General features: G+C 40.9%; 2 protein-coding genes and 2 pseudogenes across 9 annotated transcripts in view; 2 read left to right on the forward strand and 2 right to left on the reverse strand.

Annotated features, from left to right (window-relative positions):
• Positions 1 to 5,339, forward strand: part of LOC140532306 (nuclear transport factor 2 pseudogene) — a 41,303-nt pseudogene extending 35,964 nt beyond the window's left edge.
• ITGA9 (integrin subunit alpha 9) overlaps positions 1 to 10,634 on the reverse strand; it is a 406,938-nt gene extending 396,304 nt beyond the window's left edge. The window contains exon 1 of one of the 2 annotated variants that reach the window (XM_072598903.1): positions 10,244 to 10,634. The gene's annotated coding sequence lies outside the window, so the exon portion shown is untranslated. Of the gene's footprint in view, positions 394 to 10,243 lie in introns of those variants that run through there. The other variant, XM_072598905.1, reaches the window with a different exon arrangement.
• Positions 10,635 to 19,113: 8,479 nt separating this feature from the next.
• On the reverse strand, positions 19,114 to 121,449 carry GOLGA4 (golgin A4). 7 transcript variants are annotated; one of them, XR_011964818.1, is made up of 26 exons: positions 121,255 to 121,448; positions 114,222 to 114,311; positions 100,896 to 100,994; positions 96,732 to 96,797; positions 92,200 to 92,511; positions 88,851 to 88,898; positions 86,735 to 86,791; positions 80,631 to 80,729; positions 80,258 to 80,375; positions 79,268 to 79,455; positions 70,523 to 70,606; positions 68,213 to 68,360; positions 58,852 to 59,030; positions 54,550 to 54,681; positions 50,133 to 50,285; positions 45,278 to 49,197; positions 44,471 to 44,592; positions 43,877 to 44,007; positions 43,276 to 43,392; positions 40,527 to 40,547; positions 40,279 to 40,347; positions 38,998 to 39,073; positions 33,801 to 34,000; positions 33,358 to 33,461; positions 29,499 to 29,585; positions 19,114 to 19,874 (listed from the first exon to the last, which is right to left on the reverse strand). XR_011964818.1 is itself a non-coding variant. In XM_072598897.1 (26 exons), the coding sequence occupies exons 1-25, from the start codon at positions 121,309 to 121,311 to the stop codon at positions 22,195 to 22,197; spliced, it is 6,507 nt and encodes a 2,168-aa protein (XP_072454998.1). In that variant the 5' UTR covers positions 121,312 to 121,446; the 3' UTR covers positions 19,114 to 19,874; positions 22,161 to 22,194. The 7 variants fall into 7 exon arrangements, 5 of the variants coding, with proteins under 5 accessions (XP_072454998.1, XP_072455000.1, XP_072454999.1 ...); XM_072598897.1 differs by lacking the exon at positions 33,801 to 34,000 and adding an exon at positions 22,161 to 22,224 and having other exon boundaries at positions 121,255 to 121,446; XM_072598899.1 differs by lacking the exons at positions 33,801 to 34,000; positions 40,279 to 40,347 and adding an exon at positions 22,161 to 22,224 and having other exon boundaries at positions 121,255 to 121,447.
• LOC140531176 (nucleophosmin pseudogene) lies at positions 82,099 to 83,549 on the forward strand (annotated as a pseudogene).
• Positions 121,450 to 121,896: the final 447 nt, after the last annotated feature.

The following is a 121,896-nucleotide window of genomic DNA, read 5'->3' on the forward strand; positions in this document are numbered from 1 at the left end:
CCCTCTTCTCCTACTTTAGTGATTCTGTCAAAAAAAAGGAGGAAATTAAGTTAGTCTCATGTAACCTATTTCTGATGAACCTATGCTAGCTGTGCCATCACTGCTTCTCATTAGATGTCCAACAACCAAGTTCCTCTAAAATATAAATCAAGCTCACTGGCCTATAGTCTGCAGATTCTGACCTCCTTCCTTTTCTTTTTACAATGGAGACATTTGCCTTCTCCCATCTTGTGGCACCTTGGCCTTCTCCCACGTTCTTTCAAATAATACTGACAGGGGTCAGGCAGGAATATTCACCAGTTCTTTGAGGATTCCTATGCCAGGTGACCTTGACTCATCAAGGACAGCTAGGCACTCTTTTACCATATCCTCCATGGATGCCTAATAGTCATTCATGGTTTTTAAAAGAATAGCAATAAAGAGATTTTCCCCCCTTGAAACAATAAAAAGCATATGCTTGAAATTCAGAGCCAATGCTGGAGAGAGAATATGAGCATCTCCACTGAAGCTCTCACTGCCAGGCTTCCCACCTCTGCATCCCATCTTGCCACCCACCCCTGCCATCTTCCCCAAACCTCACCCTCTGTTCTCTACCTCTTACTCTGGGAACAATGATCAAATCCACACTACCAACGTTTCTGGAAAAAGCATGTCTATGAATTCCTCTATGGCTCCATTCTCCCACTCAACCTCCCTGCAACTGGAGAGACCCAAAAGACCCACTCCAGCAACCTCTCCCTTACACATGTGGGCTTGCCTTTTAGAATAGAAACTCTTTAGGGAAAACTTTGTCTCACTTTTGTATTTCTATATGCAGGATTTAGCACAGTGCTTGGTCTCTAGTAAATGTTTAATAAATGCTTTTCATTCACGTGCACATTCAACACAAAGATAACCCACTTTGATTATTTAAGAGTTCCAACTCTCAGAGTTGGATGGAACCTAGGAGACCATTCATTCCAACCCCTGCCTTACAAGAAATACTCTCTCCCCAACAATCCATCCAACATTTGGTCATCATGATTTTTCTTGAAGACCTCTAGGGAGCAGAAAGCTATTAGCACCCAAGACAGTCCTTTTGAATAAGTAATTTTGGAAATTTTTCTCATATCAAACATAAATCTGCCTCCCTACAATTTCTCCTTGCTTCTAGGTCCACCCTCTGGGACTAAACAGGGAAAGCAAGCTCTCCTCCCCTCCCACCAATATCGTCCAAATAACTAAGTCTCCAGTTCTTTCCTTCAATCTGTTATTATCCGATAAGCACCTCCTGGGTTTTAGTATTAAGATAGGGTTAACATTTTGAAAGCTCTGATTGTCAGGAAGTTTTTCTTTATGTTGATGACGGTATTAAAATGCCAAGAATAGCTGTAAAACTGGAAAAAATAAGAAGTTAGAGAAACAGACAAAAGACTTTAATTTGTAGGTATCATAACTATTCCCCTAGAAAAGCTCTTTCCTTCCGCATTGAAATAATAAATGCACTTGGCAAGAATGCAGGTTACAAGATAAATCCACAAATATCATTTATATAGAAGAGGGTTATTCCAGTAAGGGATGTTTATGTGTAAGAAAATGAAGTCCATCATGATAGTGAGCCTTGACTCAATCAGATACGTGATCTGCTTTTGAACAAGGCTGTGACATTTCTATTGTATCAATTAACTAATCAAAGGTATTTAGACTGAGTTATATGTGCACAGTGGATAGAGTGCCCTGCCTGAAGTCAGGAAGATTCATGTTTTTGAGTTCAAATCCAGCCTCAGACACTTACTAATTGGGCAACTTCAACCTGTTTGCCTCAGTTTCTCAATTATAAAATGAATTAGAGAAGGAAAAGGTAAATCACTCCAGTATCTTTACCAAGAAAATCCCCAATGGGGTCACTCAGAGTCAGACACAACTGAAAACAATTTAACAACATATATCCATAAATACAATAAATACGAGGAACACGGTGAGATTTGGAAGGATTTACACGAAGCAATACCAAATGGAGAAGGCAGAATTACCACAATGACGATATCGACAAAGAGGTGTAACACGCATGCTGTGACCTAGCACGGCCCTGGCAGGGCCACATGGCTACTTTGCCCTTCAAGACTCTAAGGATACCCTGAGGAGAGGATGAGGAGGTGAAAAGATGCCCAACTCAGAACTTTTTGCAGATGCCAAGAGTTCTAGCTAAGGAACCTGCAGAAAAAGCCAGTAAAGGAATGGCCATATAGCCTCTTCTACGCACTTCTGTGATTCTCCCGGAAGCCCTTGCAACCTTCATTTGGGCAATCTCACAGGGTCCTGCACATGTGCCAAAACCCACTTTTAATATTCAGACAGGTGATATCATTTGTTTAAAACAAAGGCATTTAGTGAAAGAGTGGGTAAGAAAAGTGGCCACAGAACATTTCCCCCATAAACCCAGGCCACAGGCACCAACAAATATGCACACCATCAGTGGGAAGAAGAAATATATGTGGAAAATGCACGTAAAGAAGTAGACATATGAGAAACATGTGTGGCCAAGACGTGTATAAAGGGCACACATATAAACAAAACGTGTGTCCAGAGTGCACACCATGGAGGAACAAACAAATATAGGGAACTAGTATGGTTAGGGTCCACATATAGAAAGGCAACACACACCTCCAGAACAACTGATGTCTCCTGGTGGTGTCAACACGGACCTCTCCCCAGGCCTGTTCTTCCCTGGGCTGTGGCATTGCTGGCCACGTTCTTAATCTCTTGTGGACACTGCCTTAGGAATGTTGTTATGGACTCTCTCCCTGCTTTTAGCCTCAAGTAGTGTTCACGGCTACAATACTCTATCTTCCTCCTGAGAAGAGCAGACTCTGCCATGCTCTTTTAGTTTAAATCCCCAATGCTTTTCATAGTCCCTTCATAAAGAAACATGTCTTAGGTCACTTAATCATAGGACCAACAAAAACCATGTGTTGGACAATGAGTCTTCTCATGTTTTCCCCCTCTCTTAACAAGCATTCTTTCTCATTTCTCTCTTGGCTAGAAGAATTTTCATCTCCTTGGGAAGAGTCTTTGCTCCTGGTAACAAACTCTAAAATTTGAAGTAGAGACATTCCTAGCTACCTAGCTAGTGCCTTCAAACTCAAGTCTATCTGTTGAACACTCTAGCACAGGTAAGAAGTTCCTATGCCTTCCTCTTTGTCTATAATAGCTAGATGGTCCCCCATCATTATACACATACAGTCTACAATCTTTAAAAAAATTCCAAGAGATCTGGGATTTGGGATTTTTAGTATCTCAATTCCTTACACTCTCCAATGCAGATTTGGGGATGCCAGGGCAGGGGAAGGGAGGAGAAACTCATAGAGACAAAACTAAGTCCAGTACATAAGGTCTCTCTTTTCCTACCTCCCCACATTCCTGTATTTATTATATGTTGCCACAGTTCAAAGCCTTTCTAGGCTTCCATTTCTCTTAGACATACAGGTAAACAATACGAAATAAAGACCATACATGTGCTTTCACTGGTATGAAAAATTCCTGAGTGAGGAAATTCCCTCTACCAATGTAAATTGGCACCTTCACTGCAATAAAAGTCTGAAAGCTGCCTAGAGAACTAAGAGCTTAAGAGACTTGTACTGGGCTACACAGAAAGGTTGTGCCAGAAAAAGTCATTGAACTCAGGTCTTCCTGGCTCTAAAGCCAGCTTTGTATCCATTATACCACACTGCCACTCTTACAGACACAGAATGAAATAAAAGAGAGTTCAGCACATGGAAGAACACTAGGTAACCAATGAGCAGCAATTGTTATCTGTGCAAGAGACCTCAACTGCCTATTCACCAAGGAAGATTTATAGAAGAATTCGATAAATGTATATAACAGACAGACTCATACAAGCTGAATGAGCACTGATGGGTTAGAATTGTTCAAGGGAACACCCAATTTGACACTATCATGGAAACACTTCATGCTGAAGAAAATAAAAGGACTGGGCTCAGTGACTGTATGTGAGCCCAGTCTGCCATCAGGATCAGCTGGGATAAGGTCCAGAGAATGGGCCCCTGCTGGTCCTTCACAACGGGTCCTCTGCAAACAACAAACTCCCTTATGTAACTAAAAAAAGAGAAAGAACAAAATGTCAAATTAATTAACCAGCTGAGAAAAAAAAAACCGTAAGAGACAACTATGGTTGGAGATGTAACAAACAGGGCAATCTGGGCAGTGACCCAGAGCACTGAAATACAATGCAGATGTCTTCGTCCCAGGACGTGCTCCTCCTCCAATGGCCACATCTCAGACACTTCCGACCCTCAGCATCAACCAGCTCTGTGGCAGTACAGAAACAAGGCCATACTCTCCCCAACCCTTGTTCTAGCCACAGCATTCCTGGTTGTTGTTCTAGCAAAGAGAAATGTTGTATAAAGTCAGGGCAGGACAGAGAGACAAACGTATGTATGGGCAGAAAGCTTCCATTTCCTGATCAGTAATTGCCTAGTATTTAATTTGTATGCATCCTCTATGTTTTTATGCACATACTCATAGGTGTATATATTTTCTCTTTTGGGGGGGATGGTTTCCTCTGTGTGTGTGTGTGCGCGCACGCATGTGCGTTTATCCCTTAACATTCACCACAGTGCTTGGTACACAGTGAGGGAAAGGGATTGAACATGTGATTTCATTCATATACAGATCTCCCAGAAGAGGAAGTTCCCTCTCCCAGTACAGTCAACATCTTCTCTGTAATTTAGCCTTAGAAAGTTACTTGGTGGTGGGGAGAGGCATGACAGTTGGTCTGGGACCATGCTCTGTTGCCGCTTGGTGGTGGAGGAAGGCATGGCAGTTGGTCTGGGACCATGCTCTGTTGCCACCATCACCACTGTCATCGTGCCAGCCAGCCGCTAGGTGGCTGCTGCTAGGTTTCTGCTGCTAGGTGAGGATCCAGAACGGGAGACAAGCCGGTTTGGGAGCAAGCTGGATCCAGCTTTGTGCAACATTACTATCAGTTATTTAATAATGACAGAACTCAATTAGGAGCAATATATATTGATGCACCTTGCCTTACATGGAAAGGGCAGCAATTCTAAGGCAAAGCAGTCTTTATGCAGAAAATGTCTAGCCTTCCACTTCAGAAAATACAGCACAGCATCACAGCTCAGGACCGGCAGCCTACCTCTGATAGCTGTACATTCAGTATGGCAGTGGGGCAGCTACAGGCTGACGAAGATCCCATCATGGGATTCCACCAGACATTTCTATTAAAGAACATCTATGATGCTTGGATGTGCGCCAATGACACGTCCAGGCTAACACTGCACAACTCTGGTTGAGCCTCCTCTTCGCAAGGCACCCACGCTGTTTCCTTCTCTCTCCTCTTCCCAATATAATTCACATCTTCTCTCCCCAGCCCCCTTAGAACACTCCAAATATCATACACAACCTGCAAGGTCACAGTGGGTGAACATGCAGTGGTGGCAGTGGCATCGCTATTTGAGCGTGTTGTGAATGATGTCTGGACGTTAGACTAGCTGCATCTGACAGAAGTTTGTGTTGTACCAGCACACGCCTTAGAAAGACCAACCAAAAGGTTGTCTTTTTTTTTTTTTTGAATGTACTGACAAGTTGCTCTAGTAACCCAAAGACATGAAGGAGAAAGCAGCAGCTGCGTGTGAGCCCAGATCTTGGTTTGTTCAGATGTCCCAATGCCTCATTTTACAATAAAACCATGAAAATTAAAAAAAAAAAAAAGTTACTTAGAAGCCATTAGAAGTAAAGTGATTTGACCACGGTCACAAAGTGAGTCTGTGTCGAAGGGAGGAGGATTTGAATTGAACCTTCCAGCTCTACATCTATGGTCCTCTGAGAAAGGGCCAAAACAGAAAGTTTTGGCTCAGGAGAGCCAATCTGTGAGGAGATGCTGGCGGTTCTAAGTGGCTAGGAAGCCCGGATGTTTGTTCATTGGGGGTGGGGTCTGTGTCTCAGTTAACAAGGGACCAGCTAAGAAAGGAAATTCTGGTACTACTCTGCTTTACTGATGTCATTTCATCTCTTTTTTATATCTCTTTTAACTTTTGTATGTCTATCCCTCCAAATGAAAACGCTCTCTTACAGCAATAAGCATGTTAGGCAAACAAATCAACACATCGGCTGTGCGTGAAAAGACATGTCTCTTCCTGCTCCCCACCCCCACCCCAGTGTTTTCCCCTACTTTATTTTGGTCACTCTTTGTTTTTCGGCTGGCTATATGTTTTCAAAGACTTCAGAACCGAGATCAGTGCAGTGACCAACCACGACTCCAGAGGACACATGGTGAAGCATGCTACCCCCTCCTTGGTGGTGTTTCAAAGGTACAGAATAAGACATCGTTCTTTAGACATGGTCAACCTAAGGATCTTTTTTGCTTGACCATGAATATCTGATACAAAGGTTTTGTTCTGGTTTTTTTTTCAAAGGGGGAAAAGAAAGGTGAGAGGTAGAGAAAACAAATGCTTGGGAATTTAAAAAATAAAATTCAGATAAATAAATGGTTTTCCTGGTTTTGCCCACTTTACTCTGCATAAGTTCATAAAAGTCATCCCAAGTTTCTCTGAATCCATCATAATCACTGTTTACATGGCACAATAATATTCCATTACATTTATCACAATTTGTTAAGCCATTCCCCACTTGATGGGCACCAAATTCATTATCAATTCTTCAGTAAAATAAAAATGCTGCTAATATAACTATTGAGAAAATATATTTAATATGAATATATATATGTAGAGCCTTATCAGATTGCACTCTGTCTTAAAGTCGGGGAGGGGAGGGATGGGGAGAAAATTTGGAACTCAAAATCTTATGGAAGTGAATGATGAAAACTAAAAATAAATAAATTGGTTATTTTTTTTAAAATGCTGCTATAAATACTTCAGTCCATATGGGACCTTTATGTCTATCCTTGACCTCTTTGAACTATAAGACTAATAGTAGTATTTTTAAATTAAATAGCATTTTATTTTTCCAATTACTTGCAAAAACAAATTTTAATAATCATTATTTTTAAATTTTGAGTTTCAAATTCTCTCCCTCACTGCCGCTCCTCCCCCTTCCCTGACACAGCTAGCAATTTGATACAGATGATACATGTGCAATCATGCAAAACATATTTCCATATTAGTTATGTCGTGAAAGAAAACAGACAAAAAAAAATAAAGTGAAAAATACTCTGCTTCCATCTGCTCTCAGAAGCCATCAGTTCGTTCTTTGGAGAGGGATAGCATTTTTCATCATGAGTCTTTGGGAACTGTCTTGGATTAGTGTAATGCTGAGAAGAGCTGATCATCATTACAATGTTACTGTTACGATGTTATTGTTATGATGTTACTGTTACAATGTTACTGTTACTATACACCATGTTCTCCTGGTTCTGCTTACTTCACTTTGCATCAGTCATGTAAGTCTTTCCAGCTTTTTGTAAAACATCCTGCTCATTATTTCTTATAGCACAATAATATTTCATCACAATCACATGCCACAACTTGTTCAGTCACTCCCCAATTGATGGGTAACCCCTCAATTTCCAATTCTTTGCCACCACTAAAAGAGCTGCCATAAATGTTTTTGAATAAATAGGGCCTTTTTTCTTTTTTTGATCTCTATCAGATACAGACCTAGCTGTGGTATTTTTGGGTCACAAAGTATGTTTAGTTTTATAGCCCTTTGGAAATAGTTCCAAATTGTTCTCCAGAATGGTTGGATCAGTTCACAACTCCACCAGAAATACATGTGTCCCAATTTTCCCACATCCCCTTCCCAACAGTTATCAGTTTCTTTTTCTGTCATATTAGCCAATCTGTTAAGTTGAGGTGGTACCTCAGAGTTGTTTTAATTTGCTTTTCTCTAATCAAAAGTGATTTAGAGCATTTTTACATAACTATAAATAGCTTTGATTTCATCTGAAAACTGCCTATTCATATCCTTTGACTATCATTTGGAGAACGGCTCTTACTTTTTATGAATTTGATTCAATTCTTTACATATTTGAGAAATAAGACCTCTAACAGAGATACTTTCTGTAAAAAATAAAATAAAATTCCCAGTTTTCTGCTTTCCTTCTAATCTTAGCTGCATTGGTTTTGTTTATACAAAAACTTTTTAATATAAAAATTATCCATTTTATATCTTGTAATGCTCTCAATCTCTTCTTGGATCATAAATTCTTTGTTTATCCATAGATCTGACAGGTTCAGCTTTCCAAGCTCCTTTATCACCCTTTATGATTAAATCAGGTACCCATTTTGACTTTATCTTGGTAAACGATATGAGATGGTGGTCTATGTGTAGTTTCTGCCAAAATGCTTTCCGGTTTTCCCAGTAGTTTTTCTAAATTAGTGAGCTCTTGTTCCAAAAGCTTAGATCTTTGGATATATCAACCATTAGATGACTATGGTCATTTATTACTGTATGTCATGTACCTTATCTGTTCACTGATCCATCACTCTATGTCTTAGCCAGGACTAGAATGTTTTGATGACTGCTACTTTATAATATGGTTTGAGATCTGGGATGGGTAGGTCACCTTCCTTCACTTTTTTTTTTCATTAATTCTCTTGATATTCTTGAATTTTTATTCTCCTAGATGAATTTTGTTATTATTTTCTAGGTCTATAAACTAATTTTTGGTAGTTTGATTGGTATGGCACTGGATAAGTAAATTAATGTAGGTAGAATTGTCATTTTTATTATATTGGCTCAGCCTACCCATGAGCAATGAATATTTTTCCGATTGCTAAGGTCTGATTTTATTTGTGTGAAAAGTATCTTGCTAACTGTGTTCATACAGTTCCTAGGTTTGTCTGGGCTGGTAGATTCCCAAGTATTTTGTATTGTCTATTGCTATTTTAAGTAGAATTTCTCTTTCTTTCTCTTGCTTCTGTACTCAGCTGGCAATATATAAAAATGCTGATGATTTACGTGGATTTATTTTATATCCTGCAACTTTGTTAAAGTTGTTATTTATTTCAAGTTGTCTTTTAGTTGATTCTCTAGGCTTATCTAACTATAACATCATATCATCGGCAAAGAGTGACAGTTTTGTTTCCTCACTAACTAATAATAATATTGCTGGGAGAAAGAGCTTAATGACATTTTGGCAAAATACTTAATTTCTTTTCAGAATGGTTAAAGAGTTGCACACTTCACTGTGTATTTGTTTTGCCTGTTCTCTCTCTCCTCCTCCAACAACTGTCATTTTTAACTTTCCTCATCTTTGCCAATCTGATAGGAATCTAAGAATTCCTTTAATTTTCATTTTTCTTATTATTAGTGACTGAGCATTTTTTCATACGATTATTGGTAGCTTTCATTTCTTCATTTGGAAACTGCCTGTCTATATTCATTGCCCACTTAACTACTGAGAAATGGCTCTTATTTTTTATGCATTTGTACGAATTCCTTTATACATCTTGGATACCAGGCAAAAATCAGAAAAATTTTATAGCAAAGATTTTTTCCTAATTGTTTTCTTTCTAATTTTAGTTGTGTGGATCTTTTTGTGCAGAAGTTTTTCAATTTAATGTAATTGAAATTGTCCATTTTATCTTGTATGATCACCTTTCTCCTTTTTGTGGTTTGTCCCCAACCCCATTTCTCTATTTTTTAAAAATAAAATAATACAACCTTTCATACTTCAGTCTTGTATTTATTTGAAACTTAAGTATATGGTATAAGATCTTGAGCTAAACCAAATTTCTGCCACAGTACTTTTCCATTTTTTCCTTACAGGTTTTGCAGAATATGAAGCCTTTGTTCTAATAACTTTGCACCCCTGGTTGAATGAACACTATGCAGCACCACATTCCACTTTTTTTCTTCTTATGTTGACCTCATCTGATTCAGCTTTCCTATTTTTTAACCATTACCAAAGAGTTTTGATGGTTATTGCTGTATAGCATAGTTTCAGATATGGTTACTTCCTCCTTCAACCCTACTTTTTTCATGAGGCTGGGGATTCTATGCCTGGGCTCCCCACTGTAACCCGCCCAACAGATGGGTATTTTAAAATAATTTCATCCCCCCCTCTGCAGAACATTTGGCATCAGTTTTGTTACTGAAAAAGTAATCATCAAAGACACCTTCCATGCAATAGTCAAGGGATGTGGGGGTGAGCCAACACAGACCATCAAAGAAAGCATTAGAACCCCAGGAAAGGAAACTGCTTGGCATTTCCATAGTCACACTATCATTCATTTAAAGATAACACCAGCACTTTCTAAATTCATACCTTTTCTGGGGCTTTGAGTGTTCTCAGAAGGCACATAGATATGGAAACACTTCGAGGCTTTGGATAGAACAGCAGGCTCCCGTCACCTTTGACTGGTCATCTTCCAATGACTCTGGTAACAGTAAGAACATCAGCACTGAGTGCTCCAGCATAGATTCCCAATGCCAAAAAGGAGCGACATAGGATTAAAGGAGGGAGTCATTTGCTAAGAAGAGTGGAGGGATACTTGTTAAATTGGCAAAGATGATGAATAATGGAAGGTCAGTGTTGGTGTAGAAGAAAAGGTGCATTAATGCATTCTTAGTTGAGCTGTGGATTGCTCAAATTGTTCTGGGAAACCATTTGGAAATATGTGAGAAAAGTCACTGAAGTTCGTATCCTTTGACCTGGGGATCTTACTATTAGACACATACCCAAAGGAGGTCAGTGACTAGGAGAAAGAACTCATATATATATATATATATATATATATATACATATATATATATATATATATATATATATACACACATATATATATACAGAAATATTTATCTCTGGCATTTTTGTGGTAATAAATAACTGCACAATGGGTACCTATCAATCGGGGAAGAGGTAAACAAATTTTGGCATATGAATGTAGAGGAATAGTATTGTCAATCAATGACCAAGAATTTATTAAACCTAATATATGCCAGGCACCATGCTGGGAGCCGATCTTACAGAGTTATAAATGAATGACCCCTAGTCTCAAGGTGTTTATGGTCTATCAGAGAAAAGAACATATAAACATACAAGTAAACACAAATATACAGAAAGTAAATATAATGTAATCTGGAAGAATGAAGCACTCATATTTAAAGAAAATTAGAAAAGATTCCATGTAGCAGATGGAGCCTAAGCTGAGGTTTGAAGAAAGCTAGGGATTCTAAGAGATCAAGGTAAAGAAAGAATCCTGTGCAAAGGTTTGGGAATGGTAGAGGGAATGATGTGTAACAGATAAAGCAAGAAGGCCAATTTGGCTGGACTATAGACTGTGTGAAGATGATAGATGTGTAGGTGATATCTAATATGATAGGAAAGGTAAGCTGGAGTCATACTATGATGGACTATAAAAACCACAAGAATGTACTCTAAGAAAGAAGGAATATGAAGAATCCAAAGAAACCAGGGAAGACATGTGAATAAATGTCACCTGAAGAAAGAAGAACCAAGAGAAAAATTAAACACAATGACTGCATTCATGTGAGTGGAAACAACACTCAGGAGGCTGATCTCCAGCTCCAGGATCAGTTCATTCACCGCAATGATTCACCTTGATACAGATGACTCAGATTTTCACATCCTGCCCCAGTCTCTCTCTTGAGCTCTGGGCACATCAACCGCTGAGGGGATGTGCTCAACGAGATGGTCCAGGGTCATCTCCTACTCAACCACCCCTTCACTAAGCTTTCCTATTTCTGTCAAGGGCACCATGATTTGTCTGATTTCATGGACTATAAACTTAGATATTATCAGCCTATGGACCAACAGTATTTACTATATACCAGAAACTGTGCTAAGACATTAGGAATACAAAGAAAAACAAACACAGAGTCTGCCCTCAAGGGATACAATGAGGGAGACAAAAGATAGATAAAATAGATATCACTTGTCTCCCCCATCATAAGTTACATATGTATATGTGTGTATATATATGTATGTATGTATGTATGTATATGTATATATATATACACACACACACACACACATATATATATATCTTGCTCCATTAGAATGTGAGTTCCTTGAGGGCAGACACGGGGAGGGGGAGGGTTGTATACATACACACACATATACATATATAAACACACATACATACATACAGTATAGATGGATGGTAATCTCAAAGGGAAGACACAAGCAGTGAAGGAGACCAGGAAAGACCTCCTTCCAAAAGTGGAATTGAAGCTGAGGACTGAAGGAAGCCAGGGAAGCTAAGAGGAAGAGGCAAGGAGAAGCACTCCAGGCCTGGGGAGTCAAGAGATGGGAGTGTCCTCTGCTAGGAACAGCCAGGAGGCCAATGCTGCTGACCATAGAGAATGTGGGGGAGAGTACAGTGTAGGGAGACTGGAAAGGTAGAAGGGGGCTGGGTGGTGAAGGTCTTCAAATGCCAAGCAAAGGACTTTATATTCACTCCTTGAGGGAACCAGGAGCCACCAGAATTTCTTAAGTAGGTGAGAAGCTGACAGACCTGTACTTTAGGAAGGTGACTTAGACAGCTGAGTGGAGAGCGGAGTGCAGTGGGGAGAGACTGAGGCAGGGGCCCAACCAAAGGGTCCTGCACAGTCCAGGCACAGACATGAGATGACAAGGGTCTGAACCAAGTGCACTTGTGTGACTAGAGATAAGAGAAGATACACAAGACATTTGGCGAAGGTAGAAATGACAACATCTGACAATAGACTGGCCAGACTGGAGTGAAGACACACATCGAGATGACAAGCATGGTTGACTGAAAGAAAGTTATGTCCTTGACAGCAATAAGGAAGCTCAGAAACAGGTAGGGTTTGAGGGAAAAGATAACAAGTTGTTTTTTGGACATGTTGGGTATGAGAGGTCAGTGGGACATCCAGTTCAAGATGTCCAATAAATGTCCACTAGGCGATATAAGACCACAGATCAGGAGAGAGGTTAGAGCTGAAAAAATCTGTGGAGATGGAGATGAATCGAACCCACGAGACCTAATGAAATTACCAAGTGAGACAACAGAAAGAAGAGATCCCAGGACAGACACTTGAGGAGATCCAAGGTTAATGGGCAGGGCATGCACCCACAGATCTAATCAGCTATCAAATCTTGCTGCTTCTACCTTCACAACTCTCAGATTCAGTCACAAAAAGAAGAAATTCTTAACACTGCCCACCTCCTAGCAACACACTTTGGCTTTCCAAGTGTCCTTGGAAAACACCCTCAAGAGGAACAAGTTTGATGGCCCTCCTCCCAGGCCCCCAGGCTCACAGACTGAGCATTAGCCTTGTGTCTTCACTCTCAATGACTCCACACATCCAATCAGTTGTCACTTCTATCTCAACAATATCTCTCCTCTATATCTTCTCGACGCTCATACAGCCATCTTCTTAGTTCAGGCCCTCATCCTCTTTCCCCTGCACTACAAAGGCCTCCCAGCTGGGCTCTCTATGTCAAGGCCATCCTCCACTCAACTGCCAAAGTGATCTTCCTAAAGTGGAAGTCTGACCATGTCTTCCCTTCACACACAGAACTCCATTTCCTGTCCTCAGACCTTTGCCCTGGCTACATCCCATGCCTAGAATGCTCTCCCTCCTCATCACTGGTTCCTAGAATCCCTCTTTCCTTCTTAAGCAGCTTCAGCACAGCCTTTTCTGACTCTTGGCCACTAGTGGCCTTCCTCCCAGTTCACCTGGATTTAGTTGGCAGGAGTTCTGCCTATATTTATCCTGTACATACTCACAGGTTTCAGTATGAAACAAGTCTGGGGGAATTAGAGGTTGTTCCTATTGTGTCTTCCTGCTGCGTATTCAGTACAGTGCCTGAGACAGAGATGAGGAGAGGAACTGGACCTGTGATTTCATTCATATGTGGACTTCCCAGATGAAGAACTCCCTTCACCAACACAGTAAGCACCTTTTCATGACTTAGTCTTTGTTGTTCAGAGCACTGAGAGGCCTCACCTAGGATCCCAAGTCAGTCTGTGATGGATTCAAACACAGGCCTCTTGCCTTAGAAGCCAGTTCTGTATCTAGTACAACACACTGCCTCTTCCTGGAACACAGTAGGCATTTCATAAATGCTTGGTAACTGACCTCATCATGCCTGACTGGTTAATTGCCAAGAACAAAACATTTAAATCACATCTCTCAGCTTGGTTGAAAGGTTGGAGGCTTATGAGCATGGACCGTACCATGTATCAGTTGGCTTGGTTTTGTCACTTCATCATGTTCAACTGTTCTTCTTTGTTGGGTGCGGGGGTGAGATGAAGAGGGGCAGAGTGTATCAATATATTGGGATGCGACTATAATATAAAAAAGGCATTAATTTTTAAATGGGGGGAAAAACTGGAAGATTGGTGAATCAATCGATAACAAGCATGTCCTAAACACCTACTATGTGCCAGACCTTATGCTAGGCACTGGGGCTCCAAAGACTTAAGTGAAACAACCTCTCCCCTGGAGAAGCTCACACCCTAGCAAGGCAGACAAGATTTCTGTCCTGGTCTATAGTTGGACAGAGAAGAGGATACAATATGGGACTACTGATTTATGAAACTAACCATTACTCCTGAATAGTGATTCAATGCAAAGAGTACTGAATTTGGAGTCCAAGGGCCTGGGTTCCAATCTAAACTCCATTCCTTACTATCTGTCCCTTAAAGTCTCTGCATCTCAGTGCCTTCCAAGGTCCCTTCCAGCTCCAAATCTGTGGTCCTAGCATGCTAAATGTTGTTGGTATGGGCAGCCAGAGGATCCTAGACCTAGAGCTGGGAGACCTTCAACTCCATCATCTTACAACTGAGAACTAAGTCCCAGAGAGAGTCAATCATTGGTCCTGAGTCATGCAAGTGGAATGTGCTGGGGCAGGATTTGAAGTCACGTCCTCCGACTCCAGTCACCATGTTGCCCTGACTCCATGTGTTTCTATACTTTGGCATTGCCTCGGAACTGGGTCATAGGCCACTTAAGAAAAACATCCTCCAATTGTCTGAAGTAATGCCTTAGAGCTTTAGGAAAGTGACTTGTTACATACCAAAGACGTTTTCACTTCATCCCCTTTTCTCTTCTAGGTGAATTCCCTGTAGATGGGAAGGTCCTTCAGCTGCTTGGGTTCATGGGTGACACTGTACCAAATCCAGTAAGATCCAGAACCTTACAGGGTCTCCCACAGGACAATCCATGTTTACTAGAAAGGGATTGGTCAAGTGATCCAGAGAAAAACCAAAATGGACAAACAGTGTCTGTCGTCTAGACTATGACATTCAGGTGGATGGATGGGTGGGTCATTGAGCGGACCTGATGGGCAATGAGTTGAGCTCAGAACTGAAAATGAATATGAGGGAGCTGGATCACATCTGGAAAATAGTCTAAGGCTCCCATGAGATTCCAAGCTGCACAATGGCTCCAAGACTCATTTTGTTTAACACAATATTGTCCTGGGAATGCAGTGCAGGGGTGGATCAAAGCACACTGATCTCTGAAGAATCCAAGTCACAGGTGGCAGTGGTGAACAACGGAGAGATTCATGGTAGTGGGTTCAAGGAAGTTGCAACACATTTCCAAGGATGACCTACAAGAAGAGTTGTTCGGGTTATCATGAGGAAAATATAGGATCAGAAAAGGTGGGTTGGTCACGAAGCAAGGGAATGAGGGATGACAGCCCAAAAGTTGCATTCATATCAACAAAATACCGAAAGTTCAAGGAAGAGAGGAAGCTGGGCAATGTAGTGTACAGAACTCTGGGCCTGGAGTCAGGAAGACCCAAGTTCAAATTCAGCCTCAGACATTTACTAGCTGGATCACTTTGGACATCACTTCACCTGTTTGCTTCAAAACGCAAACTGTAAAATAGGAAAATAGCCTGTGCCTTCCCAGGTTACAAGGATAAAATATTTTTAAAGTGCCTGGCACAGCGCTGAGCCCAAAGTAAGTGCTATATCAATGCTTGTTGATATAATAATATAGTATATAGTTACATATATAATAATAACATAATAAAACAATATATTGTTATCATCAAGGACTCCAGGACACAAGGCAAGTCTCCTTTGTTTTTGTATCCTCGGTGCTTAATACCTCATACAGTGGGTATTCAATAAATGGGTGTTCAATAAATGGCTGTTAATGGTGCAATCGAACAAGATGAGAGCATAGTGAAACCATGATCTACATGGATGCAGGGATACACCAGAGACAGCACACTTCGATTGAATTATTCATAGAAGCAGAGGTATGGGCTAATGCAGGAAGCAACTAGCCTCATGTCAATGGATCTGGGTGCAAATCCAGCCTTAGCCATTTACTGACCTTGGCCCAGCAATGTCACTTCTCCAGGCCTCAGTTTCCTGCTATGGAAACAAGGAAGATGATGGCTCTGAAGAGATGATGGTATAACCCTCCACTGGCTCACTTTCCTCCCGACTTCCCTCTTTGCGCCATCTCTTGTCCAAGTTCTGTTGCTCTGCTTTAGGTTCTTAGTCAGGAGAGCCAGGCCAGGTGGGAAGAGAACAAGCACCTAGCACATGAAATGTAGCATGGCATAAGGGATGCTCCTTCAATACATAAATTCACTCGAGTTTAAGGCCAAAAAGTTCCAGTCCCCATTGAGAGTAAGTCCTTATTCTGTGAGGTGTTTCATGCACCTTCAGAGACAATCCGATGATGCTGAGCCCAAACTAGCCAGCAGACACAAATGCTTGTTTGAAATGTATGTTTTGTGTAGAAAGAAAAAGGATGACAGAGGAATATTATGAATATGGGTCACATTATCAATGGTCATAATGAAGCAAATTTAAAATTTTTTTCTTATAAAATGTGATGAATATGAGGTATAGTTAAAAATAACAAAATTACATCAATAACAGCCTATGTTATTTTTAAGATTAAATGAGCTTTTTAACTATTTAAACTTAAAGAAACTAATTTCAACACATGAAATATTGTAACACCTCACCTGCTTCCTCCAAGTCTCCATCAGGACTCCTTCCTTGGCCATTCATTCTCATTAGTGAACGTGAGGGTCAGTCTAATGAGAGCATGGTGTGGAGGACAGTCGGCTACGTTAAGCCAAGAAAACCTGCTTTCAAGTAAGTCCTGCCTCTGATGTGGAATGGTGGAGTGACCCTGGGCAAATCACTTACCAGCTCCCTGAGAGTGCTGACCTGACTGAGGAGTTCTCTAGGGAGCTGTTATTCCCTCCTCCGTATAGTCAAAGTTGCCGCCATTTTTTGCATTACACTCTTTCCCAATGACGTTAAAGCTTTTTAAAAACATTCTTTCAATTTTTCAGGGATAATTATATTAGTTATTAAATGAAGGTACCACAAGTTATTTAATTATTCTCCTATCACCGTTTCCACTTTTTTCAAATTAAAAATAATGCTATGATACGAGGTCGACACTCACGGGGAGGGAAAGGACCATAAGAAAATAGAAGTAATGGGGGACAGGACAGGATGGAGGGAAATATAGTTAGTCCTAAACAACACAACTAGTATGGAAATCATTTGCAAAACTAAACAGATATGGCCTATATTGAACTGCCTGTCTTCCAAGGGGAAGGGGTAGAGAGGGAGGGAGCTAAAGAAGTTGGAACTCAAAGTGTTAGGACCAAATGTAATGTTCTTACCACTGGGTAACAAGAAACACAGGTTAAGGGGTCAAGAAAGCTATCCGGCCCTACAGGACAAAAGAGAAGACGGAGACAAGGGCAGGGAGGGAGGATAGAGGAGAGAGCAGATAGGTCACAGGGGCAATTAGAAAACTTGGGTCTGGGGGGGGAGGGGGAAAAAAGGGGAGAAAATTTGTAACCCAAAATTAAAAGTTTAATAAAAAAAAAATAATAATGCTATGAAACTCCTTTAACAACTTTTTTATTAGTTTTGATAAGAATCAAGTTCTATTCCTAATAAAAGAATTACGAGGTCAAAAAGCACAATTAACTTATATTTTTAAAAAATCACATCTGCAATTTCATTAGCAGAGAATGAGTGTACCTGTCTGTTCATAATCTCATTAACAAATTAAAGCAATTCTGAGGTTTCACCTCCTACCTGCCAAAACAGACAAAAATGACACCCCATCCCTACCCCCAGCATGTGGCAACAAGCACATATACACCACTGGTACTGCCACAGAAGGGACTATCCCGTTCAAGGTTTGGCCCAAGAATCCTATTGTAGAACATATACCCCAAAGAGACAAAAGTCCGAAACAAAGGTCAATATATGACACCACTTTTTCTAGTAACAGAATTGGAAAGAAAGTGGAGGCCCATCAATTGGGGAAAGGTGGAAGAAACTACTAGGGGAATATAATGGAACATCATGGGATCCCAGATTTAGAGCTGGAGGCACCTTGGTCTACTATATCAAGTCCAACATGCTCCTTTGGACAAATGAGAAAACTAAAGCCCCAAAGGATGAACGGATCCACCCAAGGTCCAGCTACTGAGTGTCTGAGCTATCCCTTGATCTCAGGTCTTCCCAACTCCAGGCATCTAGATGCCTTTATTGTGCCATAAGAAATGACAAAAATAAGAGTAAGTCAAAGAAATATGGGAAGAAGCATATGAATCAATGCACAGTGAAATAAGCAGAATCAAAGGAACAATACATATTCAGTATATGGAAATACATTAAAAAAAAAAAACGAATTCCCTTATGGTCCTGAAGAACAAACTTGGAAACCTATCACCCTCCTCTTGGCAAGAGACAAGACTTTGCTCACAAAATGCTGCAGATGCTGCAGATGCAACCATTAAATCAGTCATTTTTGTTTAAGTGTTTTTCGTAAGGTAAAGCTCAATCTTGGCAGCGGAGAGGACAGAGAGCTCTCCATAAATCACATGTACAAAAAGCAGACTGAATGTTTTCAAAGAACGTGATGATCTTTACTTATAAAGGGCACTGATTATTTTTATGAGAATTTTAACTTAGAAACACAGAAAATCAAAGAGGAAAAATGCCAGAGAGGAAATGAAATAAATATGCAGAGTGAAGCAAATATTTTTGCAAATGGTCAATATGGGGAACTGATTACCCATATCTGTTGAAAGAATTTTTTTCTTTCTTTGGGGAAGGGGAAGGTGAGCAGAGAAAGGGAGTAAAACAAATACTTGATCAGTGAATATAAATTTTTAAAAGAAACACAAATACTGAATTTTATACAGTAAATAAAACTTTATTTTTTCTCTGTTCATCCTAGATTGACATTGCCAAAAGTCACAGATCTGCATATGATACAGTAATGTATTAACTATTTACAATTTACAATATTTTTTTCCTGGAAAATATAAGTACAAAAGCGAAGTAAACAAATGAGGTACTGCCATTTGGATTCATCAGAAGCAGAAGCTTAAAGAACTAGTCTTCAGCAAAAAGTGAAAATCAACAAATCGAGTCTGGATAATGTAGTCAAAATCTTTTAATTCATCAGGAAAAAATTCTATCAAATTCCACCTCAGAATGTATTGCACAAGTCATTTAAACTAAAACAGAACCCCTCCCAAAAAACCCAAATCATCCTAAAATAAATAAATCAAAGAGGCAAACCATCAAGTTCAAATCTTAAAAGGAGGGAGGAAAAAGAGATCAGAGAAGTGCTTGTGGGCTCATCTCTGGGACTCATTCGTTGAATAGTCAGTACGTACTCCAGGCCCTCCAAAAGAGCCACCACACAGCTAAAGAGAGGAGCAAGCTGTCCCCCGCTCACCCCTCCCTAGTCAGCGCTAGCGGTCTTCATGATCCAGTGGCATCTTGCTGCCTCCGCATGGCCTCTTTCTAGAGACCTGAAAAGCAGCTTATCATCCATCCATTATGCCTTTTCTCAAAGAAAAACAGAAACGTAGACAGTTTTTTAAGCAGCACAATCAAGGAACATTCTTCATCCCAATTTCTTCAAGATGATAATCGTAGCCATGACTGGAAAAGGATAAAAGGCAAGAAGCAAAATTTTCTATTAACTTTGGGGACCGAAGAAAAACAAAAACAAAATATTTTCTAACAGAAGAATTAAAATTGTGATAGAAATTCTAGTACTTAGCATAAAGGTCTAAAAAGATTTCAAAGTTAAATCCCACGAATCTTTTAATCTTTCTCTTAATCTAATTCTATAACCTTCCAAAACTATCTGTTCTCTTTTTTTTGAAAAAAGTGGATGATCCAAAATTAAAACTAAACTCTGATAAACAAAAAGCTTTCAAAAATATTTACTTCTAGTTCCATCACGCCAAATGATGCTTAGTGATGGACCCTATTATTAGCAAAAAGTCCTTATTTTCCCTAGCAAATGGAGGCCACCAAGACTTTACAATGGCCTTTCCCAGTACATACTGCCGAGCACTACAACACTTCAGAGCCTGAAAAGTTAACCTTTATTTGACACTAGTGATCTAGTTTTTAAACCCCTGTCAGAAGAAAAAACTCTAAAAATGAAACCAATACTCCCCTCACGAGGCTTCCCAAACTAAAACTATCAAGGAAGTGGATTAGACAGATAAATTTCTAGGCTAAAAAAGCTACTGGAGATAAACAACCAAAGGGGACTAAGAAATCAAAGGGAAGTTTCAAAGACACCAGTCCCAGCTCCATCCCCGCCTCCCACCAACATTCTAATGTAAAATTTAACAGAAGAGGTAATAATGAAAGAGTTTATGAAATCACAAAAGAAATGAGCTGATTTTCTAAACTGATTTGCAAAATGAAAAATGTATCTCATACATGTAGTAAATGGCCTTTTACATATTACAACTGTATATTCATTGTCAAGGTGGTTTAATGATCACATTGTGTTAGATCAAAAATACTGATCAAAAATACTGACCTGTCTTCTCTGTTGATACCAAATGCTCTATCAAAGCTTGAGGAGAGCAAGTGTGGAATGTTTTTACAACCATAGATGTGCTCCGCTAAAACTACATGGTAAGAATTCTCTCAAGCTCTTCTTTTTACTGATGATATGAATAGTCTTTGTACTATGTCCCACCTCCGGAAAATGGAAATTCCTGGAGGGAGAGGGTTTAGGTTTGCCTTTGTATCCCTCTGTGCCTAGCAAAGTGCCTACTACATGACAAGTGCTTAAGGAAAATAAAATGCTGAATTTGAATTTAATTTAATTTAAGCTAATTTGAATTATCAAATTACTGTATTCAAAGGAGAAAATCACATATGTAAGTTAGTGCCTACAATGAACAGATTTGATTTTTCTTTAAATTAGAACCTTATGGGCTATTCACAGGCTATTAAAATTTTTAAAAAGAAATGCTCAAAAAATAAGAATGATATACATTAAATACAAGAAGAGGGTCAAACAAAATCACAGGTATCTTTAAATTAAAAAAGCTTGAAAACGTTATGAAGTCAGCAGGATCAAGGTAATAGTTGTAACTATAAATAAACTTCACTCACTGATTACCCCCATTAATTCTGACTTTGTGAAAATTCACACAAAGACCAGGTTGAACTTTTGGGGGGGGGGGTGTCTATCAAGGACTTCAATAGAATGAAGAAAATTACAAAGGAAATTTTTAGATAACATAAGAGAACCCACTGGACTAACGATTAAACACTAAAATAGGTTCTGTGAGGTCTCTTGGCAGAATTGAATTTGAAGCACATTTAATGTTATTAAAGGTAAAAAGAGAGGAGGGATGGGAAGAAAATTTGGAATTTATGGAAATGACTGCTGAAAACTGAAAATAAATAAATTAATAAATTTGGGGGAAAAGAAAAAAAGTAAAAAGAAAACTGTTCTCAACAAATATTCTTAACATTTTCTCTAATCCAAAAGTGTCTTCTACCACTCTGGGTACATTTTACCATGTTAAATTTCAGATCTGTGATATTTATAACATTAATACTCATTTGCCATTTGCTTTTCATTTTTCTCTCTTGTTAACGTTTCAAAAATACCCTGGGAATTTGGTTGCTGCTGTCATCTTTGGAGGAAAGGAGGGGAAGCTGGCAGGGCATTTTTTTTATTCCTGTCCTAAAAGTTTCCAAGAGCACCTTAAAACATCCGGTGAATACCTGAAGTGTTAATGTTTAATAAAATCATGCTAACTAATGCAAAAAGGTCTAAAATCAAGAGGTCTTTCTTAAGATCAGCTCATAGTGAAAGGTTTTCATTGGAGGAGAATTCCAGGGAAGGGCTCATTTCATGCAGGCCATTTGATTTGGGGTAAAAGATACAGCGTAGTCTTCACTCACCCACATGCTAACTAAGCACAGACTGACGGCTTATTCAGAAGATACCACTGCGAGCTGAAGCAAACTACAAAGTCAGGAAGAAAAAAGCTCATTGAATGACTTTTTAAGAATGAACAATAAAACACAGCTGATGTGTATACACAAGGTCAATAGGTTGAAATAAAATTCTACTTAACTTTTTCTCCCACAATAAGGGAGTTAAGGCCAATTATGAAGGATTTAAAGTCCCCTATGACTTTCCCATGCTTAGCACATTACTTGATTTTCTGAGATTTCCTTTACAAACTGCACAAAAAATTTAAAATGATGATAATGAATATCTATCCAAGGGAAGGTGGTATAATTCATTTAGAGCAAACCCAGTATATGAAAATCCAGAATTACAAAACAAATCAAATGACTGTTTGCTGTGCAAAAAAAACCAACTACTTTTCTAAGAGTTTTTTAATAGAAGCTCTGCCAGCGCATTTAAAAGATTTGATTTACAAAATATAAAACTGCAAAAACTCAATTTAAATACAGCTTTTTAAAAGAGAAGACCACAATTTTATAAATTAAGGTCTGCATTTTGAAATCTCACCGCCACACAAGTCACATCTAAATTACTATTAGATGAATGTCTTGTATTTAAAGACAACTAAAAATGCGCTCCAACTCTAACCCTAGCCCTGAATGCGAAATGTTGTCTGGAGTGGTCACCAGGACTGAGATTTCAGCTTAATCTCTTAACTTAAACCTTCAGAGTCAAAGAAACAGGACTAGAACACAATTCAGTGCTCTACTAAAGCAAACTTGTCTGAAGGCAATGCATGTGATGCATGTGTGGGGAAGCATCCTAAGTATTGTGTAATTTCACACTTCCAAGTTAGTTTAAAAAGGCTACACGTAAACTTAATGAAAGCTGAATCTAAGAACTGAAGAGTTAGTTCGATTCCAGAAGCTTCATTAGATTTACATTCAAACTCAATGGGAGAATCTGGGGTGCTCTCAGACCCTCGGATTTAGTGACATGTCAGTAACAGAGGTTACTGATCCTTCATCCATTGAGAACACTACTTTTCCTAATCTACAGTCTATGGGCCTAACTTCAACTTTCCAGCAGGAATCAAGGCTGTTGTGGTCCATCACAAATCCTTCTAGGCAAAAAGGGGCATATCCAATCATCCTGAAAATCCCATTCAGAAGGTTCTACTAAACAAGGTGAAGGTACTTTTGTACAAGAGAAAGGGGGGCGGAGGGGAGGAAGAGAAAAGGGGGAAAGAGGATGAAGATCAGTTGTCACATCAGAAATAAAAGTGGATAATTATTTGTACACAAGAAACAGTCTCCTCAGAAGCACACCAATCAACAAGGTAAGTAAGGAAGTTATAAACCAAGCTAAATCCCTGTAACATTAATTTAGGCTTTCGCAAAAGGCCTGGACGATGAAAAGGGACAGAGATCAGATTTTCATTTTAAATTATGGCCATCCAAGTAAAAGAGAATACAATAAATGCTGTTTTATGGCAGCTAGAGGCCAGAAGACCTGAGTTCAAATCCATCGTCAAACACTTCCTAGCTAGGTGAGCCCAGGCCACTTTGCCCCTGATTAATTCCATTTCCTCTGTAAGCTGATGATACCAATGCCCTCTGCCTCCCAGAGTGTTGTGAGGATCCGATGAGGTCATACTGTAAAAGCCCTATACAAACGCTACCCACTGTTATGATTGTTGGCTATTATGTTAACAAAAGATTCTGAATACACAGAATGAATGTGGTGTGGGGCAAAATGCTAGGATCCCAGTATGGGCTCCGATTCCAACTGGAAAGACTATTTCATAGATCTGAGCGGTAGTGTCCTCATCTTTAAAATGAGGACCTACCTGGTAAAGTGACTGTAAAGAACGATTCTGATCATGACAGCTTGTTTGTGTGTATTTAGGGTGTTCTGAAGCAACAGGGAAAATTTTATACCTGATTAATATTCCTTGACTAGAGGAAGGGGACTGTGACTAGTGAATTAGAAATTAATTACTAATGTCTCATCTAGTAAGTGAAGCATCCAACATGCCAGTGACTGACTCCCCAAGGGACACTGGTCTGGGGTTCAAAAACTTAGCTAACGCCAGTCTCATTCCTGGGAGAGTTCTTATGTGGGGTCAGAGCTGAGGCCGGTGTCTGAAGATGGACTTCCAGGACCCATACAAACCATGGTAGCCTAAGGACTCCGTCCCAGGATTCTTAGCGTACTACATGAGTTTAGCAGGTAAGAAACAGCTAGCCTTTGTAGGGCAGATTTCTTATCTTTAGGCATTGGCAAAGACCAGGTCAGCTTTATCATTACATACTATTCTTTTCCTTTGTGAATAAATCTTGGAAAATCAAATTTATGGTCTGAAATGTACAGAAGACGGATCAAAGGAGCAGTAGATTAAGAGCCAACAACAATCTCTTAATCTAAGAAGTGCAGTTTGCAAAAGTGAGCAATTTTCAGAAATTCACAGAAATCTCAAAATTGGAAGGGACCACAGAGAATAATCAATCTGAGCAGTTCAATACCTGAAGCCAGGATTTAGAGATTACAGCTTAGCAACTACAATACAAAAGAGTGCCACAACGTGAGGGGCAGCACTGTCTGGGGTTGTTGAGGACACAAGAAGGCTGCAATGGTGACAATAAAAAGACAGTCATGCAGCATTTAATAGTTGCAATCACCTTCTAAGCATTATCTCATTTTATCCTAACAATGCACTGAAACAGGTACTAGAAGTATCATTACACCCATTTTAGAGGTGAGGAAACTGAAGTTGGTAAGGAACAGGGAAGCTAAGAGACTTCCAGGATGTGTGTGTGTGTGCGTGCATGCACGCATGTGCACACGCAGCATTTCTTTCCTCCGGGGCCAGGGATCTTCTGGTTCCAGAGCTCGTGAAGTTTACATGCTCTAATGTATATAAAAGCACTAGGAAATTTTAAAGGGCTGTAAAGGAAAACTGACATTTTCATCCTAACAAAGCTACGTCCTAACACAATGTTTCATAAAACAATTTTGTTACTTCCAATGACATGCTTTCACTGGTCCCCAAGAATGACCAGTCCTCATGGCTCCGGAGGAGTACGAGCCCTGAGAGGCAGGATGTACACTGGGAAATCTGCTGCTTCCACTGCTGGATGGAGGGGGTGGGGGTGCAGAAAATACGACTAAATTTAGTCAAAGCTAGGAAAAATTTTCAAAGTAGATGAAAATGAAATAATTTTTGTGAAAAATGAGGCAGAACCACTGCTGAACTCCTTGGCCTTTCTGCAGGGGACAGTATACCCCCACAGTACACCCCTGACCTAACCGATGGCAAGGGACAATCTAAGCTCCAACCCTCTCGGCTGAGATGGCAACAGCAGCAAAAAAGGTAAATAAAAACAGAGGTGGATATGGGAACAAGAGAAGGGAGGGGACACCTTCTCTACAATGACTCCAAAGATGTGTGGTCTTAGGAAGGACAAATATAGGACCTGCCGGCCCAGGGCAGCTCTCTCTCATCAGAGGTCAGGGATGATTCAGGGAAAGGCAAAGTCTACAGGCTGAGAACTCCAAGACCTCATGCTAAACTCCAAGAACAGTTCAGCAAGAACTAGGATAAGAGAGTTCCTTTCCATCTCTTTTCTATATATATATTTTGTGCACAATGCTTGTCACAGAACAGAATAAGCACTTATGAAGCACCTACTATGTGCCAGGCACTGAGCTAAGTCAGCACTTTACAATTCTTACCTCAGTTATCCTTACAACCACCCTTGGAGCTAGATGTTATTATTCTCCCCATTTTACAGATATGGAAACTGAGGCAGATAGTGGGGAAGTAACTTGCCCAGAACCACACAGCTAAGGTGTCTGAGGTCAGGTCTGAATTCAAGCTTTCCTGATATCAGGACCAAGAATCATTACACCCACTGCACCACCCGGCTGCCTACAGTACCAACGTGTAAAAAATTCTGTCAGTTAAAATTTCCCCCACGTACACTGTACATCTGACCCAGTACACACAAGAATGACCAGGTCCAAGATCTCCAGGTTTGCAAAGCGGGTTATGGACAAAGCTGGTGAGCAGGACTGAGTGCCACTGCTGGATCCCAGTCCTGCTCTTCCCCTCATCAGCTTTCTCAGCTGACTCCCCTCTGAGTCTCAGTTTCCTCCTTTGTTAAATCCCTTGGACTATCAACCTCACAGCGACAGAAAGAGCCAACAGTGGCAAAAGCACCATATAAACACCAACTAAAGAGGCATGATGGAGGAGAAAGAGCACTTGAGCCCTAGGTTCAAATGCCTTCTTAGACATCAGATCAACTATATCAGATATCAGACACGATCCTCATCCTCTCCGAACCTCAACTGCTCATCTGCAGGACAGAGCTGAAAGCACTGCTCGCCATGCTGTGCCAGGAAGGTTCATGGGCAGGGACTACAGCCCTTTCAAACCCCAGCTGATTGCTAAATTTTCAGTGTGAGCATTTACAACTTGGTATTCAGAAAACACTACAAATTAGGTCATAATTTAATGTTTTTCTAGACTTAAGAAAGTGACAGAGAAAATGCTAATACTCCAAATTAAACTTAATAAATGTGTCCAGAGGGCCAGTTGGCACACAATTACCAGCACATCCTTGGTATATATATCCAGATCAGAAGTATGACCTCAATGACCCAATCATCACCAAAATGAAACAATGCCCCAAAAAGACCTGACTGAGTACAGGAAAACAAAGGCACAGAGGAGATAAGAACTTTCACATAAAATATATCTAAACTACCTTTTTTCAACACAGCAGGACTCTAGTCCTAGTCTGATGATGTCAGAGTGAGAAGAGGCCTTGAATGTTCCACTTTTCCTGCCTTCATACCTGTCTGTGCTGCTGCTCAGGTAATAGCTACCTCATACCTCCTCAATTTAACAAGTAAGAAACTTGAGGCCCAGGTGTATGTGCCAACAGAGCTAACAGGGCAGGTTCATCTTTCCCCAAAGCTCTAACTCCTCAGTGGGCTGTACTCTGTCCACAACGGGGCCCTAATTCTAGACTACAGGCAAATGACATTGTACACACTGGCGATTCCTCCCACCTTCATGCCTTTGTCCATCCTGTTCCTGGGCTCATCACCTGGCCAAACCTCATCCACTGGCTGCCTAGCTTATTTTCTATGGAAATCCATCCATTCTTTCAGCCAAGTTCAGATGCACTATCTTCCACAAAGCCCTCTTTTATCTTCCTAACTGCTCTAACATTGATTAAGCACCTTGATTACAATTTCACGAGTGGAGGCACCTTGTCTTTTTCATGTCTGTACCCCAGGGCACCCAGAACAATGCCTTGTCCAGAGGAGGCATGTAATGTTGTGGAGAGCTTACATTTTATACACAGTTGTGTTTCAATTTAGCACATATTTAGGTAAGGTCAACTATGTGCAAGGAACTGTGATGAAAAGGTGAAAAGAACCATCCTATTTCTCACCAAGACTCAAACAGCAAGCTTTTGTGGCAATTTAAGTACTGGGCACTGGGGGTTCAGAGACAACTAAGGAATAATCTCTGCCCTTGAGAAACTTCTATTCCCCTGGGAAGACCCAACCACAGGGGAGGCAGCCAAGCACCAGGTCAAAGCATCTGAGTGCTACCCAACTCCTGCCAGAGGTCCCATGATGCACCCCCATGACCTCTGACAGCTCAGTTCGGATCTCTAGGCCTTGACCTCCTCTTCTACAAAAGGAAGAGGCTAGCCTCAGTGACTGACTGCCTGGTACCCATCTCCCTTGGAGCCTTTGAGGAGAGCACAAGTCCCATCAGAGAAGGACAGAGACACAAGAGAAAGCAATGATGTCCTGCTCCAGGCCAGGAGGCTGCAGATGGCCTGCAGCAAACACCAGGGGTGCAGCTTCTTGAAGAAGCCAGGACTAGGGCAGGACCTCAAAGGAAAGGTAGGAAAGCAAACAAGCAGAGTGGGGAGAAGAGCTTTCTCTACAAGGCAAGCAGCATGAGTACAGAAAGCTTCAGGACTGAAGCCATCTTCTTAAGCCTTTTTTTCCAAATAAAAAAAATGATGACTGAGTGTTAAACATTTCCTAACTTAATTACATTTATCAGACAATGGCTCTGTCAGCTCTGGAACACACCACCAAAGATGAGCTAAGCTACAGAAGGACTTGTCAGAAACCAATCATTTTTATATCATGATTGAATTTCTCCAGAGCGTAAGATTACTCACAGGGACGGGAAGGAAGGAACAGCAGATAAACACCTCACAAGCCAAACGGAAAGCTTTTCATCAGCACGACAGCACAAGGTAAACAGGCAACTATCAAGGTCATCAAGGCAAGTTTGCAGAATGTACTGCTGCCCAAGCCCCATTAAAACTTTATTGTCTGCACACTGCATGAGCCAGCCATCAACCAGAGATGGAGAGAACAGCTGGCTCCAGGATGTGTGGGCTTTCTGGGGGAGGAACCAAGGCCAATCACTTCTGCCCGACCTTCCCAGTCTGCTCATTTTCCCCTAGGGCATGACACACAGTAGGTATGAAATAAATGTTTACTGACTGACTGTTCAAAATGAGGAATGGCAGATTTATTGAAAATCAAGCTAAAGAACAAGTCAGCCTTTAAAATTCTCTAAAAAACTAAGCATAGGCAATATCCAGCTATCAGGGAACGTCACAGAGGGCATTACTACGCAGGTGGATGTTGGACCACGTGGCGATAAGAAAAAAAGAGGTGTCAGAGAGGCAGAAGACAAGCATTCAAGTCTACAAGGGTGTCTAAGGGATGCCCTGTTGCCTTCACTAATCAGGCACAAAGAAAATGTCTATACTGGTATTTTTCTAGTCTGGCAACTACGAAGAGAGGCAGTTGTGCTTGGCATAACTTAGGAGGAATTTTTTTTTCTAACCAGCTGACTTTACATAAAGAAGCTTTGTCCAATGATGAGTAAATACATTCTTCTCCCTTGTAGAGGGCATCAAAGGCTCAGTAGTATTTGAATTCTATGATCGAGAATTAGTGAACTTTCAAATCATTTGCTTCTGAATTAGGAAGCATAATCTCTAAGACACTAATTGGATCAGGCTCAAAAGATTATTAATTATACCAGAAAAAAATGTCATCCATCCTCTAACTCTCCTATTTGTGCTTGCACTTAACCAAGTATCTAGTCCTTAGGAGGAAATACATTTATTCTTCTAAAATACCCACATACACAGGATCTTAGTTCAACCTTGTCAGGGTGAAATCCTTCTCAGGTTTTAGGCCTTTGAACAAGAAGGACTAAGGCAAAGTTCACTTATCTGTAACTTAATGAAGTCATTTGCAAAACCTACCATTGGCCGGGCATCTTCTCGTTCTAAGATTTTCTGAGTCTGATCAGCAGGAAACCTCAGGACTGTAGTTATAACTTTTGCCATTGTCTAAAAGAAAAAATCAAGAGGATTAATGACAGTCATCACAGAAAACAAGGCCCAACAACGATAACTTGGTATGCACTAGCTAGAAACCTGTTAACCAAGCTAAGAGTATTCTTCTTTAGAAATCTCCAAGAAAGCCATGATAAATGAAGTACAATGTAAAGATTACCAATCAAGGAAATGAGAAACGAAGCTGAGTAATACATTATTCCAATCAGACGGCAATCCTGGAAGGCATTTGGTTTATCTTGTGACAAAAGGGCGCTTCCCAAAGAGCAGAAGCGACCTGGCACCACCAAGTTCAAATACTCTTAGCCCTTTTCATCTTGCGAAGATGAACTCAGGAAAACTGCAATAAATGGCTCACCAATCAGTAAGGCCCCTTCCTTTGGAACAATCTATCTGAGAACTGATGCAATGACAAAATATATGCTCAAAGTAATCAGAAACGGATGATCACCCCAAGCCCACATCATAGATCTCACAAACACTGGCTACTGCATGAACATGAGCATGCTCAGGAGGATTTGGGGTTTTTTTCCCCAAGACATGCAGCACATCAGCCTACTAGAAATACAACTTAGATTTTAAATAAACACAGGATGGATTGCTTTGCAGAAGACAGATGAATCAAAACATCATACATGAGCTTGCAAAACAAGATCCTAAGTTGTGCAGATCTGAATAAATATACCATAAGTCAGACTGTTACCCATAAGCTCCTGGAAAATTCTCCTCAAAGGATGAAACTTTCCCTATTTGGTTCTCAAGGTGAGGAGTTTTGAGGGAAACAGAGAGGAAAGAAGACACCACTTATGAAAATAAAATAACAATTCACGGCTTAAATATAAAATCATGCCCAACCGCCAGGGATATTACGTAGGAAGTTGGAAGAGATAACCTTATGAGCATTTCTCCTTTGTCAATGTGTACTTTTGCACGTAAAAAGTACATCTCCAGGGGTATGTGTTTTGCTGTGTGTGTCCACGTGTGTATGGGGTGGGGGAATGTTTGAAATGAAATACTGTCATTAGCTAATTACTTTTATGATCACATGTGACAAAAATAAATGCCCTAATTCTTTCCCAATTTAAAAGTTGGTCATTTGAATGCCTGTTTTTACTTACTATACAGTCAACATAAGGCCCAGGTACACTAAAGCTGTCCCACAAACCAGGAATCAATATTATAAACTATAAATTTTGGTTTTTCCAATTTTCATATCCCTCAAGATGACCACAACAGGCTGAAAAATAAGACTAAAAAATATAATCCAGTTCTCAAAAGGTTTTTAGAAGCAACTTAGAGAAAGTCTTACTTCAACTCTCACCTTACTAACAATTAGAAGAGCTCAGCTCTGCACAAAGTCTAAAGTTCAAACATGATGGTGTCTTAAATATGCCAAAATCAACATTTCATCCTAATTATTTCAGAGTTCATTTCCAAGCATAGTCATACAAGGTCAAAATTCTTAAGTGTCCTTAAAGATCCATCTTAAGAAAGATTCTTAAAAAGAGAATTGGTTTTGGTGCACTTGACAAAAGGTCACAAAAATCTATTTGTGCTACTTAAATATTACAGACATCTTATAAACATGCAACATTAAAGGACTAGCTAACCTGTTAGGAAGGCACATACTGGACACATGTGTATCCAAAAATCTGTTTGAATAAATGAAATGCAATTAACTATTCTACCATTTGTCAATTTACTAAACAATTTATTAGACATCACGTGAATAGGGAAAAAAGCAACATTCACTTCATCAGACTTCTTTTTAATGTACAGCTGATTAATTCACTATGATGTCCCCTTTTAAAATTAGAGAATGTGCTGACTGCCCAGTTGGGGAGTCTAAACTCTTGTGAAGAATGAAATAAGATACCTTCTTAATAGAGATGCCCAGGCCTCCTGTTACAGAATACTGTTCTGACAACACATTTCAAGTACAGCAGGGAATAAAAAGAAAGCTAAAATGGTGGAAACTGTTGCTGATCTCCTTTTCCATAAAGGGAGGTCATTACATGACAGCTGAGAGCAGGAAAAGCTTTTTTTAACCCAAACTGGGCAAACCTGACTTTCTCTATTGACAATAGCTTAGATACTCAGAACCTAAGGAAAAAAAGGCAGGGTTGGAGAGGTGGGGGGAAGGCACTACGGTGCAGTGCTGCTCTCTGTGGCAAACATCTGACTTAAAATCACCTACCACAAAAATGAGGGCCATCACGAGCGAGAGCAATAGCAGATGAAGCAACACACAGAGCTGCAGATGATGATGACGTCATAAAGGGACAACGCACAGGAGCGCCATCATGTGTAATTCTCAGTTAATGTCTAAAAAGTCTGTCAGCATGAAAAGAGGCATCCAGCAAACCCCCAAGGAGGGATGACAGGGCTTGCCATTTTTCAAAACCAACATGAGGACGTTACAGAATTACAACAGATCATGCTTCATTTATAGTATCTAGAAAAGTCTAATAAATAAGTTACAGAATTTTACCCAGGGAAAACGAAACAGACTTCTTCTTCTTCAACTTCTGGCAGACCATGAATCACTAAGCTTTCAGAAGAAAGCTCTGCTAATGCAATTCTTGCATCTGGCTACAGGGGCTAAAACGAGGACAGAACTAATGCTCAATGATACCACGTCTTCAACCTTCTTCTCCGTTCATCCTCATGCTACCCCTCTCTCAGAGGGAGGCTGAGGCCTGATCCATTCTGCACATCAGCAAACTGAGCCAGATGAAGGTGAACTCATGTATTAACTACAGTCTGCCCTCAGGGCACAAACAAGAGCCAAGGGAGGGGAAGCCATGGTCTGATGAAAGGCCAGAAGAAAGCCTTGATATAGAATACAGTGGGACTGTCTCAGCAAGACCATAATCCAGAAACCTTTCTGATGAGCGGTCTTCCATCCATATTGGTAAGAATGCTGCTTCATTTCTAGCGATTAGGTGGCAGATCATGTGTCCAAGCTGCCAAGAGAGGTAAGTCTGGGGCGATGGAGTCCTATCACTCTGACTTCTGTGGCCAGCTGAAGGGCTAATCACTTTCATTCCAAGTGTTCCTGTAGAATATGTTGGATACTCTGCTTTTACTTCCAGGTCTCGTTAGAAACCAAAACTATGATTTGCCCCAACACCTCTGTTCTCTCCTCCTTAGGCTATGAGACTGAAAGTCAGGCATGGTAGGAGGAACACACTCCCCCAAACCTTAAAGCATGCAAGTACTCCACGTGCCACAGACATGTTACATGTTCTATTCCTATGACACGAAACTGCATGTAAAAGAGGCTGCTCTCAGAGGAAGCCTCCATCAGCAGAGGCTCTGGGCATGTGCACACACATGAATGGGCCAGGCCATTCTAAAATGACCAGCTATTTCCTGGGCACTATTCATGATTTTTTTCCCCTAACCAAAGTAAAAGATTACAGTTTTTCCTAAACATATATTCTTTATTCTGGAACATTTGAAATACTGCTACAATAATTGAAGACATGGAAAAAAATCATTCTTATATTTTTAGAAGATCTGAAGTCACAAAATAAATTATTCCTGGCATAATTCAACCCTAGTAATCATATTACAGATGTAAAGATCTGCCGATTCGTTTTGTGCACCAGGAGTGAAATCCTGTATCAAATAATCATCTATGGCCTATGTAGAGCACAGTATGGGACACACCAAAGGAAACAGCATGGTAAGGGTATACAGGCAACACTCTCTCTTCTAAACAAAAGCACACATGTCATCAGAAACAGAGTTTCTTCCATACCTTAGTTTCACGACCCATCATGTATTCAAAGAGCACTTTTCTCAAGTACTCAAACTCAGTTGGCTCTCCAAATAGAGAGACATCAGCATGGCACAGATTCCCACCTGTTGAGAAACAGATTAAGTACAAATGATAAAAGAAAATCATGTAAATAAACTGATTATCACTTAAAAGATATGCAGACTAAAGACAATCAAGAGAATAAATGCAAGTAATTTTTGGCTGATGTTGTAATTATGTGGATAAAATCTAGCCAGAGAGTTGGACTGCCTTTGCTTTATGTCAATCAATGCGTTTCCTAAGCTTCAGGTTCTCTGGCATAGATTCTCACTTTGGAGGAGAAAGTCTGAGCACTATGACTCACTTAAAAAAAGAATGCCTAGATGGGCTACAGCAATTCTCCGAAACTGTCATTTCCCATTATTTAGGGGCAGTTTATCTACCCTAAATGTGTTTATCCTTCATTCTCAAAGAGGACTGTGACATCAGGGAGATGATGGCATGACTTGCAGTTGACTTTGATTTAAGTGAAGGAGGGCTGTGCAAGGTCACCAGCCTCACTTTCTCTTCCAGGGCCACCTGGGTCCAGTGGCCAGATACTCATCAGGATGACTGGAGATGGCCCACCACCAACATTGTAAACCTGGATGAATAGGAGGACAGGGACAGCTTTAACAGAAACGGAGAGTTGCAGAATGATTTCCCTTTACCATTCGACCAATTCTCTTTTTGCCTGTGTAACATTCCAGAATGACAGTCCTTCTACAACATGAAAGTTAATAGTTTTCAGTTCACAATGACTTCATTTCAAAATATGAAGGAGATGGAGTTAAATTTACCACAAACAGCAAATGAACTTTCAATCTTTTATTTGGGTTTTAAACATTTTCATTCAAACGGGAAATACTGCAGGCTAGTCTGAATGACTGAGAGAAAAACTACTTATAGATTTTGTGTCATCAAGACTCTATTCTGAATATGAAATCGACAAAGAACAAACATTTCAGATACATAATAAAGAAATCAACTTTTATTTGGGAACACAAGTATCTATTCCTACTATATGAACCACCAGACCAGGGCCCTTAGGGAAATGTATCCAGTGTAATCTTGTTTCTAGAAAACATGTTTCCCAAAGCAGCGCTTTCTACCTGCTCCTTTACATAATTTTTCCAAATATACTGTCCTGTTCTACATTCTATTTAAAATCTTTTTTACTACATGACCCATGTGAAAGCTAAAGTTTTCACTCAGTATGCATTTATTAAGTGCTTACTATGGGCCACAAATGCTTACTCTATCACTCTATCTTGTTTCTGGGTCTTAGCTTTAAGTAACCATGGTACAAACTGTACTCATACAAATATGCTTTGTCAAGAGGTAGCATGATATGACAATAGAATGCTGAGCCTGAAATAAGAAAAATCTTGGCTCAAATCTTGCCACTAACAATTACTAGCTGTCAGCTAACTACTCTCAGGCTCAAACACTGCCTAGATCTACAAAATCCATGAAGAGGTTAGAATCTATGGTGCCTCCTATTAATGAAGTCACCAAGTCTTTTCTTGTGTTCAAGTGTTTATTCATGAAAAGCCCAACCAGCGCTACAAACGATAGAATCTTAGAATCTCAGAAGTAAAATGGAAGCCTTCAGATCTAATCTACGCCTGAATAAGAATTCCTTAGTCAGTCAACAAGTAGTAATCATTTCCTCATTAATCATTATTTATTACGGGGCAGGTATTGTTTTAAGTGCTGGGGATAACACTCTCCCCCTTCTCTCCTAGTCCAAGAAGATTAGATTCCAAGGTGGAAATCAACATGTACAAATTATACACAGAATAGATACAAGATAACTTCAGACTGTAAAACACCACAAGCTGAAAAAGCCTCCTATCAAAGACGGGTCTGAGCCGGATCTTGAAGAGTCCCAAGGATCCTAAATTCTGGAGGTAGGAGGGGCAGCCAGTGAGTACACAAAAGCACAGGGCTAGGAGCTGAGTGTTGTACAAGGAAGAGCAGCCCAGCCCAGTAAGGTGCAGAGGGGAGGTAAAAAGCCCAGAAAGATAAGAGGGGCCCAAGTAGTAAAGGGCTTTAAATGCCGAAAAGAAGGACTCAGTATTTGATCCTCAAGACAGTTAACTGGGAGCCACCAGAGTTTCCTGAGTAGGAAGGTGACACTATCAGACTTGCAGTTGGGAAAATCCAACAGACGAGAACCAGTTAGAGGCAAGAGACTGAAGTGAAAAGATCAATTAGGAGATTACTGCAATGGTCCCTGATGAGGGCTTAAGCTAGGGTGGTGCTTGTGAGAGAAGCTGGAAAGACAGAAATGACAAGAAGTGCTGTCTCAAACTTCAAGGTGAGACCATAATTGTGCGTGTGGTCTGTCCTGCATTCTCAAAGAGGAACCTGACCTCAGGAAGGTGATACCATGACATTCAAGTGAATTTGTTTGGAGCAAAGTCACCAGCCTCACTTTCTTCCCCGGGGTCATCTGAATCCAGTGCCCAGCTATGGTTCAGGACAATGCCTGAATAGGACAGCGACAGCTTCCTCATGAATGAGGAAATTCTTAAGAAGTGTGTGCAGGGCAGTGGGGATAGGGGAAAAAAAAGGAATGAGTTCTGTTCTGCAGCAAAGAACTACAACTGAAGTAGAGGCCCATCACTCTGGGAATGACTGAACAAGTCATGGTACAGGAATGGAATGGAATGCTACAAAACGCTACCATGCCACAAAAATGATGAAGGGGAAAGTTTCAGAGAAACTTGGGAAAACCAGTATGAACTAAAGTGAGCAGGAACTACTGACAAACTGACAGTAATATTAAACCAAGCAACTCTGAAAGTAGTAATGAAACAGCTATCCATGAATCCAGAGGACTGGTACTGAAGTAGGCTACCATGGACTCAGAGTGCAAAATGAGACACGCACACACAATTTTTTGACATGGTCAATGAGAGATTTTGCTTTGCTTGACTCACTGCATATTTGTTATAAGAGTTCCAGTTTGATTTTTCCCAATGAGAGGAGCATAAAAGAGAAAATATTGGTTTTTATTCATTGCAAACAAATTTAATTGAAAAAGCAATGAAGAAAATTTCTTCTTTTACTCTTTTTAATGTGAACAATTTAAGAAACAATCTCTGAGAATAACAATGGCATAAAGTCTATAGACAGATCAGAATGAAAAAAAATACTTAAGAGATTCTGTCATAGCAAAGCCTCGATTATCCCATACGATTGTCTGCATAACCTCGGAGCTATCTCAGCATCCACACTACCAATTCCACTTCATCATGCTGGCTTAGCCAGGGAACATGTCACATGGACAGATCAGTAGAGGTAGGGCCCTGCCCAAGGGACATGACAAGGTAATCCCATCAGACGAAGTATTCACAACAATTTTGGGGCCACATCTCTACTGTGTGTGGTGACTATAACAGTGGTACTGATTTTTCTGAACTTCTCATGTAACTTATTTGATGGACAACCTGGCAGAGCTCTCTTTCTGCCAAAGGCAGAGCAGTTTGTGATTTCTTAACTTCCCATACTGATAATTTCATCCTTGAAAGAGCTGGGGGGATATGGAGGAAGGCAATTCTGTATGGATATGATTCTCACACTAGCATTCTGCATCCAGCCCAGCCTTCACAACAATCATTCAGGAAAGTAACTCCTGTGAAAAAGGGATCCACCACCCCATTAGTCATCACACGTAGGACAAGGAAACCAATCTTACTGAAGTGGTCAGGAATCTAGAGGGAGACAGGAGCCAGCATGTGTCAGCCAAATCAAACAACTAACCTTCCCATGACCACCTCCCTTCAGACCCTGGTGAACTCAAGAGCCCTGGGAATAGTAACATTAAATAATGTCATTAAAGAAGAGGCAGCACCATCTTAGTACTGCTGTGCCTTAAGAACCACAGGACTTTTCTGATTAACTTGTAACTGAAACCTTCCTTCTACACTATGCCTGTAAATAAAGTGTAAGTTCCTTGAGAGCAGGGTTTGCCTGCCTCAGTTCCCTCATCTACAAAGTGATAACAGCATGCACCTCTCAGATTCACAAAGCACTACACAAATGTTGGTTACCATTATTATTACTGGCCAAACTTCATCTCCAAATGTCATGTCTCTGCACAAACTGTGCCACATGCCTAGAACACATTCTTCCTTTCCTTTGGGCCCTGACCCTACTTGGCTTCCTTCTAGCTTTAGGTCTTACAGGAAGCCTTGCCAGATCCTGCTAGCTGGCAAGCGATTCAATAAGCATTTACTGAGCACCTAAAAAAACCGGGAGTCTGGAGATGCAGGCTATGTGGGAGGCCATGCTGAACAGTAAAGCCAGGCTCAAGCTCCTGTCACCTACAGTAAGATTAATTTGGGACCTAGATTTTTGCCTTAATGAGTAACTGGACAAAGAAGGAGAACTTGTCACAACTGGTTCAGTGTTATGAAGCATTTTAAATGGCTTTGGAATATGCCAGTCAGCCCAAGTTTTTTTAACACAAAAACCAATAGAACAAAGTCTCCTGAAATCCCTGAGTGATACACATGAAAAACAAAAGCAATGCCTGTCCTCAAGATGTTTACATATTTTACTTTTCCCCAATTACATGGTAAAACAATTTTAACATTTTTTTCAATTTTGAGTTCCATATTCTATCCCTTCCTCGCTGTCTCCTCCTCTCTCCCTGAGATGGTAAGCAATCCAATAAAGGTTATACACCTGCAGTCATGCGAAGCATGACCATATTATTCATTCTGTACAAGACCTCAACAAAAAAAAAGGAAGAAAAGCAAAAAATAGCATGCTTCAGCCTGTATTCAGACAATATCAACATGAGTTCCTTCTCTGGAGGCCTACATTCTAATGCAGGAAATACTATGATGTATACATGATACACACAAACCACCTTACAAAGGTGATATTGGAGGGAAGGCAGTAGGAGGACCGACCAGTAAAGGGGATATCTGAAGAGTCTCAAAACAGCAAGTCAGCCAGAGCAGCTACACCATAAATCTGTCGGTATAACATGGAAGAAGACCTGAATGAAACGAAGGGACAGGTTTTGTGGGCCTCAAGATGCGAAATGCGGAGGTAGCTGAGACAATCAAATTCTCTGACTTGGGGGGATCCGAGTGCAGAGCCCTGGCACTGGCAGCCTGGCCAGCAGGCTCCTGCTGATTTCTGAGCAAGAGGCAATGAAGGCTGGAACTGAAGTGACAGTTCTATGAGTCATTGAAATGACTGACTCCTTCTTTCTCTTATTCTGTGGAGCTTTCCAAATCACAGAAGAATGTTAAGTGTCTGTGACTGATGTCACAAAAGATGATATTGAAGGAAATAAAATGGGCTGGGTTTTTTTTAACTTTTCAGCTACTTTACATGAAGTCTAGGAATTAAAAAAGCAACTAGAGCTTCTACTGGACCTAGAGGAAGTCACTTCATGAGATTCACTATCCAGCCATACTCTGGCTGGTGTTGTAGCTATTGAACTCAAAAGAAGTACTATTTCCCAATCACAGCAGATTGAAGGATGATTTTAAGAAATTATTTGTATTTACTACCTAGTAAAAAAGAAAGTTTTTTTTATTTAATGTCTAATAAAAAATAAGTAATAATCCTCACCTTGGTAAGGCATCCCCAATGTTGTAACATACATGTTCTTTTCATACTTCTTTAAACGGTCTTCTAATGTATGAATCTAAAAATAACCGACAAAATAGAGGAAAAAATATGAGGAAAATGAGAGATCTGTATAAAAAGGCAATACAAAGGATTATAAAAAGATTGCCAAGGGAGAAGTCTGTTAAAGTTAACATTACAACAAGCCACAATAGACAAGGGGGGAAGAACTCGGGACCAAAAGCAGAAGAGCATTCAGACAATGCTCCTCAGAGTCGACCCCCAGAGGCACAGAGTCCTAGAGGCAGCGAAAGAGCTTGTGGAACTCAACACACATGAGGGGCACGAGACGATGCCAAAGAGAACAGAAGAAACTAATGGAGAGGAGGAAATGCGCAAATATCTGCAAGTATCTGCTGAAACCTCAAACTAATGCACTTTCCTGGCTTCCAAAAGCCAGAAAAAGACTTGATGGAATGAAGCCCTTCATAGCCACTCACCCTGGAGTTTTCTTTGACTACTCAAAGGTCTTAATACTTAGTACAAATGTATACAAAATGAATTCACCAAGACAAAAATCAACTTCAATTGACTCATTATTTTTTATTTCATGAGCCAAAAAAAAGATTCTTCTGAGAACTGAACTTTGTGGCAAGTAACATTAGCCCAATATTTTATCCAAAGATAAATGGTCTTCAAGTACTAAGAACATGTATTAAGAAATTAAGAAATTTAAAGATTATCTTAATCTCAAAATTAAGACATTAAATTTATAGTAACCATAGAAAAAGATTTTATTAAAAAATGTAATCATTCTGATTCAGAAATAAAATTCATACTAGTTCAAAAAAATTTCAAGGTCAACTGTTAATCAGCAAAACTAAATTCTACCTAAATGAAAGACAAGTTTATGATGTTCCATATTCAAAATAAGAACCATTATAAATACCATTTCCCCCCTTTTTGGAGATGGGTCTCCATACCTTACTCAAGCTAACAGAACACTGACCATGCCTGGGCCTGCTCCCACCGCTGATCTGGCTAGAGGCTTTGAGGCTAGGCTCCTCCTTTGCCCCTCGTTAGGCAGCCAAGGGATACCTATCCCCACAGGCCCTGCTCCCTCGAGTTCACCATACCAACATAGGCTTAGTGTGGACATGTCAAATGAGCTGCCTGCTTCTGCCTTCCCAGGAGCAGGGATTCCAGGTGGGACTGAGTGTGTGTCTGCCTGTGCAACCACACCCTGCTATACATTCCTCTTACACAAATCCAAGCCTCCCTCACCTGCTCTCTGAACTCCTGCTCTTTCAATTTGGAATCATTGACAAGAGTAGTTTTCTGGGCCAGCTGGGTCTGAAAGAACAAAAAAAGGCTTTTCCAACAAACATACTGTTCATTGACACAGGGACACATTTTGCAGTGTTGGGGAACTTTTACTTGTTGATAACAGCCTCTTCCTGGCTCAGTTATAACACAAAATTCTCCTAATCTAAAAATTTCTCTAATCTAAGCCAATGAAATTCAGGACTTACCTGGAGATCCATTATTGTTACCTGAAAAAGGAAAAAAGGAAAAAAAGGTAACGTTCCTGCTTGAAACAAGCATCAAAGATGGTAGATGTGAAAATGCCAAGAATTAACAGGTCAAGATTCTAGCTATTCAATCAGTTCTCAATTTGTGAAAAAGTCAATGTAAAATCAATGCTTAAAAAACTAATTTTTTTTCCAAAATGCATATTTCTGTACAAATATTCAGGTCCTCTAAGAATTTTAAGGCCAGTACTTCTGCTTATTCTAATTCCCTGTCAAATGACAGCAAGTAAAATAAACTTTTTTAAATTTACTACATTCGAATCATGGTACCACTAGGGCAAGAATAAATGTCAACAGCTGGAGCAGAAATGAGATTTGGAGGTGAATAAATCTAAAAAGTAAAGAAATAAAATGACAATAAATACCACAGATTATGACCAAAAAGACAGCTGGTGGCACAGTCAATAGAGGAATAGGCCTGGAGTCAGGAAGACATAAGTTTAAATCCAGCCTCAAACAATTCCTAGCTATGGGACCCTGAGCCTACTCTCTTAACCCTGTTTGCCTCAGTTTCCTCATCTATAAAATGATCTGGAGAAGAAAATGGCAAACCACTCCAGTATCTTCACCAAGAAAATCCCAAAATGGGGCCATGAAGAGGTCGACACGACTGAAACTAGCGAGCAACAAGAAAAAAAGACTAAAAACAAAAACTACAAATAAAACGAATATTTTATCTGGAACAGAATTATGATCTAAAATTAAGCCCCCAAAAGCCCCAGGGAAGCAAGAAAACTTTCTCAATGTCCAATATTCATTATATCCTCAAGAGAAAGCTGGAGATAATGCCATCCTTGTGGACAAGAAGAGCAAATATGGGGTGGAGGACAGTACAGTTCAGTGAATACAAAACTGGTGAATGACTGGACTGAAAAAGGTCTTGATCAACTCAAAGGGAGGTCTCTGGCAGACAGATCCAAGGGAATGTTACTGATCCAGTGCTTTCAGCATTTTTATCATGACAGGAATGTAGGCCAACATGGCCTGCTAATGAACTCTGCAGAGGACATGGGGCTAACAGAAATGGTAACACTCAAGATCCAAACAGAACACAACAGGCTAGAACAGCAGCTCTGAGTCACTTGCTGTGTCATGGGCTCTTTGGCAGTCTAGGAAAAACTACTGCACACCCTTCTCTAAGTGATTTTTTTAAAGCAATGAAAATAAAATACATAGGATCCAAAGGAAACCAATTATAAAGACAGACAATGATGAAAATATCTTTAAAAAATATAAATTACAAACCTTAGGTAAAGAACTCCCAGGTAGCAAAAAAAGCTATTTACCCAGTGATGTCACTACTAGGTCTACACCCCAAAGTGACACCCCGCCCCCCAAAAAAGGAAAAGGAATCATATATACAAAATAATTATGGCTGTTCTCTTTGTGGTGGCAAAGAGTTGGACTGAGAAGCTGCCCATCCACTGGGGATGGCTGAACAAGTGATGGTATATGAATGTGATGGAATACTATTGTGCTATAAGAAATCAGGAGGGGGGTGGTTTCAGAAAAACTTGGGAAGACCTATATGAACTCATGCAACAGTAAGTAAGCAGATGCAGGAAAATCATTTATGCAATAACCACAGTATTATAAAGACAAACAACTCTAAAAAAACTGAGGACCTCTGATCAACACAACGACCAATCATAATTCCAGAAGATTGGTGATGAAACATGCTACCCACCTCCTGAGAGAGAGGTGATGGACTCAGAGTATAGACTGACACATGGGTTTTTTCCTGAATATGGTCAATGTGGGTATTTGTTTTGCTTTAGTATGTATGTTTGTAACAGGTTTTGTTTTCCTTGATTTCTCAAAGACCGACTGAAGGAAGGTGGAAGGGAGAGAATATGGACCTGAAAATCAAATAAAATAGAATAAAAAACAAAAAAAAATTTCTGATAAAAATGAGGGGAAATCCCTGACTAGAACAGGCCAAATCCAATTTTAAAGGAATAAGCAGAGTCTTACACTTTGGTTCAAAAAAAATCAACTGCACAGCATAAGATCAGGAAGGCCTAGGCCACAACTCATAAAAAACAAAACAAAAACAAAAGATCTAGAGACCTATTAGGCTCAAAGTCCAATATAAACATCAGCCACTTGGTGGTACATGACGGGGTAAGTCATGTACCTCCTGTCTCCTATGAAATGGGGATATTATCAGCATCTACTTCTCAAGGTTGTTATGAGGCTCAAATGAGATCATATTATAAGCAATTAGTGCAGCGTCTGGCACAAACCAGACATATGATAAATTCTCATTCCACCCCCTCTCCCCTGCATGTAAACCAACAATGTGGAATATTATCAGCCAAGAGAACTAATTCGATCTTGGGTCACAACCGGAGACCTCATGTCTAGAATGAAGAGATGAGAGCCTCCCTCAGCCCAGGAGGGCCAGGCTCTCTTTCCACATTCAGGCAGGCTGTTCTCTGCCAGACTTCTACCAGCCCTGGCCTCTCCATTCTCCCAGGACACTGGCTGTCCATCCTTCCTCCGATCTTTAGGGGCCGTCCTCCTAGTCTGACCCACACATTTAGGGGCACATTCTGTCCCCAGCCCAAGACTCTAAGATCCTGGAGAGCAAGGACAACATCAGTCAGCCAGTCAGCCTCTCTGCCTGCCGAAACCTGCCCCAGTGCTTTCCGCAGAGCAGACATTTAGGAAATGGGGATTTTCTCACTTTCTCACTGCTTGGATTCTCCTCTTCTTCCTGGAGTCGATGCTGGTATTCCTTCTGCAGGTCTTCCAACTGTGTTTGTAGTTCAATAACTTTAGCGGTCATTTCTTCTTCTCGTGCCTTTGAAATAAGAAAAGTTAATTAACAAGATATATCAAAAAACATATGACTGTTGCCACTGCATATGGCAATCCTAGATGAGCAAAATGGTAGCAATAAAACCACTGTTCTGCTAGTTCTGATGACAGCTGATGAGGCTTACACAAAAAAGCACGTGGCTCAGAATCATTCTGTTCGAGAAGTCTGAAGATTACTCCCTACTTAACAAATGAGGAAACGGAGACTCGGAGCCAGCCCGATCTGATCCAGGTATTCCTGCACCAGCCTCTAAAACACATGCTCATCTGCTTAAAAAATACTTGATAACTGACTCAAGCTCCGTAACAGGCTGAAGCTGTGGAAGAATCTAATTGAATTTTGAAATCTGTCTTGCACAGAAATATTCGTTGGAACAGTCAACGGAATAAATGCATATTAGAAGCAAAGTGACCCTACATCTTTGGGAGGAAATAAGCTTAAAAAAAGCAAACAAAAACAGGGTTACATCAAGGATTTCTTCATATCTTTTAGCTGTTCTTTTTAAGTCTTCTTCTTTATCCGCAATTCTTTTATGCAGATGATTCATTTCTGCTTGGTGGCTTTCTAAGAGCTCTGCCTCCACTTCTTGGGCCTTACCTGACAAACACAAGACAAGAGGGCAGAGGAAAAAGCATGAGAAAGGGAGAGATCACTCTAGTCCAGCTTAAGGGGAAAATTCCATCTCAACTGAGCTGAATGAATTTATCAGCTTTACATGAAAGGAACAGTATTTGTACACACACATCATTTGTGTATAAAATGATATAAATGTACAAGTGTGTATACATATACACACACACACACACACACACACACACACACACACACACACACACACACACACACACACACACACACACACACACACACACACTTTTAATCATCTGAGTACCTGCCCCGGGATGCTGTCAGATGACTACTTTCAAGAATGTCTTTCTCTCCTAACTATAAAGACAGCCCAGTTCTATGTTTCCTAAGGTGACATGTAGAGTTAAAATTAAATTTTCAATGAATTAGGATGATTCTAGCTTCTCTGGTAACGAATTTGTACTTTACTTACTGATGGTTTCTTTGATTGTTGCTTCTAGCTCTTGCTCCTTCTGAGCCAGCTGGGTATTAAACTCCCTCATTAGTTGTTTTAACTTGGAGTTATGCTTCAGTTCACTGTCTTCCTGTTCCATTCTGTACAACAAAATTTTAAAATCAAATGTCTTCATATAAAGTGAACAAAATCACTTAAAATCATCTTAGATGAAAGAAAAAATGTCATTTTCCCCTTAAACATGGAACATTTTAAATTTCTGCTTTGCAACTGTTAATATGACATTTTTAAACTACAGATAAACAACCTAAAATGACAGCCATAAGCATAGTGAAGTCTGCAAAGAGGCTTTACAATCCCATCAGCAAGCACTTTCGACTGCTCTCTCCACAGTCGTCACATCCCCTTCTCTCCAATCCCACTGCAACTCCCCTTGTCGAGGCCCTGACTCCCTCTGCTCTGGACTCCTACTCCCACTGCCACCACCACCAGGTCTTCCCTTCAGATATCTACTCTGTTCCACTGGCTACAGAGCAGCCAAATAAACATCTGGTGCTCAAATACAAGTGCCCCCACGTCATTTCCCCATTCAACAGGTCCCTCCGGCTCCTAGGTTAAAATAAGAACAACTCAGCATGGTGTTTCAGGCTTCAAAGGCTGGTTCCACTGATCTTTCAGTGGATTGGCCACTTCCCTTTTCTAATCGTCCCCAGCTGCCACTCTCTTTGTTTGCTGACTACTCTTGGGGACACTGGTGCTTAGCAGAGTCTCTGCACCCAGGAGGCACATTGTGTTTGCTGACTTTAAGACATGAACAAAACTTACTTCATTTTCTTTTCCATTTCTTCTTCACATTCTTTCTTGGTTATTTCCAACTCTTGCTGATGCTCCTTCCTCAGAGTCCGCAAATCCCTCTGCAAGCGATTCACTTCCTTACGCAGCCGCTGTCTATCCCGCTCAGCCTCCTCTAGTTCAGACCTCAGACCCTCCCACTGAGTCTGTGTGCTAGAGAGCTCTTGGGTCTGGCCTGCATGGGCCTCCAGGCTGCTTCTATCACCATCCCCTACAACTTCCAGGGGCTCTTCTTTCTCTTCCAGCTGCTGCTGGGAAGCCTTCAATGGGCTGGGGCTGGACGTCAGTAGCTCCACTCCCACTCTGACTTCTTCCCTCTCCTTTCTCTCTTCTAATTTCTGGTCCATTTGGTCCTTCCCTGGAAGGATCTTCTGGACCACTCCAATGTCACTCTCCAAGTCTGGCTCTTCCCGCTGCCTTTTCTCCGCCTGTTCCAACTCACTCAGACACTCTTGCATCTCGGCCTGAGGTATTTCTTCACTGCCAGTTTCCCTCTCTGCTTCCTGTCCCATGGGATCAGCAGAGGAGGCTGCCCCAGCTGTGGCCTCTCCTCTTCGCCCCAATGCCCACCTTCCCGTGGATCCAAGCTGCTCACGAAGCTGCTGAATCTCACGCTCTTGCTCCTGCAGCTGCCGGGTCATTGCCATAACCTGGTCGTCTGCTTCTCTTCTGTGCTGTTCTTTCTCTTCCATTTGGGACAGCAGCTGCTTCTTGATGGTGGCAATTTTTTGTTCTGCCTTCTTCTTCAGTTCTGCCAACTTCGCAGCATTTTCTGCATCCAGTCGTTCCTGCAGTGCCTTTAACTCATCCACTTTGCTCTGGCTACTGGAAGTGATGGCATGCTCCATCTCCCTCTGCTGAGCCTCCAGCTTGGACTTCATGGAATGCACCTGCTTCTGAAGCTGCAGCAGCTGCTCCTCCCCGCGTTCTCGGGCATGCCGGACCTGCTCTTCGCTTTCACAGTGTTGCCTCAGCTCTTCTGCTAAGCACGCATTTTCTGCTGTCTTCTGGGCAATATGCTCTTCTAACTCTGCAATTCTTCCTGACTGGATGTTTAACTCAGCTAGTAAATCACACTCCTGTTTCTCCTTTTTGCTCTCCCTTTCTTCAAGTTCCCTCTTCCAACTCTCAAAACTTATTTTTTCCTGATCAAGGTTCTCTTTTAGTGAATTTATCTGTTCATCTTTTTCACTAGATTCCTTTGTTTTTAGCTCCAGTTGCATCTGTAAGTCTTTAATAGCATTTTGATTCTGTGTAATCTTCGACTGTGCTTTCTTCTTCCACTCAGAGAACTTATTCATCCAGTGATCTACCTGTTCAAGAGCTGACGTTTTCTCCTTGTTCAAGGTGTCAACCGTGGAGGACAAGTCTTGGACTTGGCTGAGCAGTTCCTGTTGGGTCTCTTTGTGCTGCTTTGTTATCAGAGATACGACTTCCTCTTTTTCTGTTAGGCTAACACTGTTCTCAAGTTGCACATTCAGATCCCTCACACGTTCGTGAAGGTTGCTGATTTCCAACTTCTTTTCTTGAAGCTCCTCTTTCATCAGGGTGACAGCATTGATGTTTTCCACCAACTCTTTCTTTAGTTGAGTGATACAGGATTCCTTTTCAGAGGCAGCCTGCCGCTGATGGCCTCCTTCTTTCTGTAATGCTTCTTTTTCTGTGACAAGGCCTTCGATGTCAGCTCTCATGCTCTGTATTTGATTTTCTTTTTCTTCTAACTGATAAACCGAATGTTGTAAAGAATTACTTAATACATTATGGTGTTCTGTTGCCTGTCTAAGCTTGGCTTCTAGTTCAGAAATTTTACGAGTTTGAATTAGTATCGCTTCTTTCACTTTAGTTATCTGAAGCTGGCAATGAGAAACCCTAGAAAGAGCAGCCTCAATTTTGCTGTTACTCCTCTCCACCAGCTCACTGGTTTTAGTGTGCAGTAAGGCTTCAGCCTCCTGGCAGCACATATGCAGCTGTGCTGCCAGCTTTCCGGACAGTTTCTCAAAGTGCACGTGTTCGGCCTCAGCTTTCTTCTCATATCCTTCACATGAAGATTTCCAAGCCTGGAGTTGCTCTTCAGTAGTTTTCAACTTCTCAGTCAAGTCCAAAAACCTCTGCTTATCTTTTTCTCCCAGTGTCTTCAGCTCCGTTATCTGTTCGTGAAGAGAAGCTCTTTCAGCCTGCAGCACTTCCAGTTGAACTCTCATGTCCGCTGCATCCTGGGTCAGCGTCATCACCTGCACAGATTTCTGCTTCAGCTTCTCCTCCAACTGCTCCAGCTGAGCACCCTGCTTCTCACCTGCTTCCCTCAGCGAGACCACTTCTCTGCTGTCCTTTTCCCTGCCGGCCCTGACAGTCAAGATCTCCTGCCTGAGCTCAGCTACTTCTTGCTCCTTCTCCTGCAGCTCTCTCTCATGCTTTTCCTGCAGCTCTTCAGCTTGCTGGCTGACCTTCTTTTCCCAGTTTGACACGATGTCATTCAGTTCTCGTTGATGTGCCGCTATGAGACCTTCCACTTGCTCCTGTTGGTTCTTCTTCAGTTCTGAAATTGCATCATTCATTCCAGCAGAACTAGCCTGGGCCATCTCCAGCATTTTTGTATTAAACTGTTTCTCTTTCTGGTTGAACTCTAAATGTGTGTTTTCAAGTTCTTTCTTCAGCTTAGCTTCCTGATCCAACAGTTTCTTCTTGAAATTTTCTTGCACTTCCTTTGCTTTCTGTTTAATTTTTTCCATCTTGATTTCTTGATTCTTCAATTTGTTTTCATATTCCTTTTCCAGAGTCTTAATGCTTTCTTCTTTGGCTAATAGTCTTTGTCGTATATTGTCAATTTCCTGGTTCTGTAGCTCTTTCATGTGTAAAATTTCATTTTCCCTTTCAGTCAAGCTCTGCTTGGTCTGTTCTTGATCTGTACTGAGGTCTTTTAGTTGGGACTCATATTGATCAGTCAGAGAACGTAGTTTCTGATCCATTTCATCGCTGTGTTTCTCCAGCTGCAGCATTAAATCTTGCACCTGAGTTCTGTAAGAATCCAGTTCTGCATTGAGATGACTCTTTTGTACGTCAGCTTCTGCTATTAGCTTCTCAAGGTGCTCTTTATCTGCTTCCGTATCAGCCCATTTCTGTTGCAATTCAGTCAGCTGCCTTTCATAGGCTTTAACCTGCTCATTCGAGTTATTTTGATGAGACTGAAAAATGTCCATCTTATCTGACGCTTGTTTAAGCTCAGTTTCAGCTCTTTTAACAGATTCCTCTAGTTTCTGCTGCTGTGCCTGCTGCTCATCCAGGTGCCGTTCCTTCTCCTTTAAGAGAAGCCCCATGCGATTGATTTCCTCTTTCAGTGTTTTCTCAATATGCTGGACAGACCGTCTCTGCTCTTCCACCATGACGTCCACTTGCTTCTGGTGTCGACTTCTCTCTTCATCCAGCTTGGCCTCAAGCTCCCGCTTTACTTCCTCTTTCTCATTCTTTAAGACAGAGAGCTCTTCTTCCAGATTCTGGCGAATCTTGACTATTTCAGATAACTCTGCTGACAGCGCTTCTAACTCCATCTGCTTTACATCTAGCTTTTCTAGCGTCTTCTCGTTCATCTCCTCTACGTGCCCACGGAACACCGTCTCCTTCTCTCTCAATAACACTGCTGCTTCTTGCTCACATTTTTCTCTGAGAGTCTCCATTTCAGTCTGGTGATGCTGCTTTAGGACTTGAAGCTTCTCTGTCCATAGCTGCTCCTGCTGTCTCTGCAAACTTTCTAATTCTGCTTTATGGTTTTCAACCATGACTGTGATTTCTGTATTGTGCTTGTTTCTCTCAGATTCCATCTGAAAGGACATTTCTTCTACCTGAGTCTTGGTATCTTGAGAGAGCTTTACCAGGGAGCTTTCCAACTCCAGGATTCTCTATAAATAAGAGAATGAATACATGTATTAACTGAGATACACATTGACTAGTATGACTAATATGGACACAATATTTACAAACTGCTTACACAAAACAGAATGATGAGAAATGAGCAATTTTGCAAATCAAATTAGAACCCAGGAAGAATATATCTCTTTCATTGCTAATTTTAAAAAGAAACCATAAAACAAAAAAGCAAAAAGTTCCCACCCTGAATTTAACTCATAATATTTATCAGAGATGGGAGAAAGCTATTACCATAACTTTTTAAACACTGATACTTTAAAGGGAATGTGTCTGACCAAATGTATTTAGGGCCATATTTCTATTAAAGCAAAGACATAAAGAAAACGTTATAGTGATGAGAAGTAATAAATTTGCAACAATTTTGTTTAAACAGAGACATATACCAAGTAGTACCTAAGGGCAGCCATCAACATATGCAAAGGACAGAAAAGACAACCAACTATTGATGAATTAGTCTTTTCAGTCATTCCCACGTTCAATAATGGAATTATATCACCTTTCGAAAATAAATAGGTATATCAAATACACATCAAATGAAACACATTTATTAATAAATTAGTGAAAAAAAGTATTGTTTCTATTTTAGCAATGTATGAATGGATACATGGCACTAGAACCATATTTCAGAGGTAGGAGGAAATATAGATCAGGCTTTAGTAAACTAAGGCCCACAAGAAAAGCAACCTCTTTTCATATAGTCTACAAAGTTAAGAATGACTTTTACATTCTTTTAAATCAAAAATAGGCTTTGGGGGCCTGATGTAGCCCACAGGTTGTAGTACGCCAACCTCTATCACAGCCATTACTCAGAGCAACACCATCATCTAACATATAAAGAAACGGAAGCCCAGAAACACTAAAGTGACTTGTCCAAAGACATATCCCTAGAATTTTTTTTTTAACTTACAGTTCTATAGGTCTCTGTTTCTTGCTGTAGGTCCCGAAGCTTATTCTCACTTTCTAAGAGTAAAGCTTTTTTCTGCAATTCTAATTCTTCAAGAGCTAAGGATTCCTGCTCTTTTTCTTGACTGGTCTTCAAATACTCTGTCTGATTATTTTCCTGTGATAAAAAAAAAATGATCAAGCCATATTTCATTATGGTCATGACAATCACAAGTTAGAATAAAAAAAGTAAAATCTCATTAATGTGGAAGATAAGAATTTGGCTGAGTTGTAGAAATTATGCTGTATAGAATATTTTGAAACAAATACAATTACTTTACAAGTAGCTAGAATTAATTTGACCAAGAGCTTCAATAACATGAAACATTTATATGCACCCAGTGTAATAAGGGCTATCTTTTCAATTTATACTTACACTGCTTATATACCAATAGTCACTTCTACCATGCTGGAAAACAATTTTCCTAAATAGGCTGACACTTCCTTGTGCTCCAGCTCAAACTGTTAACTGGGGTGCTAGATACCTTTCATTTGCTTAGTAAGGCCCTTTTTCCATTAGGAATCAGAAACTTAAGCCAGACACTATTCCAATTATCCCAGATTCCAAATTAGTGAAATTCAAATTAATGAGGGTTTAAAGCATGACAAAATAACTACCAATTAAGAAAGGAGAGACATTGGCATATACATCAAGTACTTTTAAAGAACTCAATAACTGCTGACTACTGGTAATCTTGATAAACAATAAACAGAAAAATTAACTTACTTGCCTTTCCATGTTCTATTTTGCTGAAACAAGGAAACACAGCCTTTCCAGTCTGTGTTAGCTAATCTTTGTCTGGCAGAATCACTATTAACATGACGACAACCATCACAGTCCTAAGATCATTGCTTCTTCATAAATTCTTCCTGCTAGCATGGTTGCTGTTCAATAAATTAAATTGTTTTTAAAAATGTCAATGGAAATGTAAGCTCATTGACATGGACACTCCTTGCAAAAGGAGTAACAACACATGGATGCCTTGTTTCCCCAAGCAATTCTTATCTCCTTTCTTTTATAGATCACAGAGAATTCACCAAATCCGTCAAATGCTTCCACTAACCTTCTTAAAGATCAAGGCGCTAATGAAGCATGGGGCCATGCCTCTAGTATCCTTCATTGGCATGATGCGTCAGTCACCTCTAGCTATCCTTCCTAAAGAATGTCCCCAACATCACTTCTTAAGCATTGGTCATCCTAGAGAGATATCAGACTTCACTCTCACCAACATCTCCCCACTGTTTTCCAGGCCACCTACAACTTTAATCCCTCAGGAATTGTGATTTTCCAAGATGTGCAACGCTAGAAGGTAGCTGAAAGAATATTTATATTGAAAAAATGGAAGACTGCACCAACAGGGACGCCCTGAGATCACCTAAAGACCCCAAAATTCACTTATGTGCCACGCTGCCTCTCAAAGGTCACGCAACAAACACACACTCAAAGGTGTTTTGGAGAAAGTGGCAGAGTTAGGTGAAATCTAGTTTTGAATACTGCGTCTGACATTTACTAGCTGTGTGACGTTTGGCAGGTGACTGAGGCTCTTTGGGGCTCAGTTTCCTCATCTATATGATAAAGAGGTTGAACCAGATGATATCCAAGATCCCATTGAGCTCTGAATCGATGACCCATGACCCTGTTTTCACTGAAAGAGAAAACATAAAATAGAGATACAAATACAGGGAAATGGAATGCCTTAAAGAAGATTCAAAAGTCCAGCATAAGAGACAAGTTTACATAGCAGACGTTCTGAAGAAGATTTGCGGGTTTTAGCGACTGTAAATTCAAGCAGCCAACAGTGTGAATGCAAATGCACCTTCGCAGAGTACTGGCTTATAGGAATCAAAGTTAGGATAGTCTTGCTGTCTTTGGCCTTGGTTTGACCATATCTGGAATCCAGGTTTTCCTGTCTAAATGCTGAGGAGTGTCCTGGGAAGAGCACCTACAGAGTGGCAAAAGGCCTTGAGACCATGCCACATAAATATCAATGGAAAGAAACAGGAATATTTAGCCTAAAGGAGAAGCCTACAGGGGAACATGAGAGCTGAATCCAAGCGTTTGGAGGACGGGATGGTCTATTTCTGCTTGGCCCAAGAAGGCACGGATAAAGGAACTCACAAAATCACCAATTCGGCCCAACTGCCTGACAAGAAGATCTGTAAGAAACAGAATGGACCACCTCAAGAAGTGATGGGCTCCCCTTCGCTGAAGGTCTTCAGAGGCTAGAAAACCTCCAGTCAAATAAGTCATAATGGGGGCTCCCTTCAGATACAGGATGGCACAGTGTCAGAGATCCCTTCCTAATCTCTAATTCTGAATCTATGACTAAAATGCATGCTACCTATAAATAGAAGACATCTCCAAAATCAGAGTTCTTTGAAAGTGATTCACCAAAACAATTTACGCATAATTACCACGTAAAACAAATCTATTTGGGAGAAAGCTGCTATTTTCAATAAAAGTAACTATTTTACATTTTTATAAGATGAAGGGTCCCATTAGCAAGTATTCTGCAATTTTTCTTTCACCACATTCCCTGTTGAACATCCCATCTAAAATAAAGATAAAATTGTGTAACATCAAAAGATGGTACCAATGGGGACATTTACTTTAAGCAAAGAATGGTTACCAGCACTTGCCACCATCCTCCTCTTTCCATGGTCTCTACACACCTGGGTGGGGAAAGAAGGGAAAGGATTTCTCTATCCTACATCATCCCATCATCTCCTTCCGGGTCCCAAAGTCTGCTTCCGCTACTTGGCCCAGATTCTCTGGGGAACTTAAAAAAGGCTCCTGACTTTCTCTCACACACACAAATAATCAAAAAGCTACCCACTGATGTCAGTTTTAGAAATGGAGAACATTTGGACAGGCATTCGGCCCTAGAGCACTTCCTCACTAAATTACAATGCTTAGATACACCACTACTGAACAGACCCAACACCACCAGCCCCTCCCCCACCTCCACTTGACACTACACTCCATGGAAGCCATTATCCAGCAATAAGGAGCTGCTCTGTCCTCATAAATCTATAAGGAAAAGAAGTCAAGGCCAGATCAGTCTAAGTACAAGGTCCTTGGCCTCCATTTGTCCACAAGCAAAGTTGGAGAGAAAGGTGTGGCCTATATCCAACTAATACAGAAACTGCTGCTAATTATTAAACCTATTTTGACAAGTGTTAATTTTTAGTACTGCCTTATTATGTAAAAAATTATCCTATTTTATTTTGTTAAGCTAACTGAACATTTTAATCTTATCTCTTGTTTTTCTCCCCTAAAATTAAGAAAATAAACCTATTACAAGCTTATGAAACATTTAAATAACCTATGCAAAATATTCCACATAGAACAGCTCATTTACCTAAAATTATTAAGAAATGGAATATTTTACATAAATTAACTTTTAAATAACTGAACTTCACCCTTCTAACAACTAAGTCTCATTTTAAGCATTTTTAAAAATTAAAATTCTTCTAAAATATATCACATATTTCTTGGCTTTATTAAACAATATATCAAAAGTAATTTAACACTGTTCTGATAATTCAGTCTTGACGAGGTTATGAAGGCAAGGCTATTTGTCCTTAAATTAAGAAGTCTTGAGTTGCTGATAGAAATTGGGATGTTCCTGAGTCTCTCTCAAAGTCCACTGTCACTCATTTCTTTTTTTAACTTTATTTTTATAGTATTTTACTTTTTTCCCAATTACATATAAAGGCAAATTTCAAAGACATTTTTTAACAATTCTAAATTTCAAATTTTCTGCCTTTTCTCATTTACTCCTTCCCTAAGATGGTAAGCAATTTGCTATAGATTATATATGTGCAATCATGTAAGTCATTTTCATATTAGTCATATTAAGAAAGAAGAAACAAACCCAAAGAAAAAAACACATAAAAAATACAGAGAATAAAATCTAGTCTACTTTGATCTGCATTTAGATGCCATCAGTTCCTCCTCTGTATGTCGAGAGCATTTTCCATCATGATTTTTTTGGAATTATCTCATATCACTGTATCACTGAAAACATATGCTATCGTTTCTAAGGAGTGACAGTCCACTGGCACTGTTCTGGTAATCTACTCTCCACTGTAAGTTAAAAATTATAAAACTGCTGGGAAAACCAAACAACTTAACTTGTAACATAATGGACTAATTTCCAAACAATTTAAAATGAACATCCTCAGACCTGAAGGCAGAGCTCTCTGAGAGTTACTCCTGGAGCTCACAGGCTTGTTCATTTCTTTTCAGTTCCAGTTGAGAATGAAAAAAGTCTCATTTCTGGATCAGGGTGATTTCAAAGTACTTTGCAAAACAACCCAAACAAAATATACGGATGCTCTTATGCTTAATTACAAAAACCAATACAGCAAATACTTACAAGAGCCGCTTTCAACTGCCTCTGAAATTCTTCCTCCCGTGCCTGAAATTTCTCATTGAGCTCCTTCTCCTTGTTAGCAAGCTCCCCAGCATATGTCTTCTGTAGCTGAGCAATTTTCTCTTCAGACGTTTTCTGAAAAATCAGTCAAATGGGCACAGTTAAGGTCCCTGGAAAGCAACACTCGTGCTGAACTACAACAGTGATGAGAAATGGGAGAAAGTCCAATTCCACCCAATGATCCTCCGAGTCACTGAACTGCATAAATCACTTTACACATCCTTGGTGCTATAAATCTGTTATACAGTGTTTAGCATGTGCTCATGGAAACTAAACCACTTCAGCAAACAGTGTAACATTTTTTAAATAGAGATTACTATCCATTTAAAAATATTAACAACTGATAGTGAGACTATTCTTGGTTTCCCAATTCTTTGAAGCTTCTCCCATGTGAACTGTCTTCAGAAACCCTCAGAGTCTTGTTTCTAGGGCATGGCCTCAGTCATTACTACCACAAAGGTGACCACCCCATTTGGCACATCCCTAACCCACAGCAAGAGCAAAAGATGGGGCCTTAGAAAGAATTCCAAACATTTTCACAAGTACAAGACAGGGAAATCCTGGTTAAAAAAGAAGTTTATCACATAAGACACAAAACAGAGGCGTTTGTGTACTGCAATTTCCATACAAATCAACAATATCATGTGACAGTCACAAAAGCAGCTACAAACCTGGGCCACACTGAGTGGCAGAGCTTTCAAAACTAAGGAAGACAGTCCCATTGTCCTCTGTGCCAGTGGTCAGACTGACATCTGAAGAACTGTATCCAACTCTGGGCACTCCATTTTAGGAAGGACAATGATAAGGTAGAAAGTGTCCAAAGGAGGGCAATCAAGAAGGTAACGGTTGTCATGAGAACTGGTTAAAGAAATTAGGGACAGATCAAGGCCACAAATATTTATCATGCACTTACTATGTGCCACTTACCATGCTCAGAGATCAGAATACAAATACAAGCATACAAGTGAAAAGACAATCACTGCCCTCAAAGGGAATAAACTTCATCAAAGGAAGTCTCTCCCCATTCCAGGTGGTCCTCCTCCTGCTATCAATCTGATCTTCCTAAAGTACAGGTCTCACTGTGTCATTTTCTCAACCCACCCCACATTCCATCAACTCCTACGGGTCAAATATAAAACCTTTTGTCTTTTAAAGCCCTCCACAACCTAGACTTCTCCTACCTTAGCAGTCTTCATATTCCTTCTATCCCAAAGTACTCTTTGGGATAGACATGGGCATCGGTTTCCCAACATCATGAATTTTCTTTTTTTAAAATAAGATTTATTTATATTTTTCAATATGCAAAAATCTGCCTTCTCTCCCTTCCTTCTCCTCTTCCATGGCCAATGAAAATAAAAGAAAAACAGAATCCCTCTTTTGAACATGTATAGTTAAGCAAAACACATTTCAGCACTTGTCCTTATCCAAAAGAGAGGGAGAGAGAGTGTGTCCCACTCTGCACAGTCCTTCACCTCTCTATCAGGAGAGGACAGGCTATTTCTTTACTAGTCCTCTCATCGTGGGTAGCATTCCACTGATCATAACTCTTAATTCTTTCAAAGCTGTCACTGTCATTGAGCATGACGTTTGCCAGGTTCTGTTTATTTTACACTGCATCAGCTCATATAACAGTTCCTAAACTTCTTGAAACCATATGCTTCAACATTTCTTATAACATAATACTATTCCACCACATTGATACACTCTAACTTGTTCAGTTTATGGGCATTCCCTGAGATTTCCATTCTGTGCAACCTCAAAAAGAGCAAGAAATACATTTTTTACATCCTTAGCATTTCATTTTCTTAGGACTAATGCTTCCCTCAAATCCCTCTAATTATCCCTTCCCCCCTTTCCTATTTTCTCCTGGAGGAAAATGTATTTCTCTACCGTGTGTGTGTGTGTGTGTGTGTGTGTGTGTGTGTGTGTGTGTCTTTTCTTCCCCCTTTGATCAGTGCAGATGACAGTAAGTTTCAAAGTATCAGCTACTTTCCCAATCCCCACCTCTCTTCTCCATTTTTGTAGAGACATCTACTTGCACACCTTAATTATGTCACATAATGATCTCTGGCTCTGGGCAGCACTTCTTGGTCAGACCCTGTGCAGAGCATCCACAGATCTATCTTCAGTCTACCTAAGTCTACCTGACCTGGAAAAATGACTCACTATGGCTTTTTCTTGGATTTCCTGATCAGATTTCAGTCTAGGGCATTTTGGGGGGTTTGTCTGGATGACATTTGAGCCTTTTCCTGACACCTTACCATCTTGGTCCTGCACAACTGTGTACTTTTTCAATGGCTGTGTCTCCCCCCTCATCTCCACCTCCTGGCTTCTCTGGTTTCCTTCAAATGTCAGCTAAGGCTTCTCTCCACAAGAAGAGTTTTCTGATTCCCCCTTAATCACAGTGCCTCCTTCTCCTAATTACCTCCCATTCACCCCACCTATTTCATTTGTCCATAGTTGTTTGTAAGTTGTTTCCAGCTCCTGAGGCGCAGTAGCTGTCTTTTGCTAGTGCTAATCCTGTCACAGAACAGGCACTAGCCTGTTGACTGACACAAAGACGGAATGCAAGAAGAGACACTCCAAATGGCTAAAAAATAATGACTCATCAATGCCATGCAACACCAGCACAGGGAGGTGTTCACATAGGGGGGCAGCTGGGAGCACTGCGGCAGACAGAGCCCTGGGCTGGGAATCAGGAAGACGACTCCTTGCTGAGTTTAAATCCAGCCTCAGACACTTCCTAGCTGTGTGATCCTGAGCAAGTCACTTCACCCTGTTTGCCTCAGCTTCCTCATCTGTAAAATGAGAAGGAAATGGCACTCTAGTATCTCTGCCAAAAAAAAAAAAAAATACAAAGAGTCGCGGAGAGTCGGATGCGACTGAATAACAACACTGCATGATACCATGAAAAGAGAGCTGAACTGAAGTCACAGAACCCAAGTTAGATTCCCCAGCCCTGTCACTTACTCTAATCTGAGTCTTAGTTCCTCCATCTGTAAAAATCACTGAGTTAGACTAGAAAGGGAACTGAGTATCTCCTTCCAATAACTGTAGTTTTTACACGGCACTTGTTAGCTCACAATAGTGTTTATCTAAGCCTACTATGAGACAGACTGAAACAATGTAACTACAACCATTCTGGAGAACACTCTGAATTAGGGAAACAAAGTTCAAGGCCGCACCCTATGACAGACAACACTGCTAGGCCTACACAGCCCAAAGAGGCCACTGACAAAAAGAAAGGCTTCAAAGACACCAAAACTGTTAAAGTAAGACTTCTGTGTAAAGAGCTAGAAACATGAAAATGTCCTTCAATCAGGGAATGGCTGGACCAATTGTGGCACATGAACGTGATGACTGCTGCTGTGTTGGAGGAAACTGAGTATGATGAAGCTTGGGAAGACTTACATGAACTGGTCTTTGGCTCCCACAAACAAGGCACTGCAGCTCTAGCCTTCGGGCATTCTCTCCAGGTCCCCCATACTTGGAATGCTCTCTGTCCTCATCTGCCTCCTGGCTTCTTTTAAAGTCCCAACTAAAACCCAACCTTTACAAGAAGGTCTTCCCTCTCTTAATGATATCCTATTCATCTGGTATAGTTTGTTTTCTATACATTTGTTCACCCATCATCTTCCTGTGAGCTTCCTGAGGATAGGGACTGTCTTTAGCCTCTTTGTATAATCCCAGCGCCTAGCACAGAGCCTGGCACATAATGGGCATATATGTTTATCAAGTGATTGATCATGATGATTAAAACAACATAAACAAGGAAAAAAACACAAAACAACTGAAAATAAATGTTGCAAAAATCATAAAAAACAACTTGGCTCCAAAGAAGAAATGTAAGAAAAAACTTTCCCCAGCTGCTTTGTGGAAGTCAGGGTCAACAGCGGTGTAATATTACAGACAACATCTGATTTTTTTCCAATGAGCTGATCAGTTTTGCTGACACTTTTTCCTCTTGCTCTCCTTTTTTCTTTCTATTTTATTTCAATTTTTTTTAACAATAAAGGATGGCTTTCTGGGAGGAGAAATGGTGAAGAATAGAGGGGGAATCTAGAACATGTAAGAACAAAAAGATATCAACAAAATCGATTTCAAAACCACATAGAATACGTTACAGTGCTAATTAGTGAGAAATTGCCATTAACTTCTCTCTTATACATTTATTTTTTCGATTAAACACAAAATAAAAAAATTTTAAACCATCCATTTTGATTTCTAAGTCTAATGGAATCTCACCTTCATAATGTCTACCACTTCCTGCTTTACCCGGCTTAGCTCCTGCTGCAGATTTATTCGTTCTTCTTCGCTTGTTTTTTCAATTGCTTTTATCTGTTCATCCATTTCTGCTTTCATTTTTTTCCGGGCTTCTTCAGTTTTTTGTGCTGTGCTCAAAGCTTTCTCAAGTTCCTCAAAAGCTAGAATGAAAAGAGAAAATAGCTTGGGAAATACATGCTACCACCGAAACCTGGGCTTCACGTTCACTCACGGGGAAGAGAGGCAGCAACAGGACAGGGGAACAACATGGTTTTCTTTTTGGCTGAGGATGCGACTCTTAGAGTCGGCCAAATGAGATCCAGTAAGAGATGATGACTACTTCCTGTCTGTCTTTCTTGGTCTCCATGAATAAACTGTGAAATGACCATTTTCAATGATTTCTATGCGCACTTACCTACAAATATTTGTGCCTAAGATTTTCTCTCATTCATTTCCTCTCATTTGGTTATTCTCTCATCATCAATAACAGTGTGAAGAAGAAAGAACCAATTGAGTCCAAATTATTTCAGGTCTGACTTCCAGTTGCTGACAAGGAATCAGCTTCCTCATCTCCCTAAAAACTTCTCAGGCACTCGCTCTGTGTAGGGCGTTGCTGCTCTGTCCTCATCTGCCTCCTGGCATGGGATGGGGACCATCCCTGTATCTCCTGGGCATGAATGTGAATAATCTCAAGTATGGGGAAAAAAAATATGTTGCTAAGACTGGGATAAAAAATGTTCAGATCCAAGAAGGAAAAAAAACAATGGGAGTGGAGTAAGGAACTTACCGCTGGCATTTGGCAACATTTGGAAGTCACTGATCCTGTTTAACATGGATTATGTGCCACAGAGGATGAGGTACCTTATACAACAGTACCTGAGTCACACACTGGAAATGGACTAAGAGAGGGATAGTTAAGCCTACACAGCAAAATTATGAGAGTTTGGAATAATGTGCGTTCCCCTGCACACACTCTGAAGATCTAACAGTGAAAAGTTGCCCCGTTCCTGCACTTCCAATTCTCTCCAGGCAGGAAGTCCTCTGTCTCACATTGTTTAGAGGGGAAAGGTCTAGAATGAGTCTGGGAGAAATAGAATTCCAGTCCCAGTGCAACTCCCTTCTAGCACTATGACAATGGCTAGGTCACTGAGGCTCTTTGGAGCTTCAGATCCCACATCTATAAAATGGTAGAAATCATAACTATCCTCTCTCATTCACTAGGTTCTTGTAAGCAAAATGCTGCCACCATAAAATGCTCTGTGTACACTGTTATTATTGAGTAGTCCTATAAAATGCATCTGCTCAATCTAAGGAACCTCCTCTATAGTTCACCTCTGTTACTGTTGTACTATCAACTTGAACCCAAAAGTACAGAAATTTCTTGAAGAAAAGGACAGTTTCATTTTTGCCTTTGGACCCTCCAGTATCTAACTTGGCAAACTAAAATGTTTCCTTGAAGTATGATTCATCTTTTCCATGTTATGATTTCAATCAGATCTAACCTGTCTCAGATAGCGCAAATTTTAAATCTAAAAGGGACTTTCATAAAGCATAAATTTCTTACTTTACAAATAAGACACCTACAGCATGCCCTGTGCTAACTGATGACAGTTTTCCCTTCTGAGATGAAGGTCTTCTGTTCTTTAAGCAATACTCCTTACCCTTGCAATATTCTAAAACACAAAATGAAGGCTGGTGAAGGGTTAAGTGGGAGAATAGAAACCCCTACTTTACCAAATCAACCATTCTCAGGTATTGTCTGATACCGTTCAGACACTGGCAGTGTCTGACACCTGCCAAAACACAACCCATATCATCTGAGCCTGACACACTGAATCTCACACTTTGTTCTGCCTCCCTCCTGCTTTAAAGAAGTTTAACCGCAAGGAGGTTTTTTTAAAAATGAACTTTGTGAGTGTGTATGCGTCTAAAAGCACGTATCATTTAAAATTTATTTTGAACTCTATATTTTGCCCAAAATTAGATTACTTCCCTAAGAAAATACCTACACAAAGCTAGAGATCCAATTTTAATTTAAATGCTTAGCATAGTAACTGGTATATGGTAGGTGTTAAATAAATGTCTATTGACTGAGTGTATACTGCCAGTTTTTCATTAACAAGAAATGTTTCGCCTCATAAACTTTAAAATCTTTAGATCAGTAGGATCAATGTAATTTTTCTTCTGGCCAGTACATGCTTTATAGTATTCTAAAATTTCTGATTCTTCTATCTTTAGATATCTTAATAAATGCTTCCATCCCTAGTGACATGCGCTTATTTAAGCACTAACTATAAGATAGCATTTCCTGAATTTTAATATAATTACTCTGTTAGGTATAAAAAGAGGGGAGAAGGACAGGGAGAGAAGAAAAGTGCATCAGCCCCCATTGCCACAGGCCCCCCAACATGCAGCAGGGACAGCTGACTCACCACAATCCCACCACAACACCAGCAGGAAAGCTAAATAAGACTAGCAGACTATCACAAGAATGCATTTGTTTCCTTTCAAAGTAAAATTCTATGTATCTCAGGCAATCACTATTTTCAAAAGAACATTAACAAGATAATTTGCAGAAGAAAACTAGTATCTTAATAAATAAACCTCGCAAAAATTTAAATTAGTTGTCAGACAGTTAAGCACAAGGTAGAATTTTATTACTCCTAAAGCCTCACTTTCCTCTTATTAAAACTTTAAGTTAAGATTTATTTAAAAATATAGGAATAATCAAACCTGTAAGGACTCAAGATAAGCTTAAATGAGGAAGTCAGCCAGCTCCGTAGCATGCAAACCTTAAGGGGATACGTGGGAAAGAAACTACTTTTAGTCTGACTGGAGTCACGGAAAAAGAGGAAGCCAAGACACAGGTGCAGATGGCCTCCTCTATCTTCCTAACATTGTTTCTCTGCTAAGCCTACCAGGATCCTGGGACTCAAGGCAGTAGCACCCTCAAAAGTCCCAGACTAGATCTGGAAATAGGCTGGCAAGGACCGAAAGGAAGGCTAAAATGCCACATACCACTTTGAAAAAGCACACTGGTGCCCAGACTAAATGTGCGATCTTTAGATAACGTACATGTTGCCTCTGACCACACAAAAGACGCCATGCCTTCACTGTGTCAGATAAGGAGCACTAAACAAAAGGAAAAGACAAGGAAAAAATGAAATAACCATGTACTTTATAGAGCCACGTAAGACTTGGCAGTCTAACAAAATGTTCATATATTATTTAAAGTGGTCTTTAAAAAAACCCTGAGCCAAAAGTAAGAATCCTCATCCTTCACTCAACCTGTTCAGGCATCACTTCTTGAGTAAAAGAGGATGAAGCCAGCTGACTTAAACAAAAAATGAAGCAATGCTACCATCCAGAGACAAAAATTGGATAAAGCAACACATAAAATTAGGGCCTCCAAATTGGTACTGAAAATTTGGAAGTAACAATAAAATTTTCCCCCCAGTAATGCTGCCTTCCCAAACCACCAGCATTTCTTCAAAATAAATGCACATGTATAATATTTCTATGAACTAGTCTTTGGTTTCCTATGCAAATTAGTCTATAATTCAAAGCCCAGAAAAATATCAACAAGACCTTTAAAAAAGTAGGCTGCCTGATAACGGGTAAACTGAAGACATGACCCTGGTCAGAACTTTTTTTCATTACTACTACTGTTTACTCCCGGCAGATTAATCATTCAAATGAAACTAAGTGTGAAAATGATCAGTGAAAATGTTGCCATCAATATTTTTGCAACTTGTCATGGGGGGGAGTGAACTATCAAATTAATAAAGCATATTTTCACCACACTAGATAACTTGAAAGTTTTAAATTAGAGGCTACTCATTTCACAAATCAAAACTAAAGAAATATGGTCAATTGAGAAGGAATAAAATATAATTCATCTAGAAAAAAGACTATCTATTGCTATCCAATAATCACCTTATCAAAACACTCTGCAAGCACCTCCCTCTGTGTGAAGCTAGTCTGAGCATGTGACCACTAGGTGTGATCGAGTATGTAATAACTGAAATTTTAAGTAAGCATTCATTAAGATTTAAAACAAGTAAATATTTCTTAGTTTAAACAAGTTTTTTTTTTTTAATATCACTTCCATTTATGTTTTGTATTGCCTGAGAAGCACAGAATTTTCTTTATAAAGCCTATTCCAAGCACCCAGCATAAGAAAAATTAGCCCTTACCCCAGTCCTGTTCATACAAGGCTTGGGAAAGGCACCATGATTCACTTATTGGCATGTTTGGATGCACAAAAATAAGATGATTGGAGAGATTTAAGGCTACAAAAATACAAACTGGCTGCTTGTCACATAATTAACAATATTTAAATACGAATATTGACACATGCACAAAAACTATACGTGACTTTAACATCAGTGAGTGTAAACTACGTTTTTATTTAAAATGCCATTGCTCATCCCTCTCCAGCTCTACATCTTATACTGAGACAACACGATGGACACATCGAACCTGAAAACCATAAAAAGTATACCAGAGGCCTTCCCTTATTGATCTAGCAGGTTTACATCTAATAAATATACAAATTTAATTACAGCACCCACACTAACATTAACAGCTTAAAATTCAGCCCAGGCAACTCTTGGCATGGAAGGAGTACAAAGCAAGAGAAGTTGTATGTTACAAACAGCTTGCAAAACTTCCTTCAACCAGGTTATATTCCTCAGTGAAAAGGAGAATTTTGCATAAGCATTATAACCCATGGAAACTAATTACATGGTCAAGTACACTATGAATGAATCAGAGTTAAGAGTAACAATCATAAGGCCTAAGATTCAATTTTCCAAACATACACTGGGAATAACTGGTTTGGAAGGAGTCTTGAGTTACATGGCAACATAGTTACTCTCTGCTGGTGGGAGTTTGGAGCTGAAATGTCCTAACAAGCCTGCTAATTAACAGATGCCACAACTACTCTGTTACTTTGTACTCCTGTAAAACACATTTAATGCTTCCTACTTCTACATTTACTACTTCTTGGTGGACCAGACCACATCAAAAAGATGAAATTCCAAAAAATAAAATACACGGCAGTTTTCCAGTTTCAAAGTTGTACTAATGAATTCTCAACATATTCATTTAAACGATTCTGTATTTTCTTAGCCCAAAGAAATATGGTAGCAATGACAGTTGGGTGTTGCTTCAAATGGCTTATCAATCATTTTCCAGAAGGAAGAAGATTCTTCCAAAGCAGGAAAACGAGCCTAAGGAGACAAAACAAAGTTGGCCTGCCAGGGTTAACAGGACCACCACATTCCCAAGTGATCGTGGTAAATGTCATGAGACTATACCACTCTCAAAGAGAGCAAGCCAAAGTCCTAACCCTCCCCAAATATAGATCATTTCTAACAATTCATCTAGAAACACAAAGCCTAGAAGACTAAAGTTATTTTCTATGTAAAGTAGCAAGCCAATTTCTGGGTTCTGACTCAGTGACAAAAGAAAGGCCATTATTTGTGAACATCCACCATCAAAGGACGTGATCGTTAATCGCTTTCATGTTTCTTTTCAGCTGCAAAATTAAGTCTTTCACAGTTGAAAATACACTGAGAGCTGATTTCTAGGTGACATGTTCACTCTTTAAAGGCTTAAGGACTATAAGCTTTAAAAAATACTTAATGCTTTTCTTAAAAGTATACTTTCTATATGGGTAGGCCATGGAACAAGAATGTTACAGTAGCCAACTCCTTCAAAGCCTAGAAGTTGCCTCTTTTTTACTTCTCCAAATGTTCACAAGCAGAAGATTTATGGAATCCAATTTATTTTGGTTGACCTTTCCTTACTCCTCGGTACTTAAATGGAATCCTTCCATCCTAATACATACATACACAGTGTAACTGCAAAAGAATGTGGTTAGGTTTGGAACATTCGGTCCAAATGGATCTTCTAGGATCAGATGAAATGCAATCAGTAAGCAACACTACTTCACAAACTAAATGCTATATGGCCAGTCCAACAGCAACCACTTTTAGGCAATAGTCCTGGAAAATCAAGAATTCAAAAGAGAGGCTTTTTAATTGTATACAAAGACACTTACAGCTGTGCAGCACAAAGGTTTTCCAAAAGTGAGCAAATCTGTTTTAAAACATGCATACTAATTTTGTCTAAGAGTACATCTGCTTCATTACCAATGCCTTTAAAAGGCACATTTATACAATTCGATTACCAGAAGAAGAAATCATCTGACAAAGTAAATATTTATGGGAATACATCTTATACAAACCATCACTAAAAGAAACACAACTAAGCTGCTGTCTGTGTTTTGCCCAGGCACAATAAGCCTATGGACTGGGCTGACTCTGCCTGTATCAGAACTCACCTGGGACAGCAACCCCCAGGTGGGACAGCGACCCCCAGGTGAGACAGCGACCCTCAGGTGGGACAGCGACCCTCAGGTGGGACAGCGACCCAGGAGGGACAGCGACCCAGGTGGGACAGCGACCCCCGTGGGACAGCGACCCCCAGGCGGGACAGTGTCCTATTCACAGCATGGCCCTTTTTTTGATCTGCCCCCTCATCTCCTGCCCCTTTTAAAGCTCATCCCATTCTGCACTTAAGACACTCTCAAAGCCATCACATTTTCCACCTTGGCAGAATGCGATCTCCAATTCTCAATACTAGCTTTCCTGTGCCTGACCACAACCACTGCCAGCAGTAACAGTGTGAAGCCTGCTGGAAAGGCCTGGCAAGATGATGGAAAAGGAGATGGATGAGTACACTTTCTTTCTGTATGGTGCCTTTAAGGAAAAACGTGCTTAAGCCCTACTGCTATCCCTTAAGCCATCCTTGGGACCTGTTCAGAGACTACCCTGAAAAAGGCTGTCTGTAGCCAACAGTCACCATTAGCCCTGCCACAAGTAACCTCTGATTCTGGGCTGTAACTCAGAGATGCAGAAGTTTTACTATGACAGCAGAAGCCAATGGCTCCCCCCTGCGTATCCTAGGAGATTATCAGCCCTATTCTACCACTCACCTTCATCAAGGATCTACAAAAATACCAATGAAACTCACTTTGAATACCATTCTTTTGCCTCTATCTTGGTCTCAGTGGACAGCTTGTCCTCTGTTTTCTACTTAGCAATTAATTCTCGAGTATTTCTCACCTTTCATAACTGTAACTGACTTCCAACTACACAACTTCAACTGAGTCTCTCACACAAGCTCTAATACTTACCCCATAGTCACTTCAAATTCAAATGCTTCATCTCCTCTTCCTTCCTCCCTTTCCCAGAATCACTTTCTTTCTGGGGTGATCTTATCCTCCCAAGCATAAAGCTTGAAGAGTTATCCCTGATCATGATACCCCCTTTGCCTCTTCCAATCAACAAGCCCCACTGAGTCCAGCTCCCTTCGTTCTCTCTCTCTGTGTTCCTCCCATCAGCATCCTCACCTTGGCCCTCATCACCTCATGCCAGAATTACAGAATGACTGTAATCACCTCCCACCTCATCTCCCTTCCTCCATTCTCTCCTGTATTCAATCCAAGGATCAGACCATCCATTCATTTGCTAAACATTTATTAACGACCTACGATGGATGTTAAAAGGGACACCTTCTTGGAGGTTACAAGCTAGCAAGGAGATAAAAGAAACAGCTTTTTTAAAATTACATATTAAATGCACTGAAAGAAATAAAATCTTTGAGTAGGTCAAGGATAACCAAAATGGCTTGGTAAAAGAGGTGGCATCTGAGGTGGGTTTCAAAGGAAGGCTAGGGTATTGTCAATAAGAGAATTCATTTCGCTCGACTATGCTCACTTGTGGGGATGGGGTTGTTTTCCATTTTTCTTTGTTTTCAATGAAGTGGGGGGAGGGAGAGAGGTAGGAGAAGAAATGCTTGATAACTGGGGGAAAAAAATAAAATGTGATAGGAACTCAACAGGCACATGGGAAAGAAGGCACTCCAAGCATTTAGAAAAAGCATGAGCAAAAAAACCAAGGTAGCCATAAAAATGTTGCATGTTCAGAATGTAAGTTTATTAGACTATTGGGGTGGGGAGTGAGGGTGGAATAAGGCTGGGAAGGTAGGATGACTACATAGGACTTTCAAAGGTCTGAGGAAAGAAACATGACCAGATCTACACGTAAGAATCATTCTAGCAGTAATGAGGGCAGTAACAAAAACCTGCTAGGGAAATTCTAATAATCATCTGGGTAGGCACAATGAAAGCCAAGGACTGAAGGCAGAGCCAGGAATATCAGAGGGTGGGAGAGGAAAGGGACAAAGAGGCCAAGAGAGCCCTGGAAGCCAAGCAGGGTGAATTGCAGTACCGCAGACAGAACGAGGAAAAACAAAAAGCAGTAAAGACATATTGAGGAGAGTAGACAGAGTTTACTTTGATAAGTTACGAAATCTACAGGTGGAGACATCTTCAGGAAGGCAAAGAAGTGAGGCTGAATCACAACAGAAGTCAGCCCTGGAGAGAGAGCAGAGTCATCTGACTAGATACTGCAAGGAAAGAAAATACAGGAGAGAAAAAGGAGAAGAGAGAAAAAGGCCCTACACTGAGGATGAGAAGAAACTCCGAAAAAGCCACAAGAGGAGACAGAGGAGTGCTGAGAGAGAAGTCACAGGTGGAGAGAATAACCAGCAGCAAAAAGCAGTCAACAGTGTCCAAGGCTATCAAAATGTCAGAGGAAAAGCACTTTCCTGAGAACCACAGGTTTTAGAGAGTAAAAAGTATTAATGACTTTTAAGAGATCAGTTGCTGTATAGCCCTGGTGGCAAAAGACAGACTATAAGGGAGAAAAAGAGAGCGGATAGAGGGAAATGGAGATATCAGTCAAGATTCCTTGAACGGGAGCAAAGAAAATAATGGTGGCCTCAGAGGAGACACCCTTGGAGGCCCAACTTTCCTACAAATCGTCCCCAGCAGCACTAATCTGGGGACTGTCTTCCTTCCCCAAATTCCTGTCTAAACATCTCTACCCTCCCAAAGAGCTCCCTAATACACTACTGAAGAGAGCACCTCCCTACAGTGCATCCCTACAGAATGCAACCCTGCTCACCTCCTGGCATCTGTCTTGTCTTCTCACCTAGACAAGAAGTTCCTTCAGGGTGAGGCCCATTTTTATAAGCTCCTCAGTCCCTAAAATACCTTGCCAATGCCAGACATTCATCAAACCTACAAGAAGCATTTCTGACTGACTACAGAAATTCAAGTGCAAGTTGTGATCATCTAAAGACCTTCTTTATCTGGAATTTTTTGTGAAGGAGCATGCGTGATGAGGTCCCCCTGGCTGGGCATTTCATACAACTATGTTAAATGATTTCTGGCTCCAACACTACACTCACAGTCCCTGAGAATGCTTACCAGCTTTTTCACATTTCTCCTTCTGTTCTCGTAGCTCCTCTCCCTGGGTGGTCATCTGCTTGACTCGACTACGAAGCTGGGCAATCTCTTCTTCTTTCATTTCCAGTGTTTCGTGCATCTGACGTTTGGTCTCTGCTATCACCATCCCCTGCGGAGAAGCATTGGAGCCCTTGTGATAAGAACACTGGCATCAAAGGGACAAGAGAGGCAGAAGAGTCTTCAATACAGAAGGAATCAAACACAATAAAAATATCACACCTTAGAATGGTATTTCTAAGTACTTGGGCAAACAGGATAGAGCTATATCTCAGTCAATAAACTATCACCATCCTAAGGGGTTCATAATAAATATGTTCTAGAAAAATTTTTTGCAAACTTTTATATTTAGAGTATGATGATAACCACTTTAATGGAAGTCTTTCTAAAAGGCACACTGAAAACCATTACCCTTTCCTAAATAACTCAAGATGATTCTGAACATCAATTAACATCCCAACATCCTATTACACCCTCAGGTCTACAGAAGGATGAAAACTGTCTTGTCCCTGCATTAATTTCTATTAAGCACTTGCTATGTATAGAACACTTTGTGAAGTGCTGAGAGATAAAAGCCAAGGGAAGGCATAGTCTCTGCCTCAATGGATCTGATCATCAAGTAGTAACAGTTAACCACACTACACCCTATTACATGACAGAGTATGTAGAGAAATACCTAAGGAGGAAGAATGGGACTCTCCTTACTGAATGAAGCGCTATTTATATGGAATGTATTTTTATTTTTATATGGGTTTATTTTTGCTTCCTCCCAATGTACATAAACCCAGTTACTTTAGCACCTTTCACGTTTCTAAACCTCTGACAGTTATATAAACAGGGTATCACTACACATTCAGGATAACTCTTGATAAAGACTAAGGTCTGCCATTCAGCAAAGGGAAGCTACACACAGAGTGTTCATAGAACTCTCTTCAACCATAATAGCCTTACAGTGTAAGAGATGGCCTTCACCACAAACCATGACTCTCCCTTAATAAATAAGGCAAATATGTGCCCCAGCCAAAGATGTTTAAAAACAACATTAGTGTTACTTTATCACTAAACTTCTCCTTTCATATCCACAAAAACCTTCTGTAACAGACATCTTCCTGTCAATCACCAGGCCTTATCAGCATTTCTTAGAATCGTTCTCTCAGCTCAGACCCTCCTAGGACATATTTCTCTTCTTGCACAGTCAATACAGCTGTGCTCCCCACTACCACCACCACCCACAAAACTCAAAAGCTCTACCTCGTCCTAACTACCACCAGGGCTCCCCTGCTCCAAGTACTCATCCCACCCCAATTCCTCAGGCTTCATTAAGTTCAGTACAGTATTTTACAGAGCTCCAACCCCAACCTGTGCCCAGGGTAATTGCCCCAGCTTCATTGTACACACACATCACTGATCCTACTCCATCATATATTCCTTCTTCCATGAATCTCCACAGAATATCAGGGTTGGAAGGGACTTCAGAGGCCAGCATCTAGTCCACTCCTCCCTAACCCACAATCCCCTTTAGATCACTGCCAAGGAGTGGTCAACCAGCCTATGCCTAAAGACCTCTGCTTTCCAAGTCAGTCCCTGTGCTTCTGAAGAGCTTGTCCTTCCATCACACCTAACCCTGACTTTTTGTTACTGCCCCCTATGGCTTCTGGTTCCCCTGCTATTTTCAATAAAAACAAATCTAATCCACCCTGCCACTGGACAATCCTTCAAATACTTGGAAAAAAAGTAATCGTTTCCCCCCTTCAACTTTCCCTTCCCTAGGCTAACCAACCCCAATCTTCCATCTCTCCATCAGTCCTTAGTCAGTACTTTTCACTAGCCAACTAATGAAATCACACTGAGAGCATAGCCAGGGTGAAGGGTTTCCTTTCTTTTTTTCCTATGCAGAGAGAGAACATTATACTACCTTCTCTCCCCATTCCATGCCAGACTCCTAAAAAGAGTGACTCAAACTCATTGGCTTCATTTCCTTAATACACATTGCCCACTCAAGAACCAAATATAAGTAACTATATCCTCAAAGATTTAAAGTATACATTTCAAAGAAATATTAAATCACATGCTATTATAAATGCCTCCTGTCACAAAAATGTGACTGACAATTCAGTGTTGACCTGAGGTCAAGAAATCACTGATTATCAGATTTCTGTAAACAATACTACGGCTAAAGTTGATCTGACTCTAGAAAGCAAAATAAAAATACTTTTACATTCTGAGTCCTTTTAAGCTTCTCAAAACACAGCTCTATGAGCCAGACTTATTTACCTTATCTTGTTCAAGCTGCTCAATCAAGTTCTTTGCATCCCTCAGCTGAGTAATCAATTTCGTTTTCTCAGCCATGTGAAGTTCCTAGGATATAAAAAGGATTCCATTTTATCTGCTCATTTAAAATTAAAGGTTTTTATATAAATCAAGAACTTCTAATTCTCACATATTATAATTTATTCAGAATGACAGAATCTAAAGAGTTGGAAAGATCCTAAAGTTCTGATTCAGTCTTTCTCAATCTTTTTAAGCCTAAGGACTCTTTTTCTCAGATTGTCCATGATAGTATCTGCATTATTAATATCTACTAATAGAGAAAAGAGATAATTCCTTTTTAAAATATTTTCCCTAATTACATATAAAAACAATTTTTAACATTCCTTTTAAAAAATTTTTTGTTCCAAATTCTCACTCTCTCCCTTCCTTCTCCCCACGCTGAGAAAGCTAGATGTGCAGTCAGGTAAACCATTTCCATTTCCATATCTGCCATGTTGTGGGGAAAAAACCCAGACCAACCCCCAACTCGCCCCCCCCCCCCAAAAAAACATGAAAAAAAATAAAGCAAAAAAAGAGTCTGCTTCAATCTGCAGTCAGACTCCATCAGCTCTTTCTCCGGAGGTGGGCAGCATTTTTCATTAAAAGTCTTTCAGAATTGTCTTAGATCTTTGTCTTGCTGAAAATAGGTAAGTTATTCACAGCTGATTTTTTTTTTTTAGCCTTCTAATTACAATTTTGCATTACCTGAAGGAGCCCATACAATGTGGAGTTTATGGAACTACGCCATTTTCTAGACAGGGATCAGGCACAGTCCTTAACTCTGCAGTTTGCTTTGCCAAAATGCTGATTGTTAGCCTGATTTGAGATCTTTGAGCCTGGCAGCTTGCCATGGTTGTTTAGACCCCCAGACTAATTCAGGATGCAAGAACTTGATCCTTGCTAAGTTAGAAACTTTGTTGAGTTGAGTTCCCCAGCAATTCTGAACTTGTGCTTGATTAGTCTTCTTACCTTGAGGTTATATAGGCAAAGTGAGTTCACTCTAAAGATGTAGTTTAGCTCCTTTATAACTGATTTTTCTTTTTTTTTTTTTTAATTTATTTATTTAACTTTTAACATTCATTTTCACAAAATTTTGGGTTCCAAATTTTCTCCCCATTTCTCCCCTCCCCCCTCCCCGAAACACCGAGCATTCTAATTGCCCCTATCACCGATCTGCCCTCTCTTTTAACATCCCTCCCTTCCCTTATCCCCATCTTCTCTTTTGTCCTGTAGGGCCAGATAACTTTCTATACCCCATTACCTGTTTTTCTTATTTCCTAGTAGTAAGAACAATACTCAACAGTTGTTCCTAAAACTTTGAGTTCCAACTTCACTTCATCCCTCCCTCCCCACCCATTCCTTTTGGGAAGCAAGCAATTCAATACAGGCCATATCTGTGTAGTTTTGCAAATGACTTCCATAATAGTCATGTTGTGTAAGACTAACTATTCACAGCTGATTTTTGCACAATATTGTTGTCACTGTGTACAATGTTCCCCTGGTTCTGCTCACGTTACTCTGCATCAGCTCATACAGTAAGTCTTTCCAGGTTTTTTTGAAATCTATATGCTCATCATTTCTTATAGGACAGTAGTATTCCACCACAATAATACACAACTTGTTCAGCCATTCCCCCATTGATGGGTATCCCCTCAATTTCCACTTCTTTGCCACCACAAAAAAAAAAAGGCCTAAATATTTTTTTTTTTAGGTCCTTTTACTTTTTTTCTTTTTTGAGGGGGGAATCACTTTGGGATATAGACCTAGTAGAAGTACTACCGGGTCAAAAGGTAGGCAGTTTTATATTGCTCTAAAGAAGGGTTGGATCACTTCATAACTTGAAAAGAGATAATTCTTTTTATAAAATTACTATTAATTCAAATAGGAGAAGTAAGTCAACCTAGTGAAGAGAGGACTACTCTTGAATTATATGCAAGCTATTTATTAAGCACCTAATATGTGCCAGACATTTAACAATATCCCTTGTGAGTCATTTTCTAACGAACTTGAGTGACAGGGAAGTCACTACTCCTAAAACAGCCTAGTTTATCTCTGACCAGAAGAAACTATTAAGTCTTTTATTCTACTGAGTGGAAAACAATATCCCTGTAACTTTCACCCAATGGTTCCAGGCAGCAAAGTGGTGGTGCAGCAAATAAGGCACAAGACTTGAAGTCAGGAACACCTGAAGTTAACCTCTCCATGCCTCAGTTTCCACATCCATAAAATAGATCCGTTGGGCCTCATGAGAGAGCACAAGCCCAGTGTGAGGAATCTGCTTCACAAACTGAAAGGTGCAGCAACAGGCAGTTTGCCATTTATCACAAGTTCTGCTAGACTGTTCTTGTAGCTTGATTATTCTGCTTCTAGGCTACTCCAGAAACGCTGCTTGTCTAAATACTTTCATGTCCCCAAGTCCCCAGTTATCCCTTCCCATGACCTCCCACAAGATTCCTCCTCCTTAAAAGTTAAAATCCAACAAGTATTTATTAAAAGTTCAACATACATACAACATTTTCAAAATGAAAACAAAATAGTTGCTGCACTTAAGGAAGTTAAATAATCTTTCTCCTTTTCTCTGGTCAGTCACCAAAACTAATCACTTTCTCCGAGCTATTTTGTCTCCCATCTAAAATACTGTTTTATCATTCATCTCTTCTCTTTCAGATACCTTTAATTTCTCTCTTGTCACGTGGCTTCATTTCATCTAAGAAATGTCCAAGTCTCTCCAACCCGAAAAAAGCCTTTCCTCTACCCTCCCACTCCCTTCAGTTCTAGGCCCATCATTACAGTATTAAAACCCCAATGCCACCATATCATCCCCACCAACTACTTGCCCCAAAACCTCACTATCCCTCTACTGTCCCAAAATGACCTATCCAAGTGTTTGCTCAAAGGTCATTAGTAACCAAGTCACCAGTGAATGGTCCTTTCTCAGACCTCATTCTCCCTGACTTAACCCCTCTCATGAACTGCTATTCCTACTGGAAATATATACAGGGATTTCCCTGTATTTCAAATTCAGCACACCGAAAACAAAACTATTTTCCCTCAAAAACTCATTCATTCTCCTCTATTTCTTCTGGCAACAGTTCCTCTTCTAGTCACTCTGTTCCCTATCCTCCATGCCTCAAAGGTAAAGCCTTGTCTTTCCTACCTGCACAACATCCCTCACCTGAGTCACAGTTTCAGTCTTGATGCTCAAACAAGAGCTACATGATTCCAGGCCTTCATCGTCTCTCAATCAGATGTCTGCAAAAGGTTTCACAACATTCACAGCTTCCAGCAAAATGCCAACTAATTATACTTCACGTTTCTCACACTTCGGAAACTAATCTTTTTAAGCCCAAGATCCAATTCTGTTTAGATCTTTTGGGATCCTTACTCTCATCCAGTGAACTGGTCATACTAGACTACGTGCCATCTAAAAATCAGATGACACTGTAAGTCAGTAAAACTCTAAAGGCAGGCCTTTATCGCAGTCACTGATACAACTAGAAACTAGGGTAGGGCTAGAGACCTCCTTCCAAGTTGTTATTGAACTTCAAATAGTTCTGAGTTCAACTAGTTGCAATGTTTTCTAGCCTGTATTTCTAAAATATCAGTACAAAAGACTTTATCAACTACTTCATTAAAACTTTGGTAATCCCTATGATAGATCTCCCCATATGTCAATTTAATTGCCCTGTCAAAAGAGGAAATCAATCCAACATGACTTGTTCCTGATGATGTCACACTATTTCTTTCTAATCCACACACTTCCTTTTACAGATATGTGTTTCGTTGCTGTTCAGTTGTTTCAGTCCTGTCTGATTCTTCATGACCCAATCTGGGTCAAGAACATACAGGAGGGGCCTACCATTTCCTTTTCTAGCTCATTTTTACAGATGAGGAAACTGAGGCAAACAGGGTGTTAAATAACTTGCCTAGGGTAAGTGTCTGAGGGCAGATGTGAACTCAGGAAGATGGCTGACTCCAAGCTCAGTGCTCTAGTCACTGCACCACCCAGCTGCCCCAGAGGCTTGCTACCGTCTCTTACAATGACGTATTCTGAATTTTGCAAGAACTTAAGTCAAACTCAAGGGCCTAGAGTTTGAAGACTCCATCTTCTTCTCTTCTTTGAAAATCAAGAAATTTACCCTTTGCCAGTCCAAGGCACTTCTTTTCCTCACCATGCTCATCCAAAGGTTACCATCAGTCAATAAACATTTACTAAATACTTACTATGTGCCAGATACAAAGAAAGCCAAAACACAGGCCCCTACTCTCAAGGAGCTCACAATGCACTGGCGGAAAGGACAGGCAAATAATTATGTACACAAAAGTTCCACATAGGATAAATTGGATGTAATCAACAGAGAGAAGGCACTAGAATCAGGGAGATGGGGAAAAGCTTCCTGTAGAAGGTGGTATTTTAGCTGCAACTTGAAGGAAGCCAGGCTGCGGGGGGGGGGGGGGGGGGGAGATCCAGGAATGGAGCAAGGCTGGTAAAAATGTCCACAGCTGGGAAATGAGAGCTGTGCTGACTGCAGGTATTGGTGAGTTCTTTGTGCACCTGCGCTAGTCTGTTCAGACGGCTCCTTTTTCTTCCTCTTTCATGCTGGAAAAGTTTCTCGGCATATTGTGAGAATTTCATTTAAGAGTTCCTCATCTGTGCTAAGCTGACTTTACCTACCTGCAATTTTGGGTCTTAGGATCCTAACTGAACTTTCTCTGAATCCTTTGTTATATTTTTGTCCACAGTCTAGTGCTTTATACATATTTCTTGGCTGAGATTAACAAAATAAGATTTTTGGTTTTAACATGGCTAATGCAGAAATTTGTTCTGCTTGACTATATATGTTTGTAAGAGGAATTTTGTTTTTCACTTTCTCCATGGAGTGAGGAAGTGGCTGAAAGAGATGAGAGAAGATGTTTTTGCAGATAAAGAAAAATATTTAACATTTAAAAAGAGACTATTAACAACAGTGCAGATGAGTAGTGATTAGAGGTGATAGCTGTGTGAGTGGAGAAAAAGGACAGAGGCAAGAGGTCAAACTGACAATGACAACTGGAAACAGGCAGGAATAGGTGGTGGTATATAGTTCTGAGGGCATAAACCTCACTGGTTTAAAAAACAGTGGCCCCCGCACAGAACGCAGGAATTCAGAAAAAGGAAAGGTTTAGGGGGGAAATAATGAGTTGTTCTATTTTAGATACAATGAGTTGGAGATTACTTTGAGACATCCAAGTGGAGATTTCTGGCAAGCAGTTGGTAATCTGGAACTAGAGTTCAAGGGACAGAATTTTGTTTGTCATTATTCAGCTCTTTCAGTCGTTTCTGACTCTTCATGATCCCATTTGGGGTTTTCTTGGCAGGTGCTAGAGTGGATTGCCACTTCCTTCACTTTACAGATGAGGACTCTGAGGCAAACAGGGTCAAGTGACTTGCCCAGGGTCACATGAATATTACTGACACAGTTACTTACACAGAGGTGTGAGGTCTGATGTGAACTCAGGTCTTCCTGACTCCAGGCTCAAGGGTCTAGTGAGAGCTCACAATTCACTGGGGGAAAGGACAGGCAAACAACTATGTAGAGACAAGTTACATCTAGGATAAATTGGAGATAATCAACAGAGAAAAGGCACTGGAAAATCAGGGAGAGTTTAAGGGGGTTGTACAAAATTGGGAGATGCTAACTGAATTATGAGATAACCAAGAGTAAGGATGTAGAGAGAAAAGGCGCCACAAGGACAGTCAGAGTTAGGGTATAGGAGACGGATAAGGAGACTAAAGATCAGTCAGACCAGGAGGGAACCAGAGGAGATCTGTGTCTTAGAGGGGATGAACTTCTAAGGGTAGAGGGCAGTGTCTAAAGCCACAAAGAAGAGAAAGAGGATGAGGACTCAGAAAGGCCACTGGACAATGCAATGATCTGTATTGCTAACAGTGGAGACAACAAACACAGTCAAGCTGTGGGTTACCACAATGCACGTGGTTGACAAGTGGGAATTAATGAGTACAATTAACGTACAGTTCTAAGAATCTATTTAAGAAAGGAGAGGGATCAGATGATGATTCAGAAGGTGACTGGAGGGGTCAGGAGGGTAAGGTAAAGGTTTATTTAAGTCTGGAGAGATTATCAGTACAAATAAGAGATGGCTGCTGAGACACAGGACAGCCTGTCCTAAACATCCAAGTACAGGGACTCCTCTAAAGAGCTGGAGGGGCTATATATTGTTCTTGATTCTTACCTTTCCAAAGGAAAAGAGGAAGACTAGCAAAGGAGGGAGGGGCTAAGGCACACTGAGCTTTAAAAGCCAAACAGAGGATTTCATTAATCCCAGTTGCTAAATTGAATCTAATGGAATTTCTACCTTTGGGGTGAGGATAGAGTTAGAGAAGGGGGACCGTGGTCCCCTTTATAATAATGAACAAGAAGCAACACATGAACACTGGAGGCACTGAACCAGATTACCTCCCTGGCTCTTCTAACATTCTCAAGCATTCTACCATGGTGTTCATTCAGCACCATGCAATTTAAAACAACCAGTGAAGACCACTACCAAGAGGCAGAGTAATAGGGAGGAAGGGTGGGCTGCACTCAGCATCAGGAAGGTCTGGATCCAAAGCCTACCCAGACACACGCTGGGAAAGATGGTTCTCCTGTCTAAGCATTAGCTTCTTCACCTGTAAAGGAGGCCTTTGTTAAGGGGTCACCATGAGGACTAGGGTGCATGCAGAACAAGGAAACCTCAAGTGTTACATAAAGGTGAGCTAAATCCTCTCTGAAAAAGTCACATCTGCACAGTATCTTCTGCGAAATCAAGCACAAGAGAGATTACACTTGTCCTTCTGTTTGGTCCCAGAGGCAGAATCAGGAGCAATGACAGGAAGCTGCAAATTCAGCACGATGTCAAGAACTCTCTGAAAAGGAGAGCTCTCCAAAAGCGGAAGGGGCAGACCCTCCCCAGGGAGGTCAGATAGAAGTTCAATGACCAGTGGTCTGGGATCCTGGAGTGGGGATTCCTTTCAGCTAAGGACAAGATGGCCACCAATAGATCTTTCAAACTATGAAATTCTGTAAATATCACAATTCACAAAAATTAATTTCCTGGAAAATAAATTTTTCTTTTAACACAAAAGCTTCTATTTTAACCACAGTTAGGGGAATCTTTCTAAAATGTACTTTACTACCACATCTCTATACTGACCCTTTCCTTGATGACTCTGGGACAAGACAAACGTCTGCTCTGCACTGCTGACCACTGGGTGTGCTGCCTGTTTCTATCATCAGTGGCACCAGAGAGCTGGGCTCTTTCAATATCGGTCTCCTGTCACTGTTCTGCCCGCTGGCTGCCGCCACTGGGCCTCTGCTGCTGAGTGCAGATGTTTGTCTGCCGCCCTCTTTTCCTCCTTGTGTAGAGGAAGGCCTACTGCCGGCTCCAGGATTCTCCTAAAGACTCAAGTAAAGGGATTTGTGAGACCTAGTCTTCTTCCTACATTATTTTTTGGTTTGTTTCTCACTTTATAACCAAATGGATAAGGCTGCCATACTTAAGTGTGGCGTAGTGGAGCTTGTCAAATTACATAATCTCAAGGGACAAAAATTTAACATGAACAAAATGGAACTAATTCTACATAAAACTTCAATTAAGAGGATGTTAAAAATAAAGTATACAAAGTTGAAGCTGTGCAAGAAGTATGGTGCAAAAGGAAAAGGGGATATTTGGAGTCTGGGGATCTGAGTTCAAATTCAAGTTTTTATGGCTGCTCATTTCCCTTCTGGTTCTGAATTTTCTCCTCTATACTATGAGGATCTGAACCAGATGGCCTCCAAGGCCCCTTCTAGCTCTGTACCTATGATCCTACTGCTTTCTTGGGTACCTGAGTCGTCATGTTTCTCTTCAGTTTAGTTTACGAAAAAATTAAGGGTCCTGGGCTACGAGGAAGAAAACCTAGTTACTGATGTCGGCACTCTATACAGAAATAGTACTCACAGTAACAGTCCTATTGTAAGGACACTCAACTACGAAAGACCTAGAGCCTCTGGATCAATGCAACAATCCAGGACAACCCAAAGGCCTCATGATGAAATAAGCTGGCCCCCTCCAGAGACAGAACCGAGGAACATCTCTGAGTACACATGGAAACAGACTAGTTTTCTCTTTATTTTGCATGCTTCCTTTTTCTCACAACACAGCTAATGTGGAAATGTTTTGCATCACTTCTTATGTATTATGGGTATGATTTTTCTTGCCTTCTCAATGGATTGAGGAGGGATAGGAGAATTTGGTACTGAAAAGAAAAATTTTTAAAATAAAAAACTTTCACTGAATACCTGAATATCTCCCCTCTTCACCTCTCCTAAAATCTGGAATACTTATTTTTATGGAGCAATTGTATATACTCAATTTTAACACCTTCCTCATTTATGTTTCAGAAATAATTTAAAAAAACTTTTTTTAAAAAAAAAGTAAGCCTCTTTTTGTGTACTCATTTAAGTCTTAGGAGACCTTAGACCAAGCACTTTCCCACCTCTGTCCAGTTTCCTTATCTGTGAATGATCTAAGATTCCACTCTATGACACCTAGGGACATGACAGCTGAACCCTAAAGCCAGGAGAGCACCCTGAGGTCTCGTGTCCAGAGGGCTCCAGCTGTCTCTTCCCAGGGAGCTCTCAGACCTGAGCTGCCGACGATCCGAATGGAGCCTGCACCGACTGTTACCTTCATCTTCTCCAGCTCCTGAAGCCTCTCGTCAAGCTGCTCCTGAAGGGCCTCCTTCTCATTGGTCAGAAGGGTAGCTCGTTCCTTGTGTGACTTAATTATTTCTTTACAGCGCTGAAGGAGATTCTCCTGTCTTTTAACTCTCTGCTGAAGAGTTTCTAAAGTTTTGGCAGCATCTCCATCTCCCTCTGTTGACATTGAAATGCAATAATCACAGAGGAGTTGGGCAGGTAGGAACTCTCAGAGCTCAAAGAGCACTCATTACAAGGGAGTAAAATGGGATGCATGAACATTTTGTACTTTAAGTGTCTCAAGGTCTCTTCATTACAAATAAGAGGAAATGGTAAGTGCGAAAATGAATGAGCACTATGTATCCCAAACATACACACACACAAAACACAATGAAAAGAAAATACATACCAAATTCTGCTACTTTGTGAACAGGTCAGGGCATTATGAAAATATTTAAGTTGTAAACTACCAAACACACATGAAATTTAGGAAACCTGAAAACAGTATATTTAATAATCCTGAATAGAATTTCCCTTTTGATATTAAATTTAGGTATTTACAATACTCACAGTATAAAAGTAATAACAATTTCAAGGGTGCAATAAAAAATGCTGCTACTGATAAAGACAAGATACAAGTCTTGGAAGCTAGTCTCCCAAAGCAAATACACTTTTTAAGCAAGAAATATAAAAGCCTAAGTAGGAAAAATGCATTGAAATTGTGTTTACGCAAAGATATATGACATTAATAGACTACCCCACATCAGTAAAGTCATCTCCCAGAAAAGTCATTTCTAACACCTCTAAAAAAGGTCTAAGTAGGATGGTCAGAAGACTTCAAGACTTCAAGTCGATACGGTCACCGTATCGAATGCTTCAGCTGGGCCCACTAACACCCATTCTCTTCTTAATCTATCTTTCTTCTACTAGCTAACTGGAATAACTGAATTAAAAAAAGACCTGGCAAGAGATAACTGACCTCCATGGTCCAGATCATTCTGGGCATTCTCTTCATTAGTTTCTTTGGGAAGGCTGTCAGGTTTAGGTAACTCCACAGTCATCTGACCGCTCTGCAAGCGATGCTTCAGTAATGAAACCTAAATAAAATGTTCTCATGAGAAAAACCAAGTAAGGGCTTATTCAGAGGGTCTGAATAAAATGAACACCGCCTTTTTAAGGGAGAAAAAAATTCTATCAACAAGCAAACTTCCAGAACAACTTTTCTTATCCATAGACAATGAGTCAAACAGCGTTCAACATGTGAGAGGACAACGAAGGATTGGATAATTGGAAAACTATTCAAGACTACATCTCTTCTTTTATCCTTCACTCACAAATGGTGAAGTGCTGACCTGAGTCTGCAGAACACTGATGTACTGGTCCTTTTCCTCTAGGGATGCATCAAACTCTTCCTGGAGATGTTTCTTAGCCTGCTGGTCCATCTGAAGCTCCTAAAGAAGAGAAGCCTTTACAGATGTGTTCCGGATAAAAGAAAAACAGTTCCAAACAGAAGCCTAAAGATTTTCACAAATCATGAGACATACAAGATAAGCATTTTTCTGCAACTCAACTTCTGAATGAATTTTCTGTTTAAAAAGAAACTTTGGGTTCTGGAAGGCTACAACCACAGAAAGCAATCTTTGGCAGGCCACCAACAAGCTGCAGAAGCCTTCAAAAGTGGGACCCAGTGACCATCTTCTTAAACAGTCTGTCACCAAAGGAGCAGCAAAGCTCATGGTCACAAAACAAAATGCCACACAATGAATTTTTGTTGTATGGCAAGACATGGAGATTGTTTACTAAGGTGCCAAGAAACTGTGATCTGCAGCAGGCAAGGGAGTAGCCATGTGGATGAAATCAAAGATATCTTGAAATAAGTTTTGAAGAAGGCATATTTGAAATTGAGAATAATAGGTAGAACTCAGACATTTCCGTATCTGACCACAATCTACTAGCTTTCCAATTCTCCCTGTGCACTCCTTTAACAAATTTTACTCTTTGTCCACATCATGATTTCCAAACCCCCAATCCCCACGATTTCCTAGGCCTTCACTCCTGCATTAGCCACTGTCTCCAATTTTTCTCCATCTTGACCCTTTGGTGAACCAGTTCAACTCTAAACTGTTCTCTTGAGTCCCCAGCTCCCTTAACATCTCACCAACTGCAACTGCCAAGTTGGAGCTTTGGATTATTCCCACCATCCAATCAATGTCTTCATTCCTACACAAGTGCTGCTCAACAAAAGTGGAAAAAAATCATGCAACTGTTCTGAATGGGTCCACCACAAATTTACGTTAAACAACCTCCACTGGGCCTTCACTACTGCAGGGCAATCCTTCTATTCTTCCTTTATCAAATCATTATCCCCATCTCCATTGTGGCTTTTCCCAAACCTCTGTATCTCCCCAAACCCTCCCACCCTCTCAACTGAGAACCTGAGCTCTCCCTCTCCTCCCCTCTTCCTCATCTGATATCACTCTGATCCCTTCCACCACTACCTCCTCCTTCCACAAGTCTCACTCCTTACCAAGGCCAACTCCTCTATCTATTCAGGTGATCCTATTCCATCCCACCCCCTCCAATACATCACCCCTATTGCCACCCCCATTGGATCATCTATCTTCAGTCTCTCTCTGTACACTGACTCTTTCCTGCTGCCTGAAAACACACTCATGTCTGCCATCTTCCATTCCTAACTATGACGGGTGTCGTGACTTCCTTCCTCTAACTCTCTCCTTACCTTCCCTAACCCAGCTTCCAACCTCCAATTCCTCCAAAATACCTTTCCCCAAAACAAGTAATGATATTCTTATCGTCCAGCCCACGACCTTTCCACAATCTTCGTGCTCCTTGATCTCTCTAAAGCCGCAGACGCTGCCAATCGCTCTCTCCTTGACACTCTCCTCTCTTTAGCTTTTCAGGCCACTATTTTCACTTGGTTCCCCACTCCCCCACCTCTCTGACTGCTCCTTCTCTGTCTCTTCTAATGGATGGATTATCCTCTAGGTCACATTCACTAAATATGGCTGTCCAATGGGACTCTGTCTTGGGCCCTCTTCTCTTCTCCTTCTACACTGCTTTACTTGGTGATCTCAACAGCGCCCATGGATTCAATTATCATTTCTAAGCTGAGTTTTCAAATCTTTTTATGCATCTCTAATTTCTCTGTTGATCTCCAGTCTTTTATATTTAACTGCCTGCTAGACACATTGAACTAGATGTCCAACAGACATCTTAAACTCAATGTATCAATAACAAAACTTATTAGCTTTTCCCATAAACTCTGCCCCACTGCTAAGCTGCCTATTACTATAGAGGGCAATACCATCCTCCCAGTCTCCCAGGTTCACAAACTCAGCATTGCCCTTAATTCTTCACTATCTCTCACCCCTCACCTCTAAAATGATGCCAAGTCCTATAGATTTCCACTCTACAACATCTCCAATATGCCCCTTTCTCTACTCTGATAACGCTACCACCCTCTGCAGACCCTTATCACCTTACCACTAGACAACTACAGCTGCCTGTTGGTTGATCTACCTGTCTCAAGTCTCTCCCCACTCCAATCCATTCTCCATTCAGCTACCAAAGTGATATTCCTAAAGCATAGGCTAGACTATATTACCCCCATACTCCATAAATTCCAGTGGTTCCTGTCCTAAATAGAGCTTCCCACAGAGGCCAGAGCCTAGCCACCACTGACCTCATCACATTCCTCTCTGCTCTGCTCTCCTCAATATCACTGCCCAAATGGAAGTCTTAATGGAAATGGACATGAGCCCCCTCTGTCGTCAGAACTTCCTCTTCAAATGTGAATAAAAGGCAGATAATAATCACCAGATATCATTGAGAACTGTGAGTTTAGCATCTGGTACAAAAGATAAATTGCAAATTGTTGAAGTAGAAGCAATTAACTATGAGGAAAAACCAATTATAGTCTCAGGGGCAACTCTGAAAATGTCTGAGCAGCCTTAAAGCTTCTCTAGGTGGCTTTTATAACACCAGTAATTGGTGGTTGAAAAGTCTGATGCAGGGCCTGCACGTGTTAGTGGTCAGCACCTAGTAGCACTAGAGGAAAGGGAAGAATCAGATGATGAAGAAATGTCTGGCAAATGATCTGTTCCTAGAGTTTATTTATAGGAAGGTTCTGCAGAAAAAAAGGTAAAACTGAGGACAAGAATTAAGATGATGATGATGATAATGATAACTCTGAAGATGAGAAAAATGAAGAAAAAGGGGATAACTACAGCAAAAAAGGGGGGAAAAAATGAATAAAAAACCAGAATGAAAGATTCAAAACCATACAAATGGTCAAGAGTCTTTCAAAAAGCAAAACATAGAACCAGACTCCCAAAGAACACAGTTCTATAGAAAATATTAAGTAAAAATGTAGGTATACATTTTTTGAAACAGAAAGAGTGGTCATCAACTTCATAGAGAATTGTTTCTGGATGTCTGATCAGGAGGCTAGTGAAACTCTCTGCCTATGGAAGAAATATCTTGAATATCTTTGTTCAGTTTTTATTCCTATAACAGTTGCTATGTGGCTGTCCTTTATACTGAGAACTTTCCCTACCACGTCCCATAAATGTCATTCATACCAAGAATGTGTTGTCCAAACAGTTTTCACAAGTCTAACTCCATCCTTCACTTCCTTTAAATATGTGTGGAATGGTACAAGAGAACAGAGAAGAAGTGGGGCTCAGACAAATGGAAATGGTGGAGAGAGAAGGCACAAGCAAGAAATAAATTCAATACCTGAACGAAGTTAAAAAGAAAAAGAAATCTGTGAGCAGTTATTGGGCGGCCTTTTTAAGTACACCAGTAGCACCAGGTCTGGCTCTCTTAGTTCTATTTCAGGGCTAGCACAATCTTCTTGGGGAGACTAGCATGTGTCACTTTTGTATCAGTTTCAACAGAATTTGGGTTCCTTGGGAAAGGGAAGTTCTGAGAGTAGAAAGTGACACTACTGCCATGATTCTATGGAGTACATGTTTCTTTAATTCGTGTAGAATAAGCAAACCTGCTCAATGGTGGGATCACTTATAAACTCAACTCAAAATAATGGAAACATTTTCCTTGTAAGCAAAACTACAAGTCAGAAGTTTATTCAGTTGGGAAGTAACTGACAATTTCTAAAGTTATCTGCAGAATTACAGGTCTATGATCCTATCATTGAAATCTTCTTTAAAAACATGCATAATTATGTATATTCCTATTATTTCTTAAAAGCTATTTTAGTATAAAGATATTAGTAATTCTTTTAATGATCTACATTACTAAAACCTCTGATTGTTTCTACCTTCCAGAAATGTATTTACTCCAAAATAAAACAAATCCTGAATTTCTGAATGTACTAGAATAGAGCACATGATACCAAAATGAAAAAAAAAAGAAACACACTTCAACTGTAAAGATGCTGTCAGAATATATAAATGACTGCTATGTGTTACAAAGTGTGATACTGATGACCTTCAATCTCTAGGAGAGTCAATTAGTTTTACACTGTAACATGGACACAAATTATACTCTTAACCCCAGCCAGCAGGTTAGGTTCATGTCTTTTTCAAAAAGAACGCTAGGCAAGGCCTGTGAACAGTTCACTTAAAATCCTCTCCTCTCCAAAGAAAGCCCCTCTCAAACTGCCAAAGGATCTGCTGGGGCCCTCCTTACAAAGGTCAGCACATTGTTGTTATGGCACCTAATATAAAACCAGCCAAACAAGAATGGATCTCTCTCCCTTCGGCTCGAAGGCTAATCTAGTGTATGCCTAGTCTTGGAGTTTGCAAGATTAGACCAGAATAGATCTAAAAGATCTACTACAGAGACACAAGGAAGATACAAACCAGTTCTGGGCCATCACTAATCTGAAAGAGCCTTTAGAGAAGAAGACAATTCAAAAGACCTCTGATCTCATCTAGGGAAAAGAAATGGGCTATTTTCTAACAGTTCAGCATAGGCTCATTCTGAAGCAAATCTAAACTAGTCTGTCAATCACAGACACAGTTCAGTTTTCCAAGGGTCATTCACAAAAAAGAGGAGAGAAGCCAGGATCTGCAGAGACCCAAGGACAGAACGAATGAGGAGGTGTTCTACTGAATAATTATTTAAATCTAGGTAGAAAAACAATGTTTATTTTGGAAAAGGCATTGGACTTGGAGCAAGAAGACTAGGTCTGAGTCACTGCTCCAACACTTACCATAGTGTTACATTTCATGTCATACCTTCCCCAGTTCCTAGCACTCAAGTACAAAACAGATGAGAAACCTTTCTCAAATTAATACGAAATCTGTATCTCAAAAATATCAAAGAAAAGGAAAAAGGTTTCTTTTATAAAGAAAAGAAAAAGGAAAAAGGTTTCTTTTTTTGTATAAAAATATTTATAGCAGCCCTGTTTGAGATGGCAAAGGTTGGAAAGTGAGGGGATGCTCATCAGTTTAAGAGTAGCTGAACAAGCTGTGGTACATCACTGAGAAGAAACCCTACTGCGCTAGCAGAAATGACAAGCAGGATGGTTTCAGAGAAACTTGCAAAGACGTATATGACTTGAAGCGAACAGAAACAAGAGAAGGCTGCACACAGTGACGGCAATGCTGTCAAGACAATCAACTGTGAAAGACTGGGCCACTCGGATCACGACAATGATCAAGACAACTCCAAAGGACTCACGATGAGAAATGCTGCTCACCTCCAGAAAAACTGATGGACTCTGAATGCAGATCAAAGCAGACTTGTTTTTATCTTTCTGGTCTGATTTTTTGTGTTTTTGAAATATGGCTAATATGGAAATGTTTTCCGTGACTTTACATGCATAATCAGCACCAAATTACTTGTCTTCTCAAGGAGAGGGAGGGGCAAGAAGGAGGGAGAGAACTTGGAGCTCTGAATTTTTTTAAAAAAATGATTCTAGGACACAATTTTTTTATACGTAATTAGGAAACACTTAATGAAGTAAATTTAAAAATATATATTTTAAAACAAATTAATAATACTTACTTAGCTGAGTAACCCCAAATAAATCACCTAATCTCTCTGACACTCCATTTCTCACTTATAAATGGGTAATGCTTGTACTACCTATCTTCAGAGTTATTATGAATCCAGGCACGTTATGAACACAAAGAACTATACCAGAATGATGTATTACTATTATCTATTCATTTTTAAACTGAATTTACCTGGAGAATCTGGGCTGGTTTTTTTGAGAGAAAAAAATGGGTCCCAATAAACGTTCTATAGCCTAGGTCAGCAGTGCTTCTTAACCTGTGGGTTGTGATGGTGGCAATTCACCATTTAAGAAGTGCAGAAGGGAAGAAAGTTTAAGAAGCCCTGGCCTTAGGTAGTTATTTTTCAGGAGACTTAAGGACTATGCATACGCTCAGCACTTGTTCATTCTGAGCTGATGTTATGGGTATTTTCGTTATTCTTTTCAAAATCCTAAAGTTACTAAACTCACCTCTCGTAATTCTCCAATTCTCCTGAGGGCTTTATCTTGACTCTGGCTCAAAAGACCCTTTCAAAAAAAAAAAAAAAAAAGATGGTTCAAAAACTGGCATAATATGTCAATGTAAAACAACTCAACCCAAAAGCATTATTCACAACATACCAGGTATTTTTAACTACTCCCTAAACAGGTGTAGAGACAGAACAAAAGATGGTCAAGATGTGATCATTCTGAATATCAATTTCATACTAAGCCAAATTCTAAATTAAGTCTCTTCTTCCACTATGACACAATATGACCCACCTCTGATGCCTCGTGATTTATTTTATCAATTAAATACACTGAAGTGAATTTATAAATGTATAATTTATAAACACACAAAATTTTTGATTCTACATTTTTATTCAAATAAAAAAGTCAAAGACTGTAAGTGAAACAAAAATGAGTATGCTGCAAACAGGAAGCAATGTTAGAAAAACAGATTATTACTCACAAGAATTTTTTTGAAAAAAAAGACTTTAATTTTCTCACAATTAATGAAATCACTGCATTTCTGATGTAGTTATAATTTTTTTATAAAACTGAATCTTATTTTCCCACTAATCTTCAAAACAATTTAAGATACATTTTTAGGGAAAACACTGCAAACACAACCAATTTTGTTTCCTGTCAAAAATGTATTCTTGGTTGTTTAAACCTTTGGGAACAGATGACATCAGGAAAACAGCCACGAGTTCTGGCTGCAGGAAAAAGAGATGCCTCAGTCTGCTGAAGTGAGCCTTAGATGTAGATATAAAATAGCAACTGACATAAATGAGAAAAGGATTTATTTTTCCAAAATGTATTTAACAAACAACTTTTTCAGGAAAATATCTATTTAAATAGTGCACATTCTATGGATCTGTGATCTCTAAATGTAGATATTCTCTCTAACAGTACAAACTGTAACCCATCTTTTGCCTCCCTTGTGGACTAGAACGTAGCACAGGAGAAAGAGCCCTGGAGCTGGAGTCAGAGAAATTAGAAATCCTGCCACCCATAATGACTATACTTGTGACCTTGGATAAAGTATGTAATCACATAAGCCTCTTTCCAAAGCTATACAATGAAGAAACTGGACTAGATGGCCCCTGAGGTTTCTTCCCATTCTGTGTCCTCCTATCAATTCTCCTCCCTGCCCCTAGGGGAGGTGGTCCCCCAATACTCTTGTACTTCCTGAAATAACATGGATATCAATGCAGCCCATAGGCTCTATTGGCCATCCCTACCAAAGATCTATAACCAGTTCAAATAAATCTCTTTTAGCTTAAAAAAAAAAAATGCAGCTAAAGTTAAACTTCTTTTACTTTACAGGACAAATCCATAACATCCTAACAGCACCAAAAATTAGCAGCTTGTTCACCTTTATTATTCATAGACTAGGTCCCTAGGATTATGGTACACTGACTGTTTTCCCCCAGGTCTGGCAGGAAAACTGGAATGCATATGAAACCCCACCAGACCCTGCTGTAGGTCTGCCATGTCCCTGTCCCCCAACCCTATCACAGCTACCAGAAGCACTGCTGCACAGAGAGGTCTGAGGGCTTTTCTCCAAACACACAAGCAGAAACCTCCATGCAGAGATAATATAAACAGAGAGCATCATAATCGTGCCTAGGACGAGTGTCCGCTCCATTCCACAAGGATGATGTGTATCCGAGGTGGTTTAAAATATCAAAGGCAAATCTCTGTGAGACTAAATGCTCCCTTAGGGCTGTTGTGAGGTAGAAAACATAAGCAATGGGTGATGATGCTTTTCCTCCCTTTCCTGACATATATAATGCTATCTCCAGAGCTACATTCCCCCAGACCTGAAATCCCATTCAGGTCAGTGAATTACAAACCCCCTTGGAGGTGAAGCCCAAACCCACCCTCTCATCTCTTCAATTTAGGTGTTTGAACTGTGGTTTGAACCTAGGTGGAATGGTAGTGATTGTGGAACACTGACAGACAAACAAGTAAATAATTAATTAAAGAGAAAAGGAAAGAAAAGAAAAGTAAAGGAAATATCAGCTTTGTTGGGAGTTTCCACAGATTATCACTGGGCACTATACAATTCTATTACTCTAAGAGCTAAGAAATAACTTACCTGTAGCTTCTTCTTCTCTCTCTGGACAGTCTGATAGGCACTAACAAGCTGAAAAATGCAAAGAAACAATCATCTACCTGGCAACAAATGAACTTTTCTAAAATAAAGAATTCGAGGTAGTCTAAAACATTTTTTAAAGTTCTAGGTTGATCAGACGTGGTCTGCACATTAAAGAAAGCTTGTTTTTAATAGACCAAAGTATATGTTGCAAAACCCTAACTAAGCTTAACAATGGAGACCCCTGAGAGGGCAAGTTCTTTCATCTCTAAAAGCCTCACTTACCAAGTGTGGTTAAGACCTGATCTGTCTGCAGAATGGGGCTATACCAAGAGGTCCTTTTCAGTTCTATGATCTATGACCAAAATGCTACAAAAAATTTAGATATTAGGAGTTTCAAATAAGATTTGAGAACCATACTTTATTTCAATCAATCAAACATTAAACATGTATTAAGCACTTACTATATACCCTGCCTGTGTCTGTCCTTCATTTTTGAAGAAGACCCTGACATCAGACAAATGATGACATGACTTGCACGTGTATTTTGAGTAAGGGAGTGTTGTGCTACATACCAGGCACTGTGCTAAGCAACAAACAGGAAAAAAAAGTCAAAAGTCCCAGACTTCAAAGAGCACTCCATGGACAGCAAACGAATACACACAACCACAAGCTAACATAAGATAAAGGAGAAATCATTAATGGAGGGAAGGCAATCGAATTCAGAGGATCTGAGGAAGGCTTCCTTTATTAAGTGTTTACTGGGACTTCAGGGAAGCCTGGAGGCAGAAAGGAGGAGGGAGAGCAGAGAAAACGCCCAGAGCCTGGGGTCATGCAACTGCCAGGAGGTCAGTATCACTGGCCAGAAGAAAGGTGTAAGAAGAAGAGTGCCTAGGTCACAGAGGGTTCTTCAAGTTAAACAAAGGATTTTATATTTGATCCTGGAAGCAACAGGGAGTCAGTAGGGGGACCTTTGGGAGCTATGATGTGATCAGGCTGGACTGCGGAGAGATTCAAGGAAGGCAGGTCAAGCAGCAATAACTGCAATCATCCAAATATGAGACAATGAGGGCCTGGACCAGGACGCTGACAGGGCAGTGTCAGAGAGAAGGTGGTGTATTCGGGAGATGCTGCCAAGGTGAAATGAAGGGGCCTTGGCCACAGATTGGATCCAAGGAGAGAGAGGGGAAGGCATCCAGGATGACTCTGAGATTGTAAGCCTGAGGGCCTGAGAGAATGGTGATGCACTGTACAGTAATAGGGAAGAGGCGTGCATGTGTATGCGTGTATGTGTCTGTGTGTGTCTGTGTTCCCTTTTAGGCATACTGAGTTGAAGGGTAGGGGTGTGTGTGTGTGTGTGTGTGTGTGTGTGTGTGTGTGTGTGTCTGTGTGTGTGTGTGTGTCTGTGTGTGTGTGTGTGTCTGTGTGTGTGTGTGTCTGTGTGTGTGTCTGTGTGTGTCTGTGCGCCTCTGTGTGTCTGTGTTCCCTTTTAGGCATACTGAGTTGAAGATGTCTACTGGACACCCAGGTCAAGACTTCTGAAAAGCAAGCTGGAGATGTGAGATTAGAGGTCAGTAGAGAAGTTGAGGCAGAAAAGGCAGATTTGAGAATCAAGGGAGCTGATGAGCTCACCAAGTCAAAGAGTCTAGAGGGAGAAGAGAATAGGGCCCAGGACAGAACCCTGAGAGACTCCAAATGTGTGAGAGTATGATCTGGATGATCTGGCAAAGGAGACAAAGCAGTAGAAGACAGAGAGACAGGTGACAAGAAAACCCAGAGAAGAGAGAGTCAAGTACCATGAAGACTGAAAAGAGGTCACTGAATCTGGAAACTAAGAAATCATTAGTTACTTTGAGGAGAGAAGCTTCAGTGGAATGCAAAGGTTAGAAGCCCAACTGTAACAGGGTGGTTAAAAACAGAATGAGAGGAGATCAAGTGGAGGCACCTGGTATAGAAGGCTTTTTCTAGGATTTTAGTCACAATGAGCAGAAGAAGAGATCCTAAGAGAGCAGTGGAAATGGAAGGATTAAGTGGAAGTTGTTTTTTTCATCATGGGCATATAGGCAGTAAGAAATAAGCCAGCAGACAAGGAAAGACTGAAAATAAATGATAGAGAAGGCAAAGCTTTATCAGATGATCATGTGTGTTCCATCCAGGAGTATGAGAAGTCTCCAAAGAGGCAAACTGCGGCTTGAAGAAGTTGATTCCAATGTCTCTTGACAGGGTTTTAGAAAAACTTCCAATCTCTGCTTTAAACAATCTCCACTAGATGGCAGAAGACTCAAAGAAACACACCAAGTAAGAAAACTTCCAATCTCTGCTTTAAACAATCTCCACTAGATGGCAGAAGACTCAAAGAAACACACCAAGAGGGAGGAAGGGACAAAGGGATGTAGGAGTAAATACAGATGACTTTCCAGGGACCTTGTAAATGTGCCCAAAGCCAATACCATCCCTTCTCTGCCCCCAAGAGACAGGAGAGCAACTCTTTCTTTGGAAACAAAGATGGCAGCCATGAGGAAGATGACAACCCCCCTCCCCCGCCCATGCTCTCACTATTCTGCTCCTGAGAGTCTGGAGTAACAAGAAGTAAAAGAGGAGAGGGGGTTTGGGTGAGCTCTCATCTAAGGAGGACGAAGAGTCTCCTCTGACCCTTCAAGCTGCCTGATGTACCTGAAAAGCTTCCACATGGAAGGTCCCCAGAAATGGGGAGGCTGACACACTGAAGATGGAGGAGAGGAGAGATTATGGTAAGGTGATCAATGAAGAAGGTGAGAGGCTCAGTCATCTTACACACCAGAAAGGACATGTCCACTATGTTTAACTACCAGTATTTGTTTCAACAGTTTTTTTTAAAACACCACCTTAATTGAGAGCTATAAAAACTGGAGTTTTGCTTGGGCCAAGGGAAGATGGAGAAAAAAGATGTCATTTTGGAGTACGAGGTACCTAATGGGGAGTAATTATGGGTGGGATGCTACAATGGGAAGCAAAATACAAGCAGAGTTTCTGGGGAGCAGGGATGTGTGGTACAGAAAGTGGGGTAGGGAGGGGAGGATGAAAAGAAACTTGACCAACTTTCCAAGTTTACCTAGGGCCCTGGTCAGTTGGTTTATGTTCCACTGAATACTGTTTTACTGTCCTTTGGCACACTGCCACAAAATGGGATACCTACTATGCCACAGGGATGTGAAACAGGATCAAATAAGCATTTTGCTCACAGCTGGAAACACCAAAACAAAAACATATCTTCAAGAAGCTTATATGCTAATGGAAACTCCAGGAAGTGTCTACAATAAAAATCAGTAGAACTCAAACCACTGTTGAAAAAAAATGACCCTGGGACTCATACCTCTGAATATTTGCCTCGGTAGCTGTTTAAGCTTCGCTCCAGCCTCCGCACCCGCTGACCGAGCTGCTCTTTACTGAGACTGTCGGCATTTCCCAAGGTCTCCTCGGCCTCACTTTCAACGTCAGATGGGGGATCCAATGTAGCAGATGAATCAAGATCGAGGCGATTCAGGGATTCTCTTGAGGAACTTCGTACCAGAGACTCTTTTGAAGAAGAACGGAACAAGGATTCCTTGATTGGACTTCGAAATAAAGACTCCATTGATGGAACCCGGAGCTGGAGCTTCTGTGCAAAAGACTGCATCTCACTTGACTGCAGGGTCAAATTAGAAGATTTTCATGTGTATATGTCTACTTTTGTTCAGTTGTAACACTATTAACAAATACACTGTAAACTCTAGAATCTACTAACATTCTTATACTTTACAAAACATAATATTACCAAACAATGCAGGGCAGCCATGATACAAGCAGAAAGAATACAGAACTCCAAGACAAAAGACCCAAGCATGAGTCTTGACTGTACCACTCACTTAGCTTTGGGACATTAGGCGACTCACTGGACCTCCACAAGCTTCAGTTTCCTCATCTCTCAACCACAAGGGGCGGGGAGGGGGGGGCAGGCAGCTACCCTGTACACCTCACAGTTACTGCAGCAAAGTATAGATGTATATGAAAGGGCTTTGCAAAGCCCTTTAATTCAACCAATATCTAAGTTGGAGGCAACCAAGCCAATCCATCCTCATAGCCAATGCTTCCTCCCCACCTTACTGTGCTGTCTATGGGGCTGTAATTATAACCTGAAGTCAACAGTGCCGGCATTTCAGACAGATAAATGTCTTAGGTATAATAAAAATGAATTGGAATAAACCTAATAATGGAGAAGTAATGAAAGAATATTATCCTCCCAACTTCTCTGACAAGTTTTAGGTATTTTTCCCCCAAAAAGTTCACAGAACCCTGTACTTCACTTGTCACTGCTGCGTCACTTCACTCTTGTCTGACTTCATGACCCCCTTTGCGGTTGGCCACTTCCTCCTCTAACTCATTTTACAGATGAGGAAACGGAGGCCAAGGAGATGAAGTGACTTGACCAGAGTCATCTAGTTACCAGGTGTTCAAGGCCAGATTTGAGCTCAGAAAGATGAGTTTTCCTTTCTGGAGGCCCACGCCCCTAGCCACTTGGCCACACAGTTGTATTTGATGAACAGATGAAAACCTAGAAATTCATTCTACAACCATGTCACTTGTCTCACAGAAATCTTGAGGGAAGAGCTCAGCAGAGGTTGAAGTATGACAGGAAAACAAAGAGATTTGCTAAAGATAAAATTTTTAAAAAAAAGCTTTTATGAATGGATTCCAGAGACTAACTAATGGAATGGAACAGGACATGGAGGAAGAGTAAGAAATCTCTTAAAAATGGATTAGCCCCAGGTCAATATCATATTCCCAAACTTAACGAGGAGAAGTTGTGGACACATGACATCGCCATCAGGAACGCACACAAGAGTTTGAAAACTGACAAGCCCCCATAGTCTGCGTACCACTCACTCCTGCCTTGGAAGGCAGCCATGAGGAGCCCTCTGGGTAGGACAATCAAACAAATACTGAAGCTACTGAAAAACATCATGGCCAAATAGAGAAAGTGCTGAATAAAACAGGAGGAAGCTTGGGGGCTCAAGCCCAACCCCAAGTCTGACCCTCTCTGAGCCTGTTTCTTCATCAGTAAAGTATAGATAATGCTCAAAGTGACCATCTCACAGAGATGTTGTAAGGAAGGCTCGTGGCCAATGTTCTGGCCTCCTCAGAGTACTAGCTGTATAACTATCACTGTGAATAACCTCCCAGAATAAGGTCTGCTGAAACCTCAAACTTTCTCCACTCAACACCCACAGTTTAAGAAGCACTACAAAGTGTCAAATTTTTGGAGGGCTGCAATTTGCTTTTATTGTAACCATTATTATGGAAACTTTCTCATCCACATTTCCCTGCACCTTTAAAAAAAGCTGCTCAACACAGCAAGATATGCTAACAAAGTAGATCTCTATTAGATGGAAAATGGTTAACAAGTTGTAGAACAGGCAGGTAATGCAGAATTCCTGCGTAATAAGAAATGACTAACATGAAAAACAGAAACATGGGGAAACGCATATGAACTGATACAAACTGAAGCAAAAAGAATCAGGAAAAACAATATAAAGAATAACTAAAACCACAAAAACGGAATAACCAAAACGGGCCCTCAAAGCAGATATGACAAAGTATCCCCCCTGTCACCAGAACAGCCTCTTCTTTACAGGGTTTGGGAAAACTATACATACAATGTCAGACTTTTTTGATACTGGCTGAACTTTTTTTCCCTTCTTATTCTCTGTTAAAAAGGGAAGGGGAGAAAGGAGGAATTCACTAGGAAATGTAAGTGATATAAAACTAAAACAGAGCAATAAAAAAGTTTGGGGTTTTTTGTTTTTGTTTTTTCCTAAAAAGTTACTGAACATATTTTAATCTTTTTCTGCTCGCTTCAGATCAACATGCAGCAGAGCCATCATCACTGCCCTGGATGATGCCACGGGGATGCCCTCAGCGCAGGCAAGCCCTTTGCCCTTTACACAAATCCAAGATTACTGGAGTTTTAAAGTTATATGTTGTTTATGCTTTTGCAGTTTCATCTCTTGATATCTGTCAACACTTTCCAATATTATTTCTGCCTGCCTACAGGAAACTCTCAACTCTCATCTATAGCTTTTAATGTGTTCTATTTTATCTGTTATACTGTTATCAATATGGGCATAGTAAGAGCCACCAGCGCTGGATAAGGTCCTAAAGGGTTTTCCCTTCAACAATGTACATGAGTTCACTGTAGAGACTTTATGACAGAGATCTGGACTGTTTGGGAAGAGCTGATTTCTGGGAAAGTATGGGTTTATTATACTAAAAACCATCTGTAAGTAAGGTTAGTGTGTGTAAAGTGGATTTTTGCTCTTTACTTCCCAGGATCCATAGCCATAACAGTCTCTTGCTCCCAGGTCTTAGCTGTGAGTTCTCAAGATTATGGTTCAAAACGTCTCCACCAGGTTTGCACAGCATTATATAATGATAACATAACTATTTGTGCTTAATTTGTAAATATCTACTATGACTGTGCAGTGAGATACAAGGATGAAGTGAGGTAAACTTGTAAGGCTATTGTTGACAAGATGCTTTCTTTGTCCGTTGCCCTATAAAGCAGATGGACACAAGTCAATGAATGGGGAACCCTTAGGCTAGAATGTCATGTGTGCCTTGACTGGCCCCCACTGAGGCCTGAGGGAATTTAGGGGAAGCACAGGTAGTGCCTGTCTCAAATGACTTCATCAAAATGTAGGGGTAGTTGCCCCCCTTCTCACCGGCCCCTACGAGAAGGAGGATTAGGGAATGCTGAAGGAATTGGTGCTCCCATTATCAGCAATCCTCTTGTGAGAAGGTTAGACTAGAATAAAGTGAGATTATTAACCCTTTCGAAGATGTCTTCGTGTCTTTCGTGTCTGACCAGATCAAGAGCAAACCTGTGCTAGCAGCCCTCCCATGAGTCAATGCTATTTGTCGGGCACCATCGTTGTTCACTTCAACTAAATCTCTTCTAAACAACCACAGTATTATGGGCTGGCACTACCTTGGATTCATTTGGGGCTAATTATTATTCAAGATATTCTGAATCTTATTGTTCAAGTTATTTTCTATCATGTCATTTTATCCACAGAACAATCAGTCATTAAATATTAAGTACCTACTATATGCCAGGCAAAATATGAGGTAGCCCAGTCTTCCTTGTTAGCTAAATGAATTCAGGTAAATGGAGACTTTAGAAATGTTCTTCTACATTATTAACACTTTCCCTCAAAAACCAGCTCTTAATTAACATCCCAAGTCCATATCAGGGTGAACATACTGCTTCTCCCCATTATACGATGGGAGAAACAACCAAAGCTAGGAAGATTATCACCCCAAGAAAACAACTACCAAAAATCTTATGCCTTTTTGGAAAAAAAGTAAACCTCAGGAATCAGAATTCTGGAGAGAAGAGGAGCAGCTTCTGGCAAAGGGAGGGGAAGGAGTGGAGAACAGAAAATAAATGGGCTGAAAATGGCTGAAGTAAACTTTCTAATTTTTTTTTTAATCAAAAATCAAAAAAACAACAATTTCCTTTGGTTTTAAAATATATCCTCACTAAAATGTCCTTTAAAAGAAATCCCATTGTTCTTCTAGCTGTCTCCAAGAAAACGTGCTGTTGCTACCTCCTCTTCCAACATCACATTCAAGTCCACGTGAGCTGTGCCTGGCTCTCCTGGTAGCCTTGGTAACCAATGCAGATGCTCATAATCACAGATGATTGGAGCTTTTACTTTTGTATCCATCCAAAGCCTAATGCATTTCACAGTACGTGTGGAGGCGATTATTTGACCACCTTTTTCTATACAAAGTCAACTATGGGAAAAACCAACAGTGCTCTGCCTCTGCATGCTACTGTTTAAAAGGCTGGATAAGGGAACACACCTGAGGAGCTGATTCATTTCCATTAATGCAGTCAGCTGGTTTCTGAGGCATGTGGCTAGATGCAGTCTAGAAAAAGAAAAGAAAATGGAAAGCTCAGGAAAACAGGAAAACTATAAAAGAAAATTCCATCCTGTTAAAAGCAACAACACCCAAACTCTAGAGCACAACACACAATTTAGTAAACAAATTGTTTTAATGATTATTATGATGCTTTCATGCAAGCCAAAGCTAGTATGGTAAGTATTAGAAAACTCAGCTTTTAATACAGATTATATAAAACTAAAGGAATCAGTATAGCAACCCTCACATTCACATTATCACACATCCTCATCCTTTTGTTAAGGCTGTTCCCCCAAAAGAATAACTTCAAGTTGCAAAGAAATCATTTTGATAGAATACTATAAAGGATAAATACATATGACAGAAAATGTTGGTAATGTCAACATTTACCTATCATAATGCATAATCCAAATTACCTTTCCTTGAGCTGTTAAGTCCACACAAAAGGAGTAAAAAGGAAAAATATTTATACAAATAAGTCTGAAACTGACTATGTACAAGAAATAGAAATTACTAATGGGGAAAAATATTTATATGGGAAGCATTTCCACTAACTCATAAAGGAAAGCCTTGTCAGTGTCTAGAAGATTTTATGACTGAAATTTAACTACTACGTGTATCTGCCTCAAGATCAAATAACACTTTAGTAATTGAATTATATTGGCAAATGCCTAGAGAGATCTGTTTTTTTTTAAAAGAATTTTAAGTACCCCAAATACTGGACACTGAGTCTAAATCAAATATAAAATGGTACAGTTACTAAATGAGTTTTATTTCTTGTGCTATGTAACCTTGTTCTCTTAGGAAAAAAAAATTTTTTTCACTAAACTGTTATTTTAATTTTGCTTGTTATATTCCAATTCCAGATATGACATATATACACATACATTTAAACTAAACATAATGTTGCCTAAGCTCCACACTAGGACTGATCATGAAAACAAAAGCCACATAGCACAATGGTACTCAGCCTTGGATGTGGTGGATAAAGTACGTGGACTGCAATGTTTCGACATTTTATCAAATAATTTTCCAGAGCTCCCTTGTGAGAGGTTGATGAGGAGGCGAGGGGGGACACATAAAAGACACTATAAAAGGGGCTGAGCAACCCCCCAAAGCACCACAGGTAATTTCTTAACCCAGATGCCTCCTCCAGAAAGCAGCTAGTAAAGAAATCTGGAAGGCAGAAAGTATCACATGAACGAATCTTCCTTTGGTCAATCTACTCCATTATCCATGGGAAAAAAGACAAAACAGGCGAACATGTTATATGGGGAGCATCTACTCCTATTTGCAGCACTGGCATTTCCCATACACCAATATGCTACATACTACGTATCCCAACAAATTCAAAATGCCTCATAAATCAGTAAATCTCCCATTCACTGGATATTTAGACTCTTAAAAACAAGTTGGATGGGTAATTTAACTCAAAAAGAAAATTATCTGCCATGTTAAAAAAAAGTTTCCTTTAATATAATTAGATGATGAGACTAATAGTGGAGAGGGAAGATGTTTCATATAAAAAAATAAAGAAATTTTATGTTTAATGCAACACATGACATGAGAAGAGGACATGCAGTGTAGCCACAGTAAGATCAGGAGTCGGGGCCAGCAGCCTCATTTCCAATCTTCCCTCAAGCATCTAGAGGGCCTTGTTCAAGCCATTATTTCTGAGACTCAATTTCCTCAGTAAAATTTGACTAAGACCACTTGATTTCTAAGGATGCTGTCATGTGTTCAGCTGTTCAATAAATACAAAAAAAAACCACTACCACATGATAGTACTTCCCATGTCATCTAAATGTGAACCAAAGGACAGTTTGTTCTAGAGGGGAAAGCTGGATCATGAAAACCGAGTCTGAATCTTGGCCCCAGGACAAGCTCCCTGGGTCCCTTAGGTGAGTCACTTCACCTGCAAGATGCGGGATTTGGATCAGATACCTAGGCAAGGTCTCTTTCAATTTCAACATCTTATGTGTGAATTTGTTTCCAAGGAAAAAGGAAGAATTCATTTGACTATATTTTTCATCACTATTTTGACTCTAATAAATTTGAAAAAAAGGTACAAACTGAGTTTCCTCTTTCACCTTTTTTTAAACTGTATATTAGATGAAAAGGGGTGACTATTTAGTAACCTGATACTGGTGGTTTTCTCATTAATAATACAATCTGGTTGACTAAAATGTTCTGATGGTTAGCATCTACAAATGAGTGCAGTGATCTTTGTACACAGACAATCTTACAAACCTAAGTTTATAGAAAAGTTCTTTTCCAAATTATAAACATTTTGCAAGCTCTGTTGGCTAATAAAGACAAAGTTCTACATTTATATATTTTGTCTGCAACTGAGTCTTTTTTAGACTTTATGGGAAGAAAGTTGTGGAGGCTTTCCCGTTAATTCTAGAAATCAGAAAAGGTAGCCAAACAGTGAACACAGAGTAAAATACAATTATCCAAACATTAACAGAAGCTGGGCCGATGAGAAGGAGGAGTTAGGCCAAACCCATTTTATTTCACATCTGGCTCTGCCTGGATTTTCTAATACTGTAGAGACGGCTTAAGCATAAGCCAAAGCTTTTCGTTTCTGTTCTCTGTGGGGAAAGAATCTTCTGGACAAATCAATGACTGGAGACTTGAGTTCCTATAATAAGCAGTTCTCAGGCACTTTCCCTATGACCTTATTAGCAGGATCACTTGTATTTTAAAATATGTTCATGACAAATTCTAACCTACTCATTATGGCAGGTCAAGACCTCTGTTTAGCAATTAGGGCTTACTGTCTCTACATGTACCTAAAAATAATAAAGCTCTATAGGGAGGCTGGAGGGAAGGAGTGGGGAAATGCAAGCATGAATGTGTCCACTTATTTAAAATATTTTGTTTGTAGCACTTCCATGGTCTTCTTTCCAGGGATGATAAATGTTAAATTTTCTTTTATAGCAATGCCCCCAAGTAAAAAAAAGAATTTTATAAACTGGTCAAGAGAAATCTCACTCTAAGCCTCTTCACCTATAAGCAAATCAGGAAATAATCAGGATGCTGGTTCCTTAAGTGCTAGACCAAGTCTTGACTGAATAAAATGAAACTGGAATAAGAATGTCCTAGTATCAGAAGTACTAGCAATTAATATCAAATCTCCAACTTTGGAACAAGATTCCATGATTTTTAGCTATCAATACTAAGTGTTTTTGTCTGTTTACTCTTAAATGGAGAACCCAGTTCTCTAATCTCCCTTTAAAAGCAAATATGAAAACAAAGGGAATGTTGTTTTTAGTAAATGCTAATCAAACAGAAATATTAAACATCTTCTCTAAATTTTGTTTTTCTGCTAAATTTAAGAACATGCCAGATAATTATGAAAATGTCTAAAAAAAAATCCCTTTTTCCCTAGAGAAAAATACAACAGGAACTTTAAAATGCTAATGAACCCATCACATGGAAATAACAATAAAAAGAAATTTAAGAACTGCAATGATATTTTAAGTGCTACAAAGTGCCTACCCTTCCAACAAGGTGCATTGAGTTATTCCAACATGGTCCTGTCTACCAGTCTGGGGTTCACTAGATATTGAGAAGTAATGGGCTCGTCCTCCCTAGAGCTCTCCTGGAAGACCACTTGTCCAGATGTTATGGAGGGGGTTACACTGAATGCCCAAGTCCCTCCCAACTTTCGGATTGTCTGATTCTATGATACATTATCAATTCATATCTAACATTTCACTTTTTCCTTAAAACACAGATCACTTCAGAAAGCATTCTTGAACATCTACGAGCAGTGCACGTTAATTTTAAGTAATGAACTAACATTGTATATGGTAGATGATTTAGAGGTCAAGACAACTGAGTTCTAGTTTATAAAATAAAAGCAATGTTATTTTTTTATAAAATAAAAGCAATGTTATTTTTTTAATGTTAAAAGACACCGCACAGCCCACGAGCCACAAGCACTCAGCTATTTATTACTCTCTGATCTTTAGTGTGTGATTAGCAGCCAGTAATTGAAGACACCTCAGAGAGGCGCTAAATGACAAGCAGTATTCGTTAGGTTACCACACTTTTCTTCTCCCCAAAGGAAGTGCTGAGAGGGGTGGCAGGACTCACCACACAGGCAATCTGTGGTTTAGGTGGTTTGGAGGAATCCAAAGCAAAGATAGTGTACTCAGAGAGAAAAGCAGGCTCTGCTAAAATCCCAGCTAGAAGCTGTTTCATTCAGTGCAATAAATAAGAATGTGAAAACAAAACACATAATGAAAAAACAAATCATAAAAGCACGATGCACAGATGTTCTCAAATTTTCATTAAGCATAATGATGTTAATCAGTTCAACAAACATGACTGTGCACCTACTGCGTATAGGACTCTGGGCTCTATAAGACCACCTAGATCCTGCTTTCAAGAAAATTGAAATCTAATCGGGGGAAGACATGTATTCATACAAATATTGATATAAGAGAGGGAGAGCAAAGTACAATGGAGGGAAGGATGCCAGGGAAAAGTGGCATGAGAAATTTGAGGAGGAGAAAGAAGTAAATGTCAGTTCAGGAAGACTTCATGCAGGAAACTAAAGGGAGGGAGAAATTTCAATCCACAGAGATTGGAAAGGGAGTGGGAAAGATTGCTTAGGGATAACACAAGCAACAGCACAGAGACAAGAGAAGGAGAAACATAAACAGAGGATGGAAATGGACCAGCTCTGCCAAAACATTTAAGAGAAAATTAGAAGAACCATACTAGGGAAAACTTTGAATGCCAGCATTGGGAGTTGCTAGATTATTCAGGAAACAATAGAAACCCACTGAAGGTTTGTGGACAGAGAAGTTACATGATCAGAGGATTACATTAGAAAGAATATGCTACCACAGGCCTGCACACCCTGTAACCCACCAAAGGATTTCAGGCAGCATCCTCTACATTTTTCATGGGTTGATCAAAATCATTTGGCGCGCCGGTGGGCCATAAGCAAGTCATACTCAGCCCACAGGCTGCAGGTTGTACAGGCCTGCTCTACAACAATCTGAAGAATGGAATGACAAAAGAATCAGCTGAAAGCAAGACATCCAGCTCCCCAGGTATTCCAAGAGACCAGCAGAAAAGAAGTGGACATTTTAAATGGTAGTTGCAGTGAGAGGGAAGAGAAAGATATAACAAATATTTCATAGTAGAAACAATAAGACTTGGAAACTGGCTGTGTGGATGGAGAAAGAAGAACTAAGCAATGAGGCCTCTAAGCCTATGTGGCTAGAAAGACAGCAGTGGCAGGGAGAGAAACAGGGGACATGAAGAAGAGGAGGATTAGGAGGGCCAGCTGGGGGGAGAAGAATGATTCAGTCAACTCCTCTGAGTAAGCCACTCTGGGAGGCACTGGGGATTCCAGGATAAGCACAAAGCCATCCCTGGTCTCGAGGATCCACCACTTTCTGCCTTCACTCTCACCTCGAGTCAATCCATTAATCACCCTGACAGAATAATCATTCTTGGGTAGAAAGATCTAGTCCCTATTCAGTTCAAAAATCTATAACTGCTCCCTATTGCCTCGTGATTAAAGTTCAAAGGTCTCAGTCAACATTCAAGGCCCTCCATAAGCTGACACCATTTCCCCTTCCAGACGTCTTTTCGAACTGCCCATCAGGAGCTCTATGCATGAGGTGAGCCTGACCCCCCCAAGAGATCCCCCAACTTTGCTGTGTTTCATATTCCTGTAACGATGCTGCTTTCCTTTCAAAGGCCATCTCCATCCCTAATACTCCCCAGGCCCAGGGCTTGGTCCCTCAGTCTTCCATCAAACTTTCTTTTGAAACTCACTAATATATTTAGCATGTAATGCTACGTATTATGGGTAAGTGTATTTGAGTCTTACCCCTCCATTAGACTGGAAGCCCCAGGAGGACAAGGATTGAGTCCTGCTATATTTTGGCTATCCTCCAGTGTTTAGTTCAGTACTTTGCACATGAGGGCTTAATGAACACTTGTTACATGAAGAATGAGCTTGGAAGAGGATGGAGCGGAAACCCAGATTTTGAGAGTGATCTGCAAAGAGAATGAAAATCACAGGAGGAGATAAGATTATAAAGGGAGAAAAAGAACTTAAAAGGGTTCACACAGAAGAGGCAGGGGGAGAAAGAAGGGTTAGGAAAGAGACAAAGAGGGCAAAGTCTGTAGGAAAAGCACATCTGCAGGGCCACAAAAGCCAGGGGAAAACCAGGAGGACAGGGCCAAGAATGTGGTGAAAGGAGAAAAGCTAACAAAGGAACCAACATCAGTTGGAGTTTTAGTCTAGCAGGAGAGCAGGTTAAGATCGGATTGCCCCCTCTCTTTCTTAGATCTCAGGAGACACAGATATTAAATCAATTTTATTTAATCAGTAATATTGAAGCAATAAGGAGGAGAAGCAGGGAGGAGTCTGAGATCTCAGAGCTTTTCTACTACAGAATTTTAAAAGGCATATTCATAAAAATCTATCAAACACCATCAAAGTATCCCACAAGTAACATTATTAAACAGTTTCACGTGAGAACCATGCCCACAAAAGCAAACATGCCACAGGAACACTGAGAAGTGGTGAATCATTCATTTTTATATAGAGAGAGGGCAAAGCTCCATGCACACACACAAAATACCACTGCCTGTTCACTTACATGTGTTCATACACCATAAGGTATTTTACTCTAAACACATTCGAGGCATGAAGCCTTCCTGATCACCTGACTTGTTCTAGCCCACTCGAGCCTGTAAGGTCACTCCCTTCCAGTATTTTTCGCATTTGGGATCACTGCCCTATGACTGACTGGCTGGTTCTTCCCAGAGCCTCCCTTCTGAAAGGGAACACCACCCCCCACCACCACCACCCCCAGCCATCCAGTCCTCATTCCTCTAACGGCTAGGCTCCATTCCCAACTCTTCAGGGACTTCACCATTCCCCCACAGCCAAGTGCCTTCAACTTCCCCTCAGCTTTTTCAATTCCTGTGATGTGTGTTCTCCCCCCATTCCAATGCCAGCTTCTAGAGGGCAGGAAATCACCTTTCCTTCAGCTTGGATTTTTATCCCAAGGTTAGCACAGTGTCCCACATATAAGTAAGTGCTTAATAAATGCTTGCTGACGTCATTTGACTTGACATGGCATTGTGGATAAGCACAGGGTTTAGAATCAGGAAACCCTGCCAGGGTCTTCCTATGCTCAATCAGTGCGCGGCACTGGGTAAGTCACTGGCTCCCAAGGCATAGTGAGAGCTCTACTGGTTAAGGGAGATCTGACACCAGGACTTCCCCACACAGATTTGTAAAATCTTCTGACTTCAAGCATTTAAAAAAAAATTCAACTACATCTTAGTAATTACAAATTACAAACGTTAAGCTCACATTCTATTCAGGATCCTGCTTGCTACTGCTCCATGTTCTGGATATTTCTATTGTTTTTTTGATACTCTAGTAGTGCTGGAGAAAATTCTATAAGATACTAAAAAATTATAATACATGCAAAAATAAATTTATTTACAAAGAGCAATATGAATCTTTTAAAATATCAGACAACCAGTTTGGTTGGGTTTCTTAAAACAGAGGAGAGGGGCTAGACCTCTAATGTTATTGATGAGGGGGCTCCCAGATGAGGAAATTCCCTCTCACAATGCAGACTGTTGGGTTCTCTGCAACTTCAGCAGCTAGAAAGTTGTTTTTTTAAAAAAGTATGAAATAATAAACAATTCATCATGTGATGGAAAGGGTACACACACACATAGATATACACATGTGCATACACACATATGAATCTATCTCATACATGATTTCATCAAATTGTAAATAATGAAAGCTCTGTGATAAGAGTATAAGCATAAAGCACTTCTGCTAAATCAATAACTCAGGCAAAGTTCAAGAATTCATTTTAGAGATTCCTAGGGTTTAAATTCAAGGGCCCTCAAAAGTCAGCTCATCCAATCTGAGTTCCCAAGAAATGATCTATTCAGCCAAGGTCACATAGAACCCTTTAGGCTGTAGGCTGGGCCTACAGCCAGGTCTTCTGACTCAAAGGTCTCTGCTCTTTCCACACTTCCAACTGCCACCTCTGAATTCCAGGCAACAGTGAAGAGTGAGAGGAAAATCAGCATACTGTGGGAATGTGCCTTTCACATGTAACCTCTAACTGTGAAGGGAGGTAGTCCTAACCTCTCAGAAGAAAATGGGAGAGGAATGTTCAGGCTTTTAGCTCAGGGGTGGGGGACAGTGCCAGCTGCCAGCCTTCTGTCACCAAACTTCTCTATACTTAGCTAGTCACTAAGCTTAGACTTACTGCTGACTTTCCCAGGGCTTGTGCTCTGGTGGCATAGACACTGGAGCATTCAAAGTTGTCTCCTCTGCTGAACTGTGAGCTCCTTGAGAGCAGGGGCTGTCTTTTGCCTTTCTTTGCATCCTCAGTACTTAGCACTGTGCCAATGGTATAAAACTACAGAGTACAGCACCCAAAGACATAGTAAATGCCATGACTAATGGTCAAAGCTGCCAGCTGTGAAACTAACATGCCTTCAAAATGGTAAAGTCATAGCTAAGAAACATTTAAAGTCAATCTGGCAAGAGGCAAGACATCAAGAAAGTTCTTCGCAAAGATCCAACATTTCCAGTACAGTTCTAAGCATCTCGAAAACACCTGATGTCTGGCTCACATATACTATGAACAATCCAGAACATCCAAGCATATTTATCAAGGTCTGAGGATGTCAAGATTTTTATCTCAGACTTTCTCACATAATAACATACATTATTCTACTTGGAAGCAATAAAGACAACAGAAATTACTGCATGTTGTACATTATATTTTTAAAACACATCACAGATGAAGTAACATGACCAGTGTCTTGGAGTTGGCAAATATATACTTAACTTGCTATCAATTAAACTGCGGAGTGTTGGGGGTGTAAGCTCAGTTCCATGTGGACAGTCTCGGGCAGATAAAAGTGAGGACTTCTAAACCTTAGAGTTCTCATGAGGCCCCCCAGGGAACAGCAGGGAATTGAGGTGTGAGACCGGGGCTATCTCGTGCATTTCCGCCTCTTCCCGTGGGAAACGTGCTGGGAGAGAGCATCCCCGCCCTCGAGATTGGCCTGGGGTCTGAGCACACCTATTGTTGTCTAACAGGCACAGTATTCAGGTGCAAACTATGCGGCTGGAGAGCTTAAGTAGGGTCAGGAAAGTCTGAAGGCGCTCTTAGTGCTGAGGGGCCCTTAGAGGACAGAAGGCCCCTCTCCCCTCTTCCCTCTCCCCTCTCCCACTTCCACTTCCATTCTCTTACTGTAAGATCTTTGCCTCCTTGGGAAGAGGATTCCTCTCTCCTGAGGAAGAATTCACCCTGCACATGTAACCAAGACCCTGAATAAAGCCTAATCCTTGTTCGACTCTGGAAAGTCTCTTCTTTCATACGTTTATCCGGTTTGGCCAGCCGACCTGCGACAGGTAAGGAAAGGCTCGGGTAGCCCTTAGGCCTCTAGGCCTGAAAGCGGAGGTCACTGATTAATCTGTCATTTGATTCTCACCCCTGTTCCCTAAATCCACTGCATCACACTTTCTATCAGAAGTCAAAATTTAGAACCTTTGCATATAAATAATGTTTTTCAGGAAATAGGCTAGTAGGCAAGCAACTACCATTCAGGAAAGTAAAAAATATCATAAGAAAGGAATCACCCTTCACACCTGGACCCAGATGCAGAGGTGAGGGGCTCTGTTGAGCATGGCTAATGGGTTGGTTAGTTTTGCTAAAATGTTTTCTCCCCCATCTTTCTTATTCTTTGTTATAAGGAATGGCTTTTTGGGTCAGGGAGAGGAATACATCGGTAAATGAAAATAATGTTGAAAAGAAAAAGCTACTTTCTCCAATAGATTAGTCGTCAAAAGATATGAAGAAAACAGTTCTCCAAAGAAGAATTGAAAAGTATTAACTACTACATGAAAGAATGCACCAAATCACCAGTAATAAGAAAAATGCAAATCAAAACAACCCTGAGGTTATACCTCCCATTCTGCAAATTGTCAAAAATGACCCAAAATAGCAATAGTTAATATAGGAAGGGTTGTGGGAAGGCAAGCACAATGGGGCTGTGAAGTGCTACAACCATTTTGGAATGCAATTTGGAAATATGCAAATTAAGTGACTAAAATATCCATTTCCTTATTGACCCAGAGATTCTATAACTGGGCTTATACTATACCCTCAAGGAAGCTATTGATAGGAAGAAAATTTCTATATACACCAAACTGATACAGCAGTACTTCTGTGACAGCAAAGAATTGGAAACAACATAGATGATCATCAATTGGGGAAGGGTGAAACACACTGTGGTACATGAATGTGATACAGTATTACTAGGCTGTAAGAAATGACGTGTGTGATGAATCCTGAGAGGTCTGTAAAGATTTCTATGAACTGATACAGAGGGAAGTGAGCAGAGACAAGGAAACACTATACACAGTGACTACAACAATGTAAACAGAACAACACACAAAAATCAAAAGTGAACGTTACAAAATTATAAAGCTCAAGCAGACAGAAGAGATGAAAGCAACATGAAATGCAGTTCCCAAACCATCCTCTTGCAGAGTTAGGAATGCCATTGAACTTCTATACTGCATACATTTTCTGATTTTTTCAACAAATTGAAAGGCTGTGCTGGTTTTTTTCACTTTTTCTTTTTTCTGTCTTTAAAAACATACTATTTATTATACAGGATGATTCTGGGATGGGGCAGAGGAGAGATACTGAGGAAAACTATGATGACTTAAAAAACAAACGACATCATTTCTAACAAGATGGCAATAATTTTTAAAAGAATTTCATTATAATAAAGGCTAAGAATTAACTGACTTTTTGCTGCAATCTGCTTTTAGAAGAAAAATGTCAAATGACAAAAATACTGTTATGAGGAATTTAAGAGAAAAAAAAACAAAGGAGAGGTCTGTGAGAAGATGGACTTGAGGCACTCACATGGCTCCTCTCCCAAGGTCAATCTGCTAAGATTGCTCCTTTGCTGACTTGTTTTCCCCTTCAAAGGTTCTACTGGTATATATTTTAACTTTATTTCTTCCGGGTAAAAATGATCAGGGAATGGAAGAAGGGAAGAGAAGAGGCACACAAAATCATCTTTCAAGCCTGACTGACCCTAAGAATAAGGCTGAGCTGCAGACTGCCCTGCAGATAGGGAACCTTCCCAAGAATCTTCAGGGACCAGTACCCCTTCCCTCTCATTTACCTTCCCAATGTACAATTCCCTGTAATTCACATTCTTATCTCTAATGACCCCAAGGACAGTAATCATTGAAAAGATCCAGTTTTCTTCATCATAATATATTTCCTGAGGCAGAAAACTGAACTCCATTTTACCAAGATGTTCAAGAAGGGGTGGAACAAAGATTTCAGAATAACCTTCAGTTAAAAAGACTAACTTCTCCACAACACTAAATTTCCCAAAAGATCTCAGTTAACACAAGACTTACGATCACTACTTTTGTATCTCCTTCTCCTATACTTCTCAAATTCAGCATCAAGTTCTATTAATTCCAGAGGAAAGCAAAAAGGATCGCGGATATCTTGGAATTCATGTTTGTTTTTATATGAGTGCATGCAAATATATATGTGTGTGTGTTTGAACGTGGATACATATGTATATGCATACATACACATACATACATACATACATACATACATACTTTGAGGGACAGGATAAAGAGAGAAGGACAAACAGAAGAAAATATGATGGAGGGAAACACAGAATTAGTAATTATAACTGTGAATGGCATAAACTAACTCAAAAAACAAGCAAAAAGCAGAATGGATTGAACAGAATCTAATTATACTTTACAAAAAGGTACCACAGACAATGAAGTAATATCAAAAAATTTTACAGCAAGTTTCTCTGACAGAGGTCTTATTTCTCAAATATATAGGGAACTGAGTCAAATTTATAAAAATAAAAGTCATTCCCCAACTGATAAATGGTCAAGGGATATGAACCAGCAGTCTTCAGAAGAAATCAAAGCTATCTATAGTCATATGAAAAAAATGTCTAAATCCCTATTGACTAGAGAAAAGCAAAATAAAACTCTGAGGTACCACCTCACACCTATCAGATATGACAAACGCTGGAGGTTAAGAGGGAAAAGAGGTATATTAATGAACTATCTATCAGTGGAGTAGTGAACTGGACCAACCACTCTAGAGAACAATCTGAAACTATGCTAAAAAAGCTATAAAACTGTGCATACCCTTTGATCTAGCTAAGCGTGTACACCAAAAAGGCATTTTCTAATGCTACCCTCCTCCACAAACTAATGTATAGCTAAGTGGACTCTGTCACTCTCCATACACGTCCCATACTATCCTACTGATCATCTTTGCTTAAATTTAACCTGGAATACCTTTATCTCCAGCTAGGCAATTCCTAATCCAATCTTTAAAGTCAAAAATCTCCAGGAAGTTCTCCACAACTGCCAACTGTGCAAACAAAACCTCACAGCATTTTGCTCACACCTTCAGTGTACAATTGTGTTATCTGTGTATGTCATGTCCCCCAAAGGAATGTAATCTCCAAAAGGGCAAGAATTAGATTTTTTTCTAAATTCTGTGGGTCACCAAGCATTTACGTTAAGTTCTGTCCACAGAAGACACTTGACAATGTTTGTAGAACTGAACTAAATCATGCTTATATATTATGAAAGACAACCAATTTTATGCATCAAATTAATGCATAAATCAATTTCTGCTTTAAAGGAGGAAGACAATAGCATTCTGAGACTAAAACAAAAACAGTATCCCTGACAATCAAAAGTAAAAAGTCAGAAAGAAATAGCTATGTAGATTCTCCCTATGAAAATGTACTTTTAGTTAAATATAGTACTAGAAACTAACTTAGCAAATAAAATCCCAGATCTAGGATTGAAAATTTCAATCCAGTTTAAGAACTACTTTGTTATCAAGAGTTCTCTTAATAGTTCAGAAAATGCTCAGCAGGCCAATGTGTGGTTTGATGACAATGATCTATCTCATAAAACAATGAATTACCCTGTGCAGAGGCTTTCAAACTGGCCCAATGAAGAACAAGGTCACTGAGCAATGAAAGGAAAGCCATCATAGGGAAAAGGCCATAGAATAAAGGAGCTTCTGGCTGCCCTGGGTCAATCTGATAGCAAGCCTCAGGACGTTATAAAGAACTGCCTCAAGGAGGCATGCTTTCCCACCTATATGGAAAAGAACAAGTTCAGTATATTTACTTTATAAACACTTAAAAGAGTTCTTAAAATTCATTTAAAAAGCAGTCATATAGCAAAATCTTTAAGCTGTTCTGGAAATTTTGGTAATCATTCCACTCTCCTTTTAATTAGTTAGATCTGTAAATAAATATTAAAATAATAACACAACATTCAACCTGAAAACAAAGTTTAAAAAACATGAATTTACTATGTAAGCTAAGAATTCAAAGAAAACATCAGTGTCATTTTAAAAATTACAACCAACCAACAACATTTAAAGATATAGTGTAATGCTTAAAAACAAATACTAGTAGATTTTTATGATTCAGTTTCCTCATTTGTAAGATGGAGATAATATCAAATGGTATTCTATATACATATTATCATAAAAAAGAAATTGTGTGTGTGTGTGTGTGTGTGTGTGTGTGTGTGTGTGTGTGTGCGAAGTCATCTTTAGAATGACTGAGAGACCCTAAGCCTCAAGTTGAGGAGACAAGAGTATAGATTTAATGGCAGGAAGGCCTGGATTTCAATTTTGCCTTGGACACTCCAACTACTGAATGGCTGTGTTCCCACCTACCAGAATTGTTCTGAGGGTACCATGAGAACACATGGGAAGTCCTTTGTAAATCTTAAAGACTTCTAGAAATGTCTCTGATTAAACAGCCTAATTATAATCTATCGATAGTTCTCAGTTTAGCTGCTTGAACTATGGTTGCAGAGAATCAGCATGTCTAATGAACTTTTTCATTCCTAAAATGAGTTTTTTTCCCTCCCCCACAGCTGTTGTAGAAATTAAAGGCACCACATCTGGGATCACAGAACCAGGGTTCAAATCCCAGCCCTGCTCCTTATGACATGAATGATCATGAGCATGGTACTTTACCTCTCTGACCTCAGTTCCTCATAAATAACCGAGATTAGGGGTGGAGCCAAGATGGCAGAGTAGAAAGACGCACATACACATAGCTCCGAACCCACAACCCACAGAACATCTGTAAAAAGGAATCCACGGAGAATTCTGGAGCAGCAGAGGCCACAGAACAGGGGAGCGAAGGAGATTTCTGTTCCAGAGGGACCTGCAAACCTCTCGCAAAAGGTCCTTCACCGTGGACTGGGCACCGCGGAGTGGGAGCCAAGCACAGCCTTGCCGCGGCCGCGGCACCAAGAGGAGAAGATCCAAGCAGGCTTCAGGGACGGAATCTCCAGCGGCCGCGCAGGTCCCTCTACCCACAGGTGACGGGGGTCGGTGAGAGGGTCTCTTTGGCAGGTCAAGAGGGGAGTGGGGTAGCCCCATAACTCAGGCCCCCTCGGGAGGCAACAGCAGAGGCGGGAGCAAACCAGGGCTCCCCAAGCAGGCAGGAGCTCAGATCCATTGTTGAAGCTCTCTGCATAAACCCCCTGAGGGAACTGAGCCCATGAGGCAGCCCTGCCCCCACCTGAGCACCTGAACTTAATCTCACACTGAATAGCAGCCCTGTCCCCATCCCAAGCCCTGAGGCTGGGAAGCAGCATTTGAATCTCAGATCCCAAGAGCTGGCTGGGAGGATCAGAAGGCAAAGTGGGTGTGAAGAGAATATTCAGAAGTCGTCACTGGCTGGGAAAATGTCCAGAAAAGGGGAAAAAACCAAGACTATAGAGGGTTACTTTCTTGGTGAACAGGTTTCTCCTCCCCTCCTTTCTGATGAGGAAGAGCGGTGCTCACCATCAGGGGAAGACAAAGAAGATAGTACTTCTGGATCCCAGCCCACTAAATGGGATAAGACCCGGGAAAAGCTCAAAAAGAGCTCAGAAAATTTTGAAAATTATATTAGAGAGGTGGAGGAAAAACTGGGAAGAGCAATAAAAGACTTGCAAGCAAAGTATGAACAACAAATCAGCACCCTGCTAAAGGAGACCCAAAAAAATGCTGAAGAAAATAACACCCTGAAAAATAGGCTAACTCAATTGGCAAAGGAGGTTCAAGAAGCCAATGAGGAGAAGAATGCTTTCAAAAGCAGAATTAGCCAAATGGAAAAGGAGATTCAAAAGCTCAATGAAGAAAATAGTTCTTTCAAAATTAGAATGGAACAGATGGAGGCTAATGACTTTATGAGAAACCAAGAAATCACAAAACAAAACCAAAAGAATGAAAAAATGGAAGATAATGTGAAATATCTCATTGGAAAAACAACTGACCTGGAAAATAGATCCAGGAGAGACAATTTTAAAATTATGGGACTACCTGAAAGCCATGATCAAAAAAAGAGCCTAGACATCATCTTCCATGAAATTATCAAGGAAAACTGCCCTAATATTCTAGAACCAGAGGGCAAAATAAATACTGAAAGAATCCACCGATCACCACCTGAAAAAGATCCAAAAAGAGAAACTCCTAGGAATATCGTGGCCAAATTCCAGAGTTCCCAGGTCAAGGAGAAAATATTACAAGCAGCTAGAAAGAAACAATTCAAGTATTGTGGAAATACAATCAGGATAACATAAGATCTAGCAGCTTCTACGTTAAGGGATTGAAGGGCATGGAATAAGATATTCCAGAAGTCAAAGGAACTAGGACTAAAACCAAGAATCACCTATCCAGCAAAACTGAGTATAATACTTCAGGGGAAAAATTGGTCTTTCAATGAAATAGAGGACTTTCAAGCATTCTTGATGAAAAGACCAGAGCTGAAAAGAAAATTTGACTTTCAAACACAAGAATGAAGAGAAGCATGAAAAGGTAAACAGTAAAGAGAAGTCATAAGGGACTTACTAAAGTTGAACTGTTTACATTCCTACATGGAAAGACAATATTTGTAACTCTTGAAACTTTTCAGTATCTGGGTACTGGGAGGGATTACACACACACACATGCACACGCGCACACACATAGAGACAGAGTGCACAGAGTGAATTGAAGAGGATGGGATCATATCTTAAAAAATGAAATCAAGCAGTGACAGAGAAATATATTGGGAGGAGAAAGGGAGAAATTGAATGGGGCAAATTATCTCTCATAAAAGAGGCAAGCAAAAGACTCATTAGTGAAGGGATAAAGAGGGGAGGTGAGAGAAAAACATGAAGTTTACTCTCATCACACTCCACTAAAGGAAGGAATAAAATGCACACTCATTTTGGTATGAAAACCTATCTTACAATACAGGAAAGTGGGGGATAAGGGGATAAGCAGGGTAGGGGGGATGATGGAAGGGAGGGCATGGGGAGGAGGGAGCAATTTGAGGTCGACACTCAGGGGAGGGACAGGATCAAAAGAGAATAGAAGTAATGGGGGACAGGATAGGATGGAGGGAAATATAGTTAGTCTTATACAACACAACTATTATGGAAGTCATTTGCAAAACTACACAGATTTGGCCTATATTGAATTGCTTGCCTTCCAAAGGGAAGGGGTGGGGAGGGAGGGAGGTAAAGAAGTTGGAACTCAAAGTGTTAGGAACAACTGTCGAGTAATGTTCTTGCCACTAGGAAATAAGAAATACAGGTGAAGGGGTATAGAAAGTTATTTGGCCCTACAGGACAAAAGAGAAGATGGAGACAAGGGCAGAGAGGGATGATAGAAGAGAGAGCAGATTGGTCAAAGGGGCAATTAGAATGCTTGGTGTTTGGGGGGGGAGGGGATAAAAGGGGAGAAAATTCGGAACCCAAAATTTTGTTTAAATGAATGTTAAAAGTTAAATAAATAAATAAATAGAGATTTGAATGAATAAATAAATAAATAGCCGAGATTGTTAATCTAAGTAACTTCATGACCTCTGACCAATGGCCTCTAATTCCATGACCTTATGAACTGATATTTAACTTAAAACACCACATAAGATACACTATTCTTATATATAAAGTGAAATGTTCAGAGAAAGCCAATTTTCTCAGAATAATGATCTATGACAATTATTTGCAAACCCAATATGCTCTCCGAGTTCCAGGCAATGAACACTTGGAGAGAAGGTGCTGATTCGCACTGGCACAAGTATTATCAGGTCACAGTTCCCTGGACAAGTGACATCCCAGGCCCAGCCTCCCTGTCCCTTCCCTATTAGTAGATATAATATGATCTGTGTTACTATTTCCAAAAAACACCCAGCAATGACATTCCACACCCCTCACACCTAACACCTTGGTGGCCTGGATCACAACAGCAGTCTTGCATATTTAACTGTCGTGCCACCTTTGAGAAATGATAAGAAAATCAATTCCACACTGACCTCTCTGTTGGGTGTACCATCATCATGCTGTTCTGTAAGAGAAGATGTCCGGCTCCTGGTCCCTGCAGGGGCAGGTGAACTGGAAGGGACCTATGGAGGAAAATCATAAATATCAGGAGTGCTGAGACATCTTGTGCTACATTTTCTCTGCCTATGGCCTCGCTGAATCCTCTCAGACACCACCAAAAGGAAGGAGTAGCAACAGGAGGTTGTGGAAAGGTCCCGCACTGGGAGTCAGAGAAGACATGCCCCTCAACAGGCTGTATAAGTCTACACAGATCCTTAGACCTCTCTGGCTCTCAGTTTCCTTCATCTGTAAAAGGAAGCAGTAGAAGTAAACTCTCTCTCCAGTCCCCACTCTTCCTCTCCTCTCCCTCTCTGAGGAATCTGGCTGCCAACCTCACTAGGCTTTTCCGACCCTGCTCTCTGCACAGTTAACCAATAATCTCTGAATCTTTCCTCAGTGCTCATTCTTCCTGACCTCTGGACCCCCTTCTCCTCCAAGGAACTTTCTCCTCTCTGGCTTTTCTTGTTTGTCTTCTGTGACATTACTCTCCCTTGGTTCTCCTCAGTCTGTCTGACAGCTCCTTCTCCCATGTCCCATCCAACAGTGTGCCTCCAGGCTCTGTCCTGTATCCTCTTTTCTCTCTCCATGCTCTCACTTGGCATTCTCATTCATTCTCAAGGGTTCAATTATCATGCCTACACTTAGGATTTCCAGATCAACATATTTTGCCCTAGTCTCTCTCTTGAACTCCAATCCCCCCACCTCTATTTAACAACTGCCTTTTGAAGATTTTAACTTGGATCCCCGAATGAGATCCAAAAAGAGAAACTCCTAGGAATATTGTAGCCAAATTCCAGAGTTCTCAGGTCAAGGAGAAAATATTACAAGCAGCTAGAAAGAAACAATTAGAGTATTGTGAAAATAAAATCAGGATAACATAGGATCTGGCAGCTTCTACATTAAGAGATCGAGGGGCTTGGAATAAGATATTCCAGAAGTCAAAGGAACTAGAATTAAAACCAAGAATCACCCACCCAGCAAAACTGAGTATAATAATTCAGGGGAAAAAATAGTGATTCAATGATATAGAGGATTTTCAAGCATTCTTGATGAAAATACCAGAACTGAAAATAAAATGTGACTTTCAAACACAAGAATCAAGAGAAGCATGAAAAGGTAAACAGGAAAGAAAATCATAACGAACTTTGTAAAGTTGAACTGTTTACATTCCTACATGGAAAGACAATATTTGTAACTCTTTAGACTTTTCTCAGTATTTGGGTAGTTGGAGGGATTATACACACACACACACACACACACACGTGTGTGTGTGTGTGTGTGTGTGTGTGTATATATATGGAGAGAGAGAGAGAGAGTGAGCGAGCGCACAGGATGAGTTGATTAAGAAGGTATTATATCTAAAAAAATAAAATTAAGGGGTGACAGAGGAATATACTGGGGGGAGAAATGGAATGGGGCAAATTATCTCATAAAAGAGGCAAGAATAAGCTTATTCAATGGAGGAGAAAACGGAGGATGTGAGAGGGAAAAAGTGAAGCTTACTCTCATCACATTTGGCTTCAGGAAGGAATAACACGCACACTCAATTTGGTATGAAAATCTATCTTACACTACAGGAAAGTAGGGGAGAAGGGGACAAGTGGGATGAAGGGGATGATAGAAGGGAGGGCAAATGGAGAGAACAGAATAAATGGGGCGCAGGATAGGATGGAGGGAAATATAATTAGTCCTTCATAACATGACTGTTATGGAAGTCTTTTGCAAACTACACATATATAGCCTATATTGAATTGCTTGCCTTCTCAGTGGGGATGGGTGGGGAGGAAAGGAGGGAGAGAAGTTGGAACTCAAAGTTTTAGGAACAAATGTTGAGAAATGTTTTTGCATACAACTGGGAAATAAGAAATACAGGTAATGCGGTGTAGAAACCTATCTTGCCCTACAAGACAAGAGAGAAGATGGGGATAAGGGAAGGGAGGGGTGTGACAGAAGGGAGGGCATATTGAGGGAAGGAGTAATCAGAATGCAAGATAGGTGGGGAAGGGGAGAGATGGGGAGAAATGAATGTTGAAAACTAAAAATTAATAAATAAACATTTAAAATCTAAAAATAAATAAATGAATGAATGAATGAATATAAATATATTTTTATAAATATAAATAAAAAATAAATAAATTTTCGATTGGTCCAAGGCACACAATGCCATGCTTCAATCACTCCAATTTAAGGAGATGAAGTCTAAAAGCCTCTAGACCCTTCGAAATACATAAGGTCTTCTTCCAAAAAAGGAGGAAAGAGGCATAGAGAGGAAAACTAGGCCTAAGCTAAGACACTCTTCTTTCACCTTAGCAGTGCCTCCTCTCTGCTATCAAATCTCTCTGGGCCTTAACTTATTTCATATTTACAGACACTATCTAGAGAATTACCATATTTTCCCAAGCAATCTGAACATTTGTCTTGTGTGGAATCATTCCCAGTTCATAAATTGACTCATCATATACATCTAAATTGACAAAGCACTTTTCATTCTTAGTGAAAATGCTTCAGACATATTTGATTTCATCACGACCTGTTGCATACTGGGCAATTATATGACATGAAGTGTGATTTACTCAAGTGACCCCTACCATTAAATAGACTGAATCTGCAAAAAAAAAAAAAAAAGATTTCAAACTGGACATTCTACATCACAAATTCAACAAATCCAAAGCAGAATTCACCATCTCCTTCAAACCCACCTGTCTTCTGAACTACATTATTACTAAAAAGGGCACCACCATCCTTGGCAGGTTCCCAACCCTGATGTCATCCTTAATTCCTCACACTCACAAGCCCCATGCATACATATTAGGTAGCGGCAGGAGACAGGAAGACCTGAGTTCGAATCCTGCCTCAGACACTTACTAACTGTGTAACTGTGGGCACCACCACAGAGACTCCTCCAAATGCTTTTACCCCTCCTCAACCCTCCCATGGTTCCCTTTTTCCCATCATCTCAGCTGAGAAACTTACTTCCTATTTTCCTGAAAAAAATAAGGTTATTCCCTAAAAGAGTTCTCTTCTCCCTCCTCCTCATTCTGCCTCATCAAGAAGCATCAGCCGCCATCTCCTCACCCAATCGGGTGGCCCTGCTCCTTGCCAATGGACAAAGAAAGCTTCCTTTGAGTTCCAGTGAAAATCCCTTCTTTTATTGGAAGTCTTCCCCTCTCCCTCTTCATTCCAGCGCCTTCCCTCTGCTGAGCATTTCCAATTTATCCCACTTCCTCCATTAGACGGTAAAATCCTTGAGGACAGGGGCTGCCATTTACCTCTTTTTGTATCCCCAGTATTTAGCACAGTGCTAGACACATGGTGGAGGCAGCTAGGGGGCTCAGTATACTGAGGGCTGCAGTCAAGAACAGCTGAGTTCAAATCCAACCTCAGACATTCACTAGTTGTGTGACCCTGTTTCCCTTAATCACTAAAGTAGGAAATGACAAACTCTTCCGGTATCCTTGCCAAGAAAAGCCCATGTGGGGTCACAAAGGTCACAAAGACCAGGGCAGGATTAAATGACTGACAATGAACAATTACTGCTATGTAGTTATGGAGGCAGCTAGGGGGCTCATCAGATAAAGACTTGGGTCTGGAGTCTGGAAGATCCAAGTTCAAATGTGAACTCAAGACACTTACTTACTAATGCATGACCCTGGGCAAACCACTTCATCTGTGTGCCTTAATCCACCGGAGAAGGAAATGGTAAATCACTCAGGTATCTGCTTGGGGGGACAGCGAGGTGGCACAGTGGATTGAGCACTGGACCTGGAGTCAGGAAGACCTGAGTTCAAATCTTGCCTCAGACACTTACTAACTATGGGACCCTGGGCAAGTCACTTTATCCTGTCTGCCTCAGTTTCTTCACCTGTAAAATGAGCTAGAGAAGGAAAGGGCAAACCCCTCCAGTATCTTTACCAAGAAAATCCCAAATGGGGTCACAGAGTCAGACACGAATGAAACAACTAAACAACCCCAGACACAGTAGGTGCTTAATAAAAGTTTACTGCTTGATCCCATTCCATCTTCTCCAGCAGACTGCTCCCTCTATCATCCTCACTCTCTCACTCCTCTTCAATCTATCCCTGTCTACTGACTCCTTCCTCGTTGCCTACAGATGTGTCCTATCTCCTCCACCTTCCCAAAGAACTTCACCTGACCCATTCACGCCCACTGGCGATCATGCCATACCTCCCCTCCCCTTTTGTGGCTGACTATCTATAATGGGTGCCCCCACTTCCGTCCCCCCACCCCCCAGTTTGGCTCAGCGCTCTCTGAAAGAACTAAGGATGTCTTCACTGGCTTCTCTCAGTCTTCCTGCAACCTCCAATGCTCAATGGCTCCTCTGTAATGTTCTCTTCTTTCCAGAATATCCTGGGTCTCCTTGTACCTGGCTGACTGCTCCTCTTCAGTCCTTGCCACTGGACATTCTTCCAGTCTCTGGTCACTATGAGTATCCTCCAGGGCTCTTCCCTGGGTGATCTCATCAGGTCCCATAGATTCAACCGTCATCTCTATGCTTATGATTCTCAAATCTACTTCTGCAGCCCTAACTTCTCTGCTGACCCTCCAGGCTCAAATCTGTAACTACCTGTTGGACATTTGGAACTGGATGTTCCACAGACATGTTAAAATTCAACAAATCCAAAATGGAACTATTTTCCCCAAAAAGCCTTGCCCTCTCTCGGTCCCCATTACTATTAAGGGTACTGCCATTCTCCTGTTACCCAGGTCACAATCTAGGAAACGTTCAGCTCTCCACTCTCTCACCACAACCTCCAAATCCAATCTGCTGCTAAGGTCTATTTTACCTGAATAACATCTCTCACATGGACCCCATCTCTCCTCTGATGCTGACACAGCCCTGTTGATGCCTGAGCTTACCCTGACCTTCATGGCTTCTGGGCCATACGTCCCCGTGTCTCTACTCATACAGCCACAATCGGATCTAAGTGCAGAAGCCTTCTGGCTCTCTGTCTCACCCCACTACACCCCATCCTCTACTGGGTTTCCAAAGTGATTGTCCTAAAGCACAGGAGTGACCATGTCATCCCCTCCCCATTCAATGAACTCCTGGGGCTGCCTACTACCTCCAGGCCCCTATACAGCAGGTAATGCTCTCAGAACCTCAGCCTCTCCTACCTTTCCAGTCTTATCACCAGGCTGTGGCCTATGCCCTACTCACAAACACTACAGCCCATCTCCAGATTGTGGGCTTTTTCACCAGCTGTCTTTCCAACTTGGAAGGTTCTCCCGCCTCCCTCGGGGTCTTGGGCTCCTTCAAGACTCAGATCACCATCTACCCTGCCCCGCAGCGTTAAAGCCTTCTCCCACCAGCTCCCTAGATGTCTTTACTGATCCCAGGTATTTTCATGTTGTCTCCCCCCATTAGACTATGAGCTCCTTGAGCGTTAACACAGTGTAAATGCCTAATAAATGCCTGCTGAGTGACTCACTTCCCCATGCTGAGGCTAGTATTATTTAAGTAGGTCATACTATGTAGGCAATGGGGCGCAGGGGACAGAGATAAGGCCTCTGAGTCAGAAAGACTCAGGCTCAAACCCTGAGTCTGGCACATACTAGCTGTGTATCCCAAAACCAGGTACCTCAACCTCTCAGTGCCCCAGGTAACTCTTAAGACTGTAAGTCAGGGGCAGCTAGGTGGCACAGTGGATACTGGCCCTGAAGTCAGAAGAACCTGAGTTCAAATCCAGCCTCTGCCTCAGATCCTTATGAGCTGTGTAATCCTGGGCAAGTCACTTAATCCCAATTACTTCAAAAACAAAAAACTAAACTAAAACGTGAGTTCTGTGTGCCTTGCGAGATGTTTCCAAACATGGAATTCTTCCATAAAATCCCAGGTCTGAACGATCGCCACCAAAATATGAACACAAATGCGTACACACCTCCCAGGAGCATGAGGCCCGAGTCTCTGCCCCCACTGCCCTGACACAAGTCAAGTATCCAGTGTCTAGAGGGGCCCAAGAAAATCATGATACGAACACTATGAAAGCACGGATAAAGAAATGCCACTGAGAATGACTGAGCCACCACCTCGCAACCGTCCATTAGTTACGCAAGTGACCGTGTAACAGCAATGGCTGTGACCACCTTGGAAAGCAACCTGGCTCTAAGCCAGAGCCACGAACGGATCAGAACCTGTGACCCAGTCAGCCTACCCCTGGGAACGCAGCCGGGAGAAGTGCTTTATTCCGTAAAAAGGCGGCCGTGCAGCCTGAGGTTCCCGACCCAATGCTTCCTGGCTCTGCAGGGGGTCTCAAGGACTCCCCTCAGGCCCCCTCACTGAGTCCCTGCTCCCCCGCTGGCTGGGGTCCCCTTCTCACTTCCCCCGTGGACCCGAGAGTCCGCAGCGTCCTCCGGGAAGGCCCTTCTTCCAGGCCCGCAGACCGAAGGCTCTGGTACCCTGATGGTCCTGGAAAGTCAAGGCGACCGGACAGACGGACGGCTCAGCCCGAGCCCACAAAGGGAGGCTGCAAGCTCTGGGTCTGGATCCAAACGGAGGCGGCGGGGCAGAACTCGGCACCGAGTAGGAGCGCGCTCCACACATCCACGTCCACGTAACCCGGGACCCGCTCGCCCCGACAAGCCCGGACCTTCAGACTGGCCGGGCAGGGCTGCGGGGGGCCCCGGCCCGGACCGGCACCGCCTGGCGTGGAGCAGACCCAAGGGCAGAGAGGCCCGGGCCACCGTCGACCAGGCACCACAAGCACCCGGGTACGACCTCGGACGCTCCCTGGCCGGGTGTGCCACATGGGCCGGCCCGACGAGGTCACACCAGGGTCACACGAGGTCACACCTGCCGCGGCCCCGCCCCCGCCCCAGGGACCCCCAGAAGAGGAGAGGGGGCGGGGCGCGGGAGCGGACCGAAGCAGTCCAGGCCTGGCCAGGCGGTGGGGGTCACACCCGTGGTTCGCCCGCCCCTCCCCCGTGCCTCAGTTTCCCCCCGGGTACCTGGGCCGCCGCCTGCTGCTGCTCCTCGCTGATCTTCTGCTTCAGCTTCTTGAACATGGCGCGGAGGCCTCGGGCCTCGGGCCTCAGGCCCGGCCCCGCGGAGGCCTCACGGACGCGGCGGCGGCGGCGGCTTCGCTCCCCTCAGCCTCGGGCCGCGTCCCCCGCAGCCGCGGCCGCTGCTGCTGCTGCTGCTCCCGGCTCCGGTACCGGCTCCGGCTCCGCGCCCCGCCCTCCCCGCCTCGCCTCGGCCCGCTCCCCGCGCCCCCATCCATCCAGCCGCGGCGGCGGCGGCGACAGCGACGGCGGCGACGGAGGCCCGGCAGGAGCGCGACGCTTCCAGTGCGCGTGCGCAGCCAACGTGGAGCTGGCGGACGGACCTCTACGGCGGCCGGCGGGGCCCAAGCGCCGGCCTCCGCGGGGCGGGGGAGGAGGAGCAGGTCCTCCAGGTCCGCACGTGCGCAGTCGGTAGTCTGCTCTCCTCCGCCCCCACCCCGCTCCCGCGGGGAGCCCTGGGAAGAGAACGAGGAGGCGGAGGGAGAGGCCGGAGGCCCCCCGCCGGGCGCTCGGACGGTTCCCATGGTTACGGAGGCCCACCCCACCCCCCTTCTCTGGCTGTCAGTTCCAGTCAGGCCTCCCGCGGCG

This window comes from Notamacropus eugenii, chromosome 3, assembly GCF_028372415.1.
Source record: "Notamacropus eugenii isolate mMacEug1 chromosome 3, mMacEug1.pri_v2, whole genome shotgun sequence".
NCBI classification, from domain to species: Eukaryota; Metazoa; Chordata; class Mammalia; order Diprotodontia; family Macropodidae; genus Notamacropus; species Notamacropus eugenii.

What these genes read in the sequence shown, in the direction of transcription:
- GOLGA4 (XM_072598897.1), bottom strand. Translation starts at nt 121,311, where the DNA reads ATGTTCAAGAAGCTGAAGCAGAAGATCAGCGAGGAGCAGCAGCAGGCG. An exon ending in AACAATCAAAGAAACCATCA is followed by an intron (nt 44,008 to 44,470) that starts GTAAGTAAAGTA and finishes TGTGTTTGTCAG; the next exon opens with GTAAGGCCCAAGAAGTGGAG. An exon ending in AGCAGGAGTTCAGAGAGCAG is followed by an intron (nt 39,074 to 40,278) that starts GTGAGGGAGGCT and finishes GGTTATTTTTAG; the next exon opens with ATTCATACATTAGAAGACCG.